Genomic DNA, 112,468 nt, shown 5'->3' on the forward strand with positions numbered 1-112,468 from the left:
CCTCCCCTCCCCCTCTATCCCTCCCTCCCTCCCCTCCCCCTCTATCCCTCCCTCCCCTCGCCCCCTCTATCCCTCCCTCCCCCTCCCCCTCTATCCCTCCCTCCCCTCCCCCTCTATCCCTCCCTCCCCTCCCCCTCTATCCCTCCCTCCCCTCCCCTCTATCCCTCCTCCCCTCCCCCCTCTATCCCTCCCCCTCCCCCTCCCTCTATCCCTCCTCCCTCCCCCTCTATCCCTCCCTCCCCTCCCCCTCTATCCCTCCCTCCCCTCCCCCTCTATCCCTCCCTCCCCTCCCCCTCTATCCCTCCCTCCCCTCCCCCTCTATCCCTCCCTCCCCTCCCCCTCTATCCCTCCCTCCCCTCCCCCTCTATCCCTCCCTCCCCTCCCCCTCTATCCCTCCCTCCCCTCCCCTCTATCCTCCCTCCCTCCCCTCTATCCCTCCCTCCCTCCCCCTCTATCCTCCCTCCCCTCCCCTCCCCCTCTATCCCTCCCTCCCTCCCTCCCCTCCCCCTCTATCCCTCCCCTCCCCCTCTACCCTCCTCCCCTCCCCCTCTATCCCTCCCTCCCCTCCCCCTCTATCCCTCCCTCCCCTCCCCCTCTATCCCTCCCTCCCCCTCCCCCTCTATCCCTCCCTCCCCTCCCCCTCTATCCCTCCTCCCCTCCCCCTCAATCCCTCCCTCCCTCCCCCTCTATCCCTCCCCTCCCCTCCCCCTCTATCCCTCCCTCCCCTCCCCCTCTCTCCTATCCCTCTGTTTGGGCGGGGCGGGGGGGGGGGGGGGTGTTTCCCCGACCCCGGGAGACGGGATGAGGATCAGGTGTTTCCAATCTCCATCAGCGGGGGCGGGGGCCGCGGGAACCCCATAAAGCGGAGACAGCGGCGGCGAGCGCTTGTTGCAAAACGTCTTGATTTATCTATCTGTCTGTGTGTGTCTTTTATTTAAAAAATATATATTATATATTCGTTACCCTCCCCGGGGGTGTGTGTGTCGGAATTTCCGTTTCTTCTTCTTGTTGGCGTCCAGTGGCCAGGAAGGTGACCCCATGGCATTCTCATTGGTCAAGGGAGCAGCGGAGAGGGGGGAGAGACACCGCAACCCCGGGACCCCCGCACCCCCCCCGCGGGCCCGGGACCCCCGCACCCCCCCCCCCCCGCGGGCCCGGGACCCCCGCACCCCCCCCCCCCCCCGCGGGCCCGGGACCCCCGCACCCCCCCCCCCCCCCCGCGGGCCCCGGGACCCCCGCACCCCCCCCCCCCCCCGCGGCCGGGACCCCCGCACCCCCCCCCCCCCCCCCCGCGGGCCCGGGACCCCCGCACCCCCCCCCCCCCCCCGCGGGCCCGGGACCCCCGCACCCCCCCCCCCCCCCCCGCGGGCCCGGGACCCCCGCACCCCCCCCCCCCCCCCCCCCGCGGGCCCATGGCTGCTGTTGCAAATCCAGCCCCAACTTTGTGCGGCTGGAGAATGTCGCAATGTTTTATTGCAGCTTAATTGCACCTCCCGGGGCTTTATTGTGTGGAGCTGGAGCACCAGCACTCCTCTCCCGGTAGGTTGCATTAGTAATTCTTCCCCCCCCCCCCCAGCAATATCCTTTTTTTTTAGTAATAATATAAACGTGTGCAAATCCCTGGCTTGTGCTGGTAACGCTTTGTAGCCCCCTTCCCTCTGCTTTGTACCACCTAATAGCTTTGATTTGCAATTCACCCCACCCCGAAGCATTTTCTCCCCCTCTAATCGTTTTGCATTTTCTCCCTTTTCTAATGCATTGGTACAAAAGCATTTTAAAAAATATTGGAAGACTTTTTTTGGTGCATATATTCCAAGTGTGTGTTTGGTGGGTGGGGTGGGGTGGGGGGGGGGGCGCGAGTGAGTAATTGTCGCTTGTGCATCTGTTAAATTTGCAAAATATCATTGCCGAGTGCAGGTCAGGAGGCCACCCGGCCCATCGCCTCTGCACCGACCTATTGATTGTATATTGTTTTATTATTCTGTGCTAATATTCCTCCCTCTGCATGTGTGTGAATGCAAAGGGAAGACGCGTCCCCTTTGCACGGTGGCCATGGGGGGAGGTGGGGGGGGGGGTGATCTTTTCCACGGCTGCTGTGATGCACAAGAGGTTGTTCGGCTGCAGGGTGCATCAGTCTGTCTGCCTGTCTGTGTTTTTTCCCGGGACTGCACGTGGAGCGGGGGGGCGGGGCGGCGCGCCGCGTGCAGCCGCACATGTGCGTTTGTTTACCAGCCCACAGCGGAGCGGTCCAAAACCCGCTTGGGGGAGGGGGGCGTTCCCGTCACGAATGGAAAGGCGGGGGAAAGTAAATACGGGAGATGACAGCAGTCGAGTGTTTTTCTCTTTGCCCGCAGCTTCCCGGATCCATTTGGTTGAAAGGGGTTAGGGCGTTTTTTTGACGTTGGTGCGGGCCATACCAACTCCGTCCTCCCCTTCCCTCTCCGGCCTGCGGTCTGTCGTGGCGGCGGTAGGGGCGGGGACTCGGCCACTGTCAGGCCGTGGTCTGATTGGCCGCGCTGCGCTGATTGATGGGAGGCCAAGCCAATCCGGGTGGTCTGTTTGGGGGGGCGGGAACGCGGCTGCTGCGACGCGGTGGCCTGATTGGCCGCACTCCGTTGATTGGCGGGTGGCCGGGCCAATTCGGATGCGTCGGGGCGGGGTCGAGGGGACGAGAGTCGGCGGGTCGCGGCTGGCATCAGTCGGACGGTGCACGGTGAGGGCGAGGGCCGGAGGTGAGGGGCTGTCAGTGGTGGAGGGCGGGTGTGTGAGGGGAGGGGGCCACGAACCCCTCAAAAAAAAATAACGGTAACGAGAATTTTAACGGGCGCAAGGTGAGGGGGCTAAAAATCCCCGGGAGTGCGGTCTTCAGGGGGGAGGGTGGTTTTGGGGGGAGTAAGGGATAACGGTTTGGGGGGTGGTGGTGGTGCGGGAAGATGCTGAGGCCCTCGGGTCGCTGTGAGGAGGAAGGGGGTGAGGGTAATGGGGTTGTCGTCTCCCACCTTGCCGGTGACTGCGCACGCGCGGCGCCGGGCCCTGTTCGCAGGAGTGCGCACGCGCGCCCAGCGAGTGCTGAACCTTTGCTCTCCTCTCTCTTCCTCTTCTCCCCCCCCCCCCCCCCCAACCCCTTTTGGTGGTGGGTGCTTAAGTTTTCCCCCAAACCCCTGCATTAGTTGCCGCTAAGCGGGTGTTAACATCGTCTCATCACCTGATGGGGACCAGTACTTTCTTGCTGCCCCCAATCTCCCCAAATGGGAGCAGCACGGTAGCACAGTGGTTAGTACTGTTGTTTCGCAACGCCAGGGTCCCAGGATCGATTCCCGGCTTGGGTCACTGTCTGAGCAAAGTCTGCACTTACTCCCTGTGTCTGCGTGGGTTTCCTCCGAGTGCTCCGGTTTCCTCCCACAAGTCCTGAAAGACGTGCTTGTGAATTGGACATTCTGAATTCTCCATCCGTGTACCCGAACAGGTGCCGGAATGTGGCGACTAGGGGCTTTTCACAGTAACTTCATTGCTGATGTAAGCCGACTTGTGACACTAATAAAGATAGATTTTTAAGTTATTATTAATGTGTTGACGAGCCACCTCCTTTGACCTTCTGCCTGGCCCAGAAGCATCATCTTGCAAGGAAGGGGTTTCCAGGTTTTGGCCCAGGCCTGCTGTGGCCGGTATGGATCTTGTATCCATTCAAAGAATAAAGTACAGCGCAGGGACAGGCCCTCCAAGCTGACGCCGACCGTGCTGCCTGTCTAAAATTATCTGCACTTCCAGGGTCCGTATCCCTCTGTTCCCATTCTGTTCAAGTATTTGTCAACTCTCCCCTTAAACGTCATGATCGTACATGTCTCCATCACCACCTCCGGCAGCGAGTTCCAGGTACCCCATCCGTGGGAGGAAAAAAAATTCCCTCGCACATGTCCTCTAAACTTTGCCCCTCGCACCTTATGTCCCCTAGTAATTGACTCTTCCACCCTGGGAAGAAGCTTCTGACTATCCACTGTGCATGCCCCTTATCCTGGGAAAAAGCTTTTGTAGGCTTCTATCAGGTCGCCCCTCAACCTCTTGTGGTTCCAGTGGGAACAAACTGAGTTTATCCAACCTCTGCTCATAGCCAATTGGTGATATCCTGGTAAACCTCTTCTGTACCCTCTGTGAAATGGGACTCCAGTTTGGAGCAGTCACTCTCCAGTTGGTTTTATTCCTTCTGGATGTTGTGTGGCCTGGTGGGAAACTTGCAGGTGGTGGTGCTTCCATGCACCTGCTGCCTTTGAGATGTGGAGATGCTGGCGTTGGACTGGGGTGAGCACAGTAAGAAGTCTTACAACACCAGGTTAAAGTCCAACAGGTTCGTTTCAATATCACTAGCTTTCGGAGCGCTGCTCCGTCCTGAGGTGAATACCTCTTCATTCACCTGAGGAAGGTGCAGCGCTCTGAAAACTAGTGATATCAAAACAAACCTGTTGGACTTTAACCTGGTGTTGTAAGACTTCTTACTTTGACTGAGATGATAGCGGTTGTGGATATTGAAGGCATTCTCATCTCAGCAGTTTTTATCAGAGATGACCAGTGGGATGTTTGGTTGGGACACACGACGTAATGAGAAATTAATCTCCATGCCTTTTCCCCTTCTATGTATTAATTGATTTCCCAAGTAGATACCATCAGTCACACTGTTTTTGTAAAACTTGATTTATTTTTTAGAGCGACGAGAGTGGCCGTGGGCAGGACTGCTGGAATGTGCCCCGTTCTACAGAAACCCCAGCCTTGTCTACCTGCAGTAATGCTGACATCTTCCGCAGAATAAACGCCATGTTAGACAACTCTCTGGATTTCACAGGAGTCTGCACTACTCCCATCACCAAGGGTCGGCTGGAGAATGTGGGAGGTAATGGGATTAATTGTTGCTGAAATGATGGTAGAAATTCTTTGGTTCGGTAGTTAACATGGGGTTCTGAAAAATATTTGCACATGATGAAAATGATCAGAATTTGGATGTATTCCATCTAGATACTCATAACTTGAGGCACCCGCTGGGGGCTTCATAAGGAGTAAAGCAGGCTGCAAAATTTGATACTGAGCCACATAAGGTGATATAAAAATACATGACCAAAAGCTTGGTCAGATGGAGTTGATGTTGAGGGAGGCTTAAGTTACAGTTGGTGTTGAGGGAGGGACTCCCTGGTTGGAATCTAAATAGCTATGGTGCAACCACCGATGGTGGAATGATTTTGATTTTAAAATTTTGGATGTGCAAAAAGCTAAAATTGGCAGAGTGGGATGTGTGGGGGGGGGGGGGGGGGGGGCAGCAGATCGGAGTGGGTGGTTGCAGTGGAGGGGGGGGAAACAAGTGATGAGGTGAGAATTGTGAACTTGAGATGCTGCTGCTACAAGAATCGATGTTGATGCAGTAAGAAATCCTTTCAGATATTGGTTGGGGGTGGGTGAAACAGCCATCCTTTGACATCTGCTCTACACTTAACTAGATTAATAATATCATACTGATTGTGAAGCTGTTTATAGTTTTGCTCTTGTACGTTATCACAGTTGCCATTTGTTCCAATTATCTGCCACTAATTAAAATTTGTCCGCCGGTTCTAATGGTGTTTGTGCTGACACAGTTTAATATGTGCTTTTTGCATTCATTGAACTACTTTTGTCCTGTGGTGAGGCTGCACAGGCAACATAGATGTCTGTTCATAGCAAGGTTCCAGAAATGAGGATGAATATATCTAGTGGTGATGGTTGGACAATGCATTCAAGAGATATTTGATTATACCATCATAGAACATAGAACGATACAGCGCAGTACAGGCCCTTCGGCCCACGATGTTGCACCGAAACAAAAGCCATCTAACCTACACTATGCCATTATCATCCATATGCTTATCCAATAAACTTTTAAATGCCCTCAATGTTGGCGAGTTCACTACTGTTGCAGGTAGGGCATTCCACGGCCTCACCACTCTTTGCGTAAAGAACCTACCTCTGACCTCTGTCCTATATCTATTACCCCTCAGTTTAAAGCTATGTCCCCTCGTGCCAGCCATATCCATCCGCGGGAGAAGGCTCTCACTGTCCACCCTATCCAACCCCCTGATCATTTTGTATGCCTCTATTAAGTCTCCTCTTAACCTTCTTCTCTCCAACGAAAACAACCTCAAGTCCATCAGCCTTTCCTCGTAAGATTTTCCCTCCATACCAGGCAACATCCTGGTAAATCTCCTCTGCACCCGCTCCAAAGCCTCCACGTCCTTCCTATAATGCGGTGACCAGAACTGTACGCAATACTCCAAATGCGGCCGTACCAGAGTTTTGTACAGCTGCAACATGACCTCCTGACTCCGGAACTCAATCCCTCTACCAATAAAGGCCAACACTCCATAGGCCTTCTTCACAACCCTATCAACCTGGGTGGCAACTTTCAGGGATCTATGTACATGGACACCTAGATCCCTCTGCTCATCCACACTTCCAAGAACTTTACCATTAGCCAAATATTCTGCATTCCTGTTATTCCTTCCAAAGTGAATCACCTCACACTTCTCTTCAGGCCTTGACAGAAATCTTTGGATCCTCGCTGTCTTCAGGGGATGTCCCGGAGGACTGGAGAATAGCCAATGTTGTTCCTCTGTTTAAGAAGGGTAGCAAGGATAATCCAGGGAACTACAGGCCGGTGAGCCTTACGTCAGTGGTAGGGAAATTACTGGAGAGAATTCTTCGAGACAGGATCTACTCCCATTTGGAAGCAAATGGACGTATTAGTGAGGCAGCACGGTTTTGTGAAGGGGAGGTCGTGTCTCACTAACTTGATAGAGTTTTTCGAGGAGGTCACTAAGATGATTGATGCTGGTAGGGCAGTGGATGTTGTCTATGTGGACTTCAGTAAGGCCTTTGACAAGGTCCCTCATGGTAGACTAGTACAAAAGGTGAAGTCACACGGGATCAGGGGTGAGCTGGCAAGGTGGATACAGAACTGGCTAGGCCATAGAAGGCAGAGAGTAGCAATGAAAGGATGCTTTTCTCATTAGAGGGCTGTGACCAGTGGTGTTCCACAGGGATCAGTGCTGGGACCTTTGCTGTTTGTAGTATATATAAATGATTTGGAGGAAAATGTAACTGGTCTGATTAGTAAGTTTGCAGACGACACAAAGGTTGGTGGAATTGCGGATAGCGATGAGGACTGTCGGAGGATACAGCAGGATTTAGATTGTTTGGAGACTTGGGCGGCGAGATGGCAGATGGAGTTTAATCCGGACAAATGTGAGGTAATGCATTTTGGAAGGTCTAATGCAGGTAGGGAATATACAGTGAATGGTAGAACCCTCCAGAGTATTGAAAGTCAAAGAGATCTAGGAGTACAGGTCCACAGGTAATTGAAAGGGGCAACACAGGTGGAGAAGGTAGTTAAGAAGGCATACGGCATGCTTGCCTTCATTGGCCAGGGCATTGAGTATAAGAATTGGCAAGTCATGTTGCAGCTGTATAGAACCTTAGTTAGGCCACACTTGGCAGTATAGTGTTCAATTCTGGTCGCCACACTACCAGAAGGATGTGGAGGCTTTAGAGAGGGTGCAGAAGAGATTTACCAGAATGTTGCCTGGTATGGAGGGCATTAGCTATGAGGAGCGGTTGAATAAACTCTGTTTGTTCTCACTGGAACGAAGGAGGTTGAGGGGAGACCTGATAGAGGTATACAAAATTATGAGGGGCATAGACAGAGTGGATAGTCAGAGGCTTTTCCCCAGGGTAGAGGGGTCAATTACCAGGGGGCATAGGTTTAAGGTGAGAAGGGCAAGGTTTAGAGTAGATGTACGAGGCAAGTTTTTTTACGCAGAGGGTAGTGGGTGCCTGGAACCCGCTACCGGAGGAGGTGGTGGAAGCAGGGACGATAGTGACATTTAAGGGGCATCTTGACAAATACATGAATAGGATGGGAATAGAGGGATACGGACCCAGGAAGTGTAGAAGATTGTAGTTTAGTCGGGCAGCATGGTCGGCACGGGCTTGGAGGGCCGAAGGGCCTGTTCCTGTGCTGTACATTTCTTTGTTCTTTGTACATTAAACTCCATTTGCCACCTCTCAGCCCAGCTCTGCAGCTTATCTATGTCCCTCTGTAACCTGCTACATCCTTCCACACTGTCGACAACACCACCAACTTTAGTGTCGTCTGCAAATTTACTTACCCACCCTTCTGCGCCTTCCTCTAGGTCATTGATAAAAATGACAAACCACAACGGCCCCAGAACAGATCCTTGTGGTACGCCACTTGTAACTGAACTCCATTCTGAACATTTCCCATCAACCACCACCCTCTGTCTTCTTTCAGCGAGCCAATTTCTCATCCACATCTCTAAATCACCCTCCATCCCCATCATGGGGGCTTCTATTCTACATGATCCCTGTGGATTTTTAAAATCCTTCTCCATACAGATTAGTGTATTAGTTACCCACTCGGGCATTTTGTGAGTTTAAGGAGTGATATTGTCTTTATTGATATTGCAAAATTGGGGATATGGCAAATATGTACAAAAGTTGATAATTTTAAGAACTAATTTAAAAATGTACATGGAAGTTGGTGGCCTGACCTGTCTGTCTGGCTCAATTTCAAAGGCGAAGAGAATTTCTTAAGCCGCAGCTCACTCTGCTGAGAAACGCCATTGCTTATCTGAATTCAGTATTTATCCAGCTTCAAAAAAATCTGTAACTTCAGAATTTTTTCAGTGAAGCTTATCTCCTGTGACATTCTTCATGGGAAGATGAAGAATTGTTACTTGTGTGATGTTCCTGTAACAGTAAAATCAACAGGTTCAAAAATATTTTACACATCTTTTGATAAATGAGTGCATCAGAAATAGCAAGTTCGGAAAGCCTCTCAGTTGAATGCAAATGCTTTTTTTTCATAAATCTGTGGTCTGACAATTGGTCCTTTCTGGATAGTTAATGAAGTAATGGAAGTATATAATTCATGAATTCACAAATTTGTAAAATCTTTGCTAACTAATTGAGATGAGACATTAATTATTGGTAACTAATGCATCAAATTAAAGATACTTTTACAATCTGAGTCTTTCAACCCCTTTTGCTGTGCGCTGCTCTTCAGGCAGTGTGACAGCTCTGCAGCAGGCTTGCTTCTCCCAGCAACAGTAGGTCCAAAACTTACACAAAATCATAGAATTTACAGTGTCCTTCAAAAGCCGTTTCATGCCTGGAATCTAAGGCCAATCTGGGTGACTCGTCCTGTCTGTTGTGTTTCCTTTGTCTTGAACAGAAATAAAACACTTCAAGCATCCAGTTTCTCCACAGCTGTAGTTTGTTTTTTCTCCTCTTAACTTCTGTGAGTTAAGTGTAAAAGGTGTGAAAATTCGCTTTGCTTTATTAGGTTTCCGTTTGTGTTTCACCCATATGACTAAACCATGCAGGCTGTCTAGGCTGGGGTACTTCTGGAATTCCTAATTTTATGGTGTTAAAGGGGACCAAAGTCCTGTTTGTAGCCAGTGAAAATGTTTTTGCTATGCAATCGTTTTTTTATGCAGATGAGGCAAGTATGGGGACTGCTGAAATGTGCACTGTCACATTAGTTTTCCAGCAGCCAGTTCTGCCCTTTAACTACAGTTTAATTGAGGAATTAAATTGGCAGAACATTTTAGTTTGGGTAGGTGGAGAAAGTGTTACTGTTGGTAGTTACTGTTGGTAATAAACTGATGCAGCTTGTTTGAAGGCTGCTTATATTGCCTACATTGCTTGTTTCTGCAAGTTAAACAGCACAAACAGCCCACTTGACCCAACTGATTAATGCTGGTGCTTGTGCTGACATGGGCATCCTCCCTTCCATTTTGTCCTAATCAGCATGACCTGCTGGATCGATCTTATTGGGCAGCACAGTTAGCACTATTGCTTCAGCACCAGGGACCTGGGTCCGATTCCCGGTTTGGGTGGCTGTCTGTGCGGAGTCTGCACATTCTCCCCGTGACTGAGGGTTTCCTCCGGGTGCTCCGGTTTCCTCCCACAAGTCCCAAAAGATGTGCTTGTTGGGTGAATTGAACATTCTGAATTCTCCTTCGGTGTACACGTTGGCGACTAGGATTTTCACAGTAACTTCATTGCAGTGTTCATGTAAACCTACTTGGGACAATAATAAAGATTATTATTATTTATCTGGCTTCTCCAACACATTCAAGCTCTTGCTTGGCTTCCATTGTTGCTCATGATACTGATGTTTTCAGTGGTGCAAAGCATTCTTTCACAAATCACTGGCCTGTAGCTTGTAAAATATCCCTCTAATTTGAGTTACAGGCACAGTTCAACATGTAAAAACATGACCCAAAACAAACATTGCACATCTACATTTTGATACTGGTGCAGTGGGCTAGTCTTGACTGAAGATGTGCGAAAGCTTTTCAAACAAAGGCGGCGCAGTGGTTAGCATTGTTGCCTCACGGCGCCGAGGTCCTAGGTTCGATCCCGGCTCTGGGTCACTGTCCGTGTGGAGTTTGCACATTCTCCGTGTTTGCGTGGGGTTTTGCCCCCACAACCCAAAGATGTGCAGGGTGGTTGGCCATGCTAAATTGCACCTCAATTGGGGAAAAAAAAAATTGGGTACTGCTAAAATTTTTTTTGAAACTTTGCAAAATAAAATCACTGGTGCAAATAATTAGTATTTATATGTTAAAGGAAATAATGGCTCAAAGGCTTCCATTACTAAAATTACCTCCCATGTAAATGCTACCTGGTGGCAACTGTTTATCACTAGTGGAACTTCACTATTGGTTGATCACTGCATCTGTAATGCCTAGTGAGGACATGTATAACAGGAGTTAATAATTACTGGCTACTACACCGTTTTGAAGTTTCACCATGAACATTGACAAAGGCAAATCATTTACATAGTTTTCTTGGATTATACATTTAGAATGCCCAATTTTTTTCCCCAATTAAGGGGCAATTTTAGCATCGCCAAGGGTTTGGTTTGTAATGCTCTTAACACCGTATCGGTAGCACAGTGGTTAGCACTGTTGCTTCACAGCACCTGGGTTCTGGGTTTGATTCCTGGCTTGGGTCACTGTCTGTGCGGAGTCTGCACGTTCTCCCTGTGTCTTCTTGGGTTTACTCCCACAAGTCCCTAAAGATGTGCTTGCTGGGTGAATTGGACATTCTGAATTCTCCCTCCCATGTACCCAAACAGGTGTCGGCTAGGGGCCTTTCACAGTAACTTCATTGCAGTGTTAATGTAAGCCTATTTGTGACAATATGAAGATTATTATTATCAATTGCCAATCCTAAAATGTGGGATTAGTTCTGGGCTGCCATTGATTAAATTGATAGATTGAAAGATTACTTAGAATGGGGAGCTTAATTGAAGAAATGCAGCATGTGAGCTTTTAAACATAGACATTTTGGTGTCATCCAATAACTTGGCTGGATAAAGCAGTCTTGATGAATTGGTCTTGTGTAGGGGGCTGTGGGTATTTGAGCAAAATTTGTTAACTGAAAGTGCCAATGGGTAAAATCTTTTCACGTTACGGCTTTTCTTCCTGTAGCTGATATATCAGCAGTTGGTAACCAGAGTGCTTCTTCCTAATGCACAAGAAAACTAGTTTGTGATGGTCTACTTTTTAAACCTAAATAATGGCAATTTGAAAACCAATGGGTGCTGGCCACTTGGTAGTAAAAGCCTGCTCTGCCATTTCAATAGGCCTTGTATCTCAACTCCACGTTCCCACCTATTCCCCGTTTATCCCATTTATCCCCGTGCATATCAAAGATCTATCGAGCCCTGCCTTCCTATCTGTTTTTCTATGGAATGTGGGTGTCACTTGGCCAGGCCAGCATTTGTTGTCCATCTTTAATAGCCAATGCGATGCTGCTGAGCTTCTGCTTTATCTGCTACAGACCATATGGTGTAGGCACACCCACTGTGCTGGGATAATGGGGAATAGTTCCAGAGAGGAAGTGAATTTCAAGTTGGGTGGCTTGAGGGGAACTTTCAAGTGGATGGTGTTGCCAGGTATCTTGTAGTTGGTAGTAGTCAGGGGTTTGGAAGCTGCTGCCTAAGGAGCCTTGGTGATTTCCTGCAGTGCATCTTGTAAAGGTACACATGCTGGTGGTGAAGGGAGTGAATGTTTGTGGATGGCATGCCAGTCAAGTTGGCTGCTTGATGGTGTATGGGGGTGGGGGAGGAGGAGGAGGAGGAGGAGAGGCGAGGGGGTGGCTACGAAGAGAATTCCATCACACTCCTGACGTGTATCTGGTGAGCAGACTCTTGCACTAGAACACCCAGATTCTCTGCAATCTGTCAGCAAATTAAGCCACCTCCCTCTGGTTCCTTCAATTCAGTTATTTTATATACATTGTTTAAAAAGTTGTGGTCCCAGCACTGACCCCTGAGGCGCAAGTTGTTGCATCTTGCCAACCAGAGACTCATACCAGTCTTCTATTCTTGCCAGTATGTTGCTCCCAATACATGAGCTTGTATTTTCTGAGTTACTTATCTGTGCAGATACTCTTGAGACCCAGTATTATTCTAGCAGACTGCAAAACTACAGATAGACCTGGCTTCTCCCATTAATTACATCATCTGTATGCCACTTAAGTTCATGACCTGATGGTTGCTAGACTAAATACAATTGCTCGTATCTATATCCCATGAAATCTCTAGCAATCAATACCCTTTCATTTGCCCTTTATCTGTAACCAAGTAATTGTTTGGAATGGTTACCGTACATTTTACGACCTCTTAATTACTTCAGCAGACATGTTTGTATGTATTTTAAACCAGGGTTTTTGATAAAATTATTGCATCAGAATATAAATGATGCATAACAATTTCTATATGTGGCACCTTATCGAATGCCTTCTGGAAATCAAAGTGCAGTACATCCACCGGTTTCCCCTTTAACCCCTGTTAACTACAAAAGAACTAAGTTGATTAAACAATTTCCCTTTCACAAAAGTTGACTCTGCCAAATTTGTCTAAGTGCCCCGATATAACATCTTAATAGCGTCCATTTTCCCTATAATAATACAAGAATCATAGAATCCCTACAATGCAGAAGACAGTCGTTTGGCCTATAGAGTCTGCACCAACCCTTGAAAGAGCACCTGACTAGGCCTACTTCCATCCCATAATCAATCCCACATAACCTTTAGCCACTAAGGGATTTAGCACGGCCAATCCACCAAACCTGCACATCTTTGGGCTGGGAGGAAACCAGGGCACCTGGAGTAACCCATGCAGACACTGGGAGAATGTGCAAACTCCACACAAGTCACCCAAGGTCTGAATCTAACCCAGGTCCCTGGTGCTGAGGCAGTTGTGCTAGCCACTGTGCCACCTTGCCATCCTTAAGCTCACTTGCCTGTAGTTTTCTGCTTTGTCTCCCAGGTACAATTCCCAGCTTGAGTCACTCTGTGTGGAGTCTGTGTGGGTTTCCTCCCACAGTCCAAAGATGTGCAGGTTAGGTGGATTGGCCATGCTAAATTGTCCCTTGTCCCAAAAATGGTTAGGTGGGGTTGCTGGGTTACAGGGATAGGGTGGAGGTATGGGCAGCGGGGTGCTCTTTCCAGGGGCTGGTGCCGACTCGATGGGCTGAATAGTCTCCTGCACTAAATTCTGAGTTGCGTGTGCTATTTTCCAATCTAATGGCACCTTTCTCGAATCCAAGGAATCTTGGGAAATTAAAATCTACACATCAAATATCTTCCCCCAAGTCCATCAAGACCTAGATTTGTCAGCCACAGCTCCAACAATTTATTTAGTACCACTTCCCTGGTGATTGGAATTTTTTGGTTCTTTCCTGATGATTTCTGGGGTATGACTTGTCGTCATTATAGTGCAGACTAGTTTCAGTTCATCTGCCATCGTTTTTCCCATTATTCTCCAGTTCTGGAGGACCAATTCTCAATTTATAAAATAAAAAAATTCTTCTGTCTCGCACTCCAGTAAGCTTTCTCTCATATTATTTGCCTGTTATGTTTTAGTCATTTTCTGCTATTTTTATATTCTGTCCAATCTTCTAACCTACCACCCATCTCAACAATTTGAGTTTGATACTATGGTTAACTATTTTAGATAATCCAGGATAGTGGGTCCCCTCATTGGAATTCTATTGTATTCTGAAATATCCCCTTCAAGTCTGCTGTTGTGTATCTATGGACCTATCCTTTTGAAAATAAATTTAGAGAACCCAATTAATTCTTTCCAATTAAGGGGCAATTTAGCATGGCCAATCCACCTAGTCTGCACATCTTTGGCTTGTGGGGGTGAAACCCACGCAGACACGGAGAATGCGCAAACTCCACACGGACAGTGACCCAGAGCTGGGATCGAACCTGGGACCTTGGTGCCATGAGGTAGCAGGGCTAACCTACTGCACCACGGTGCTACCATGACCTATTCTTTAACCTATTTTGACAGTTCACTTTTAGTTGGCTTTATTTTCGTGCCCCAATTTCTCTACTGGTCGAAGACCCCTCAAATGGAAAATTAAATCCAACTATGATTGCTGTTACTAATAAGGGCCTTGATTTGAGAAATTATCCCAGCTCTTTGGTGCTGGAATGTGCTGTTCTAAAACATTATGAATTCCTCACCTCGGCTGCCTTTGGCCATCTGATGCAGTTTGTGTTGATTTTTTTTTTTTAACGAAAAACTTTTCTGATCTCCCATTATTTCTTTCTTCCCACCCTGTCCTGGACAACTGTGCACCACTCCCACTTGACTATATCACTTGTCTATCCAAGCGGCTTCTATGACTTACTGGAATATTCTGGGTTTACTGTATTGGGGAGATGCAGCAGTGGTGGGATTGAGCTGTTGTCTCCTGCCCCAAGATAACATTAGGGAACGTGCAATCGAAAGTTTTGCCACTATTGAGGTGGAGCTTGCCCCTGACTTTTCTCAGGCATACTGCAACTGTAACTTCAACAGAAAATTTATTGGAGACCCAGCTAGAAGCCTGGGAGAATATCAAGCCATCCTCTTTCCATAAAATTGAAGTATGGGCATTTGGGTAACCTGTATTTGAATGCAAGTGACTAATGTCTATGGTATTGACTATAAACCCTCTTCAGCTCTATTGGTTACATTATAGTAATATTTCTGTCACTGGGGATTAACACTATTCAGGTGTGTATTTAAAAGGATGAGACTTGTGTAGGCCCTAAACAGCTGAAATGCTACGAACCAGCAACTATTGATGTCTGTAGTAGGGGAAAAAATGGGTCAGGAGTGAGCATTATTACCACTGATTAGTGGTGTGTATGATTTTGTGGTGAAAACGTTTGATGGCATGGTCGGCATAATATGCCTCCACTCCAGTTTGGTTTATCTGCAACTGCTCCAAATATCCTCATTTAGCTTTTGGGGAAGAAAATAATAAAAACATTGAGTTAGATTTCCTGCTTTCTCAATTGTGGAGCATATTGGAGATCTCTTTAATATTGTTAGCTGCTCCTAATGAGGATCCAGTTGGCAACCCTTGCACTCTGCCTTATTTTTGATTTATTTTTATCTTCTCGTTTTGGAAATTGAGAAGTGTTCTTTGTAGCTAAGCTCAACAGATTTCTGTTGGAAGCATTTGTTTATCTGAACTACCAGTTTCTTTGCAGTTAATTCAAATGTGCTGTAACTTCACAGGTGCTGTCTTTGTTATGTCTGCTGAGTTGTGTTCAAAATGTCTCCCTGCTATTTGTTGTAAATATCATGCAATTCTGATTGGTAGGTACACCCCCTTAAAATAATGCTTCCCTGCAGAAGACTCATTGGGTACAAAAAAGGAAAATGAGGCTTAGATGTTTAAACTAGATTGTGAAAGGTGGTGGCTGATGTTGCTTGGTTCTTTCAGCCTCTACAAGATGTATTGGATAGATCAAGTTGCAATAACATGACTTGATTTCTTTTTCTTTTATAAATTTAGAGCACCCAATTTCTTTCCAATTGGGGGCAATTTAGCATGGCCAATCCACCTAACCCTGCCATCTTTGGGTTGTTGGGGTGAGACCCCCATAGACAGAGAATGGGTGGCACAGTGGATAGCACTGTTGCTTCACAGCACTGGGGACCTGGTTTGATTCCTGGCTTGGGTCGCTGTCTGTGCGAAGTCTGCATGTTCTCCCTGTGTCTGCTTTGGTTTCCTCTGGGTGCTCCAGTTTGCCCTCTAGTCCCGAAAGATGTGCTTGTTAGGTGAATTGGACATTCTGAATTCTCCCTCCTGCGAACAGATGCCAAGTGGAGCGACTCGGATTTTCACAGTAATTTCATTGCAGTGTTAATGCAAGCCTACTTGTGGTATTATGTCCAGATTCCATGGACAGTGGGCTAGGATCCAACCCGGTCTACCCACTGCGACACCCTGCTGCCCTACGTGACGCTATTTCTAACCATGGAATGGATGCCATCTGTATGAAAGACTGAGCAGTGAGGGTGGAACTGTTGAGGAAGTAACCTTGACCAGGTATCCAAGCTCTGCAAAGCATGCAGTGACCAGCTTGATCGGTCAGTTAGCATCCTGAGTGTACTATGATTATTTGTCTGGTTGATATACTTGCATGCTTGAAGTGCTGACTATGGGTCTAATTTATTAAAATGGCTGACTATGGGTCTAATTTTTAAAAATGGCTATTGAATTCTTGTGCCAAGCCTTTTACTAGGCAACTGTGTTTAGAAAGCACCAGATTCTTCCATTAGTCAGACTGGCGAGGTATCTGGTTGATCTCTGCAACATTGATTCCTGAATAAGGTAACTAAAGCAATGGTATGTGAGCCACTGCTGTCACCTCTGAAACAACATTAAGCCAGTGCAGGCTGTGCAATGCCTCACTGCCAAATTGAGTATCAATGAAAGTTTGCATCTTTGTGCATGGTATGGAATAGGATGAAGTGCCAACATTGGAAATGGCTTACTGTATTTTTCCTATTCCATGTAATGCTGCATTTAATGGAACCTAATCCAAAACTCAATGGTACAAACACTTAAATTGCACAAGGAAATTGAAATTGTATTTGCTATTTGAGCAACGCAAAATTCCTACTTTTAATGCAGGTAAGGCCGTCCCTACTGTGAGTCAACCACTTGATCTAGATTGATCTGGAACTAGGTATTGGATAAAACTGACCGTGTATGTCTCCTTGAATTTTTTTTATAACAAAAACAGCATTGATAAACTAAAAATGCAGCTTTTGTGGTGGCTGAATGTTGCACAGCATAATGCTACTTGAGATACTCTTTCTGTTGGGGCGGCACGGTGACTCAGTAGTTAGCACTGCTGCCTGTGGCACTGAGGACCCGGGTTCGATCCTGGCTCCGGGTCACTGTCCGTGTGGAGTTTGCACATTCTCCCCGTGGTTGTGTGGGTTTCACTCCCACAACCCAAAGATGTGCAAGGTAGGTGGATTGGCAACGCTAAATTGCCCCTTAATTAAAAGAAGTAATTGGGTCCTCTAAATTTTTAAAAAAAGATGCTTTGTCTTTTGGTTGGCTAGAGCATGAAGAAAATGTCTGCTCTTCAGGCGTGTTGAGCTCTTGGTTCCACCTGGATCTCTGGAAAAACACTTCCAATAGTTAACTTGTTTTATTGGTCTGAAGACATGGGAGAGTCTCCCACTGGGCCACGGTAGACACCCGTCAATCCAAGTTCGCATGCTAGGGCATCCTGTAAAGTTTGTGTTGTCGTTTGACACCTTCAAAGCTTTGACCAAGTGCACAAGGAATTCTCCCAGGGTACATTTTTGATTCTGGCTACCTACAAATAACTGTTTGTGGACATGAACCATCTATTTATCTTGTATATAGATTGTGTATGTTTCTAAACTAATGATGGAAGCTTTGCCTTCAAGTGCAGATGGCATTCCCATCAGAATTGTGAAGTTGCCCAGGGATTTGCACAGCAGAATGTCGGTTACAAACTAGAAGGGATTGGATTCAAAATTTCATAGTATACTGGCACTTTTCTTGCTGGCACTTTTCTTGCAAGGTGCATTATAAAGTGAATAAAAGCATTGTTCTCCTAAAGCAGTAGAAGCAAAATACTGCGGATGCTGGAAATATTCCACATGCGTGTCAGCATTTGTGGAATGAAACAGTAACATTTCAGGACTGATGACCTTGTTCATCACAATCTTTTTACTACTTGGCATTCTGAATCCAGCATCTTTGAATAAAGGTGAATTCTCTGCATTTCACAACTCCTGGTAGTTTTGTTAATTTAAAAACTTCCACCTAGCTGACTTTCTGATCAGTTATTTTTTATTTTTTGTTTTGTACCCCACCCTGGGGAGGGCGTGACCTCAGGCTCCTGATCAGTTATTTCAAGTACAAACAATGAATGTGCTACAAACTGGATTCCACTAACTGTTTTAGTTTAAACTAAGATTGGAGTCTGTACAGAATTGGTCATCAAAGTTCAGGCATTAACATTAAGCTGCAACGTCTCTTGATCAGGCCTGTTAGTACATGGAAGCTATTTGAAGTAGCAACAGTTGATTTGTGACTAAAGTACTAGTGCCTTGCATGCAGTTGTCAATTTGGATTAAAAGCTGAGCTGTAATTGTGGTATGGGGTGGGTGGGAGGGAAGAGGTTAAATATTAACCTTGTAATTGACACTTTGTAACTTGATGATTTTGCACACTGGCTAAGCATACGTGGACAAGTGTCACAATCATGTCATTGTTTACTAAGGTAGTGCTTTGATCCCTGTAAGAAACAATTCCTAGAGCAGCGCAGTAGTTTGCATTGCTGCCTCAAGGCGCAGAGGACCCGGGTTCAGTCCTGGCCCCGGGTCACTGTCCGTGTGGAGTTTGCACATTCTCCCTGTGTCTTTGTTGGTCACACCCCACAATCCAAAGGTGTGCAGGGTAGTTGTCAAACATAATTGGGTACCTAAATTTTAAAAAAGTTTTCAGCTATTTACTGAGAATGAGACCACACAATTCTACAGTTCGCAAACTAATTTGCTATACAGTCTTGGCCAAGTTGGTAATTCCTGCACTACTTCTTCTGGCTTCTGTTTTGAGCAAAGATTAAACCCCCAAAGAAAGGAGGGGTAGCAACTGATCTCCCATGGCAATGTGGCATAGCTTGAGTTTCAAACAAATTTACATAATGCCCTCAAAACCAAACCTTTTGAGACCTACATGAATAATTCAAATCAATCAGGGCAGTTACAGACTTGCTGTCTGCAGTTCACCCAGACAGACTTGTGGTGTTACCTTTGTAACTCTGACCTTAAGTATACACAAGGATCTTTGAATAAATAATGGCTTGGGTGGCCTGGCAACTTCTGACCCCTAGTTGTTGATGACCTTTCATTTCATTCTCAAACTCCATTATATCTAAATATAAACCATTGGTTTATATTGGTTGCTATAGAAGTTGAGGGACAGAACCTTGCTGGGGCTAAACGTTCTTCAAACTCTGAAGACCAGCCTCTTGAGCACATCTTACAGTAAAGCATTTTCAGAAGGTTTTTTGATTAGTAGGTCACTTACTGAGAATGTAACTTCCACAGTTCCTGTGTGCAGAGGACAAAGCATTTATCTTATGACTGACCTGAGTGCAAATTTATTTTAAATACTTCAGTGATGTACATAATTGAATCCACCAGATTGAGCCTGCCATGCACTTCATTTCAACACTTAAAGCCAAAGAAAAGATTTGCCATTAAACTATGCTTATTATGCATTGTTGTTGCAGATTATATAGATACATAGAAGATAGGAGCAGGAGGAGGCCTTTTGGCCCTTTGAACCTGCTCTGCCATTCATCACGATCATGGCTGATCATCCAACTCAATAGCCTAATCCTGCTTTCTCCCCATAGCCTTTGATCCCATTCTCCCCAAGTGCTATATCCAGCCGCCTCTTGAATATATTCAAAGTTTTAGCATCAACTACTTCCTGTGGTAATGAATTCCACAGGCCCACCACTCTTTGTGTGGAGAAGTGTCTCCTTATCTCTGTCCGAAATGGTTTACCCTGAATCCTCAGGCTGTGACCCCTGGTTCTGGACACACCCCTCATTGGTAACATCTTCCCTGCATCTACCCTGTCTAGTCCTGTTAGAATTTAAAAAGTCTCTGAGATCCCCCTCATTCTTCTGAACTCCAGCGTGAACAATCCCAACCTAGTCAATCTCTCCTCGTATGACACTCCTGCCATCCCTGGAATCAGTCTGGTAAATCTTCGCTGCACTCCCTTGAGAGCAAGACCATCCTTCCTCTGAGAAGGAGACCAAAACTGCGCACATTACTCCAGTGTAGCCTCACCAAGGCACTGTACAATTGCAGCAACACATCCCTGCTTCTATACTTGAAACTCTTGCAATGAAGGCCAACATACCTTCTTTACCGCCTGCTGCACCTGCATGCTACCTTCAGCGAATGGTGCATTATGACACCCAGGTCCTGCTGCACACTCCCCTCTCCCAATTTACAACCATTCAGGTAGTAATCTGCCTTCCTGTTTTTGCTTCTGAAATTAATAACCTCACACTTATCCAAATTATACTGCATCTGCCATTGGTTTACGCACTCGCCCAACCTGTCCAGATCTTGCTGTAGGATCCCTACCTACACCTGTCACAATTCACCCTCCCACTTAATTTGGTATCATCTGCAAACTTTGAGATGTTGCATTTTGTTCTCATCCAAATCATTAATATATATTGTGATTAGCTGGGGTCCCAGCACTGATCCCTGTGGTACCCCACTGGATACTGCCTGCCAATTTGAAAAGGACCCATTAATCCCTACTCTTTGTTTCCCCCAATCCCATGTGCTTTAATTTTGCACAATCTCTTATGCGGAACTTTGTCAAACGCCTTCTGAAGTCCAAATATACCACATCGACGGGCTTCCCCCTTGTCGACTGTACTGGTTACCTCTTCAAAGAATTCCAACAGATTTGTCAAGCATGATTTTCCCTTCATAAATCCATGCTGACTCTGACTGATCCTGCCACTGCTTTCTCAATGTTCCGCTATAAAGTCCTTGATAATGGATTCAAGCATTTTCCCCACTACCGATGTTGGGCTTACTGGTCTATAATTCCCTGTTTCTCTCTACCTCCCTTTTTGGAGTGACGTGAGCTACCCTTCAATCTGCAGGGACAGTTCCAGAGTCTCTAGAATCCAGGAAGATGACCACCAATGCATCCACTATTTCCATTGTGATTGAGCAACAGGTTCCTGGTGTTATTGCTGCAGCAGCACCACCCCTAAACCAGGAAGTGATCTATTAATCTTGTCAACATCTGTTCCTAATATCTTTAAGTGATGCCGAGATTTGATATGTATTCACCTCGTTGTGATTATACCTGTTTTTTATGTTGCATGTGCAATCTTCGTGCAGTATTTGTAGGCTGTCCTTGCAATCTTAGTAAAGCATTCTATGTTCATTGGTCAGTTTTTGTTTGCCTTCAACAATATTCATTTGCACTTGTGACAGCACTGGAGATGGGTATTGTGTATTGGGGACCATGTTACAGAAACTTTAAACACCAGTCCTCGGTTCAGACTTCCTGACATAGAACATAGTGCCGAAGGAGGCCATTCAGCCCATCTAGTCTGCACTGACCCACTTAAGCCCTCACTTCCACCCTATCCCTGTAACCCAATAACCCCATCTAACCTTTTTGGTCACTTGAGGTCAATTTATCATGGCCAATCCACCTAACCTGCACATCTTTGTACTGTGGGAGGAAATCGGAGCACCCGGAGGAAACCCACTGACGTTCCACTATTTCACTCCAATTTAGCACCGCCTGACCAAAAGTCTAACTGATGGTTAATGTGGAGGGGGGGGTGGGGTGGGGCCTTTTGGCTAGGTGGTATCAAAAGTACCAAGGAATCCTAAAATACGTCACAAGAAGGGACCAATCAGATGCAACTGGGTAGAGCTGACTCCCTAAATATGGCAACATGATCCTCAAGCAGGCTCTTGATCTGCCTCTTTTGAAGGTGTTGCAAATGATGGCTGCGAATATCATTGAAGTAATTTGATTAAACTCTGCTTGGTTGGTTTTGGGGTTAAAGAATTGTTAACTGGATCCTGCAATGTTATAGAATCCATGCGGTAACGAAGGGCTATTCGGCACCCTGCCTTGACCCATGCCCTAACCCCACCTAACCTTTGGGGCACCCCAAGGGGCAATTTAACAGGGCCAATCCTATACATCTTTGGACTGTTTAGACTATCTGTGGCACAAGGGAGGTATGTTTTGGTGCATACCTGAATATGGTGCGAACAAATCATATGCTATTTTCTCGGGCTGAGCAATGGCGATAGCTACATTTAAAACAATTGTTCCTAGAATTTTGGGGGAATAGAATGTATGGGGAATATTTCATCCTATTAAAAGATTCTTTGCTAAAACGTTTCATTGCTTTGTTACAGGAAGCTCATTTAGATGCTGTCATGTGGGTCCTATGATTGTCAAGGGCCTCTTTTTTTTTATATGGAGAGCCTTTCTATTTTTAAAAATAATTGTTATTGTCACAAGTAGGCTTACATTGCAATTAAGTTACTGTGAAAATCCCCCTAGTCGCCCCATTCTGGCACCTGTTCGGATACATGGAGAATTCAATATCCAAATTACCTAACCAACATGTCTTTCGGGAAGTGGGAGGAAACTGGAGCTCCCGGAGGAATCCCGCACAGACACTGGGAGAACGTGCAGACTCCAGTGATCCAAGGTGGGAATCGAACCTGGGATCCTAGCACTAAAGCCACAGTGCTAACCACTGTGCTACCGTTCTGCCTGCAGTCTATAATGTGTATGGTCATCTGAATCATTCCCTGACAGTTACTGATGCTTGAATGGACTTTGAAACAAACGTAAAATAGTGGACAGTCACAGCAGGTCTGAAAGCATCTGTGGAGAGAAGGGACCTAATGTACTTGCTGTACGTGAAGGTATGCATTAGTTTGCCATGCCTTATCCTCTTCCCTATTCTCCTAATTTATCCATGTTTATTTTTTATGTTGCATGGTTGGAGGCACCTGTCTTAAGAACCAACAGTGTTGATCTCCTAGGTTACTAGTTTATGCAGAAGCATTTAGAACATAGAACATAGAAAAATACAGCACAGAACAGGCCCTTCGGCCCACTATGTTGTGCCGAACCTTTGTCCTAGATTAATCATAGATTATCATAGAATTTACAGTGCAGAAGGAGGCCATTCGGCCCTTTGAGTCTGCACCGGCTCTTGGAAAGAGCACACTACCCAAACTCAACACCTCCACCCAACACCAAGGGCAATTTATCATTGGCCAATTCACCTAACCCGCACATCTTTGGACTGTGGGAGGAAACCGGAGCACCCGGAGGAAACCCACGCAGACACTGGGAGGACGTGCAGACTCTGCACAGACAGTGACCCAAGCCGGAATCGAACCTGGGACCCTGGAGCTGTGAAGCAATTGTGCTATCCACAAGGCTACCGTGCTGCCCTTGAGAACAAATAAATCTACACTATATCATTTTACCTTAATCCATGTACCTATCCAATAGCTGCTTGAAGGTCCCTTATGTTCCCGACTCAACTACTTCCACAGGCAGTGCATTCCATGCCCCCACTACCCTCTGGGTAAAGAACCTACCTCTGATATCCCTCCTATATCTTCCACCTTTCACCTTAAATTTATGTCCCCTTGTAATGGTTTGTTCCACCTGGGGAAAAAAGTCTCTGACTGTCTACTCTATCTATTCCCCTGATCATCTTATAAACCTCTATCAAGTCGCCCCTCGTCCTTCTCCATTCTAATGAGAAAAGGCCTCACATCGTCAACCTTTCCTCGTAAGACCTACTCTCCATTCCAGGCAACATCCTGGTAAATCATCTTTGCACCTTTTCCAAAGCTTCCACATCCTTCCTAAAATGAGGCGACCAGAACTGTACACAGTACTCCAAATGTGGCCTTACCAAAGTTTTGTACAGCTGCATCATCACCTCACGGCTCTTAAATTCAATCCCTCTGTTAATGAACGCGAGCACACCATAGGCCTTCTTCACAGCTGTATCCACTTGAGTGGCAACTTTCAAAGATGTATGAACATAGACCCCAAGATCTCTCTGCTCCTCCACATTGCCAAGAACTCTACCGTTAACCCTGTATTCCGCATTCATATTTGTCCTTCCAAAATGGACAACCTCACACTTTTCAGGGTTAAACTCCATCTGCCACTTCTCAGCCCAGCTCTGCATCCTATCTATGTCTCTTTGCAGCCGACAACAGCCCTCCTTACTATCCACAACTCCACCAATCTTCGTATCGTCTGCAAATTTACTGACCCACCCTTCAACTCCCTCATCCAAGTCATTAATGAAAATCACAAACAGCAGAGGACCCAGAACTGATCCCTGCGGTACGCCACTGGTAACTGGGCTCCAGGCTGAATATTTGCCATCCACCACCACTCTCTGACTTCTATCGGTTAGCCAGTTCGTTATCCAACTGGCCAAATTTCCCACTACCCCATGCCTCCTTACTTTCTGCATAAGCCTACCATGGGGAACTTTATCAAATGCCTTACTAAAATCCATGTACACTACATCCACTGCTTTACCTTCATCCACATGCTTGGTCACCTCAAAGAATTCAATAAGATTTGTAAGGCAAGACCTACCCCTCACAAATCCGTGCTGACTATCCCTAATCAAGCAATGTCTTTCCAGATGCTCAGAAATCCTATCCTTCAGTACCCTTTCCATTACTTTGCCTACCACCGAAGTAAGACTAACTGGCCTGTAATTCCCAGGGTTATCCCTAGTCCCTTTTTTGAACAGGGGCACGACATTCGCCACTCTCCAATCCCCTGGTACCACCCCTGTTGACAGTGAGGACGAAAAGATCATTGCCAACGGCTCTGCAATTTCATCTCTTGCTTCCCATAGAATCCTTGGATATAACCCGTCAGGCCCGGGGGACTTGTCTATCCTCAAGTTTTTCAAAATGCCCAACACATCTTCCTTCCTAACAAGTATTTCCTCGAGCTTACCAATCTGTTTCACACTGTCCTCTCCAACAATATTGCCCCTCTCATTTGTAAATACAGAAGAAAAGTACTCGTTCAAGACCTCTCCTATCTCTTCAGACTCAATACACAATCTCCCGCTACTGTCCATGATCGGACCTACCCTCGCTCTAGTCATTCTCATATTTCTCATGTGTAAAAGGCCTTGGGGTTTTCCTTGATCCTACCCGCCAAAGATTGTTCATGCCCTCTCTTAGCTCTCCTAATCCCTTTCTTCAGTTCCCTCCTGGCTATCTTGTATCCCTCCAATGCCCTGTCTGAACCTTGTTTCCTCAGCCTTACATAAGTCACCTTTTTCTTCTTAACAAGACATTCAACCTCTCTTGTCAACCATGGTTCCCTCACTCGACCATCTCTTCCCTGCCTGACAGGGACATACATATCAAGGACACGTAGCACCTGTTCCTTGAACAAGTTCCACATTTCACTTGTGTCCTTCCCTGCCAGCCTATGTTCCCAACTTATGCACTTCAATTCTTGTCTGACAACATCGTATTTACCCTTCCCCCAATTGTAAACCTTGCCCTGTTGCACGTACCTATCCCTCTCCATTACTAAAGTGAAAGTCACAGAATTGTGGTCACTATCTCCAAAATGCTCCCCCACTAACAAATCTATCACTTGCCCTGGCTCATTACCCAGTACTAAATCCAATATTGCCCCTCCTCTGGTCGGACAATCTACATACTGTGTTAGAAAAGCTTCCTGGACACACTGCACAATCACCACCCCATCCAAACTATTTGATCTAAAGAGTCGCCCATGACTACTACCCTATGACTTCTGCACCTTTCCAAAATCTGTTTCCCAATCTGTTCCTCCACGTCTCTGCTACTATTGGGGGGCCTATAGAAAACTCCTAACAAGGTGACTGCTCCTTTCCTACTTTCTGCAGCTGTTATACTATCTCTAATTAATAATGCCACCTCCCCACCTCTTTTACCACCCTCCCTAATCTTATTGAAACATCTCTAACCAGGGACCTCCAACAACCATTTCTGCCCCTCTTCTATCCAAATTTCCGTGATGGCCACCACATCGTAGTCCCAAGTACCGATCCATGCCTTAAGTTCACCCACCTTATTCCTGATGCTTCTTGCGTTGAAGTATACACACTTCAACCCATCTCCGTGCCTGCAAGTACTCTCCTTTGTCAGTGTTCCCTTCCCCACTGCCTCATTACACGCTTTGGCGTCCTGAATATCGGCTATCTTAGTTGCTGGACTACAAATCCGGTTCCCATTCCCCTGCCAAATTAGTTTAAACCCTCCCGAAGAGTACTAGAAAACCTCCCTCCCAGGATATTGGTGCCCCTCTGGTTCAGATGCAACCCGTCCTGCTTGTACAGGTCCCACCTTCCCCAGAATGCGCTCCAATTATCCAAATACCTGAAGCCCTCCCTCCTACACCATTCCTGCAGCCACGTGTTCAACTGCACTCTCTCCCTATTCCTAGCCTCACTACACGTGGCACCGGCAACAAACCAGAGATGACAACTGTCTGTCCTGGCTTTTAACTTCCAGCCTAACTCCCTAAACTTGTTTATTACCTCCACACCCCTTTTCCTACCTATGTCGTTGGTACCAATGTGCACCACGACTTCTGGCTGCTCCCCCTCCCCCTTAAGGATCCTGAAGACACGATCCGAGACATCCCTGGCCCTGGCACCCGGGAGGCAACATACCTTCCGGGAGTCTCGCTCGCGACCACAGAATCTCCTATCTATTCCCCTAACCATTGAATCTCCTACAACTATTGCTTTTCTGTTCTCCCCCCTTCCCTTCTGAGCCCCAGAGCCAGACTCAGTGCCAGAGACCTGGCCGCTAGGGCCTTCCCCCGGTAGGTCATCTCCTCCCCCCCCCCCCCCCCCCCCCAACAGCATCCAAAACGGTATACTTGTTTTGAAGGGGAACGGTCACGAGGGATCCCTGCACTTGCCTGCCTGTTTGTTTTTTTCCCCCTGACTGTAACCCAGCTATTCTTGTCCTGTACCTTGGGTGTGGTTACCTCCCTGTAACTCTTCTCAATCACCCCCTCTGCCTCCCGGATGATCCGAAGTTCATCCAGCTTCAGCTCCAGTTCCCTGACACGGTCTTTGAGGAGCTGAAGTTGGGTGCACTTCCCGCAGGTATAGTCAGTGGGGACACCGGTGGTATCCCTCACCACCCACATCCTACAGGAGGAGCATGTAACTGGCCTAGCCTCCATCCCCTCTTACCTGACAGAATATAGCTGCCCTCTGGACTAACTAGATCTCCGCCCTCCGACTCTGCTCCCAGTCAGCTGCACTCTGTGTAAGCTCCCAGCTTCCTTCACGCTCTTTGAGGAAATGTCGGAAACAAAATGAAAGGAGCACCCTTACTCCCTCCTCACCTAACTCCCTCGGTCACCAAACTCTCACTCTCAAATGCACCAAATTCAGCACTCCCTCGGTCACCAAACTCTCACTATCGCACTCAAATGCACCAAATTCAGCACTCCCTCGGTCACCAAACTCTCATTATCGCACTCAAATGCACCAAATTCAGCACTCAGTGCAACAAAAAAAAAGCATTTGTACTGTTACAGCTTGTTTTTTTAATTGTAAAACAATATATTCAACTTGTACATTACATCTTTGAATCTGGACTCTCAATTCCACCTTCAGTTCTTCAAAGACCTGTGAATGTATTTTACTTTGTTTCAAAAGCTCTGGATTTTGAGGTGCATGTCAGGACGGAATATTGTTGTAATCTAGTTTTGGAAAGCAGTTAATTACTGGGATGTTTGATTGTTTCCCTTGCAACTGTAGATTTTAGCACATGCCAGTGGCACGTAATGTTGATCAATCTCCTTCCCTTTCATGAAATTTATGAATTTGACAACCCTGCTCCACAAACCATGTCACTTCATTGTGTATTATTAAGTCCCCATACACAATCTCCTGATTTGGTGCTCCTGAAACAAAATTTACTATCTTTACAACCGACTTGCATGATGTGATTAATTTGGGTTTTGCCCATTTTTCTCACTCGTTAGACCAGCCCATCCTCTCTCCTGGTGCACACGATTGTCTAATTTCGGTTATATTCAACAACAAATCTGAGGGCAGTAAATCCCCCCCCCCCCCCCCCTTATGGGGGGGGTTCTGGCCTTTCAAAAGTATTAAACACTGGGAACAAACCAGACACCATATTTCATCCACTGTTGTATACTAAAACCTGTTACTTAAACTAAACTACAGATTTCAGTTTGCATCTTCCAAACCTCGTGGCTGCTACTTCCTCCAGCCTCGTTTTCTGTAGTAGTTGTGGATCTGCTGCCGTTCACTTTGTTAATATTCAGTTATGTTCTTAATATCTGCTTTTGCTTCTGTTTCATGTTACAATTTCTCCAATAGGATTAAGAATTAATTAATTCGTTCCAGTAACCTCCTTTGGTCCAAAATTACACTGATGGTTGAATACGCCACTAGTCTTGGTAGTTGCTAATATAACTTGTTACTATACAACACCAACGTATTGGCACAGTACGCAGTGTGATGTATAAGGAAGGCTGACTTTTGATAGGCTTGTTGCACGTTCTTGTTTTAAATAGGAATGTAATACCAGGTTGGACTCTGGTTCACTGTGACCCTCTTCAGCGGTAACTGCTTTATCCTCCTGGATAGTCTGGGGGTAGCCACTGGCACATGGGCCTTGCAATTGTCATGTGAGAGTACCTTTAAGAAATGGGTGTTTATCAGTGATGTCAGAGTGTGGGTGGAGCTGGGCTGTCTGTCAGCTTTTTACTTTTGTTTTAGGCTGTTTGCTGCAGGGTGTTTTATAGTTTCGGTTTGTGTTGGAGCTGAAGCCAGACAAAGCAGGTGCACTGTTGATCTCTCTGCCATGAAAAGACCATCTCTTGATCATTTGGTGACTTCAGAATTATAATGTTTTCAGTAGGGAATGTAAACCGATGTGCTTCTGATAAAGGTTTTGTTTTTAAGTTGTAGAGCTTAAAGGTTTACTTAGTGTTGTAGTCTTTGGGGGATGTATTTGAATTTATGGTTGCTAAGATGTTCATTGTGTTTTAAAAAGGTTAACGGAGTTCATAGAATAAACATTGTTTTGCTTTTTAAAAAAAACAACACTTTTTTCCATTTCTGCTGAACCTCACCTGTAGAGTGGGCCGTGTGCTCCCCATACCACAATCTATTAAAAGTTGTGGGTCAGGTGAACTCTGCGATACACTTTGGGATTCTCTAAACCCTGGCCCATAACACAATGAAAGACACTGCTCTGCAATTTACTAAATATAAATATACAGATGCTCAATTGCTACCAATTTCAAATGGACAAAGACCTATGACCCCTGAACAAAAGCTGCCTGGCAGTCCTGCATTGGAGCCACCAATGATGCCTTTAGGCTGTTTAGAATTCAAAAAAACGATACGTCTGTATTTTCATAACCCAGGCTGGGCTGGCCAATAGGAGTCTGGTTAGATAAGATACAGGCCCCTGCAACTTTCCTTTTAATCCCTTATGGTTGAGACATTTGACAGTGACTCCTTCCAGATGAAGGATACACAACCTTTGTCAAAGACCAGTGTGGAGAGGTGAGCAATGCGGCATGCAACTTTGACTTGTAGAACTGCCGTTCTACCAAATTTCAAATAGTCCTCTCTCCAGGAGTTCTGGCCCCATCTACACTGCTTCAGTCCCATCTGTGCTATTTCTGCTACAAACCTGCCCATTGCCTACAGACTTATTTCACGCCTATCTTGGGTGTCAAGTCAACATCACCCAAAGTGAATTATTCAGCATTGCGTTTTTCAGCTCATTGACATGCTTGAAGGCATACCTCATTGGACTTGGATTCTGGACTCTGGAACCCGCATGAGTTCCAATGTTTATTTTTCTTTGCATTGTAAATCTTTCTCTGCATTGTAAATCTTCTATTCCTTTTTATTGTATGAAAGCAAAGGAGGCAGCATTGCTATCCTCTTGCATTTTTGTGTGCACATAAGCTGATCAATCCTCCGTTTTGTCCTCAAGTTTGCTGTGAGGTTACAAAATGGATCATCAAAACATGCTTGCAGTAGGGTGATGACAGGAAAAATTAATGATACTTAAATTTAACCCCCCCCAACCCCACGCACCTGTTCCATTGCACTAGCATTGGTGATGATCCACAAAGTTAACATCAGGTTCCAAAATCTGAATCTGCGATCTGTACTCTGGCCTGAGACCGCCCAGTTTGAGTTTTAAATGTTCAAAAGTGGGTCGCCACAATCTGGGGCAATGCCACTAGATCAGGATTTTTTTCAAGCATAGTTTGGCACATCTGGGTGGACTACAGCGATTGGTCGTGTTTCCCCCTGTGGTCACAATTGCGGGAGAAGCTGTGAGCAGCCATTGGAAATGAGGCTGTGTGCAATCTTCTGGCCATGAGTAGCATAAAACAGCACCAAGGAGCTGACTGAATTCTGCCCCTGATATGCGCATTGCCCTCTTCCAGTTGTTATGGGCCAAGGTTTCGAGAACCCCAAAGTGTATCATGGAGTTCACCTGACCCACAACTTTTAATAGATTGTGGTATGGGGAGCACACAGCTCACTCTACAGGTATGGTGCATGAGAAATGGAAAAGTATTTTTAAAAACAAAACAATGTTTGTTTTATGAACTCCAGTTAACCTTTCTAAAAACTGAACATCTTAGCAACCAGTAAATCAAATACACCCCCCCATCAAATACACACCCCGCAAAGAATACAACACTCTATGCTGTCCTTTTAACCCAGAAGACTTAACAAACCTTTAAACAGAAGCGCATCAGAGTTTACATTCAGTACTGAAAACATTTATAATTCTGAATTCACCAAATGATCAAGAGAGAGTCCTTCATAGCCGAGAGCTCAACAATACAGCTGCATTGGCTGACTTCAGCTGCAACACCCTGAAAAACGAAACCAAAAAGACAGAGACACACCCAAGCTTTACTCAAAGTGAAACTAAAAAGCAGTACCAGAGCTCGGCTCCACCCACACTCTGACATCACTGCAGTAACATGAGCAGCTAACTATTTCTTAAAATGACATTCTCATGACAGTGAACCTGTTGGAGTGAGATTGTGAGGACCAAGTAAGCTTCCTTTTGCATTAGAAGGTAAGCAAACGTGGCGAGTGCTGTGTGGGTCCCGAAGGTTGGCCGGTTGGTAAAAGTGGGTCCTGGGGAAATTTGAGAAACACTGCTCTAGTTGGGCGTCTGTAATTCGCTGTGGATTATCCACTCCTGTGACAACCTAGCTAAACCTATTTGAGCAAGTGAACTCTTCAGGTCGGAGTAAGCATCACTAATTGCTCTTCTGAGACATTTGCTAGGCTATTTTGGGAGGGCAGCCAAAAGTTGGCCATGTGCTGAGGGCTGTGTCTGGGGAGTCTAAAGCCAAACAAGGGATGGATGGCAGATTTCCTTCTCTAAAAAGATTGATGAACTAATCAGTTGAATTCTAATTACACCTGCCATAGTGAAATTTGAACCTGTCCCGGGGACATCAGCCTCTGCCTTTTGTATTACTCGTTCAGTGACATTCATTATCTTCCCTGCCCACCACCCTATCTCCGACCTCTACTTAATCTAGTTGTGCTGAAGGTTCACTGACCTGAATTTTCTCTTCAGAGTAGCTGCTGGACCCTAGTACGTCCAGCATCTGTTACTCAAGGGATTAAATATTTGTTTTTTATCATGAGATCAACACTATGCCTTTGTCAACTGGGGTGGGGGGTGCGCACAAACATTTTGCCACTAAACTGGGATACTGTAATCCATCTTTCCATCTCTACCATAATTCCTGTTGCTCTGCCAAGATTGGGTGTTGTTGCTCTCTTTGGTGTTGTCTCTTAATTTGTCTCTGTTTAATTACGTTTGCTCAAGAGTTGCCAGGTATCTTTCGACACCGCCACAAGGTTCAGAACCGAATACTGATCAAGACTCTAGATACCAGTTAGTAAGTTCAAAAGCAATGCTCATTTATTTACACACCGTCAAATCTACTCGTGCATAAAACTCTACAACCTAAACTATCACTATTACTAAAAGCCTATACTTAGCTTCGGGTGCCTACTCAATCAGAGGAACAATGGCCGTTGCTTGGTTCGGAGGCTGCTGGGTTGAGCTGTTTACAGGATAGCAACTAGGAGCGTCTATCTCGTAGCGTGTGTTGACTTGGAACTTACTTGGTCTGACGTAGCTGCTCGGCTGGTCTCTTCGCCGAGGGCCTTGATTCTCTCTTGGGGAATACTTTTTATACCTGAAAGGGCTTCGCGCGCTTTTGGGTGGGCCTTGAAGCTGGCCTCAATTAATTGGGCCTTTCCCAATCATGCTTATCGATCCTCCTCCAATAGAGGGGTGGGCTCCCCGGTTGCTGGGTGTGTCCTAGGTGGCCGTTGGTTTGCTTTGTTTGAGTCTCCTCTGGCGCCGGGGTGTCTGCCTTAACATTGTTTATCTAAATGTTTCCCTTTTGTCCCTGGAATGGCTCATTAGTATGTAGATGGCTTAGCAGTTTCTGTCCTGTCTGAGAGCCAAGGCTCTAATCAACAGACAGACTTTGCACCTGCTTGTTTCTTAGTATTGTCCAATTTTCCGTGCGTTCTTTGCAAGTGTCCATTTTGTAATCGGGACGTGGCCATCCCAGATGGCTACAGTGTAATTATAGGATCTAGGATCCATGAGACACTTTACTATTGACCGTGGCATAGCTCTGCAAGTACATTTTGGAATTTCACAATTGGCTTCAAATTGTGAGTGCCAAGCCTCCGGTAGAGCAGCCTGCAGAAGAGCCAAATTAAACCTTATTTCAAGGTTTACAACTAACGGAAGATTTGATCTTGCGTTTTCCTGCACGGAGAGCTTTTTGAAGATGATGACCAATACAACTTGTCCAAGAACACGACTGTCAGCTGTTGCCAATTCTATTACTTTATTCATTGCATCGTTACTGTAATTGTCGAGAAAACAACACATTTCCTAGCCGTCGACTTGAGCAGTGCTGTGTTGGTCATGATTTTAAACTTGAATTTTCAAATTATTTTTTGTCTGTGGGCTTAATTTGAAGATCACTGTGCTGTTTCAGTGCTAAAGCCAGCTGTAGATGTGCACCAGTTTCGAAAACCTAAAGCGCATTATTGATGCAATCTAACTGGATAAGTGAATATTCAGAGGCATAGTGAAAATAGTTCAACTTTTTTTCCCATGTGTCAAACTAGAGTGGGTGCATGTAGTGTAGAAAAGTCAGTTGACATTGGTTCATGATGTACTGCATGAGTTGCCCTCTTTCTAGCCTGCATTGTCTTTTTTTCTCTGCCTGCCCCCCCCCCCCAATACAAACAGACAGCACCGAGGGTGGGGAGTTGCACAATGACCTTCCATTTCTTACAAAAACAAAATATTTAGGAGAAACAACTGTCGGTCAGACAGCATCATGGAGAAATCCAAGTGCATGCATCAAAACTGTGTTCTAAGCTTGGTAATGGTGGGTAACAAACAAAAGGTAGTGGTGGGTTTGGGAGATTAAATAACAAAATGGTAGTGCAAGGCAGAAGCCAAGTAAAAGATGGTCCAGTGGAGGTGTAAATGAGAGAGACAAACATTACCAAATAATGCTGTCTTGAGTGGGTGGATGGGAATACAACAGTGATTGGGATCTAAATTTGAAATCCATCTGGAAGGCTGTAAACTGCCTGTTAGAAAAGATGAGGGTGCTGTTTACTTTGCTGAAGTGCAGTGTAGTAATTGAGGGCTGTGATGAATGCAAGAATGGTAGGCATGTGTTGTAATTAAGACTCCGTTGAGGTCGTCCAAGGTGACGCCATGATTGTTGAACCATTTACTTTTTACATAATGGAACTTTATGATCAGCATAATGGAACTTTGTTATGATTGATCGAGATTCCCTGCAGAGTGGGAATTGTGTATGGACGGAATGGTAGCAGTGGTTAGCACTTTCTTCACAGCGTCAGGGTCCCAGGCTCGATTCCTGGCTTGGGTCACTGTCTTGTGTGGAGTCTGCATGTTCTCACTGTCTGCGTGGGTTTCCTTCAGGTGCTCTGAAGGAGCAAGTCCTGAAAGACATGCTGTTCGGTAATTTGGACATTCTGAATTCTCCCTCAGTGTACCCGAAAAGGCCCTAAGTGCGGCGACTATGGTTTTTCACAACTTCATTGCAGTGTTAATGTAAGCCTACTTGTGACAATTATTATTATATTCCTAGCTAAGCAGGTGATGGAACATGGGTGGGATAGATGATGTAGTTCATGGGAGGAGCCAGGTCTGTCTGTAGTTGGGTAATCTGCTAGAGGTTTTGCCAAATGCTGTCAGATTGAGTAGGCACATGATTTTCAGATTGCTCTTGAAAGGTTTTCAAGTCTCGACACAAGCAAGTAAACCTGTTAAGTGACATTGGGGTTACTTGGTTGGGTATAGATAGTAATGGTGTAAGTTAGTGTTCCCTTTTATTAAGAACTGTTTGATATAAAGCTATTTTCTGTTTAATTCTGAATTTACATTAAATTGCAGTTTATTTATAAGAGAATCTGTTGGTCAGAATCATCCCTCCTGGGGTGAAAGATCCTTTCCTCTGTTTTTGTCTGGCATTTTAACAAGTTGCAATCTGGTCCAGGATCCTAACGGGGCGAATCAGGATGTTGTGGAATGACAATCCCTTTGGTATCCATGATGAGGATCAGCTGAACCCAACAGTGATTCTGGCTGAGAGAGGAAGTGAAAGCAGGAAATGGGGGTGGATAAGATCCTGGTGACCACCAGTGGGAGGGGATTTTGCATTGAAAGCACTGGTATGAAGAAAAGTAACCATGTCATATAATGTGATGGTGAATGGCATGATCATACAATACCATTGTGGAATGGTGACATAATAAATAAAAGGCCATTCTGATCATCCTGTTCATGCTCTTGGTGTTGGTTCTCTGGGAAACCTTGCCACTTCTCCTTTGAAGAAAATGGTCAGATGAAGTAGTTGAAAAATTTCCCTTGTGGGTGAGGAGAAAGCTGAATGAAAAAGGCCAAACTGAGGGATCCTGCATTTGGACAAAGGCAGTCATATTCAGGAAGATTTATTTGGAAGAAATGGAACAAATTCCAGGCAGAAAGTGACGATGGCTGGGACTGTCGGTCGTGTCTCTCCCTCCCTCTCTCTCCCTCTCTCTCTCCTCCCCCCCCCCCCCCCCCACCTCTTCTCATCTCCATTCTGAGGTTCCCATCTGCTTAAGGAAGACCACAATCTTACTGGTACCAAAGAAGAACCAGGCAACATGTCTTAAACAACTACCACTCGGTGGCCTTGCTGTCTATCATGAAGTGCTTCAAGAGATTCGGCATCAGCTCCATACTTTCAGAATGCCTTGGTCCACTGCAATTCTCATACCGTCACAATCAGTCCACAGCAGACTTTCATCTCCCTGGCCCTATGCTGGAGTATCTCTACAACAAGGGCTCCTATGTTAGACTCTTATTCATTGACTATAGCTCTGCCTTCAACACCCAGCCAAGCTCCTATCCAAACACCACAGCTCTGCTCCTCCCTCAGCAACTGGGTTCTCTCTCTGCCTTACCCATAGACCTCAATCAGTAATGATAAACAACACTACATATCAATACCAGGGCCCTGCAAGCTCCCTTTTATACTCCTTAGACATCCACCACTCTGGCAAAATTGGGCTCCAACTCAATCTAAAAGTTTGCTGATGACATGATGGTACTGGGTCAGATCTCAAACAACAATGACTAAGAGTTCAGGAAGGAGATGAGGAGAACCTTGTGAGTTGTGCAAGGACAACAATCTTCCCCATCCATGTCAGCAAAACTACAGAGCTGGTCATGAACTTCAGAAAACAAAGTACTGTACACACACCCCCCTGTCTGCATCAACGGGGCTGAAGTGGAGCTGGTTGACAGCTTTAAATTCCTAGGTATACATATCACCAACCATCTGTCTTGGTCCATCCACATCAACGCTATGACCAAGAAAGCACAACCGTGCCTATACGTCTCAGAAAACTAAGGAAATTCGTCCTATGTTTTGCCTGGACTGTAGGCAGAACAATACATTCACTACCCCTGTACACGTGACAAATCTAAATCCTGGACATTGTGGAGGATTGGTTGCTGTGGAGAAAAGATGATGGCAGTATACATTTGAATAGACTGAGAACAAAACAATCTCCAGAAATTAGTCTGGTCCTGAAGTGAGGTTGGGTGCTGAGGGTTGGGAGGGCATGGAAGGGATTGATAAGCTGCCATTTGTCTGGTGGCGGTTATGATGGGAGGTTGGTTCAGACAGCAGCATCCTTCGGTGCATATCGATAGATGTTTATCAGGAACCGTTGTGGGTGCTGTTTGGATAAGCTTTGTTATAAACACAACAGGTTATAGACTGCTAAGTGATCAAGGTAATAGGTCAGTGTAAGTGTGATTGGCCCAGCTGTAAACGGCATCGCTTGGTGCAGTTAATTACTTTCCCCCTTCTCCCAACAGCCAGTAAAATGGAGGGGGGGGGGGGGGTGGGAGAGAGGGGAGGAGAATTTATTTTATTTTCCATAGTAGTTAACAGGGTCTTCTGGGTAGATTGAGACATTGGAAGTAAGGTAACACTTGTAACATTGGTGACTTATTGAACAGCCAGGGGCCTTAAGAATTTGGGTGTTTTCTAAGAATTATATGTTGCAACTCCAGGTCAAGTGGGGTGGAATTGACCCTGACCAGCGCAAGTGGTCATAACAGCCGAAACCCTTGTGCACTTACTGCTGGTAATCCAGTGTGGTTATTAGAGGAAGATGCGTGTGTGCTACTGGTCAAGTTAAATAACATCAGCTTTGTGGGTTTAAATAAATGATTAATTACTTTTACATTAACTTTAGTGGGCCACGTCAGTCAGTCGGCATTCATGTTGAGGGAAGGAAATGCTGTTGGAGAATGGTGTTCCTTCAAGTTTTAAACCAGGTTCATGGTTTAGCTTGCTTTAGGCGAGGCTCACTGTAGGAGAATAGTAGTTGTGGGCATGGTTAAACATGTCTTCTCCATTCTTGATTGTATTTTAAATTAGTCCGATCTGATTTCCTTCGGGTCATAAGCTAGGTCGGCGCTTGTGGTTTTCATACCAGGGAGGTCAAGTTTCTTTACAGTTAGGTTGAGTTTGGGAATCTGGGAGGTTTTGGGGTTTTACAGCCTCCTGTTCAGAGGCAAAGCTGCTGTGGGGGACAGTGTTGTGGAGTTCCGAGACTTTCTGGGTCTTGAGATAACTTGGTGGCTGGGAATAAATATTACCAATACTAGTATTGTTCATCTGGAAATCTGTTGCTGTACCATGGAGATAATAGATTATTTGCCCTTACTCAAGATGAGTCTGGTTTCTGTCCAAAGCTCTGTTCGGGTCCGAGAGTTAATGTTTTGAGTCCAATGACTTTGTCAAAGCCTACAGACTTTCTTCACGCCTATGACAAAGAGTCATCGGACTTGAAATGTTAGCTCTTTTCTCTCCTTACAGATGCTGCCAGACCTGCTGAGATTTTGCAGCATTTTCTCTTGTTTCAGATTCCAGCATCTGCAGTAATTTGCTCTTTTTTAAAAAAAGTTTACCCAGATGTCTTATTTTATGAGTAGACCAAGTAGGTCATTGATATAATGCAACACACTTTATTAAATATAGTTAACCTGTAAATTACCCACTATAGATACAAGAAACATCCAGGATTTGACTGTACTACCCGTAAAGGCGGTTTGGTAAGTTGTAGATCCGATGGTTTCTCTTTGCAAATTGATTATTGCTGCTTGCTTCCTTCGGGTCTGGTCTGGGTCCCCTCACACACGAGGAGAGTCTTTGCTTCGAGTGTCTCTGAGATGCCTACTTTTATCCCCTCCACTCGCTTTTCCAGAAACTTCTCTGGCTTCCAGGCAATGAGATCTTGGAAATGGGGTCTGAGCAGCCAATGGTCTGGTTGATGACTGTTTGAGGTCACGTGAGCCTGCCCCCTCAGGTGTCCCATCTCTGGTGGTGTGGGCGGCACTGTTGCTAACTTTTGGTTGGTTCAATTGACTCTGTTTTATAACCTTTGCTCTCGAATCGCCAGGTATCTTTATGATACCGCCACGAGGTTCAAGTTAAAGTAATGATCAATAACTCAATACACCAATTAGTAAGATTCAAATCAAAGCACATTTATTATACACAGTAATCGCTACTCATGCATAAATTCTACTTCTACAACTAACGGGCCTATACTTAGCTTCGGACTGGCCCACCAGGTCAGGGGAACAAATGGCCTTTCGTTTGGGTTCTGAGTCTGCGGGATTCGAAGTTGGTACGGATTGGTAGCTAGGAGTGCCTATCTCGTAGCGAGCGTTGAATTAAGACTTACTGGCTCTTGGAGGTAGCTGAACCGGTCACTGTCGAGGGTTGGTTCGCGTTGTTGAGTGACCCGGTCAAGAAGAACGATTTGAACTTGGAGGCTTAAACTTTATAGTCCCCAGGGGCTTTTCCTGCCTTTCGGGGAGGACCCCGTACCTGGTTCGATTTCTCCAATACTGGAGCTGTTCCCTGATCGTTGGGCGGTCTTTAAGTGTCCGTTGACCTCTTTTGTGTTGGTTCCTGCTGGCGCCGAGGAGTCTGGCATGGCCATGTTTGTCCCAAATGTTTCGATTGTTCCTGGGGATTGCTCATTAGTATGTAGATGGCTGCTACATTATTATGCAGATGGCTGCTTCTATCAATGCTGTCTGGGCTTTTGCAGAGTTTAATACACCGTGAACTTACACCTGCTAGTTTCTGCCTCTGTTGGCTGAATTTCCCTTCAGTCTTTGCTGTTCTCCATTTTACGTCGGTAGTTGGCCAATCCAGCTGGCTACAGCACATGACCTGTTCCCATACAAGGTAACAGTCAATGCACTCTGTGACAAAGTCTGGCTCGCTCTGGGCGATGAACAACAGACTTGTTTGACTGCAGTATGATTTTAAAATGACCACACTGTCTTTGTCCTTTAGTGCTGACCTCACAGCTAGAACTACTCATCTGCTGTACGGCACTCATAGAATCATTGAACTTACAGTGCAGAAGGAGGCCATTTGGCCCATTGAGTCTGCACCGGCCCTTACAAAGTGCACCCTACTCAAGCCCACGTATCTATCCTATCCCCGTAACCCAGTGACCCCCATTTAACCTTTTTTTGGACACAGGCAATTTAACATGGACAATCTGTTGCTCTTTTTAACCGTCGTCCATTTGCTCTGTTTAGGTCACCTTTGCTCATGAGTCGCCAGGTATCTTTATGATACCGCCACATGGTTCAAGTTCAGGTTATGATTAATAACACAGCACACCGCTTAGTAAGGATTAAAACAACGGCCATTTATTATATACAACAAGCAATATTAACACCCTAATACTACTTTCTATATAATAAACCTATCACTACTGGCCAATACTTAATAGGAAGAGCCCACCAGGTCAGGGAAACGAATGGCTTGTCCAATCAAATCTGGCCCGCGGGATTCAAAAGGCTGTTACAGGTCGGTGGCTAGGTGTCTCTACCGGATAGCGATCGTTGGATTCACACTTACATTGGCCGGTGGATGGTCTTGCGAAGGTCTCGAGCAGGCGAAGATGAGAGAGAGAGAGAGATCTGAACTTGGACCTTTACTTTTATAGGGCCCAGGGGCTTCCCGCCTCCCGGGTGGCCCTTGACCCTGAGTCCCAAGTGATTGGATTCTGTCCCCAGTCTCTGGGGTCGATGTGTCCAATGGTGAGGTGATTCCTCGATCGGGGGGTGGTCGCTCACCTGTCTTTGTTTTGGCCACTGCAGGCGCTGACCGGTCTGGCCCGGTATTCAATTGCTAATATGTTGCAATTGTTCCCGGGGATAGCCGATTTAACTGTGGATGTCTGAGTAGATTAGGTGTAAACAGTCCTGAATGCAACTGCGGATACCTGGGTTGATGGGCTGTTGATAGCCCTGAGTATCAATCTGGGCTACGTTCCCAGAGCTGAAGCTGCAAACCTGTCTGCAGCTGCCTGCTTGTGTCTTCTTGGCTGCTTTTCCCAGCAGTCTTTCGGGTTAGCCATTTTAAACTGGGTTTTGGCCAGATTAATCGGAACGCAGCCATTTTACATGGCTACAAATCCAACGAACCTGCACATCTTTGGACTGAGAGGAAACCAGAGCACCTGGAGGAAACCCACGCAGACACTGGGAGAACGTGCAGACTTCGCACAGGCAGACCCAGCTGGGAATCAAACCTGGGTCCCTGGAGCTGTGAAGCAACTGTGCTAACCAGCACGGTACATAGAACGATACAGCGCAGTACAGGCCCTTCGGCCCACGATGTTGCACCGAAACTAAAGCCATCTAACCTACACTATGCCATTATCATCCATATGTTTATCCAATAAACTCTTAAATGTCCTCAATGTTGGCAAGTTCACTACTGTAGCAGGTAGGGCATTCCACGGCCTCACTACTCTGCGTAAAGAACCTACCTCTGACCTCTGTCCTATATCTATTACCCTTCAGTTTAAAGCTATGTCCCCTCGTGCCAGCCATTTCCATCCTCTGGAGAAGGCTCTCACTGTCCACCCTATCTAACCCCCTGATCATTTTTGTATGCCTCTATTAAGTCTCCTCTTAACCTTCTCTGCAACGAAAACAACCTCCGGTCCATCAGCCTTTCCTCATAAGATTTTCCCTCCATACCAGGCAACATCCTGGTAAATCTCCTCTGCACCCGCTCCAAAGCCTCCACGTCCTTCCTATAATGCGGTGACCAGAACTGTACGCAATACTCCAAATGCGGCCGTACCAGAGTTCTGTACAGCTGCAACATGACCTCCTGACTCCGGAACTCAATCCCTCTACCAATAAAGGCCAACACGCCATAGGCCTTCACAACCCTATCAACCTGGGTGGCAACTTTCAGGGATCTATGTACATGGACACCTAGATCCCTCTGCTCATCCACACTTCCAAGAACTTTGCCATTAGCCAAATATTCCGCATTCCTGTTATTCCTTCCAAAGTGAATCACCTCACACTTCTCTACGTTAAACTCCATTTGCCACCTCTCAGCCCAGCTCTGCAGCTTATCTATATCCCTCTGTAACCTGCTACATCCTTCCACACTGTCGACAACACCACCGACTTTAGTGTCGTCTGCAAATTTACTCACCCACCCTTCTGCGCCTTCCTCTAGGTCATTTATAAAAATGACAAGCAGTAACGGACTCCAGAACAGATCCTCGTGGTACGCCACTTGTAACTGAACTCCATTCTGAACATTTCCCATCAACCACCACCCTCTGTCTTCTTTCAGCTAGCCAATTTCTGATCCACATCTCTAAATCACCCTCAATCCCAGCCTCCGTATTTTCTGCAATAGCCTACCGTGGGGGACCTTATCAAACGCTTTGCTGAAATCCATATACACCACATCAACTGCTCTACCCTCGTCTACCTGTTCAGTCACCTTCTCAAAGAACTCGATAAGGTTAGTGAGGCATGACCTACCCTTCACAAAGCCATGCTGACTATCCCTGATCATATTATTCCTATCTAGATGATTATAAATCTTGTCTCTTATAATCCCCTCCAAGACTTTACCCACTACAGACATGAGGCTCACTGGTCTATTGTTGCCGGGGTTGTCTCTGCTCCCCTTTTTGAACAAAGGGACCACATTTGCTATCCTCCAGTCCTCTGGCACTATTCCTGTAGCCAATGATGACATAAAAATCAAAGCCAAAGGTCCAGCAATCTCTTCCCTGGCCTCCCAGAGAATCCTAGGATAAATCCCATCAGGCCCCGGGGACTTATCTATTTTCAGCCTGTCCAGAATTGCCAACACCTCTTCCCTATGTACCTCAATGCCATCTATTCTAATAGCCTGGGTCTCAGCATTCTCCTCCACAACATTCTTTTTCCTGAGTGAATACTGATGAAAAATATTCATTTAGTATCTCGCCTATCTCTTCAGACTCCACACACAACTTCCCATCCCTGTCCTTGACTGGTCCTACTCTTTCCCTAGTCATTCGCTTATTCCTGACATACCTATAGAAAGCTTTTGGGTTTTCCTTGATCCTACCTGCCAAATACTTCTCATGTCCCCTCCTCGCTCGTCTTAGCTCTCTCTTTAGATCCTTCCTCGCTACCTTGTAACTATCCATCGCCCCAACTGAAACTTCACACCTCATCTTCACATAGGCCTCCTTCTTCCTCTAACAAGAGATTCCACTTCTTTGGTAAACCACGGTTCCCTCGCTCTACGCCTAACTCCCTGCCTGACCGGTACATACTTATCAAGAACACGCAGTAGCTGATCCTTGAACAAGCCCCATTTATCCAGTGTGCCCAAAACTTGCAGCCTACTTCTCCACCTTATCCCCCCCAAGTCACGTCTAATGGCATCATAATTGCCCTTCCCCCAGCTATAACTCTTGCCCTGAGGTGTATACTTATCCCTTTCCATCATTAACGTAAACGTCACCGAATTGTGGTCACTGTCCCCAAAGTGCTCTCCTACCTCCCAATCCAACACTTGGCCTGGTTCATTACCCAAAACCAAATCCAACGTGGCCTCGCGTCTTGTTGGCCTGTCAACATATTGTGTCAGGAAACCCTCCTGCGCGCACTGTACAAAAAATAACCCATCTAATGTACTCTAACTATCTTTTCCAGTCAATATTTGGAAAGTTAAAGTCTCTCATAATAACTACCCTGTTACTTTCGCTCTTATCCAGGATCATCCTCGCCATCCTTTTCTCTACATCCCTAGAACTATTTGGAGGCCTATAGAAGACTCCCAACAGTGTGACCTCTCCTTTCATGTTTCTAACCTCAGCCCATACTACCTCGGAAGAAGAGTCCCCATCTAGCATCCTCTCTGCCACCGTAATACTGCTCTTGACTAGCAGCGCCACACCTCCCCCTCTTTTGCCTCCTTCTCTGAGCTTACTAAAAGACCTAAACCCCGGAACCTGCAACATCCATTCCTGTCCCTGCTCTATCCATGTCTCCGAAATGGCCACAACATCGAAGTCCCAGGTACCAACCCATGCTGCCAGTTCCCCTACCTTATTTCGTATACTCCAGGCATTGAAGTAGACACACTTCAAACCACCTACCTGAACACTGGCCACCTCCTGCGACGTCAAATCTGTGCTCCTGACCCCTCTACTCTCATTCTCCCTTACCCTAAAACTACAATCCAGGTTCCCATGCCCCTGCTGCTGGTAGCATTGTGGATAGCACAATTGCTTCACAGCTCCAGGGTCCCAGGTTCGATTCCCGGCTTGGGTCACTGTCTGTGCGGAGTCTGCACATCCTCCCCGTGTATGCGTGGGTTTCCTCTGGGTGCTCCGGTTTCCTCCCACAGTCCAAAGATGTGCAGGTTAGGTGGATTGGCCATGATAAATTTCCCTTAGTGTCCAAAATTGCCCTTAGTGTTGGGTGGGGTTACTGGGTTTTGGGGATAAGGTGAAGGTGTTGACCTTGGGTAGGGTGCTCTTTCCAAGAGCCAGTGCAGACTCGATGGGCTGAATGGCCTCCTTCTGCACTGTAAATTCTATGATAAACCACTATGCTACCATGCTTATCAAATGCTTTTTTGGAAGTCCATGTACACCACAGCCGCATTACTGTACCAACTCTGTTACCTCCGAACTCCTCTGATCTCGCATCTAGTCATTAAATCCATGCTTGCTTTGCTTGGATGGGCCTTTGCCCCACAATCCTTTTAATACCTTGGATTAATATTAGTCAGTAATCTACTATCACTTTGTGGAAAAGAATTCCAACCTTGCTATCCTTTTGTAGTGGCAAGTATTTTGGGTAGAAATCCAATGCTGAAGAACTTTGGTGTGGTTTTTTTTAGTACAGACCACCTGCATTATCACTCTGGCTGTTTGGCCCACTGCATTTCTACATAACGAAAGCGGGTGGCTGCAAAAGCACTGCATGTTAAAGTGCCATTGAGCAAAAATGATAGTTTTGGTCATTACACAGCGTTGTGGTAATCCCAATGACATCTTTTCAAAAAGTTTGCTGTTGGAACAGATTTCTGCTTGTCTGGTGGCTGAGAAATATATAGGAGGAATAATGGTTTTTATGTTTATTTCCACCTCCTTTAGGATCTTGTATGAAGTCAGTAAATGGACTGCAATTCTAGACAATGGGATGGAAAGGAATGCTTTGTTGGCATGGACTGCATTTATTCCCACTTTCTTTCGATACAATGCAGGCCAACTTTCTTTCGATTATAATGCAGGTTTGGAATTGGAAGGTTTTCTACCCTTCCTACCAATTTGTTTTTCCCAGGAGGCATTTTCAGTCACCCATGTGTAGAGATCTGCTCTACAGAAAATAATTTTGTCTTGGGCAAGATCCTTTTGGAGGACCAATCAATATTGTTTCCTGTAGTCCAGTAGCACTTTGTCAGGAAACAGTTCTACATGATGCATCTGCCTGTTGGTGGATTGTTAGCTTCAACTGTGGTTAAAGTAGCACTCCTTTTGGTTGCAAACTGCAACAGACTTCAGAACCGCCAACTTATCAGATGCCTGGCAATGAGAATCGAAGCTTGAAGCATATTTCCTTACTGCCAAGTAAGGCCATGCTCGTTATTCCCAGGGTACCAAAGACTGCAAGCGTTTATTTTTAAATTGAATTGGGTGGGTTATTTCCCATTTTTGAAGTCCGTGTTCATTCCATTATTCTGTCTCCTCCGCTGCTACTATGACTGCAGAATTTTTGTCGTTTTTATATGGTGGTCAGCAGGGAAGGGAAAGCCTAGAGGTGACTGCTGGCCTAGTTTGGGTTGTCTGTCACAGGTTGCGATTCCTTTTCTACATAAAATGCAAGTTGATTAACACCAAACTGCTCCTGGAACAACCCAGTGTAGACAGCACTACCCGACCCACTTGGTTTCCATTGTCCAGGCCTGCTTCATATCCTGCATACATAGCCATTTGCTACCCTGCATCCGGATAATATTCTGCTGGCTGTTGTGTATTGACTTCTGGTCTCCTAAAGTATTGAATTTCAAATCATCGTCTTGTGTTTTTTTTTAGATTTCTTCGTGTCCCCACAACTACCCATTCAACTGTCTCCAGGCCATGTGGGCGGCACAGTAGCACAGCGGTTAGCACAGTTGCTTCACTGCTCCAGGGTCCCAGGTTCGATTCCCGGCTTGCGTCTGTCTGTGCGGAGTGTGCACGTTCTACCCATGTCTGCATTGGTTTCCTCCCACAGTCCAAAAGTGTGCAGGTTAGGTGGATTGGCCACGCTAAATTGCCCTTGGGTTAGGTGGGGATACTGGGTCATGGGGACAGGGTGGAGGTGTGGGCATAAGTAGGGTGCTCTTTCCAAGATTTGATGGGCCGAATGGCCTCCTTCTGTACTATAAATTCTTCTGTACTGTAAATTCTATCATCTATGACGCCCTTCTCAAAATTGTGGTCTCTTGCTGTCTCCCTTTTGCATCGCATTCAAACTTTAATCTTTCCCTAAAGCTTTCCAATTCTTCAAGTTCACTTTTGACCAGGTCTGGTTATTCGTAACTATCTTTGTTCAGCTTTGCATCCAATTTTGTCATCTTTGACATTAAAGATCTCTATAAATGAGGTATCTTGAATATGATGCCAGGTGGAGCAGTGGTTAGCACTGCTGCCTCACAGCGCTGAGGACCCAGGTTTGATCCTGGCCCCAGGTCACTGTTCAAACCCTTCCCCCCCACAACCCAAAAAGATGTGCAGGGTAGATTAATTGACCATGCTAAATTGCCCATTGGAAAAATAAGGAATTAGGTACTCTATTTTTATACAAGAAATTATTTAAAAATAACTTGATATATGATGTCTTTCTATTGAACTACAAGATAGTAGTTCTGAACAATGTCATTTTGGATTGATCGTTCTCCACGATGCTGCCAGACCCGAGTTTATTCAGCACCTGTTTGTTCTGGCTGCATTCTGGGAATTTGGAAATTGAAACTTGCCTGTACAAAAAGTGTAATACTGAGGTGTTTGTGCTTCCTTGGGGAAAGGCTTGTGCCTTATTTTAGAAAAAATAAACCGGGGAAGAAAATATTTTATTGATGCATTTATAATTTTAACAATTAACGAGAACAAAAAGACAACAATATCCGCAACCTGATTTGTAGAACAGACCAATATAAAATTGATAGTCTTTCTGCCTGGAGTGGTGGCAGAGCAGGTCACATGACCTGTGCACTGGGTTGAAGAGACTCCTCCATTTTGTTAGCAGTAAGCAACAGTTTTGTAATAGAGGGTTAGTGCAACACAGGTCAGGATCTCAAGAGAGCAGCTCAATCCAGTGAGCTCCAAGGCCTCTGGTGAACAGTCCATTGAACAGAACAGCCCATTGAACAAAGCACTATAAAGATTTTTTTAAAGGTATACTTTATTGTGCTAATGCATCAGACATGAAGCCCATGTGTGATGTATGTAGGGAAGTACTGACAAATGAAGGACTAGAACCAGAAGACTAAGCATGGTGAGTTTAAGAACAAACCTTTGATTTTTTTTTTAAAGGATGCAGTGAGAACTTAAATTGTCAGCTGAAGGCCTCAGCTGGAATGTTACATTGAATGATGAGCACAGTTAGCCTCTTGATAGCTAATAATTTTTATTAGTTACAAGTAGGCTTACATGAACAGCAATGAAGTTACTCTGAAAATCCCCAGTCACCACACTCCGGCGCATGTTCGGGTACACTGAGGGAGAATTCAGAATGTCCAATTCACCTAACAGCACGTCTTTCGGGACTTGTGGGAGGAAACCAGAGCACCCGGAGAAAACCCACGCAGACACGGGGAGAACGTGCAGACTCCGCACAAACAATGACCCAAGCTGGGAATCGAACCCGGGTCCCTGGTGCTGTGAAGCAACATAAGAACTAGGAACAGGAGTAGGCCATCCGGCCCCTCGAGCCTGCTCCGCCATTCAATTAGATCATGGCTGATCTTTTTTGGACTCCGCCCCACTTTCCGGCCCGAACACCATAACCCTTAATCCCTTTATTCTTCAAAAAACTATTTATCTTTATCTTAAAAACATTTAATGAAGGAGCCTCAACTGCTTCACTGGGCAAGGAATACCATAGATTCACAACCCTTTGGGTGAAGAAGTTCCTCCTAAACTCAGTCCTAAATCTACTTCCCCTTATTTTGAGGCTATGCCCCCTAGTTCTGCTTTTACCTGCCAGTGGAAACAACCTGCCCGCATCTATCCTATCTATTCCCTTCATAATTTTATGTTTCTATAAGATCCCCCCGCATCGTTCTAAATTCCAACGAGTACAGTCCCAGTCTACTCCGCCTTGCCTCGTAATCCAACCCATTCAGCTCTGGAATTAACCTAGTGAATCTCCTCTGCACACCCTCCAGCACGTCCTTTCTCAGGTAAGGAGACCAAAACTGAACACAATACTCCAGGTGTGGCCTCACTAACACCGTATACAATTGCAGCATAACCTCCCTAGTCTTCAACTCCTTCCCTCTCGCAATGAAGGACAAAATTCCATTTGCCGCCTTAATCACCTGTAAACCAACTTTTTGCGACTCATGCACTAGCACACCCAGATCTCTCTGCACAGCAGCATGTTTTAATTTTTTATCATTTAAATAATAATCCCTTTTGCCGTTATTCTTACCAAAATGGATAACCTCACATTTGTCAACATTGTATTCCATCTGCCAGACCCTAGCCCATTCACTTAGCCTGTCCAAATCCCTCTGCAGACTTCCAGTATCCTCTGCACTTTTTGCTTTACCACTCATCTTAGTGTCGTCTGCAAATGTGGACACATTGCCCTTGGTCCCCAACCCTAAATCATCTATGTAAATTGTGACCAATTGTAGGCCCAACACAACCCTGAGGGACACCACTAGCTACTGATTGCCAACCAGAGAAACACACATTAATCCCCACTATTTGCTTTCTATTAATTTACCAATCCTCTATCCATGCTACTACTTTCCCCTTAATGCCATGCATCTTTATCTTATGCAGCAATCTTTTATGTGGCACCTTGTACCTTGTCAAAAGCTTTCTGGAAATCCAGACATACAACATCCATTGATTCCCTGTTATCTACTCCACTGGTAATGCCCTCAAAAAATTCCACCAAATTAGTGAAATTACCTGGGTATTCTAGTGCACTAAATTAGTTAGGCATGACCTGCCCTTGTGAACCTATGCTGCGTCTGCCCAATGGGACAATTTCCATCCAGGTGCCTCGCTATTTCTTCCTTGATAGATTCCAGCATCTTCCCTACTACTGAAGTTAAGCTAACTGGCCTATAATTACACGCTTTCTGCCTACCTCCTTTTTTTTTTTTTTTTAAACAGTTGTCACGTTTGCTAATTTCCAATCCGCCGGTACCACCCCAGAGTCTAGTGAATTTTGGTAAATTATCACTAGTGCATTTGCAATTTCCCTAGCCATCTCTTTTAACACTCTGGGATGCATTACATCAGGGCCAGAGACTTGTCTACCTTTAGCCCCGTTAGCTTGCCCATCACTACTTCCTTAGTGATGATGATCATCTCAAGGTCCTAAGCTGTCATAGCCTCATTTCCATCAGTCACTGGCATGTTATTTGTGTCTTCCACTGTGAAGACCGACCCAAAAAACCTGTTCAGTTCCTCGGCCATTTCTTCATCTCCCATTATTAAATCTCCCTTCTCATCCTGTAAAGGACCAATATTTACCTTGGCCCTTTTTTGTTTTATATATTTGTAGAAACTTTTACTATCTGTTTTTATATTCTGAGCAAGTTTACTCATAATCTATCTTACTCTTTATAGCTTTTTTAGTAGCTTTCTGTTGCCCCCTGAGGATTTCCCAGTCCTCTTGTCTCCCACTAATCTTTGCCACTTTGTATGCTTTTTCCTTCAATTTGATACTCTCCCTTATTTCCTTGGATATCCACGGTTGACTTTCCCTCTTTCTCCCGTCCCTCCTTTTTTTGTTGGTATAAACTTTGCTGAGCACTGAAAAATCGCTTGGAAGGTTCTCCACTGTTCCTCAACTGTTTCACCATAAAGTCTTTGCTCCCAGTCTACCTTAGCTAGCACTTCTCTCATCACATTGTAATCTCCTTTGTTTAAGCACAAAACACTAGTGCTTGATTTTACCTTCTCACCCTCCATCTGTATTTTAAATTCCACCATATTGTGATCGCTCCTTCCGAGAGGATCCCTAACTATGAGATCATGAATCAATCCTGGCTCATTACACAGGACCAGATCTAGGACCACTTGTTCCCTCGTAGGTTCCATTACATACTGTTCTAGGAAACTATCGCGGATACATTGTATAAACTCTTCCTCAAGGCTGCCTTGACCGACCTGGTTAAACCAATCAACATGTAGATTAAAATCCCCCATGATAACTGCTGTACCATTTCTACATGCATCAGTTATTTCTTTCATTGCCTGCCCCACCATAATGTTACTATTTGGTGGCCTATAGACTACTCCTATCAGTGACTTTTTCACCTTACTATTCCTGATTTCCACCCAAATGGATTCAGCCTTATCCTCCATAGCACCGATGTCATCCCTTACTATTGCCTGGGTGTCATCCTTAAATAACAGAGCTACACCACCTCCTTTACCATCCACTCTGTCCTTCCGAATAGTTTGATACCCTCGGATATTTAACTCCCAGTCGTGACCATCCTTTAACCATGTTTCAGTAATGGCCACTAAATCATAGTTATTTACGATGATTTGCGCCATCAACTCAGTTACCTTATTCCGAACACTACGAGCATTCCGGTGAAGTACACTTATGTTGGCTTTTTTTTTTTTTTACCTCTGTTTTGAATCTTAACACCTTGATCAGTAACCTCTCCTAATTTATATTTTCTCTTAATTTTCCTTGTCGTTGACCCGATACGCGTCACTTTCCATTTGTTTTTTGCTTCCCGTTTTAGTCCTTTTAGTATTACTGGGCCTGTTCACTGAGCTCCCCTCAGTCACTGTACTGTCGCCTGTTTTGATTTTTGACCAAGGCTTCTCTGCCTTACGCTTCCTTCCCCCTTACTGCCTTTTGTTTCTGCCCTTGTTTTACTACCTTCCGACTTCCTGTATCGTTTCCATCCCCCTGCCACATTAGTTTAAACACACTCCAACCACTAGCAAATCTAGGACACTCTAACCACTCTAGGACATCAGTTCCAGTCCTGCCCAGGTGTAACCTGTCCAGTTTGTACAGGCCCCACCTCCCCCAGAACCGATCCCAATGCCCCAGGAATCTGAAACCCTCCCCTTGACACCATCCCTTCAGCCACGTATTCATCCTATATATCCTGTCATTTCTACTCTGACCTCTGCTAGCTTGCGTGTAGCTAAAGAGGAAATGCCCCACACTAGCAGCAATAGACATAATTTGTACAGTCCTAGATGAGAGGTTACCTGAAAAAGTGAAATGCATCCAACTTGATGTTGAAGTGGCTTGCCGAACTGATATTGCTGAAAATTTAGAAGCTCAGCTAGATCAGCACAGCAGTTCTCAATACAACTGGATGCTGTTTGATTGTGCAACCTGCTAGTTTGTTTGGTATGTTTGAAGTTGTTGAGGATTTGCTGTGCTGCCTGACATTACCAACCCACGCTACTGGCGCAGAGATTTATGAAGCATTGAATAGTTACGTGGCTGGATAATGCGGGCTCAACTGGGTTCATTGCAGAGGAACAACAAGTGATAGAGCAGCCAATTTTATGGAAAAAAACAAGTTATGATCCAGATTAAGACGCAGCTTGCTTGGAATCATTGTTTAATTCATCGTGAGGCATTGGCATGGAAGGATGGATGTTGAAAGGAGTTGTGAATTTCATTAAACGACACACACCAAGTTATTGTTCCGATATGGGGGCTGAGCGTGCACACTTGTTCCCCACAGTACGTTCACTGTCAAGGAGTCTGATTTAGATCAAATCCACGTTTTCTTCCTTGAGAATCATCCACTCTGGCTGATCCATTTGCTGATGAAACTTAGACATCTTTTCAATGCATAGAATCATAGAATTTACAGTGCACAATTCGGCCCAGTCTGCACCAGCCCTTGGAAAAGCACCCCACTTAAGCCCACACCTCCACCCCATTCCTGTAACCGCACCTAAACTTTTTGGACACTAAGGGGCAATTTAGCGTGGTCCATGTACTAACCTCCACATCTTTGAACTATGGGAGGAAACCGGAGCACCCGGAGGAAAGAAACCAATGCTGACGTGTGAAGAACATGCAGACTCCACACTGGCTAATGCCAAGTTGCAAGGGGAGGATGATTGCTTTCGGCACTGAAATCAATGCTTTACGAAAGTCATTGAAGTGCAAAGCCAAAACTATTACATGTTCCTTACACTGCTACGACCCATCAAGAAAAGTGTTAGTCAGGGGACTGGCAAGCCTTATTCAGTTATTCTGGGAACAGCTTTTGTCACTACCTGGGCAAAAAAGTTTGGGAAAAATGTTGGCTTAAAACAAAATTCAGTTTCATTGGAAAATTACTGCTGGGTAAACTAATTGGAGTCACAACTGTGAAATATCTGGAACATCAGTTGTAGGACATTTTACTAAATATAAAATGCAAACTGGCTGATTTATTTTCCCAGTGGAAAGAATTTTTGACCACTTGAGGTGATGATGCAGCTGTACAAAACTTTGATAAGGCCACATTTGGAGTAGTGTGCGCAGTTCTGGTTGCCTCATTTTAGGAAGGATGTGGAAGCTTTTGAAAAGGTGCAGAGGAGATTTACCAGGATGTTGCCTGGAATGGAGAGTAGGTCTTGCGAGGAAAGGTTGAGGGTGCTAGGCCTTTTCTCATTAGAACGGAGAAGGATGAGGGGCAACTTGATAGAGGTTTATAAGATGATCAGGGGAATAGATAGAGTAGACAGTCCGAGACTTTTTTCCCGGGTGGAACAAACCATTCCAAGGGGACATAAATTTAAGGTGAATGGTAGAAGATATAGGGGGGATGTCGGAGGTAGGTTCTTTACCCAGAAAGTAGTGGGGGCATGGAATGCACTGCCTGTGGAAGTAGTTGAATCGGAAACATTAGGGACCTTCAAGCGGCTATTGGATAGGTACATGGATTACGGTAGAATGATGGGGTGTAGATTAATTTGTTCTTAATCTAGGATAAAAGTTCGGCACAACATAGTGGGCCAAAGGGCCTGTTCTGTGCTGTATTTTTCTTGTTCTGTGTATTCCTGATTTTGGGCTATTTAATAACTCCAGATCATGCTGTGGAGAATGGTGAATTGACTGGCTGGGTTGCTTTTTCCTGTTGGGAGATGTGAGTATAGGAGGGAGGGGAGTATTGTTGAAATCATTCCTCTCTCTTCTCTTCCCCCAACCCAAGCCTGTTGTCAGGCTGAGGTGGTACTGTGGCAAAATGCATATGGGCGATGGGACTGCATAGACTATATGTCTGTCAACACAAGTTTTTTGATTTGATTTATTATTGTCACGTGTATTGGTATACAGTGAAAAGTATTGTTTCTTGCATGCTATACAGACGACACATACCGTACATAGGGAAGGAAGGAGGGACTACAGAATGCAATGTTGTCATAACTAGGGTGTAGAGAAAGGATTGACTTAATAGAGTCTGGCAGCAGGGAAGAAGCTATTCTTGAGTCGGTTGGTACGTGACCTCAAACTTTTGTATCTTTTTCCTGACGGAAGAAGGTGGGATGTCCAGGGTGTGTGGTGTCCTTAATTATACTGTTTGCCTTTCCGAGGCGGTGGTTTTTCCTGCCTGAGGAAGGTTGAAGAGATGTGGTGCGTGGTGTCCTTGATTATGCTGGTTGCCTTTCCGAGGCAATGGATGGGAGGCTCGTTTGCGTGATGGACTAGGTTACAGTCACTACCGTTTGTAGTTTCCTGTGGTCTTGGGCGGAGCAGGAACCATACCAAGCTGTGATACAACCAGAAAGGATGCTTTCAATGGTGCATCCGTAAAAGTTGGTGAGTTGTAGCTGACGTGCCAAATTTCCTTGGTCTTCTGTGAAAGAGTCATTGGTGGGCTTTCTTAACTAGTGTCGGCATGGGGGGGACCAGGACAGGTGGTTGGCGATCTGGATACCTAAAAACTTCTCCCAATAAGAAAAAGCAACCCAGCCAGTCAATTGACAATGATCCTCAGCAATATGCAATGGTATAGTTAACAGTGGTCAAGTTTGTGGGGTGTCCTTGGTTTTTCTCCGAGGTAGAGTAACCAGATTATAGCTTTATCTGGTCTGTCAGGCTTGGGAAAAGCCAGTGTATTGGTTTCTAAATTTGTGTATGAACTTTCACTGTCCATTGTAAAGTTTTTGACATTTGGAGGTGCAGTGCTGCGGGCTAACTTTGTCTCTGCAACTGGTGAATTGGTGACTATGCAGGAACATTTAGTTCCCCACCAAGAGTATATTCTGCCGTTGCCACCCTCCATGCTTCCAATTAGTGTTCAGCATTGAGTACAGATTCATCAGCTGAGGGGAGAATAGAGATTAACGTGCCAGTGTCTAACCTGATGCCATGGGGGTCTGGGACATGTTGAGGACTCCCAGAGCAACTTCCTCATGACATACTACCACTATCTGGTGGTCAACCCTGCTTGTGGGACAGGACATGGGGATGGCTATGATGCTGTTGTGCAACTAGGCTGTGGGACAGCTGTCTCCAATTCTAGCACACCTCCAGATGTTAAGGAGGACTTGACGGTGCTGGGTTTTTGGGGTCTAGGTCGATGCTATGTGGTCTCTTGGGTTTCATTGTTTTTAAAATTTATAGAACAGTGATGGATAACCTAGGCTAGTGAGTGGGCCACTGATGAATGTAGATTTGTTTATATGTGGCAGTAATGTTAAAAGCCTGGGTTATGGTATATATTTAAGAACCTAGGTTAAGACATTCAGACTGTCAGCAAAAGATGCAATTAAGGAGTTGTAAAAGGTGGTGAGTGCAGTTCTGCCAAATGTTGGGGACTGGTTCTGCTCCTTAAAGGGTCGGTCAGCTGTTCTTGCACAAAATAAGTGGCCTCTGATTGCTTAACTGAGTTGGTAGCAGGTATAGTTAGTTTCCCTTGTGTTTTTTAAAATTTAGAGTACCCAATTCATTTGTTTTTCCAATTAAGAGGCAATTTAGCGTGGCCAATCCACCTAACCTGCACATCTTTGGGTTGTGGGGGCGAAACCCATGCAAACATGGAGACTGTTCAAACTCCACACGGACAGTGACCCAGAGCCAGCCAGGATCGAACCTGGGACCTCTGTGCCGTGAGACAGCAGGGCTAGTGTTTTTAACCGTTTGAATTGTAAAGCTATTTTTTTTAACATGGTTAATTGTATTCAAATTAGCTTATTTTAACATCCAGATACCTATTGGCCAGTCATCACTCCAGGGTGAAGAATCCGTGCCTCAGTTTTACAAATTTAAAAACTCTGGGGTTCTTGTCTGATATCCCAAGGTCTGTCCACTGACCCATGCCCATGATATTAATATTTTAATTCATACCAAATAGTTCATGACTTTTAAAATTTAGAGTACCAATTCATTTTTTTCAATTGGCTATTTAGTGTGGCCAACTCGCCTACCCTGAACATATTTGGGTTGTGGGGGCAAAACCCACACAAACACTGAGAATGTGCAAACTCCACACGGACAGTGACCCAGAGCCAGGATCGAACCTGGAACCTCTGTGCCGTGAGGCAGCAGTGCTATTTGCTGTGCCGCTGTGCTGTCCGTTCATGACTAGTTACAGAAAACGCTCTGATAGTTGTCACCAACCTCACGGGCAAAACAAAACCAGTACTGTGCTGGCAGCACATGCTGACAATGATTTGATTGGAAGCTGAGGGAGTGCACTCTGTCAATGGAATGCACTTCACTTCTTCACATGCCCGTTACATATCCTCTTAAATACTGGAAGGAAAAAACGCCGTGAATGGAAATCTGGCAACTCTGCACATGGGCAACAGTCAAGTGCCACTGGCTGCAGGTTTCTCACCATTGTTGTAGCGGTTTAACACCTGTCTTGCTAGGCATTTCGGGGGGCAGTGAGGCAAGGGCAGCAGATTTCCTTCCCCATAGGACATTGGTGAGCAGATGGGACTTTGGAATGATTGTTTTTTTTGTGGTTACCATTTCACCAGCTTTTTAATTACAGATTTTTATTAATTTGTAATGATGGGATTCAATCCATGCCCCCAGAAGCATTACTGTAACATTACTGTTCAAGCTCTACCAAAATGGGAGCCTATTGCCAGGAATGTTGTTTTGGATAGATTGCTATTAGAAAAAATACTGTGGTTCAATGCCTAGATTAAAAGCAGTAGCTTTACAAAGTTGATTGCAACAATAGTTCCTTTTTATGGTCCCCCTGTCTTGTGTACCACATTTATCTAGTCTTTTTGGTAGCCCAGAGCTTGGTATTACCTGATGATGCCGAAGCTTTGTGCTGAACTCATTAGGATTGCAAGATTACCCACAGTAAAAGAAAACAGCAATTTGTACTGCATTAGAAGACCATGCCAATTGGTTGGCAATTGGACTGTAGTAGAGGGGTTGTCATGGAGAATGCACTGCTGAACTACAGAAATTCAAACCTGGGCCTTGACAAAATCCTGCTGAAGAATACTGTGTTTTGCTGCACAGTAACAGTGAAATGGCTGGCTTTACCTAGTGCTCAAAATTTGAGGAACCTTACCCTTCTAGGGTAATCAAAGGCTGTGGCACTCTCCGGGCAGTGGTGGCCCTTAATGGGTTTTCCCTGGTTTATTCCTCATGACAATGCTTAGACCAGAGATTACCTACCTGATTTGAATTTGAACAGCAGACTTGGCAGTTAACTGTTCCCTGCTGTAGTCTCCAAGGCAATACAATACAATCTACTTAGCAATCAGTACTCTCTCCTCCTGCAGTATAAATTGCAGTTCCCTTTTGTTGATCTTGTAATCATTCCTGTCCCCTTTTATTGTTGATCTTGTGATCTGTCCTGATGGCAAGATGAAGCTTAGACAGCTCTTTTTCTCTGCAATATTCTAATAATGTTTGATCATGCAGGGATACAAACCACTTGGTTTCCATTTTCCCTACACTTGAGTTGATGCATCCTCATCAATTGATCAAGAAGTACTTCCACCAATTTAATTCTTCCCATTGCTATCTTTCAAGGAGAACTCTAGCCAATCTAATAGTTCCTGAACTAAATTCTCCATATGCAACATCCTCCAATCTCTTCTGTGTCTGTTGCCAAGTGCAGACATGTTTCCTGTATTATGGTGACAGAACTGCACTTCGAGCACTTTGTGCCACAACAGAATCTGTTGTGGCACAGGATGCCATTTGGCCCAGGTCTGCCACCTTCTCTCCGAATGTGCGTTGTCTGGATGCTATTTGCTGACCACCACCCACTTGCGCACATTTTCTCTTGAAATAATCCTCTAATGACCACCTCGAACACCTCAGGTGAACCTGCTTCAACAACACCTGCACCACCTTTCTCGTGTCCCATTTTCTGCTTTTGCAAATCGACTTTAAAATGTGTGCCCCCCCCTCATTTCTTGATTCTAATGGGCACAGTTTCTCCCCATCTGCAACCTCCCATGATTTTTAACATCTTTATTAAATCTGCTCTTGGCCTTCTCTCCAGGCAGAATAGTTCCAATCTATTCTTGAATCCTATCCACCTCTCTCTCGTGTTCACATGCTTGTACACCATGTTCTAGCTGACGCCTAACTTTAAGAGTACCCAGTTATTTGACTTGTCAAACAAAGAATCCTCCAAGCCTGCACCAGCCTTGCTGCCCGTCTAACCTAAAACCGCCTACAATTCTAGGGGTGGGGCATGACCCTCTATTCACATCCTATTCACGTATTTGCCAAGACTCTCCTTGAACATCACTATTGTCCGCATCCATCCACCACCTCCTACGGCAGCAAGTTCCAGGCACTCACTACCATTTTTTTTTTTTAAACTTCCCCCGAACATCCCCTCTAAACTTTGCCCTTTGCATTGTCTGAGTAATTTACTCTTCCACCCTGGGTAAAAAGCTGCAGGGGCTGTTTAGCACAGGACTAAATCGCTGGCTTTGAAAGCAGACCAAGGCAGGCCAGCAGCGCGGTTCAATTCCCGTACCAGCCTCCCCGAACAGGCGCCGGAATGTGGCGACTAGGGGCTTTTCACAGTAACTTCATTTGAAGCCTACTTGTGACAATAAGCGATTTTCATTTCATGTCCTTTCATTTCAAAAGCTTTCGGCTCTCACCTCTGTCCATGCCCCTCATAATTTTGTAGACTTGGTCGCCCCATAAGTTCCAGTGAGAACAGCATTTATTCAACCTCTCCAGGGCAAGGCGACCAAAGCCAAAGAATGGATGTGGCAGGTTGTTTTTCCAACTGGAGGCCTGTGAATAGCAGTGTGGATCTTGACCAATTGGGCCATGGGCCAATGAATGGCAGGTGGAGTTTAATTTGGATAAATGTGAGGTGATGCATTTTGGTGGATAGTATCCGGGCAGGACCTACTCTGTTAATGGTAGGGAGTTGGAGAGTTACAGAACAGATCTAGCAGTACAGGTTCATAGCTCTTTGAAGGTGGAGTCGCAGGTGGACAAGGTGGTGAAGAAGGCCTTCAGCATGCTAGGTTTTATTGGTCAGAATATTGAATACAGAAGTTGGGATGCCTTGTTGGAAGTTGTACAAGACATTGGTAAGACCACACATGGAATACTGTGTTCAATTCTGGTCACAGGATATTGTTAAACTAGAAAGAGTGCAGAAGAGCTTTAAGAGTATGCCACCAGGACTTGATGGTCTGAGTTAGAGAGGCTGGAAATGCTGGGACTTTTTTCCCTGGAGCTTGGGAGGGGGGGGGGGGGGGAGGAATCTTATAGAGGTCATTAAAATAATGAAGAGCACAGATAAGTTGGATAGTTGATATCTTTTCCCAAAGGTAGAGGGTCTATTAGGGCATAGGTTTAAGGTGAGTGGGCGAGAGATACAACAAGACCAGAGGGGAAATTTCTTCTCACGGTGGTGAGCATCTGGAACGAACTACTAGAGGCAGTGGTAGAGGCGGGTACAATTTTTTTTCTTTCAAAAAGCAGTTAGACAGTTGCATAGGCAGGGTGGGTATAGAGGAATATGGGCCAAATGCAGGCAAATGAGACTAGCTTTGTGATGGAAACTGGGTGGCATGGACCAGCTGAGCCAAAGGGCCTGTTTCCATGCTGTAAACATCTGACTTGTGGCTAATGCCCTCCATACCAGCAACACCGTGGTAAACCTCTCCTGTACCCTCTCCAAAGCCTCTACATCTTGTAGTGTGGCACACTGCAGTCAGAATTACAGACCACCCGGCCTTTAAGTTGGTGGATAAATTATTCTAATATTCTACCAGGGCAGTTTCTGGTCCATTGCTGCCCTGCACAGTGAGTTTTGCTGTGTTGCAATTTTAAATTTAATTTCTCCATAATCTTTTAATGACACCCAAGGCATTAGGAAGACATGATGCCACAAAGAAAAGAGGTGGTACTGCCAAATCTAATTTGACGAGGTCTCATGGCAGACTGGTCAGAAAAGTGATCTCCTGGGATACAGGGGAAGGTGGCAGGGCTGGTGGCCCCGTGACGGTTAATAGTAGTTAGGTTTCCAGTGTGCTCCATGTTGGGGCTCTTGCTATTTATTGTATATACTAATGATTTGGACATAGTGTGGGTGGTCAGATTGGGAAAATGTGCAGATGGGGGGGGGGGGGGGGGGGGAGGAGAGAGAGGAGGAATTTGGCTGTAGAGTTGATAGTGAAGATAGTTGACTCCAGAATTATATCCATGATTTAGTAGTGGGCTAAGAGGCAAATGGAATTCAATCTGGAAAAGTGAGAATGCATTTTGGGAACGGTAAATAAAGCAAGAAATACTCGGAAAGCATGAGAGGGTTTGAGGAAATGAGATACCAGGGCATGCCCACAGCTCCTTGAAGGTGGCAGGGTAGGTGGTAAAGAAAGCATATGGGCTGCTTTCTTTCAATGGGTGAGGTATTGAATACAAAAGTGTATAGTTCTAGTCACTGCATTACAGTAAGGACACAATCACTGTGGCGAGAGTGTGTAAAATGTTGCCAGGCCTTAGAAATTGCAGCTATGAGACTGATTTGAGGGGCCTAGACAGGGTGGCCAGAAAAGACTGTTTTTCCCCTTAGCTGAGGGGTCTGTCACCAGGGGCATATATTTAAGGTGGTTGTTAGGATTAGAGAGGTTTAGGATTAGAGGGATTATGAGGTAAAATGTTTTTGGCCAGAGGGTGGTGGGCACCTGAAATTCACTGCCTAAGATGGTGGATTGAGACTGAGAGACACCTGGACCTGTATCTGAAGTACTGTAACCTGCAAGACTATGGACCACATGCTGGAAAATAGTGTTGGAATGAGCAGCTGGTTTCTTTTGCCTTTGGCTGGCTGGCTTTTCCTGCAGCATAACTCTTCATGGTTCTACACATTGCGTTAAAGTTGGAAGTCAGAAAAAAATTACACCGTACACCAGTGCCAAACCATACTCCTGATAACTAGGTTCCTGGAAATTTATAGCTTAGTTATTGCGGAGTAAAATATAGCTGAAATGGGTTCCTTTTTTAAAAAATTCCCATCTAGCTTGTTCTCTGGTGGTAGGATGTGTCTTTTTCCTCAAGGTGGCATCAGTATCTTCTGCATAGAAAATTGAGCACAGTCAAGTCAGACACTGTTTCTAAGTTGAAGTAAACAGACTGTGCTAGCATAATTATTCAGCTTGTTCTGCATTTGCTGATTCAGGGCTGTAGCCAGCAGTTGGAGGTAATCCAGGGCCAAGTATTATGAAGGGGGGAGGAGAATGTGGTGGCGCAACTGTTACAGTACAGTTCGAGCTGCCTGCTCACTGTCACCAGAGCTCCAAGCTAATTTTTAATACAAAGATTTGTGCGATCCTCGAACAGGCAATCCAAGATCAACTTAGTTTCCGTGAATGTTTTAATTTCTTGCAAGTGATGTAATTCACAGTAGTGTGCGAGTGCATCAGCAGTTCAGTCACATGCAGGACGAGTCACTGATGCAGTCCAAGATACATGGCAATTTTATAGGGCACACTCGCAGGGTAGAAGCCAGGCAGATGGGTTGCAACTAAGTGTAATCTTGAAACGTTTTTAATCTCTTGCAGATTTGAACAAAATTGACGCAGGTACTGGCAGCAGAATGCTGTTTCCCACATCTGCACAAGATTTATCCCGAGGCCTCCCAGACACTATGGACCTATGCTTGGGCCTCCAGTCTCTGAATCTGACTGGGTGGGACCGACCATGGAGCACCCAGGACTCCGATTCTGCAGCAAGGGCTAGTTCATCGGGTAAGTGCAACATTATTCTTTATCCCCCACCTCTTTCTTTCTCTCACCTCCCACCACCCCTTCCAATTTTACCAGATTTAAAGATAATTTTGAACCAGCTAGATAAATCCTAATTTGATGTGTTTGACCAATTCCCGCAGTGTGGGCTTTTATTAAATTGGTGTGTACCCTTCAGTAAAATTTATGCCACTTGCATAAGGTCACCGTCTTATAAACTTGCTGCTTTGTCGAATGTATGTCGCAAGTCTTCCTGCTCTGAATTTTAGCCCAACCCATACCGGATTGACGGTCAGTGGATTTGGCAAGCAATGTTGGTGATGCAAGCTTTATTTTTGAAACCATTGAGTTGTGAATTCTGTTAACATGCACTGAATCAAATATGACCATGCAGCTGAATTGATTTTTCTCTTGAACTGTGATTAATTCGCCACAAGGTGGGCGAAAGCTACAATCCGAATGTAATTTGGGAGCTTGTTTGTGATATTTATTAAGATCTGGGATTTTGTGGGAAAATGTCAACATTGAGAATTAATGCCTGCTCTACATATTTGATGATGATGTACCAGTTTCTATTTTCCTCTAATGTGTGCCTCCCGTTTTCGGTTTTGCACTCTTGGCTATAACTGTGCTACACCTGTCACCAGACGTTTAGGGTCCAGTTTGCAGACTATATTCCACAGTAGCAAACCTGTCCAATAGTTTGGCTAGTCTGCAGTCTAAAATGCCTTTTTATCTCTTGGTCAAGTAACAAAGTTCGCTTTAACCAGAAGACCTTTAATGGAATTTCGGGAATCTGCATAGTACAACTTTTACCATGTACAAACCTCCTCTTGCCTCCAAATGACAGAAGTCTGGAATTGTTCTAACTCAAAGCAGTTGTTACCATGGGCACTCTGCTCCATTTTCTAAGATGGCTGAATCAAGTTTGAGCTCTTGGCTATAGGAGCTTTCAGTACTGATTTTGTAACAGCAAATATCTGTCTTCCATGTACTTTTGTTTTTATAAAGTGACATTTTGTCTTTGAGGCTGTGATTTAAGATTACACCTCCATTTTTGTTGAAACAAACTCCGGTGAATGCCTGGTGCTAGATTCAAATTTGTGCACTTGCACGCACAGGCTAATCTTGCTTATAGTTGGAGCTGGTATGCCATTTCTTATGAGTATAGTGTGCTCAGAGCCTTCGTTTCTCCAAGTTCCTATTTTTAGTAGCCTGCAATAATTGTTGTAATTTGAAACAACAGATATAATGTGAAATTCAGTTTCCCCTCTGAAGGAAGAAGAGATGTCCCAGGACTGCTCAATAAAGGCTATCGTTTGTGGCCAGGTTACTGACCTTGTTGTAGGGTGAATCCTGTACCAGCCTCCCCGAACAGGCGTCGGAATGTGGCGACTAGGGGCTTTTCACAGTAACTTCATTGAAGCCTACTCGTGACAAGCGATATTCATTTTTGTTTCATTTCATTTTTCATCAAGTCCCAGTGACATTTTAGTACTGTCCATACACTGCCTGGGCTAGCTGGCATTTTACCTCTGCCAAATGCATGTCTTTTTTTTATTAAATATTTTATTGAGAATTTTTGGTCAACCAACACAGTACATTGTGCATCCTTTACACAATATTATAACAACACAAATAACAATGACCTATTTTATAAACAAAAAATGAATAAATAAATAACAAATGAAAACTAGCCCTAATTGGCAACTGCCTTGTCACAAGTAACACTCTCCAAATATAATTTAACAGTCCAATATATAATTATCTGTAGCAACGACCTATACATACTATACAGTATATATTAACAACCCTGAGTCCTTCCGGTTCCTCCTCCACCCCCCCCCTCCCCCCCCTCTTCCCCCCCCCCCCCCCCCCCCCCCCCCCCGATCCTGGGCTGCTGCTGCTGCCTTCTTTTTCCCATTCCGTCTATCTTTCTGCGAGGTATTCGACGAACGGTTGCCACTGCCTGGTGAACCCTTGAGCCGACCCCCTTAGGACGAACTTAATCCGCTCCAGCTTTATAAACCCCGCCATGTCATTTATCCAGGTCTCCACCCCCGGGGGCTTGGCTTCTTTCCACATTAGCAATATCCTGCGCCGGGCTACTAGGGACGCAAAGGCCAAAACATCGGCCTCTCTCGCCTCCTGCACTCCCGGCTCTTGTGCAACCCCAAATATAGCCAACCCCCAGCTTGGTTCGACCCGGACTCCTACTACTTTTGAAAGCACCTTTGTCACCCCCATCCAAAACCCCTGTAGTGCCGGGCATGACCAAAACATATGGGTATGATTCGCTGGGCTTCTCGAGCACCTCGCACACCTATCCTCCACCCCAAAAAATTTACTGAGCCGCGCTCCAGTCATATGTGCCCTGTGTAATACCTTAAACTGAATCAGGCTTAGCCTGGCACACGAGGACGACGAGTTTACCCTGCTTAGGGCATCTGCCCACAGCCCCTCCTCGATCTCCTCCCCCAGCTCCTCTTCCCATTTCCCTTTTAGTTCATCTACCATAGTCTCCCCTTCGTCCCTCATTTCCCTATATATATCTGACACCTTACCATCCCCCACCCATGTCTTTGAGATCACTCTGTCCTGCACCTCTTGTGTCGGGAGCTGCGGGAATTCCCTCCCCTGTTGCCTCGCAAAAGCCCTCAGTTGCATATACCTGAATGCATTCCCTTGGGGCAACCCATATTTCTCGGTCAGCGCTCCCAGACTCGCGAACTTCCCATCCACAAACAGATCTTTCAGTTGCGTTATCCCTGCTCTTTGCCACATTCCATATCCCCCCATCCATTCCCCCCGGGGCAAACCTATGGTTGTTTCTTATCGGGGACCCCCCAAGGCTCCAGTCTTTCCCCTATGCCGTCTCCACTGTCCCCAAATCTTCAGTGTAGCCACCACCACCGGGCCTGTGGTGTAGTTCCTCGGTGAGAACGGCAATGGGGCTGTCACCATAGCCTGTAGGCTAGTCCCCCTACAGGACGCCCTCTCTAATCTCTTCCACGCCGCTCCCTCCTCCTCTCCCATCCACTTACTCACCATTGAAATATTAGCGGCCCAATAATACTCACTTAGGCTCGGTAGTGCCAGCCCCCCCCTATCCCTGCTACGCTGTAAGAATCCCTTCCTCACTCTCGGGGTCTTCCCGGCCCACACAAAACCCATGATGCTCTTTTCAATCCTTTTATTAAAAAAAAAAAGCCTTCGTGATCACCACCGGGAGGCACTGAAACACAAAGAGGAATCTCGGGAGGACCACCATCTTAACCGCCTGCACCCTCCCTGCCATTGACGGGGATACCATATCCCATCTCTTGAAATCCTCCTCCATCTGTTCCACCAACCGCGTTAAATTTAACCTATGCAATGTGCCCCAATTCTTAGCTATCTGGATCCCCAGGTAACGAAAGTCCCTTGTTACCTTCCTCAACGGTAGGTCCTCTATTTCTCTACTCTGCTCCCCTGGATGCACCACAAACAACTCACTTTTCCCCATGTTCAATTTATACCCTGAAAAATCCCCAAACTCCCCAAGTATCCGCATTATTTCTGGCATCCCCTCCGCCGGGTCCGCCACGTATAGTAGCAAATCGTCCGCATACAAAGATACCCGGTGCTCTTCTCCCCTAAGTACTCCCCTCCACTTCTTGGAACCCCTCAACGCTATCGCCAGGGGCTCAATCGCCAGTGCAAACAATAATGGGGACAGAGGGCATCCCTGCCTTGTCCCTCTATGGAGCCGAAAATATGCAGATCCCCGTCCATTCGTGACCACGCTCGCCACTGGGGCCCTATACAACAGCTGCACCCATCTAACATGCCCCTCTCCAAAACCAAATCTCCTCAACACCTCCCACAAATAATCCCACTCCACTCTATCAAATGCTTTCTCGGCATCCATCACCACTACTATCTCCGTTTCTCCCTCTGGTGGGGCCATCATCATTACCCCTAACAACCTCCGTATGTTCGTGTTCAGCTGTCTCCCTTCACAAACTCAGTTTGGTCCTCGTGGACCACCCCTGGGACACATTCCTCTATTCTCATTGCCATTACCTTGGCCAGGACCTTGGCATCTACATTTAGGAGGGAAATAGGTCTATAGGACCCGCATTGTAGCGGGTCCTTTTCCTTCTTTAAGAGAAGCGATATCGTTGCTTCAGACACAGTCGGGGGGCAGTTGTCCCCTTTCCTTTGCCTCATTAAAGGTCCTCGTCAGTACCGGGGCGAGCAAGTCCACATATTTTCTATAGAATTCGACTGGGAATCCATCCGGTCCCGGGGCCTTTCCCGCCTGCATGCTCCTAATTCCTTTCACCACTTCTTCTACCTCGATCTGTGCTCCCAGTCCCACCCTTTCCTGCTCTTCCACCTTGGGAAATTCCAGCCGATCCAAGAAGCCCATCATTCTCTCCCTCCCATCCGGGGGTTGAGCTTCATATAATTTTTTATAGAATGTCTTGAACACTCCATTCACTCTCTCCGCTCCCCGCTCCATCTCTCCTTCCTCATCCCTCACTCCCCCTATTTCCCTCGCTGCTCCCCTTTTCCTCAATTGGTGTGCCAGCAACCTGCTCGCCTTCTCCCCATATTCGTACTGTACACCCTGTGCCTTCCTCCATTGTGCCTCTGCAGTGCCTGTAGTCAGCAAGTCAAATTCTACATGTAGCCTTTGCCTTTCCCTGTACAGTCCCTCCTCCGGTGCTTCCGCATATTGTCTGTCCACCCTCAAAAGTTCTTGCAGCAACCGCTCCCGTTCCTTACTCTCCTGCTTCCCTTTATGTGCCCTTATTGATATCAGCTCCCCCCTAACCACCGCCTTCAACGCCTCCCAGACCACTCCCACATGGACCTCCCCATTATCATTGAGTTCCAAGTACTTTTCTTTTTTTTTTTTTTTCTTCTGACATTTATTTATAAATGACAGAATCTCTGTAACTAAACCCAAGGTGAATGTGACTCCTTTACACAAAAGAAAGATTGTCAGAATCTGACACTCTCACACACTCTCTCACTCACACACACACACACACAGACGCACGCACGCACGATTCTTTTCACGGTTTCTTTACTCCCGATAACTTTCCCAGCTTCTCGTGTCCTCGGTTTGCTCCGGCCACTCCGCGGCCCCGCCCACCAAACACACCTCTGCCAGCACCACCACCAGCTCCTCGCCCTTTCTGTTGTTGCTGTTGCTGGAGGCCACGACCTCTGCCCTTTGACACCACCTCTTCTTTCACCATGTCAATGATTTCATCAGGGATGCGGAGATATTTAATGGTGCTGCCATGAATGTAACATTCCGGCATCTTCCAGAACTTGTCCCCATCCCTGGACGTACAAATGACCTCTCGCAGGTTAATATTCATCCAGTTGTCACAGCTGACCAGGTGACCATTGTAGGTTTCTCCATTCTTCAACTCCACAAGCATCGGATGATTTTGTGCTGTCTTCAGTAAAGAGAGGGGAAGCATTTTGTCGTCGCCGCTAAACTGTTCCAAGTACTTTTCAATGCACCCCCTCACCCTTAGACACACCCCCTCATCTGCCATTAGTCCCATGTCCATTCTCCAGGGTGGGCGCCCTCCTGTTTCCTCCCCTGTCTCCAAGTCCACCCAGTGTGGAGCATGATCCGAAATGGCTATAGCCGTATACTCCGTTCCCCTCACCTTCTGGATCAATGCCCTACCCAGCACAAAAAAGTCTATTCGCGAGTAGACTTTATGGACATAGGAGAAAAACGAGAACTCCTTACTCCTAGGTCTGCTAAATCTCCACGGGTCTACACCTCCCATCTGCTCCATAAAATCTTTAAGTACCTTGGCTGCTGCCGGCCTCCTTCCAGTCCTGGACTTCGACCTATCCAGCCCTGGTTCCAACACCGTATTAAAATCTCCCCCCATTATCAGCTTTCCCATCTCTAGGTCCGGAATGCGTCCTAGCATCCGCCTCATAAAATTGGCATCATCCCAGTTCGGGGCATATACGTTTACCAAAACCACCGTCTCCCCCTGTAGTTTGCCACTCACCATCACGTATCTGCCCCCGTTATCTGCCACTATAGTCTTTGCCTCGAACATTACCCGCTTCCCCACTAATATAGCCACCCCCCTGTTTTTCGCATCTAGCCCCGACTGGAACACCTGCCCCACCCATCCTTTGCGTAGCCTAACCTGGTCTATCAGTTTCAGGTGCGTTTCCTGTAACATAACCACATCTGCCTTAAGTTTCTTAAGGTGTGCGAGTACCCGTGCCCTCTTTATCGGCCCGTTCAGCCCTCTCACGTTCCACGTGATCAGCCGAGTTGGGGGGGCTTCCTACCCCCCCTTGTCGATTAGCCATCACCTTTTTCCAGCTCCTCACCCGGTTCCCACGCAGCTGTATCTCCCCCAGGCGGTGCCCCCCCGCCCATCCTCTCGCATACCAGCTCCCCCCTCTCCCCAGCAGCAGCAACCCAGTAATTTCCCCCCCCCCGCTAGCGTAATTACTCCCCCATGTTGCTCCCAGAAGTCAGCAAACTCTGGCTGACCTCGGCTTCCCCCCCGTGACCTCGGCTCGCACCGTGCGACGCCCCCTCCTTCCTGCTTCTCTATTCCCGCCATGATTATCATAGCGCGGGAACCAAGCCCGCGCTTCTCCCTTGGCCCCGCCCCCAATGGCCAACGGCCCATCTCCTCCACCTCCCCTCCTCCCCCCATCACCACCTGTGGGAGAGAGAAGTTACCACATCGCAGGATTAGTACATAAAACCCCTCTTTGCCCCCCACATTCGCCCCACCACTTTGTTCGAACGTTCTTTTTAATAACCCGCTCATTCCAGTTTTTCTTCCACAATAAAAGTCCACGCTTCATCCGCCGTCTCAAAGTAGTGGTGCCTCCCTCGATATGTGACCCACAGTCTTGCCGGTTGCAGCATTCCAAATTTTATCATCTTTTTATGAAGCACCGCCTTGGCCCGATTAAAGCTCGCCCTCCTTCTCGCCACCTCTGCACTCCAGTCTTGATAAACGCGGATCACCGCGTTCTCCCATTTACTACACCGAGTTTTCTTCGCCCATCTAAGGACCATTTCTCTATCCTTAAAACGGAGGAATCTCACCACTATGGCTCTGGGAATTTCTCCTGCTCTCGGTCCTCGCGCCATCACTCGGTATGCTCCCTCCACCTCCAACGGACCCGCCGGGGCCTCCGCTCCCATTAACGAGTGCAGCATCGTGCTCACATATGCCCCGACGTCCGCTCCCTCCACACCTTCAGGAAGACCAAGGATCCTCAGGTTGTTCTTCCTTGCGTTGTTTTCCAGTGCCTCCAACCTTTCCACACACCGTTTCTGATGTGCTTCCTGCGTCTCTGTCTTCACCACCAGGCCCTGTATGTCGTCCTCATTCTTGGCTGCCTTTGCCTTCACGACCCGAAGCTCCCGCTCCTGGGTCTTTTGTTCCTCCTTTAGCCCTTCGATCGCCTGTAGTATCGGGGCCAACAGCTCTTTCTTCATTTCCTTTTTGATCTCTTCCACACAGCATTTCAAGAACTCTTGTTGTTCAGGGCCCCATGTTAAACTGCCACCTTCCGACGCCATCTTGGTTTTTGCTTGCCTTCCTTGCCGCTGTTCTAAAGGATCCACTGCAATCTGGCCACACTCCTCCTTTTTCCATCCGTATCCAGGGGGGATTCCCTTCTGGTTTACCGCAGTGTTTTTAGCCGTCAAAATTGCCGTTGGGGCTCCTATCAAGAGCCCAAAAGTCCGTTTCACAGGGAGCTGCCGAAACGTGCGACTCAGCTGGTCATCGCCGCACCCGGAAGTCCCAAATGCATGTCTTAAGCACAGGCTCATCAATTTGCATTAAATAGCTTGGCTTGAAAGTTAGAATTTTGTTTACCTGATTCTGCAATTCTCCTAATAAGGACATGGTCAAAAAACCTTGTCAAACCCTAACCCTTTGCCAAATTTTAGACTGCTGCTAAGGATGAAGTGCAGGTCTGCTTTTGATTTCTAATTGAGGAATACATTGCAGCATCATGGGGAACTGGTGATCTACACCAGACCTTATTTGAGTTGGTGGTTTGGAAGTTAGAACTAGCTTAAATATTGGATGATTTTTGTTACCTGGCTAAGTGGTCTGTGTTGAAGTGCTGCTCATGTTATATGGAAAACAATGCTGAAGCCATTTTATTAATTTGGATGATGACGGTTTCCCTTTTGCATGGCTGGTAGGTTGAGGCCTCCCTCTCTGCAGCCTGTTTTATCACACCATTTAACTGTTTCAGTAGGGCCGAGCATAAACAATGGAGAAAGTCTTTTCTCTGCATGCCCAAGCTCCCACAGGAGCAGGCAATGAGATTCTTGAATCAGTATAGCCTTCAGCAAAGCCCAATCTCACACGTTTCATTATCGAGTAAGGGCAGTAATGATGTTGAGCTGCAGAAATCGCGAGTTCATCTGGTTCAAGAAAGATCGATTTGTTGATTCCCAAATTAACTTTTCCAGAAGTTGGGAGGTAATGGCGTCATGGTGTTGTCACTGGACTAGTAATCCAGAGACCCGAGTAATCCTCTGGGGACCTGGATTCAAATTCCTCCATGGCAGGTGGGGAAACTGAGTTTAATAAGAATCTGGAATTAAAAATCTAATGACCATTAAATCATTGTTGCTATACAAATGCTCTGCCTAGCAAGCTATTCTGTTCAAGGCCCAGCCAGTGACGCGCACATCAAGAAATAAAGTAGTGTGAGAAACTAAATGGCAATGCTAAATGTTCTAGCATTATCATTTTGGCTGGAGGTTCTTCTCCAGTTCGACATTGCTAACGGCATTATATTTCTCATCCTCTTTCTACGAGGTATTGATCAAATTGCTATATCCTTGCAGTAGATTTAAATGGGACATGAGGCATCAATGTACTTAAAATAGATGAATCTTTGGGCGCAAGTTGTGGCTTTGGATTGCAATCTAGCAGCTCCCTGGCACATGCATCAACTTTTAACTCCTTTTTAACTCTGAATGAAGCATGATGGAACCTCCTTGTTTCAAGCACCAGCAACCTCTGTTTAGGGCCTACATTTATTTCACTACACGTAAGCAATCCAGTGCAGGAGGAAAAGAGGCCATGCCCAAACACTGTTCGTCCCCTTTTTAAGATGCATGTGAAAACCCTAGAGGGGCCATGAGCAGAGAAGGGAAATGGGAGGGAATGTTGTGGGATAGAGCAAAGAATAATACAGCACAGGAACAGTCCCTTCGGCCCTCCAAGCCTGTACCGGTCATGATACCAACATTTTCAAACCTGGTCATGATACCAACCTTTGCCAAATCCCTCAGCACTTCCTTGTGCCGTATCCCTCTATACCCATCCTATAGAGGATAGATCTGTATTCCCAACATGGGGTTGATGGATATATCTCATGTGGTAGATTCTACCTTTCTCCGATATTGGTCTCTGCAACTGATTCCCAAAGAGACTGATTCTTAATACCAACAAAATTGCCTTCTAAACTTTAACTGTAAGCAACTAAGGTCAATAATGAGGGTAAAGGATATTTTAGAATTTTCATTTCATTTTCAAATAGTACTACAAGATGCACTTCATAATTACAGAACTCAGTGTGGTCTGTCTTTTCAACTCTGCCTTCATTTTGTAGCCTAACTCACTCTTGCCAACCATTTGTTTCACCCTTCTTGCATTCGGCAGCAGTCTTACATTCGATGTTGCCACTGGTGAGTGTGCTTCTCCAAACCCCCTCACTTGGGACACAACCGTCTTGATGCTACAGAATCCTCTGGATCTTGGTTGACTCTGGCGCCACTTCCAACAGCAGCAATGGGCATCGCCCAACCCACACTTCCTTGCACAGCCAGTGTTCTGTGTCCTCTAACAATTTCTGCTCTATTTCCAGATCTGCTTCAACACCTGGATCACTGAGTCAAGATTTTGTTTTCTCTTTGCACAAATTCTCTTTGCACAAAAAATTATACCACAAAGGCAGCCTCCAATCCAACACTACTGCAATTAACACTGCTATTAGATTTTTTTTCATTTATGTTTTATGAATGTGTACCCAATTCAATTTTTGAAATTAAGGTGCAATTTAGCATGGCCAATCCACCTACCCTGCACATCTTTGGGTTGTGGGGGGTGAGAATCGTGCAGACACGGGGAGAATGTGCAAACTCCACACTGACAGTGGGCCGGGATAGAACCTGGGTCCTCGGTGCCATAGGCAGCAGTGATAACCACTGCACCACCCTGCTGCCCGAACACTTCTATTTAGAATTTTGCTTTCCTAATGATAGCCTAATTGGGAAGCAAATTGACCCTTTCAAAATTCCCAGTACTTATCTAAGAGCATCCCTCACCAGTAAATACAGGTTTTCTCAGCACATGGTCATTACACGCTATCCATCACTTGTGTTTATGAGGATGGATGCAAATACCAGCTGTTTCTATCAGAGGATACCCTTGCCTTTCCATATAACTTGAACAGTTTTATTTGGCCACTCTTGGGTAATTGATTTACGGATGGTGAATCACTGTTCACATCACACCCAACTGGTGTTAATTAATATATAAAGTTTTGTCGTGGGGAGGGTGACGTGTTGTGAATTGCACCTCTTCTCTACATTTGTGCTGCATTGAAGCATGTTGGTAGGTGGCAATTCCTTTTTACCCAACATGTGGACAGGTGGTAATTCATTCCCCCAAGCTTTGGATTCTGATGCTAATTACGGCACTTTTTTGCAATCCTGGTTTGAAATTTACCAATTTCCTGTCACAAACTAGTGACCCAAGTGCAAATTTGCAAAACAAGCTATTGAAATGTTTTCCTGTTGAATGGGCTTCACCCCTTGGGTTATTGGTTCGTTCCTCCTATCTAAATCTTCCCAAATGCAGATCAGGACAGCCTAATATTTACTTCCTGATTTAAAAGAAAATGTGCTGGCAGTATTTTGTTGTGCATCAATTTTGAGCTTACTTGTCATGACTTTTCACAAGAGGTTTGAGTCAGTCATCGGGGTTTCATGCTGATGTGGGTAGGATGAACTGCCTTCACTATTATACTAATTCAACACATGTCCACTTAACGTGGGAGCTGTCAGGCATTTTTTTTCTCACTACTTCTGTGGGTCAGGTGAACTTGCCAGCTACACTTAAACAGCAGCGTAATCTTGACTTCTACTGGAGCAGATAAAAGGTAGATTGAAGCAAAATGGTAGCTTGTACAAATATTTGGATTGGTAATCTATACATTCCCCTCTGCTTTTGTGTAGGGTTTTGAAAAGGGGAAAATGAGAAACCTACAAAGATATTGGATTGTGGTGAAGCACCAACTTTGCAGCCGGAATGCATTTCCTCAGTTTTAATGCCAAGTCAGCTTTGTTGCTCTGCATTTAATATTAACACCTAGCCCCACCCATTTAAATTCATCCAGATCCCAAATTTTAGTACTGTAGGACCAACTTTGGCTTGATGCATTTGTGATGTTTGGTCTTGAATTCCAGGTGAGTGTTGGAGTCTATCTTTGTAATCCCTACCCTTTTAAAATCTGTATTCCAATCTTCAAATTTTGCTCTTGGTTCTGGTGATTTTTTAATTTATGCTACTTGCGCATAGCAGTGGCTTGTTTACTTGGTCAAGCACCTAATTGATCTCTCGTTCTTGTCAAAATTGACAATCATTCGAAGTTCCATTCCGTATTGGTGGTGATTATTATGGTCACTATTCAGGGAGTCTTGACAAGATAAATTTTTGCTACTCTAGACCACTAACTGATCTTCACAAGAAATAGCTATGCCATGTTTAGAACTCCACTACCTGACTTGCAGCAGCAACGCAGTAGCTAGGCCTAGCTCTGTGACGAATTAGAGGGACAATCTGAAGGTCAATCATTTCTGCTGCTGTGCTTTGACTAATATCCAGCTGAGGAGTGGCACAAAACTCTGCTGCTCTTGCGATTTTAAAAAAAAAAAGAAACACAAATTATTTGCAGAAACCCTTGATTAATTGATATTGGCTGATTTTAAACTCTGAAATCCTTGCCTGTCTCTAAATATTTTTTTGACGAGTCAATTACCAAAATATGGTGCAACCAGTAAGTCTGTCTTTTTAAATTCTTCTCCATAATTTGAATGTTTTGCATCTACAGTGTGTTCTATAATAGCTTGGAGGGGGAGAGAGAGAGGAGAAATAGATTGGGGGAATAAGTTGGCGAGGGGGTACAGGATAATGCCAGCTGTCTGCCATATTGGTTATGACCAATGGACAGTCAGAGCAATTTGGTAAGGGGTTTAGCAGTACAGGAATGGACAGACACAGGTTACACTGGTGGAAATGAACAGCTTTACTAATGGGTCTGAAGTTGGTTTTCAGTTGAGGGTGGTAATTATTTCTTATCCAAATGTGGCAGGAAGGAACATTGTCCGTTTTTAAAACCATGGCACATCTGAAGGCATAACTGGTCAGATGTTCAATAAATTAGTAGAAGTGGGTATCATCAGCTAACATGTAGAACATCTGAGGTTGCAGATGGATCCTTGAGGGGCTGTGGCCGGGACATAGCAGACCAGTGCTAGAAATGTTGTACTCTGGGGCAACCATGCAAGGACATCTCAACAAAATCACACAGTTGAAGTGGAGGATAATACTGCAATGAATACAGTATGTAATTTGACACTGGCCAGTTTCCGATGCGGTGTCGATTTTTTACTAACCCTAACCCTAACCCTAACCCTAGGGGGGGGGGGGGGGAGGGAGAAGAGAAGAGGGGAACAGAAAGGATATTACTGTTCTGACTTTAAAAAAAAAAAAAAAAAAAATTTTTATTCTCCATTTTCCTTTAAAATTTACACCCCACCCACAAACAGTAACAAATACAAAATCAATCCCCTTAACAATACCAACGATCCCATCCTCCCACCACCCCAAACAACAGCCCACCTGTCAATATATGCATCCCATAAAACAAACTCTCCCACGGTGGAAACAAAAAACAAAAGCGAAAAAGGAGTCTGGGACAGCCCATGGTCACCATTGACCTATAGAGTCTACTCCCCCTACACTCAACGCCATCCAACCTCTGAAAGAGTACTGTACATGATACCCAAGAGTTGTACACTCCCCCCCCCCCCCCCCCCCCCCCCAAAACTCCTCCCGTCGACTGCCTCTTGTAAAACTCTTCTCTCTCTCTTTTTTCTCTTTCTCCTTCTCTTTCTCTTTTTCTCTTTCTCTTTCTCTTCCCTCCTCCTCCTCTCTCTCTTCCCCCCCCCCCCCCCCAAAAAAAAAACTTTCCACCCCAGCCAGACCACTCAGACCCTGTTCTGCCAGGCTCAGATGGCTGCATCCCCTCCCCCCACCTCACTCCTGTTCACTGGTGGGCTTATAACGGCCAGTGTGGAGGCCCCCACCCGGGTCCCTTTTCCCCCTTGCCCGGCCCTAGGAAAGCCCAGAAATCCCCTTTTAGCGCACACACCCCACATATCCACCTACACCCCAAAAAGCCCTCATTTCAAGTGAAAGTCCCATCACTTCCCTTGTCCAAATATATACAACATTGGCTCCTTTAGCCCATACACCCGCATGCAGGGAAACAAAAAAAGAAAATAGTCAGTCATGAGGTCACATCGGCTCATGGCCATTTCTCAATTCTGCCACAGTCCTTCTGCCTTCGCAAACTCCTCCGCTGCTTCCGCCGTTCCAAAATAAAGTCCCTGAGCTTGTAAGTCACCCTCCGCTTCGCTGGATATACAATGCCGCACTGCACCTTGCTAATGTACAGTGCCCTCTTCACCTGGTCAAAGGCAGCCCGCCTCCTTGCCAGCTCCACCATAAAGTCCTGGTATACCAGCTCCAGCCCACTGCACCACCCGCTTCTGCTTGGCCCAGCTCAGGACCTTCTCCTTCACACTGTACCTACGGAAGCACAGAGTCACTACCCTTGGTGGCTCACTCGCCATTGGTAGAGGCCTCCACGACCGATGAGCCCGATCCAATTCATATCGGGAGGGATCCTCTTTTTTTTTTTCTCTCCCCCCCCCCCCCCCCCCCCCCCAAATAGTTTTGCCAGCATCGCGGCAAAATTCTCAATCGGCCTCAGTTCTTCAACTCCTTCAGGCAGCCCCACAATCCTCATTCTGTCGCCTGGATCTGTTTTCTAGGTCTTCCATTTTTCCTCACAGATCCTTGTTAATGTCCATCACCTTCCGTATCTCCTTCCCTATCGAGGTAAGTTGATCACCGTGCTGCAATAACATCTCCTTCACTTCCTTCAGCGCCTCCCCTTGCTCTCGCACCTCCGCCACTGCGCTTGCCGCCACCGTCATCACTGGGTAAATCGCCTCCTCCACCAGCGCACTCAAAACCTCTTTCATCTCCTTCCTCATTGTCTCCATGTATCTTGTAAACTGTCTTTCGAATTCCGCAGCCATCACCGTAGTTATTTCTTCAGCCGTAAGCAATGCGGCCTCCTCTGGTGCTCCAGCCTCCATTTTCCTTGGTGACGCCGCGGTGACTTTTCCACTCCCCGACGGACATTCAGCTGTTTTCTTTACGGAAGATTTTTTGCTTGCCCTTGACATTTTCTTCACTATGCCGTCACTGTTTCTTCCTGCTTTTGCCGCCTCCGTGGACCCTGGGACCGGGCTTAAAGCCGCAAAAATGCCGTTCCCGAACGGGAGCCCTCCATTGTGTGGCCGCCTCCCGCCCGACGTCACCGGAAGTCACTGTTCTATGACCTTTGAGGAAAATGTGGAGTGAGATAGGGTTTTTGTGGGAGAATGGTGCTTGGCTAACCAATAATGCAGGGCCCTCAAGGCTCTTTAGTGATGGAGTAGGTTTGATATGAAATTTTATGGGTGGAAGTAGGTTTGTCAAGGTTTTATAAAAATAGAGGTCTTTGGAATTATGGGAGGCATTGAAGGCGGTGGTGAGAGGAGGCGAGGGAGGAGCACCAGCAGCTGGTGGATGAGATTCTGCAGTTTGACGGTAAATATGTGGAGGGTCCCATCCTGGAGCTATTGGTTACTAGGAAGGTATTGCAGACACAGTTTAACCTGGCAACTACAGATAACATTGATGGAGAGGGTCAAACGGGGTTCGTGAAGGGTAGGTGGTTGTTGGGGGCATAATGGTGCTGTTGAAATGGTTTGGGGGATTCTTTGGGTACAAAGTAAACCTGGGGAAGAGTGAGTTTTCGGTTACCCTGCTGGAGAAGGAAGCTACTTTGCGGTTGTTAGCACTGCTGCCTCATGGCGCAGAGCACCTGGGATTGATCACCGCCCTGGGCCACACTGGAGGTTGCACATTCCCCCTGTGTCTGCATGGGTCATTCCCCCCCCCCCCCCCCCGCCAAACAACCCAAAGACTTGCAAGGTAGGTGGATTGCCCCTTAATTGGAAAAATTAAGAAATGGGCTCTGCTTCGTAAGTTGAACTTTACGAGCCTGGTGGGTCGGGTTAGGGCAGAACTACAGATGTGGGATAGCCTCCCACGGTCCTTGGCAGGCTGGGTGTAGTCCGTACAGACGGACACTTTGCCACGTTTTCGGTTCCTATTCCAATGTGTACTGTTTTTTGTTTTTTTGGCCAAAAGGTGTTTTCTGCAGGGGTGGAGGTTTATTTTGTCCTTTATTTGCTAGGTTTTGCCGAACAGTCGTAGAAAGGGACTGTCAGTTGGGTATTGGCAATTTTGGCATTACCAAGGTTCAACTACTGTTGGGTGGTGAATACGGAGATGGGGGCTGGATTGGTGTGGGGAGGATGGAGTCGGGCTCACTAAGGGGATGTGGCTGTGGGTACTGCTGACTGCCTCGCTGACGTTCTCTCCAGGGAATAGGTGCACGAGTAGGCCATTCAGCCCTTCAAGCCTGCATCACTATTCAATATGATCATGCAAATTCCGTATCCCACTTGCACTTTCTCTCCATATCCCTTGATCCTTTAGCTGCAAGGGCCACATCCAGCTCCCTCTTGCAACAAACTGGCCCCAACAGCTTCCTGCGGTAGAGAATTCCACAAGTTCACAGTTGAGAAGCTCTTCAGCTCAGTCCTGAATGGCGTACCCCTTATTCTTGGGTTATGATCCCTAGTTCTGGAGGCCCCAACATCGTAACATTCTTCCCTCATCTAGCCTGCCCAGTCCCATTAGGATTTTGTTTGAGATCCCCTCATTCTTCCTGTTTCTGGTTGTGCCGCCAAGAGTTTGACGCTCGTGGGGTTGAAAGGGGGAGTACCGTGGGAATTTACAGGAGGATAATGGCGGAGGGTACTGTGTCCTTGATGGGATGAAGGCTAAGGTGGGAGGAGTCGACGAAGGTAGCATTAGAGGAGAGGATTTGGTGAGGCCTTGGCGTGGGCGTGAACGCCACTGTGCGAGACTAGGGTTGATGCAGGTACACAGGGCACACTTGGTTAAGTGCGTTTTGTTAAAGGGGGTGGAATGAGTGCTGTGGGAGGGGCCCAGCAAACCATGTGCATATGTTCTGGGCGTGTCCTGAGCTGGTGAGATTTTAGGTCTCCTCCTTCAGCACCATGTCAGATTTTGCAGATGGATTTCAGCCCAGTCCCCTAGTGGCTGTACTTGGGGCATCAGACATGCAGGAGTTGCAATCGGGTGTGGGGACGGATGTCTTTGCATTTGCCTCGTTGATCACTCACAGAGGGTTCTGTTGGGAGTGGAGGAGGTCAGCTTCTCCACCCAGCGCCTAGTGTGGCTGGGGATCTCGCATTCCTGCATCTTGAGAAGTTAAATACATGTTATGGGGTGTGAGGGGTTCTACTAAAGATTGTGACCTTTTATTGTATTCTTTAAACAGCTAGTCCCCATTGGCTGGTCTTTTGTGTGTGTGTGTGTGTGTGTGTGTGTGGTGGGGGGGGGGGGGGGGGGGCGAGGAGGGAGGAGGAGGAGAAGAGGGTGGTTAATTTTAAAGTACTCCATTCAAGGGGCAGGTTAGTGTGGCCAATCTACCTAGCCTGCACATCTGTGGGTTGTGGGGGTGAGACCCATGCATACACAGGGAGACTGTAAATTCAGCACTGACAGTGGGCTGCGTTTAAACTCGGGTCCTCGGCACGGTGAGGCAACAGTGCGAACCACTGTCTCCCCTGGTGGTTGGTGTTTTGTGGTTAACAAAAAGGTGAAGGTAACTGCACAAAATGATTGCGATTTCCATGCTTGGTATTGAAAATGTGGGTGATGTTAGGGACACAAGGAGACCATTCCATGATGGTTATGTTTAACATAGTAATGCCTGATATTGTTGAGCCTGTTCTGCATCAAGGGTATCTTTAGTTTATAACGTGAGCTGGAGAAAAGCTGACGACTGTATTGTCTTGGTGGGAAGCTTTGATCAAGGTCCACTGATTCTTGTGATTGCCTTGTTTGATATCCAGTTCTTGAAAGTGCATAATGAATAATGCCCATGAATTGTAGAACCTCTCCATCCTTCCCCTCAGTTCAAACTTAACCATCAAAGAGTCAAGAATTCCAACCGGTCCCCCGCCACACCAGGGCACAGGGTGGGGAGGTTGCTCTCCAACCTATCAGGATCCGCCTTTGGGCGATCAATGAGGCGAAGGCTACAACACCCGCCTCCGGACCCGTTTCCAACCCTGGCTGCTCCGACACCCCGAATATGGCCTCCTGGGGGCCTGGGTCCAGTTCACATGCACCACTTTAGAAATTACCCTAAAAACCTCCTTCCAGTATTCCTCTAGCTTTGGACAGGACCAAAACACATGAACGTGATTAGCCCCCCCCTCCCCTCCGCAACGTTCACACATCTTCTACTCCTTTAAAGAATCTGCTCATCCCAATCCCCTGCACAAACTATCCTCCATTCTGACCCACTGGGAATCAACCCCTCTGACCCAACTCCGCACCGTCTCCATATTCGCCGCCCACTAGTAATACATCCGGTTCGGAAGACCCAAACCCCCTGCCTGCCTTCCCCTCTATCGCAGTACCTTTCTAACTCTGGCCACCTTCCCTCCCCATATGAACAAAGTAATCCTTCCCTCAATCTCTCTGAAATAGGCCTTTGGCAGGAAAAGCGGTAGGTATTGCAAAATAAACCGAAATCGTGGCAACACGTTCATTTTAACCACCTGTACCCGACCCACCAGTGACAGAGGGAGACCATCCCACCTTGCCTGATCAGCTTTCCCCACCAAACTAGAAATGTTGTACCTGCGGAGCTGCCCCCTCCCCAGGGGCACCCTGCACCCCCAGGTGGAAAAGGAGTAGATGTCAGAGGAATGGAGAGGAGCTTAAATATGGAATTTGGAAATGAGAACTGTCACTGCTTTGGGCAGCGGGGAGGCATCTGAATGGCCATCAAGTAAGTGTTTTGCAAGGAGACATCTTTTTGAGCTGCATTTCGTCGAATGTGTACATTAAAATTATTTTTTTCTCCCTACGTACAGTTTTAGGCTTGCTCACTAACCCCCTGACTGCTCAGCTGACTAGAACAGCGGTTGGATTTCCATCACTGGATCCAATAGGTTTAAATTACACTGACCAAATTGCATCATCTTTGCCAAAGCGAATGGATAGCCGTTCCGTGTTGGACTCTCGATCAAGCAGCCCGTCTGACTCGGATACAAGTGGCATCAGCTCTGGCTCTGATCCCCTTTCGGAGCTCATGGTAAGATTTATTAGATTTCTGGATCTGGGAAGGCATCTCATAGAATCATAGAATTAACAGTGCAGAAGGAGGCCATTGAGCCTGCACCGGACCTTGGAAAGAGCACCCTACTTAAGCCCCACACCACCACCCTGTCCCCTTTATCCCTGCAACCCAACCTAACCCTTGGACACGAGGACAATTTACAATGGCCAATCCACCTAACCTGCACATGTTTGGACACTGGGAGGAAACCGGAGCACCCGGAGGAAATCCACGCGCACGTGGGGAGAATGTGTAGACTGCACACAGTGACCCAAGCTGGGAATTGAACCTGGGACCCTGGAGCGGTGAAGCAACTGTGCTAACCACTATGCTACTGTGCTGCTCTAATACACCATTCAGCATGGTACAAAGGATTGGTACAGGCAATATAAAGTTGTATCTTTTCGTCCCTTGTTTACTTTCCATCTAACTCTCTACTGTCAGCAAACTCTGATACATTACATTCTGTCCGAGTGTTGAAAAGCAGAATGTGGGGGAGATTTATTGTGGGTCCGTGCTACACATAAGAACTAGGAGCAGGAGTAGGCCATCTGGCCCATCGAGCCTGCTCCACCATTCAATGAGATCATGGCTGATCTTTTGTGGACTCAGCTCCACTTTCCGGCCCGAACACCATAAACCCTTAATCCCTTTATTCTTCAAAAACTATCTATCTTTATCTTAAAAACATTTAATGAAGGAGCCTCTACTGCTTCACTGGGCAAGGAATTCCATAGATTCACAACCATTTGGGTGAAGAATTTCCTCCTAAACTCAGTCCTAAATCTACTTCCCCTTATTTTGAGGCTATGCCCCCTACTTCTGCTTTCACCCGCCAGTGGAAACAACCTGCCTGCATCTATCCTATCTATTCCTTTCATAATTTTATATGTTTCTATAAGATCCTTCTAAATTCCAACGAGTACAGTCCCAGTCTGCTAAACCTATCCTTTAATCCAACCCCATCAGCTCTGGGATTAACCTAGTGAATCTCCTCTGCACACCCTCCAGTGCCAGTATCCGGTAAGGAGACCAGAACTGAACACAATACTCCAGGTGTGGCCTCACTAACACCTTATACAATTGCAGCATAACCTCCCTAGTCTCCTGGGTTACAGTCAGGGGGAAAAAAAACAAACAGGCAGAAAGTGCAGGGATCCCTCGTGGCCGTTCCCCTTCAAAACAAGTATACCGTTTTGGATGCTGTTGGGGGGGATGACCGACCGGGGGAAGGCCCTAGCGGCCAGGTCTCTGGCACTGAGTCTGGCTCTGGGGCTCAGAGGGGAAGGGGATAGAATAGAAAAGCAATAGTTGTAGGAGATTCAATGGTTAGGGGAATAGATAGGAGATTCTGTGGTCGCGAGCGAGACTCCCGGAAGGTATGTTGCCTCCCGGGTGCCAGGGCCAGGGATGTCTCGGATCGTGTCTTCAGGATCCTTAAGGGGGAGGGTGAGCAGCCAGAAGTCGTGGTGCACATTGGTACCAATGACATGGGTAGGAAAAGGGGTGTGGAGGTAATAAACAAGTTTAGGGAGTTAGGCTGGAAGTTAAAAGCCAGGACAGACCGAGTTGTCATCTCTGGTTTGTTGCCAGTGCCACGTGATAGCGAGGCTAGGAATAGGGAGAGAGTGCAGCTGAACACGTGGCTACAGGAATGGTGCAGGAGGGAGGGCTTCACGTATTTGGGTAATTGGAGCGCATTCTGGGGAAGGTGGGACCTGTACAAGCAGGGCGGGTTGCATCTGAACCAGAGGGGCACCAATATCCTGGGAGGGAGGTTTTCTAGTACTCTTCGGGAGAGTTTAAACTAATTTGGCAGGGGAATGGGAACCGGATTTGTAGTCCAGCAACTAAGGTAGCCGATATTCAGGACGCCAAAGCGTGTAATGAGGCAGTGGGGAAGGGAACACTGACAAAGGAGAGTACTTGCAGGCACGGAGATGAGTTGAAGTGTGTATACTTCAACGCAAGAAGCATCAGGAATAAGGTGGGTGAACTTAAGGCATGGATCGGTACTTGGGACTACGATGTGGTGGCCATCACGGAAACTTGGATAGAAGAGGGGCAGAAATGGTTGTTGGAGGTCCCTGGTTATAGATGTTTCAATAAGATTAGGGAGGGTGGTAAAAGAGGTGGGGGGGGGGGGGGGGGTGGCATTATTAATTAGAGATAGTATAACAGCTGCAGACAGGCAGTTCGAGGAGTATCACCCTATTGAGGTAGTATGGGTTGAAGTCAGAAATAGGAAAGGAGCAGTCACCTTGTTAGGAGTTTTCTATAGGCCCCCCAATAGTAGCCGAGATGTGGAGGAACAGATTGGGAAACAGATTTTGGAAAGGTGCAGAAGTCATAGGGTAGTAGTCATGGGTGACTTTAACTTCCCAAATATTGAGTGGAAACTCTTTAGATCAAATAGTTTGGATGGGGTGGTGTTTGTGCAGTGTGTCCAGGAAGCTTTTCTAACACAGTATGTAGATTGTCCGACCAGAGGAGGGATAATATTGGATTTAGTACTGGGTAATGAGCCAGGGCAAGTGATAGATTTGTTAGTGGGGGAGCATTTTGGAGATAGTGACCACAATTCTGTGACTTTCACTTTAGTAATGGAGAGGGATAGGTACGTGCAACAGGGCAAGGTTTACAATTGGGGGAAGGGTAAATACGATGTTGTCAGACAAGAATTGAAGTGCATAAGTTGGGAACATAGGCTGGCAGGGAAGAACACAAGTGAAATGTGGAACTTGTTCAAGGAACAGGTGCTAAGTGTCCTTGATATGTATGTCCCTGTCAGGCAGGGAAGAGATGGTCGAGTGAGGGAACCATGGTTGACAAGAGAGGTTGAATGTCTTGTTAAGAGGAAAAAGGTGACTTGTGTAAGGCTGAGGAAACCAGGTTCAGACAGGGCATTGGAGGGATACAAGATAGCCAGGAGGGAACTGAAGAAAGGGATTAGGAGAGCTAAGAGAGGGCATGAACAATCTTTGGCGGGTAGGATCAAGGAAAACCCCAAGGCCTTTTACACATATGTGAGAAATATGAGAATGACTCGAGCGAGGGTAGGTCCGATCAAGGACAGTAGCGGGAGATTGTGTATTGAGTCTGAAGAGATAGGAGAGGTCTTGAACGAGTACTTTTCTTCTGTATTTACAAATGAGAGGGGCCATATTGTTGGAGAGGACAGTGTGAAACAGATTGGTAAGCTCGAGGAAATACTTGTTAGGAAGGAAGATGTGTTGGGCATTTTGAAAAACTTGAGGATAGACAAGTCCCCCGGGCCTGACTGGATATATCCAAGGATTCTATGGGAAGCAAGAGATGAAATTGCAGAGCCGTTGGCAATGATCTTTTCATCCTCACTGTGAACAGGGGTGGTACCAGGGGATTGGAGAGTAGCGAATGTCGTGCCCCTGTTCAAAAAAGGGACTAGGGATAACCCTGGGAATTACAGGCCAGTTGGTCTTACTTCGGTGGTAGGCAAAGTAATGGAAAGGGTACTGAAGGATAGGATTTCTGAGCATCTGGAAAGACACTGCTTGATTAGGGATAGTCAGCACGGATTTGTGAGGGGTAGGTCTTGCCTCACAAATCTTATTGAATTCTTTGAGGAGGTGACCAAGCATGTGGATGAAGGTAAAGCAGTGGATGTAGTGTACATGGATTTTAGTAAGGCATTTGATAAAGTTCCCCATGGTAGGCTTATGCAGAAAGTAAGGAGGCATGGGGTAGTGGGAAATTTGGCCAGTTGGATAACGAACTGGCTAACCGATAGAAGTCAGAGTGGTGGTGGATGGCAAATATTCAGCCTGGAGCCCAGTTACCAGTGGCGTACCGCAGGGATCAGTTCTGGGTCCTCTGCTGTTTGTGATTTTCATTAATGACTTGGATGAGGGAGTTGAAGGGTGGGTCAGTAAATTTGCAGACGATACGAAGATTGGTGGAGTTGTGGATAGTAAGGAGGGCTGTTGTCGGCTGCAAAGAGACATAGATAGGATGCAGAGCTGGGCTGAGAAGTGGCAGATGGCGTTTAACCCTGAAAAGTTTGAGGTTGTCCATTTTGGAAGGACAAATATGAATGCGGAATACAGGGTTAACGGTAGAGTTCTTGGCAATGTGGAGGAGCAGAGAGATCTTGGGGTCTATGTTCGTACATCTTTGAAAGTTGCCACTCAAGTGGATACAGCTGTGAAGAAGGCCGATGGTGTGCTCGCGTTCATTAACAGAGGGATTGAATTTAAGAGCCGTGAGGTGATGATGCAGCTGTACAAAACTTTGGTAAGGCCACATTTGGAGTACTGTGTACAGTTCTGGTTGCCTCATTTTAGGAAGGATGTGGAAGCTTTGGAAAAGGTGCAAAGGAGATTTACCAGGATGTTGCCTGGAATGGAGAGTCGGTCTTACGAGGAAAGGTTGAGGGTGCTAGGCCTTTTCTCATTAGAACGGAGAAGGATGAGGGGCGACTTGATAGAGGTTTATAAGATGATCAGGGGAATAGATAGAGTAGACAGTCAGAGACTTTTTCCCCGGGTGGAACAAACCATTACAAGGGGACATAAATTTAAGGTGAAAGGTGGAAGATATAGGAGGGATATCAGAGGTAGGTTCTTTACCCAGAGAGTAGTGGGGGCATGGAATGCACTGCCTGTGGAAGTAGTTGAGTCGGAAACATTAGGGACCTTCAAGCAGCTATTGGATAGGTACATGGATTACAGTAAAATGATATAGTGTAGATTTATTTGTTCTCCAGGGCAGCACGGTAGCATTGTGGATAGCACAATTGCTTCACAGCTCCAGGGTCCCAGGTTCGATTCCGGCTTGGGTCACTGTCTGTGCGGAATCTGCCCGTCCTCCCCGTGTCTGCGTGGGTTTCCTCCGGGTGCTCCGGTTTCCTCCCACAGTCCAAAGATGTGTGGGTTAGGTGAATTGGCCAATGATAAATTGCCCTTAATGTCCAAATTGCCCTTGGTGTTGGGTGGAGGTGTTGAGTTTGGGTAGGGTGCTCTTTCCAAGAGCCGGTGCAGACTCAAAGGGCCGAATGGCCTCCTTCTGCACTGTAAATTCAATGATAATCTATGACAAAGGTTCGGCACAACATCGTGGGCCGAAGGGCCTGTTCTGTGCTGTATTTTCTATGTTCTATGTTCTTAAACTCCATCCCTCTAGCAATGAAGGACAAAATTCCATTTGCCGCCTTTAATCACCTGTTGCACCTGTAAACCAACTTTTTGCGACTCATGCACTAGCACACCCAGGTCTCTCTGCACAGCAGCATATTTAATATTTAATAATTTCAATAATCCCTTCTGCTGTTGTTCTTACCAAAATGGATAACCTCTCATTTGACAACATTGTATTCTATCTGCCAGACCCTAGCCCATTCACTTAGCCTATCGAAATCCCTCTGCAGACTTTCAGTATTCTCTGCACTTTTTGCTTTACCACTTACCTTCGTGTCGTCTGCAAACTTGGACACATTGCCCCTGGTCCCCAACTCCAAATCATCTATGTAAATTTTGAACAGTTGTGGGGCCCAACACTGATCCCTGAGGGACACCACTAGCTACTGATTGCCAACCAGAGAAACACCCATTAATCCCCACTCTTTGCTTTCTATTAATTAACCAATCCTCTATCCATGCTGCTACTTTCCCCTTAATGCCATGCATCTTTATCTTATGCAGCAACCTTTTGTGTGGCACCTTGTCAAAGGCTTTCTGGAAATCCAGATATACCACCTCCATTGGCTCCCTGTTATCTATCGCACTGGTAATGTCCTCAAAAAATTCCACTAAATTAGCTAGGCACGACCTGCCCTTTATGAACCCATGCTGCGTGTGTCCAATGGGATAATTTCTATCCAGATGCCTCGCTATTTCTTCCTTGATGATAGATTCCAGCATCTTCCCCATTACCAAAGTTAAGCTCACAGGCCTATAATTACCCGCTTTCTGCCTACCTCCTTTTTTAAACAGTGGTGTCACGTTTGCTAATTTCCAATCCGCCGGGACCACCCCAGAGTCTCGTGAATTTTGGCAAATTATCACTAGTGCATTTGCAGTTTCTCTAGCCATCTCTTTTAGCACTCTGGGATGCATTCCATCAGGGCCAGGAGACTTGTGTACCTTTAGCCCCATTAGCTTGCCCATCACTACCTCCTTAGTGATGACAATCCTCTCAAGGTCATCACCTGTCATAGCCTCATTTCCATCAGTCACTGCCATGTTATTTGTGTCTTCCACTGTGAAGACCGACCCAAAAAACCTGTTGAGTTCCTCAGCCATTTCCTCATCTCCCATTATTAAATCTCATCCTCTAAAGGACCAATATTTACCGTAGCCACTCTTTTTTTTTTTTGTTTTATATATCTGTAGAAACTTTTACTATCTGTTTTTAGATTCTGAGCAAGTTTACTCTCATAATCTATCTTACTCTTCTTTATAGCTTTTTTAGTAGCTTTCTGTTGCCCCCTAAAGATTTCCCAGTCCTCTAGTCTCCCACTAATCTTTGCTACTTTGTATGCTTTTTCCTTCAATTTGATACACTCCTTTATTTCCTTAGATATCCACGGTCGATTTTCCCTCTTTCTCCCGTCCCTCATTTTTGTCGGTATAAACCTTTGCTGAGCACTGAAAAATCGCTTGGAAGGTTCTCCACTGTGCCTCAACTGTTTCACCATAAAGTCTTTGCTCCCAGTCTACTTTAGCTAGTTCTTCTCCCATCCCTTTGTAATCTCCTTTGTTTAAGCACAAAACACGAGTGCTTGAATTTTACCTTCTCCCCCTCCATCTGTATTTTAAATTCCACCATATTGTGATCGCTCCTTCCGAGAGGATCCCTAACTAGGAGATCCTGAATCAATCCTGTCTCATTACACAGGACCAGATCTAGGACCGCTTGTTCCCTCGTAGGTCCATTACATACTGTTCTCTGAAACTATCGCGGATACATTGTATAAACTCTTCCTCAAGGCTGCCTTGACCGACCTGGTTAAACCAATCGACATGTAGATTAAAATCCCCCATGATAACTGCTGTACCATTTCTACATGCATCAGTTATTTCTTTGTTTATTGCCTGCCCCATCATAATGTTACTATTTGGTGGCCTATAGACTACTCCTATCAGAGACTTTTTCACCTTACTATTCCTGATTTCCACCCAAATGGATTCAACCTTATCCTCCATAGCACCGATGTCATCCCTTATTATTGCCTGAATGTCATCCTTAAATAACAGAGCTACACCACCTCCTTCACCATCCACTCTGTCCTTCTGAATAGTTTGATACCCTCGGATATTTAACTCCCAGTCGTGACCATCCTTTAACCATGTTTCAGTAATGGCCACTAAATCATAGTCATTCACGATGATTTGCACCATCAACTCATTTATCTTATTCCGAATACTATAAGCATTCAGGTAAAGTTCATTTTTTGGCTTTTTTACCTCTGTTCTGAATCTTAACACCTTGATCAGTAACCTCTCCGAAGTTATATTTCCTCTTAACCTGTCTCCTAATTTTCCTTGTTGTTGAACCCATATCTTCATGTAACAACCTGCCGCATCGCTTACCATTAATGTTTTCACTTCCCGTTTTATTCCTTTTAGTATTCCTGGTCCTATTCATTGAGCTCCCCTCAGTCACTGTACCTTGTACTGTTGCCCTTTTTGATTTTTGACTATGGCTCCTCTGCCTTACAGTTTTCCCCCTTACTGCCTTTTTGTTTCTGTCCCTGTTTTACTAACCTACAACTTCCTGCATCGGTTCCCATCCCCCTGCCACATTAGTTTAAACTCTCCCCAACAGCTCTAGCAAACAACACCCCCCACCCAGGACATCAGTTCCAGTCTTGCCCAGGTGCAGACAGTCCGGTTTATACTGGTTCCACCTCCCCCAGAACCGGTTCCAATGCCCCAGGAATTTGAATCCCTCCCTCTTGCGCCATCTCTCCAGCCACTCATTCATCCTATCTATCCTGACATTCCTTTACACCATCGACATGCAGGTACAGCAAGAAATTCAAAAGAAAGAGCATGTTGGCTTTTATTGCAAGGGGTGAAGTGTAAGGAGGCCTTGCTGCAAATCTAGGGCTTTGGTGGTAAGTGAGTAAATCTCTGAAATTAGGTGCTCACCTTGATGCGCACCAAATTCTTAAGGGGCTTGAGGATAGGTGCTGGGAGGATCTTTTCCCTGGTGCAAGTATCTAGAACTGGAGGTCATAGTCTACCCCAGCTTATTCGTAGTGTCTAAAATCTATTGGCCTCCGTCTTGAGTACATAACGGAGGAAATTGAGGAAAGTGAGATTGGGCTGGCATCCGGAGTAAATGTTGAAAAAGTTTGGGATTGGTGAGCCATAGAGAATCACAATGGTTCTAACATTTTGGCTATTTGTGGCCTACTCCTGATCCTGTTTGTTCTTGATTAGCAAACTAGATGTAACCATTCCTGTAGACCTCACTTTCCAAAGCCATCAGTTGACTGGAGTGCTTCTTTTCTTGCACTTTTTTTTTTTTTTTTTTTTTTTTTTGAACAAAGTGGATCTTCCTCCATCCCAAAGATATGCTTTTTATTGTGTGTAACTGAGTTTAGTGATTCTTAGCTGATCATCTGATTTTGTTAATACAGAAATTGGAGCAAGTGGGACAATTTTTCAAAATAAGCTTGAGGCTGGCTAAAGCCGTGCCAATTTAATTAACGTGAAGGATTTTTTTGCTGGATCGAGCGTGAGAACTGGAATACATGGGTCAGTTCTCGACTTTAAATTCTATACTAACTAATATTGGGCTGACATGACCTATTTATATTTTTTAAAAATGCATCCAAATCTCTGTTGGACATGAATTTTATCCCACAAAACATCTAATTTTACCACAACTTTTTAAAGATCTGGTGGGCAGAAATCTGGTGATGCTAATGACATTTGTATCTATTGGAAAATGCTGTTGCCAGTAAATCCATCTTTTGGATTGTGTTGACTTGAGGAAGGACCTAGGAGTAGACCCATGCAGCCTGTTGAGCTGGTTTCCCCCATTCAGTGCAATACTAGCAGATTTTGTCCTTCCCAGAGTTTCTGCAATGGAGCACCCACAACCATCTGGGGGTAGAGCATTTCAAAGGTTCGCAATGGTCTAATTTAATCCTAGGGCAACCCCCTTCCCACCGCAACCCCCTTATCCCACCGATTTTTATAATCTGTTGGAACTTTCACTACTACCTCCAATTAAAACATTGTCTTAAATATGGTGATCAAAATGGCAAACAGTATTCCAGGTATGGTATCGATAAAACCCCGTGCAATTGCAGCGAGCAAGAAATTTAATCTTTTGCTCTAATCCCCTTGCCATAAAAACCAACATACCAGCAAGTGGGTAGACAAATGGTATGCCTGCATACTAACTGTGTTCCTTGCAGAGTACACCAACATTTTACAAGTTTCATACCTCTCTTTCTGTCCCTCTGCTTGCCTTCCGTGTCACCAGCAAGCTTGAGATAGAGACCAAAAAATACATGAAATCATTAGTCTCGATTCTTGAGGCCCAAGTACTGATTACAGCGCTCCACTAATTGCAACCCCTGTTTATTCCTGTTTCTTTTTTTTACCCCCTATGAACACATTGCACTCAAACTCCATAGGCCCTTGTGCCACAAAAGGTCAATGCACCTTCCAAGCCTGCCTACATGCATTCTGTAAAGAGAATTGGGATAAGGAGATGAGTGCGCCACCCACTGGTACATATTGTTTGAAGGGATGCAGTAGCAAAAAGCTGGACAGAATACATGTGAATTATACTATATCCAAATTCAAGATAAGAGGAAATTACCAAACATCCGATTATAAGGATGCTGGAGTACAGGAAACCCTCCAGGCATAGTGACAACAAAAGCCCATCGGAGACAGAATTGTAAGTGATAGCAGAAATTGTGATTAATGCATTTTAACCAAGCAATGGCGTGTGATCATTTAGAACTAGAAGTTTGAGTCCTCCTCATTAAACTGATTTTGCAAATCCTAATGAAAGAAATAACACATTGGGGTAGAAATTGGTGAAATGTAGTCCGGAATTAGACCTGGGAGGAACGAGGGAATATTTATCTGATATACATATCTGGAAGTAGTCTTCAAGACTTCGGGAAGTGTTTTTATGGCCATATTGCGGAAATATGACAAATGTTGGGGGATTTATCCAGATCCTATAATCAGACATTTCCAGTAAAGAGAAGTGTGACAAGGCTATGTTATCAAAAAGGTTAGGTGGGGTTACTGGGATACAGGGGTAGAGTGGAGGGGTGGGCTTAAGTGGGGTGCTCTTTCCAAGGGCTGGTGCAAACTCGATGGGCTGAATGGCCTCCTGCGCTATTCTATGATCACCAAAATTTATTCAGTGTGCACTGAACAAATGCATGAGCACATGCTGATGTCATTATTGACAGTAGAAGAGGGCCTACAAGATAATGCAGGTGAAGTAGCTTCTTGGTTGACTGCTGGTTGATTTGGAGGGGGGGGGGGGTGCTTTTCTGTTCCCATTTCTGGATTCCGAGCCAAAATCATTTCTCGCTAACCTTGTGATCAAGGCTATCCCCTTTTCGATTCTGCCTATCTTTTTGAAATATGTACTCTGGTGCCAATGATATGACCTAAAATCTTTTATCTCGCCTTATAATCATATCATAACTGTCCTGGGACTGTCTTGTAAAATAAAGGGGGTGGTCGGACCTGTTCTGTAGTTTGCCTGGCAGCAAGTGAGGGTGATTTAATTTTGAGATTAAAGGGGGCTGAGATAGTTTCACTGGGAAGGAGCTGTACATTGTTTAGACTTTGAAGACAATGGCAGCAGTCTGTGCGCTGAAATGGATAGACCAGAGTTTCCAAATCCAGGGAAACCATTTTGAGGTGTCCATTTAGTTCCTAGATGAAAGGGTTTGGTTCTTCGAGAGTAGCTGCTGTCTACCTGGATAGAAGGCACATTTGATTTGTGTTGCCATGGAAATGGGCTTTGAGACCAGCATGATTGTAAGCTTTTCCCTGAATACTCAGCCAAAGGCAGTCTGCCAGGATCTGGGAAAGGGGGAGCAGCTGAAGTGTTCCTAGCTCATCATGCCAGAATGCAGGTGGAAGCTCGCACTCCATTGGGTGGGTTGGGTTGGGGGGGAGGAAAAAGAGAGCGAGGAGGAGAAGAAGAGAGCGAGAAAGAGACCAAATTCATAAGTGGTTGAAACAAAAAAATTGGAAGATTTGCCTATCTGATGAGGGGAGATCTTTCCCAATAATACTAAAGTGACGTTCTCGGGTTGGAAGTTACCAGGCTGAGCGAGAACCCTCGGGAACAACTAACAGATTGAGGAAGAATTAAATGTCTACTGAAAAGGCAGGCATACCTGTGAAATGTTACTCCGTTCTATGGTATGAGCTTTCTACAAAATTAGTGTTTAGTCAATAGAGCTGTCCTTTGTTAATTGTGAAATCTTGTCGATCTTTCAGTTATTAAAGTTGAAATTTGAAATTAAGTTTGGTCTCTGCAGAGATCGTAACAACCACTAGTTTGTTCATCTTTTGCAGAAACACTGCACATCAGAGCCTTCATTTAAAAAAAAAAAAAAAAAAAAACTATCGTTACCTGCTACATTTATCATAACTTGCCCCTTCCTGTCACATTTTGTGATCAGCAGTTGCACTGTAAGATCTAGGAATTTGACTTGAGCACTGCTAAAGTCAGCAATATAGTGAGGTTAGTGGAGGAGGTGAACACGTGAGTTTTAAACCCTGTATAGACTGGCTCGCAATTCTGCCATCTGTATCTGGTAAATGTGATTTTTTTTTTTTGTCTTTTAGTCGAGCCTTCGCATTTCTCCTCCAATTTCCTTCTTGTCCATGGGTGGAGTTGGTAGGGATCCAATGAAGCGAATTAGTATGAGCCCTCGGCTGGATCAAGACCAGACTTTAATGACCAATCCGGTGAGCCCTAATCCATTCAAGAGATGGCCAGCAAATTCTGGGTGGGCAAACTGGGACCTTTTGGAGAGTCCAGAAGATCCTTTCAGTATGGAAAAGGAGGCTCGGCTGCACAGACAAGCTGCAGGTAAGCAATCTGGTTAACTCGGTTAATTTTTTCTCACACTTGTACATAGAACATAGAACATAGAAAATACAGCACAGAACAGGCCCTTCGGCCCACGATGTTGTGCCGAACCTTTGTCCTAGATTAATCATAGATTATCATTGAATCTACAGTGCAGAAGGAGGCCATTCGGCCCCCTGAGTCTGCACCAGCTCTTGGAAAGAGCACGCTACCCAAACTCAACACCTCCACCCAACACCAAGGGCAATTTGGACATTAAGGGCAATTTATCATTGGCCAATTCACCTAACCCGCACATCTTTGGACTGTGGGAGGAAACCGGAGCACCCGGAGGAAACCCACGCAGACACGGGGAGGACGTGCAGACTCCACACAGACAATGACCCAAGCCGAAATCGAACCTGGGACCATGGATCTGTGAAGCAATTGTGCTATCCACAATGCTACCGTGCTGCCCTTAAGAACAAATACATCTACACTATATAATTTTCCCGTAATCCATGTACCTATCCAACAGCTGCTTGAAGGTCACTAATGTTTCTGACTCAACTACTTCCACAGGCAGTGCATTCCATGCCCCCACTACTCTCTGGGTAAAGAACCTACCTCTGATATCCCTCCTATATCTTCCACCTTTCACCTTAAATTTATGTCCCCTTGTAATGGTGTGTTCCACCTGGGGAAAAAGTCTCTGACTGTCTACTCTATCTATTCCCCTGATCATCTTGTAAACCTCTATCAAGTCGCCCCTCATCCTTCTCCGCTCTAATGAGAAAAGGCCTAGCACCCTCAACCTTTCCTCGTAAGACCTACTCTCCATTCCAGGCAACATCCTGGTAAATCTTCTTTGCACCTTTTCCAGAGCTTCCACATCCTTCCTAAAATGAGGCGACCAGAACTGTACACAGTACTCCAAATGTGGCCTTACCAAAGTTTTGTACAGCTGCATCATCACCTCACGGCTCTTAAATTCAATCCCTCTGTTAATGAACGCGAGCACACCATAGGCCTTCTTCACAGCTCTATCCACTTGTACACTTGTACTGTTGCTGATTTCCTAGTGATGCTTACCTTGCAAACCTCTTCCCAACATTCACTTAAAAGTCCCATCCAAGTGCATGCTCCTCTGACGTATTGGGATCATTATCTTTCCACAGAAAAGTCACATTCGGGCTGGCCGGGAACACCACTCCAAACTGACTCCATTTCTGAATAGCACTGACTTTGCCTTATTAAAAGCAGCATGCTGCTTTGCCAACTCTGCTCCGACATCTTGGTATGTCCTGATGATGCTTCCTTCCCAACTCGAGCCCCAATTCACTTTGCCCCAATTTACTTTGCCCCATTGATGAACCCGCTCCTTCTCCTGGAAGCTGTGGAATCCAATAATAACTGCCCGGAGTGACTCAAGACTTCACTAGAGTACTCTGTGGGCCTGATCCAACTCCCGCCCACCAACTGCTTCAGGCCCTCCGACAACCCCACAATTTTGAGGTTCCGTAGAGTCTTGTTCCTCTCCTCTTGCAACCACTCACTGACAACAACTCCGCTTCCAATGAGGTGATTCGATCCCTATTCTGCGATAAGGCCACCTCCACACCGTTCAGCGCCTCTCCGTGCTCCTTTAGCACACTGGGCTAGATCGCTGGCTTTTAAAGCAGGCCAGCACGGTTCAATTCCTGTACCAGCCTCCCCGAACAGGTGCCGGAATGTGGCGACTAGGGGCGTTTCACAGTAACTTCATTGAAGCCTACTTGTGACAATAATCCATTTTCATTTCACTGACTCTGGTTTTTCTCAGCTTCTCCCAGATTGGGCCAAGTGCTGCCTCAATTGACTGCTTAAGGTCATCAACCTGCCCTGCATCTCCTAATGCTTCCCAAACTTTTTTCAAACTCCTGCGTTTGTCAGCATTTCCACCGTGATATGAGCATCCACACCCGAGGCTGGGTCTGCTCCCTTCCCTCCTGCTGAGCTTTGCGGGCTTTCTGTCTTGATCAAAGGATTCCCCCCTGCAATCTTCTTGCCACCAACCTTCTGTCATGATATGCAAACATGCAACCAATGAACACTCGGGCATCACCACAAGGGGCATGACATCAACACTATAAAAGGGATGAGGCACTCACACCCTGCCTCTTTCCACAGACAGACATCTAGAGTTACACAGGGTTGATCAGCAGTATCACACCCCAGCATGTGGCTTAGAGCAAGCTGGTACAGTTAGACTGAGTTACTACAGTTAGATTAGTGGAGAGTCGAACTTATTTGAGAACTGTTAATAGTTCAATAAACACATTTAACTCATTTCAGAATCTGGAGCATCCTTTAGTTAAGACTGCATCAGTTTCAAATTCCTAGGGGTGCACATCTCCAAAAATCTGTCCTGGTCCACCCACGTCGACGCTACCACCAAGAAAGCACAATAGCGCCTATACTTCCTCCGGAAACAAAGGAAACTCGGCATGTCCACATTAACCCTTACCAACTTTTACAGATGCACCATAGAAAGCATCCTATCGGGCTGCATCGCAGCCTGGTATGGCAACTGCTCGGCCCAGGACCACCAGAAACTTCAGAGAGTCCTGAACACCGTCCAGTCCATCACACGAACCTGCCTCCCATCCATTGACTCCATCTACACCTCCCGCTGCCTGGGAAAAGCGGGCAGCATAATGAAAGACCCCCTCCCACCCGGCTTACTCACTCTTCCAACTTCCATCGGGCAGGAGATACAGAAGCCTGAGAACACGCACGAACAGACTCAAAAACAGCTGCTTCCCCACTGTCACCAGATTCCTAAATGTCCCTCTTATGGACTGAGCTTATTAACACTACACCCTGTATGCTTCATCCGATGCCAGTGCTTTTGTAGTTGCATTGTATATGTTGTGTTGTCCTATTATGTATTTTCTTTTATTCCCTTTTGTTCTCATATACTTAATGATCTGTTGAGCTGCTCGCAGAAAAATACTTTTCACTGTACCTCTGTACACGTGACCATAAACTAATCCAATCCAAAGTAACATAACACACCTTCATAGATTTCAACATTTTTACTGACAAATTCCTTATCGATGGGCCAGTTTTGGTAACCAAAATCTCCAGGAACCAAGTTTTTATTTATTCATTTATTTATTTAAATAAAAAGTCCGGGAGCTACCTAGTGTGCAACCATATCCCACGGAAGTGTGTGGTGTCCCTTTTTAGGGCAGTTTATAGAGATAGGCACTTCTAAATGCATTACAAAATGCACCTGATGCAGCACTTGTGGTTGCTGAATTGTTTTGGCAAACTGGCTGGAACCAGGTAATTGGAGTGTCCATGAGCCTGCTTCCAGAATCCTTGAGTGACACGACAGGAAGGCCCTAAATATGACCATTCTCTGGCAAAAGAGGGAAATGGTGAGGCCTCTTGTGGGCTGGCATGCACTACATGATGGCCAGTGGCTACAGCAGCTTGGCAACAGGTGCTGATGTCAAAAAACACCTGCAGTGACATGTGGCTGGACATACCTCCAGGATTGGCCTTCAAAGATCCCCCCCCCCCACCACCAATGGATTGCTTTGTGTATCCATCTTGTTGCTGGAAGTATGCCAACATATGGATTGCTTAATTGGTCATGGCATGCCAAAAATCTCAAATTAAGGAATGAGTTTTCCTTGAGCACTCGCGATTGCTATGCAAGCACTTTTGGTGTATTAATTCAACGCTTTAATTTACTGAGTGCAGATTAAACTAATATGTATCTTCCAAGATCCAATGTTTAAAATTCTATTTCTAATGGCATCTTTAAAAGATGCTGTCCAATTAGAAGGCGTGTTGACTATAATTTCCTTTGTTAATCTGAATCCTGATACAGATTTGGAAGACGTTTTCAATTTACACTTTTTTTTTTTTTACTTCACCAACGGGTGCCTCCTATTAATGTGTACTCAATAACCCCTGCGATCGATGCAGACCTCTTCTTTTTCTTTCATTTCTTCTTTAAAATACAATTGTAGTTGTAGAATGTCAAGTGGCAGGCACACTCGTTCTGCTTGCACGTCCAGAGGCAAACTGGTTTGATTCTTAACTCAACAAATCCTATGTATTGGTGGGAGGATAGACAGATGATCCAATATTTTATATATGAATACAAAGCCCAGTCGCTGAAGCCTGCTGTTTAGCAGCAAGACTGTGAAATTGGGATGCACAAACTGCACGACCTGTGGAAGGGTTGAAATCTAATGCTTGTGCATATTTGTTGTTTTTCCTGAAAGCCATGAGTGAAGCCACATTTACTTGGAGGGGCCAGCTCCCACCCCGGAATTACAAGAACCCGATCTATTCCTGCAAGGTGTTCTTGGGTGGTGTACCTTGGGATATCACTGAAGGTAAATGTTACTTTACTGAACTTGCTGAACTACGTGGAAGAGCAGGGCATTGTTTTGCATTCGTGTTCGAATAAAACTAGCTCACTGTTCTGGGTGTTTAAATGGCTTGTGATTTGGTTATACTTGCCAAGTGATTACTTTCAGCTATTCAAATAGAGGTCAATTTTCTCTAACCCAGTGCTTGGGTGGTGCAGGTTGTTTTCTGTAAATCATTTTTGGCAGGAAGAAACCAGCATGTTTTGGAAATGGGAGAGGGATTGCAGAATTTGGTGGTGCAGAGGGATCTGGGTATCCTGGTCAGACAGTATGCAGGTACAGCCAAGTAATTAGGAAGACGAGGGGAACGGAGGATAAGAGGGAATTTTGCAATGGTTGTACAGGAGTTGTGTACAGTTTCTGTCTCTTATAAGAAAGGACCAATTGCATTAGATGCAGTTTCAGAAGAGGTTCTCATTTTTTATATAAATTTAGAGTACCCAATTAATTTTTCCAATTTGGGGCAATTTAACGTGGTCAATCCACCTACCCTGCACATCTTTCGGTTGTGAAGGCAAAACCCACGCATGCACGGGAGAATGCAAACTCGACAGTGACCCAGAGCCGGGATCGAACCTGGGACCTTGGTGCTGTGAGTCAGCAGTGCTAACCACTGCGCCACTGCTCTCCCCAGAGGACGTTCTCTTGACTGATTCCTGGGGCGAGGGGGTAATCTCGGAGCCGGATTGGATCTGAATCCATTGACGTTTGGAAAAACGGGAGGTGACTTTGGGGGAAAAAAAAATTGAAACCCAATTTGTTTTTTCCCCCAAAAGGAGCAGTTTTGCGTGGCCAATTTGCCTACTCTGCACATCTTTGGGGTGTGTGGGTGAGACCCACTCTAGACATGAGGAGAATGTCCAAACTCCACACTGGGCCTGGACCAAACCCAGGTCCTCTGCACCATGAGGCAGCAGTGCTGCTATGCCACTGTGCTACCCTGAAAGGGGGGGGGGGTGATCTTATTGAAATATAAGATCCTGAGGTGGATATTGAAGTTTCTTATTTAGGCTTGCTAATTTTTTTGGGGGGGGGGGGGGGGGGGTGCTGCGGGGGGAATTCCTCCAGGGTGCTGGAGGTAGGGTTGTTAAGGTAGCTGGATTCTAGACTAATGGGGGTAGTCAAATAATGGGAATTTGAGGTCACAATTAGGTCAGCCTTGGTTTTATTGAATGGCAGAGCAGGCTCGTGGGTGGCTACTTGCAGCACTGGATTGCCAGGTTTGGCTGAGCTTTTTGTAGTGAACATTTTAATTGGTTTGACATATTGAACTTGCAGTGGGGAGGGAGAAATCAAACGCCCATAAATCCCATGTTTTTGTGAAGCAAACGTGATTTTAAAAAAAAATTTCCTCCAGCAACTCGCTGGCTTTGAAAGCAGACCAAGGCAGGCCAGCAGCACGGTTCGATTCCTGTACTAGCCTCCCCGAACAGGCGCCGGAATGTGGCAACTAGGGGCTTTTCACAGTAACTTCATTTGAAGCCTACTTGTGACAATAAGTGATTTTCATTTCATTTCAACTAGATCATTCTATGCTTAAAAATTGGCCAACATTGGACAATTTTGATTTTGAGGTCACTTGCTACTTTCGATATTGCCCGTCTAGTTTTATGGTTTGTCTAAATATACAGGCAGAAAGGTAAATACTAAAAATTGAACCTACTTGGTTTCAAACAGATCCTGTTGAAGATGGATTATTCCTATACCTAGGCCTGAGGTGATCTTGACAGCACGTTTCCTACTCTACATTTTGACACTCTTCAGTCAGCACTGGCAAAAATATATGCATGCTCTTCAAATGTAACACCTGTTTCCTTGCTAGACTGTGCCATTTCACTTCCTGCATAAAACTCTTAATTGTCTTTTTTCTCTCCTTGCCCTGGAACTCCAATATCTCAAATCACTTCAATTTTTAAAGATTAAATGTCTTGAGACCTAACTTTCCCTTCCCTCCTGCCTTGTAAACTCTCAAATTGGCTTTACCTGTTTACCTTTGGAACACTTGAGGCTGATTTCCCCTTGCTGGTCCAGTCTAGCATCGAGAGCAGTGCAAGATATTGATGAGGGGGAGGGAGGGAGAGAGTCAATTTGGTCCCAAATAGATTATCGCAGTAGGTAGTCTGTTCCCTTGAATAAATAATTAAACTGTGTAAAGGAAGAGTCTACTGCTAAATATTTTGGACACTGGCATCCATTTTGAATATTTGTTAAGGCTGTAACTTGGAGCAGCCCACATTTAATGAAGCATTGACATTCTGCCTCCTAAAAGATCTCTTGCACCCAATTCACTGGATGATTCGTGTACAAAGAGCATAATATAATATCTCCCATTGTTAATCTATTCTTCATGGCAGTGGTTAGCACTGCTGTGTTCAATTCCAGCCTTGGGTGACTGGAGTTCGCACATTCTCCCGTGCCTGTGTGGGTTTCCTCCGGGTGCCCTGATTTCCTCAAGCCCAAAGATGTGCAGGTTAGGTGGATTGGCCATGCTAAATTGCCCTTGTGTTCAATGTTTAGGTGGGGTTATGGGGATTGGGGCCTAGGTTGGTGTTCTTTCAGAGGGTCAGTGCAGACTCAATGGGCTGAATGGCCTCTTTCTGCACTTGAGGGATTTATGATTCACTCCTCAGCTATCCTTCAGTCCTTGAACAGTGGATATTACATTAAATGATACTAATTTGAATTGATGTAATGAAGGGATATAGTTGCTGATCTGAGAAGCTGACTACCAGTATTTGATCAGTGGCAGATGTCTTGCGCCCGGTGTAAATACCAACTCCTATAGAGGTAGAAACAATCCACTTGTGATCTGAAAACAGTGGGGAATAGCACACTGCAGGAAAAGTCACTCTTGAAGGAGGTTCCGTGTAGATAACTAACATTGTAGGAATCTGAGAGCTCCTGACTGATTTCAAACGGGGGTGGGGGGGTGCTGCCTGAGTTAATGTGGCCACTTGTAGTCAATGGAAAAGTGACCCAAGATGAGCTGTTCTCTTTATGGTTTGATTGGTGCCATTGTGGTTTTCTTTTTAAGCATTAGAGTTTAATGTTTTATTATCTCATTTCCCTTGCCTTTCCTTCCTAGTTGGACTGATAAATACTTTCAGGGTATTTGGCTCATTGAGTGTGGAATGGCCGGGTAAGGATGGCAAGCACCCTCGATGCCCACCCAAAGGTAATATGCCAAAAGGTAATGAGAGCTGAGACATGGTAGGACACTTTACCTGTTCTGACAGACACTATGGTTGAGGGTCAGAGCACTGGTATGCATGCAGCTACAACTGATACCAAGCCACTTGGATAGCGGGTAAGGGTGTTTAAGGCAGGTTAAATGGTGACCAAATTAGCTTAATGGTGAAGGCTGGTGCATTATATTGTAATAGATGCCACCATTGTACTAGTACACCGTAGCAAGACCTTTGCGAAACCTGTGCTGCTGTCCATGTACTAGGTTGAAATGTCTACCAACTAATAATAAAGATGGCGATGTGCAGTTCTCTTGGCAGTTTGCCCTACTGATCGAATAACCAGGGTTTTCCCCCCTAGTTTGCACGCAAATTCAGGTGGGCTGTTTTGTTTTAATTTTTAAATACAAGTCCAACTTGTATTATAAATACTGAGTGTTTTCATGGAACATGGAACAGGATTATTTCAAACACTTGCAATCCTAATCTACATTTCTATTCAAGTATCACAACCTGGATTCAGTAGGAATCCAACATTGTTGGCATTCTGTCAATGAGCTGCCCCCATTAATTATTTGGTTCAGGTTTTTTCTTTCCAAGCTAATTTGGGAAGATACGTTTCCTCTTTACCACAGTGTGAGATTTGCTGGGATTTCTGTGCCTGATATGCTTGATTTCATTGCTAGGTTATGTCTACTTGGTTTTTGAATCGGAGAAGTCTGTGCGTGCATTACTGCAATCCTGCACGCACGATCTTATGAGCATCGATGGTGCAAGTGAATATTATTTCAAGATGTCAAGTCGCAGGATGCGCTGCAAAGAGGTAATGCTAATTTTTGAGCGGTTTTAGTAAAGCTTTGTCTGTAGACTTTTTAAAAACCAACCGTCTCTCTTTATCCTGTAAATGACGCCTGATGTTTGAGTAGCATGAAACCAGTTTTGTATTATATGATCTGAATGAGCTCTTGATCATTCCTCTAGTTTCTGGCTGCATGCAGTGATTTGGCAATGTTAACTAACTATACATGCTGTGAGCACTAAAGCTCCTTGTATCTACATCAATCAAGATTAACCAAACAACCAGGTATTAAACTGTCGTGCAGTTGCCCCCACTCAAGCTTTCAGTTCTCTTTTAAGCTTAAAACCACATCCAATAAGCTTAAAACACTTCCTATTAGCAGCTCTAACGGGAAGGAAGAAAGTGGTAGATGGAGTCATCTAGTTCATTATTTCCAAACTTTAAAAAATCTCAAATACCTTCTCTATAAACCATGCTTGTAAATCTCTGCTATTTTCAGGTGCAGGTTATACCGTGGGTCCTTTCTGACGGCAACTTTGTCCGTAGCCCATCACAGCGTCTCGACCCAAGCAAAACTGTGTTTGTTGGAGCACTGCATGGAATGTTGAACGCAGAAGCTTTGGCAGCGATCATGAATGATTTATTTGGTGGAGTAGTATATGCTGGTATTGATACTGACAAGCACAAGTATCCAATTGGTATGTTCAATCTGTACTGAGTCTTCTAGTAAGTTTTTTATGCTCTGCTCTGGTGTTCAACTGTCAAATGTAATTGAGGTTTAGAAATGCTATACTGTAATTTTATCAAACCGATGGCACAAATTGACTTGTGACACTGATAAAAAGCAGTACCAAGTCTGTCCTTTGGAGTCCAATTGTTTTAAAAAGTTGAGAACAAAATTCTGGAAATGTTCAGGTCATTGAGTATCGCAATGTAAACTGATGTTTCTGGTCCATTTTTAATATAAATTCATGCACGCACATCTGCTTCTGACTGGAGCTTCCCAATGGAAAAACCACAAGTCTCCTTTATTCTTTTCCTGCCAAAATAAGGATGAATCTGGGACTTTGTTTCTTAGCACATGCTACTGGCAGATTTTTAAAAAAAAATTAAACTGCATAGCTAAGCATAAACGTTTGACACAAACATCTCCTCCCCCACCCCCAAGCTAGGAGCAAGTCGTAAGTGGTTTGCAAATGTGCTTTGGTCTGGAGGGGTGTTGCCGAGTACCTCAGTTGGTTTGCATTGAAATGGAGGGTTCTGCTGTTCCACTTGTTTCTGTTCCAGTTTCAACCGTTGTCTTTGCCATGGGCAGTCGGGCCAAGCCTGTGGATGGAGTGGGGCAGGTGTAGGAGGGGACTTCATTTCCTGGCGTGGAAGGCAGTCACTCGCCATGCTCTCCGTCTTATAGACAAGTCACTGCTTTCATTTTTGGTGATTCCCATATGACTTGGGTGAAGTTCCTTGAACACTGGCTGTTTGGAATTTTGGAGGAATAACTGATTTCCCATCTTGCTCAAATCTACGCATGTCGTAAGGTCTAAGCTCAAGTCACTTTCTTTGGGTGCATGTCAGCCATTGTACGTGGGTAAACTTTGGAGAGCACAGCTCCTACTGCAGCCAAATTTGATCTGCTTTAGTAGGTAACATGTTTATCTAGTTCACCTAGAAAATAGTGACTTCACTGCGGGTTGTGGAGCTGTGGTGAAATGGAAGCCCATTGCCATGATTTTCAGTAGAGCAAAATTTTTGTTTTGTGCTGGTAAGCTGAGATCAGTGCCCACCTTTTTTTGTCGGCATGCAGTGGTAGTTTTTGTAATTCGGCCTAAACAACCAGGCCAAACAAAGGCTTGTGGTCTAATTAATGTGAATTTACACCCATACAAATACTGGTGGAGCTTCTTGATTCCATAGATCAGTCCAAGACCATCTCAATTTGGGCATAATCTTGTTCTGCGTTGGACAGTGTGTGAGGCATATGCAATGCGTGTCAAAATTGACTGCTCAACACCAGGTCCAGATGCATCGTAAGCTAGGTTGATGGGCAGGGCAGTCTTTCATTGAAATGTTTTCTAACAGAAGTGATCTCTAGCATGAGTTCCATTGAAACTTCCTGGCAGGCTTGTGACCTGGCAGACTTGTGACCTATGCCATTTTGCATTTTTCAGCACATTATTCAGTGGTGCTGCCTTGGTAGCCAAACTGGAAATGAACTTGCTGTAGTAATTCAAAAGCCCCCCAAAACAAACCAAGCTCCTTGACAGTGGTGCTTTCACTGCTGCCTCCTCCACCTTTCTGGGTGAGGCTGAGAGGAATGTCCCAGGTACTCTGCTGAGGGATTTGGGAATAAACTTGCAAATGCTGTGTTTTCCCAGTCCATGCAGGACCCTGCCTAGGTTCTCTAAATGATCGTGTGGGCTTGGAAGCAGATTACACCAGCAAGGCCCTGGGATATTTTGTCCATAGCCTGCTGGAATAAGGAATGATGCAATTCTGAATGGTGTTCAGATCCATGGTTGTCTGCTTCCTGAAATCCATGCCTGATCAGTCAAGGCTTTGAATAATGTCTCCATTTAGAGCAGCAAGTAGGTATTGGTAGCGGGTACTGATGCATGTCCAGGAAAGAATTAATGGTGATTTTTTTTATAGTCACCACTTCTGATCAAAAACCCAATCTGTTGTTTCCTTGTGATCTCTGGATCTGTTCCACAAGTCTCTGTCGGCAGCAGGTGCGATATTTTTCCTACCTTATTTTGATAAACGGTCCCCCTCCTTTTCTGGAAGGAATCCTTTCCTGATCTGACTGAGCCAAAGAATTTTGATGCCGCTGATGATGATGGAGAGTCTAATGTTGCTTTGGGTCTGTTTTCCTGAATGTAATTCAAAAGGTGGAATAATGGTAGAACACAAACTAGATTTGGATGAATATGGAATGATTTAATTTGTATGTCGCCGACATGAATACTGCTCCGTGTAAACACGGGTTGTAGTTAGAAGTGCTACATGGGACTTGCTGGCTGTCACATTTCAAATGGAAATGTTCTGGCAAATGTGATTTCAGGATATGGTTATTGGTCCTTTTTGCTCAGTTTTTGAAGGGGGGTTCTGTAAAGACTGAAGAGGAATGGACTTTCTTGTTTGTGACTCCAGCTTGAATAAGGGTTAAGCCATTGATCCATTTCATGAACCTCTTCTCTTGCTCGTTCCTTTAGGCAGGGCCATCTCCGACTTTATTTTTTCTAATTACAGAAAGACTCATTCCTGAAGACGACCGTCTGATGCAGGATGCTGCCTGGTTCTTGAGCTAAATTGGGAACTCCTTGGGGGATTGATCTTTTCTACTTGATCTTTAACACTTTTCCCCACTCTCCCAAGTATTCAGCAGCAGCACCTGCTTTGTATAACATTGAAGTGGAATGTTCAGCTTGATCTTGCTCACGGGCTGCACAAGCGGCAGCTTGGTAACCAGGAGTTTAGCTCTCAATTCAGTATATGGTCCCTTTTCATGAGCCAGGTGGTACCTGCCAGCTGTATTTGTCACTGTAGCAATAGCCATCTTATTTCCCATTATAGTGGGAACTATTGAATTATGGAGCCACGTGGTGTCTAGGCATGTCTGCATATTTTCCAGTGCTAGTTTTGTGGTGTTCGTAAGAGTAGATTACCAATTTGGCTATTGCTAATCCCAAGTTGCCCTGAAGATATAATGCCTGCAGTGTCCTAATCATTTTTTAATGCAGAAAGTAAGGAATATACTTCAATATTTTTTTTTTGGCCTGGCGTTTTTATGAAAATTTTCCAAATTGGCTTTGTGCAAAGAATTCTAGTTAACTAGTTGTCATATATTGCCCTTTATTTCGTTTTGGTGTTAAACCAGCATTTGTCAAGCCATCCCATAACAAATCTAGGGAACTGAAATGATTAGTGTTGAAGACCCTTTCCCTCTGCAACCAGTACATTTGTTACTGCGGTATTTGAAACTCCAGGCCAAGGACTGAGGCCGGACTGGAGTCCATAATTGCCCATAATGGATGGATGGACCGACAAGTAATGGCATCTGGAATAAATGTGCTAAAGTAACCAAGGTTGATTTTTATGTAAGCAGCCCTTTGAACAATAAACTTAGAATTTCGTTCTAAAGTGTTTGAGCCACTACTTTTTCATAATTTTGCATTGGAGACTCTTTTACATCTACAATGTAGATGGTGTCATGGCTAATTGAATCTTTAGCTTGCTTTGTATTTAGGTTCCGGTCGAGTCACTTTTAATAACCAGCGCAGTTACCTGAATGCAGTGGGTGCAGCCTTTGTAGAGATAAAGACTCCAAAGTTCACTAAGAAGGTAAATCTGAATTCTGAATCTGTTTATAGAGGAAGGAAATGTTTCATAGCATCCTTACAGGCAGAAGAAAGCCATTTGGCCCATCAAGTCTGCACCAACCTCCAAACGAGTACCCCACCTGCCCTACCCCTGTAACCCCACTAAGGGGCAATTTAACATGGCCAATCAACCTAACCCACACAGCTTTGGACTGGGTGGAAACCAGAGCACCCGGAGGAAACCCATGCAGACACGGGAGAGTGCAAACTCCACAGTCACCCAAGACCTGAATTGAATCCAGGTCCCTGGTGCTGTGAGGCAGAAATGCTAACCACTGTCCCACCATGCCACCTTTATTTACTGAAAAATCTTTCTTGTTAAAGGTACAGATTGATCCCTACTTGGAGGATTCCATGTGTCAGGCATGCAGTGCTCAGCCAGGACCATTCTTCTGCAGAGATCCAGTGAGTTCTTGGCTTGGGAACAGTATGGTTAATTCTTGGGGGTGGGGGTGGTGACTGTTCCTCCTCCGGGGAGTGAAGCCATGTTCATGCACTGTGGGCAGCTCCACTGAACTATAGTGGAAGAGCAATAGTGGTAGGTGTATCTAGTAAGGGGTGCAGACGAGCATTTCTATGGTCCGTTGTGATTCCAGATGGTGCATTGCCTACCTGGTGCCAGGGTCAAGAATGTCACCGAATGGCTGCAGGGCATTCTGAAGGGGGAGGGTGAACAGTCAAGAGGTCATGGTTCACATTAGTGCCAATGACATGGTTAGAAAGAGGTTGAGATCCTGCAACAAGAATTTAGAAAGCTAGGTAGCAGATTGAAAAGCAGCACCTCAAATTGTAATTTGGATTCATCCTGGTACCACGTGCCAATGAGTATATAATTGGGAGGACAGAGCAAATACATGTGGCACAGAAGGGAGGGATTTAGTTTCCTGGATCACAGCCTATTTATGGGAATATGGGACCTGTTCAAGTTGAATAGGTTGCACCAACATTCTTGGGGTTTGCTAGTGCTGTTTGGGTGGATGGGGGAATTTGGCAGGGTGGGGTGGGATATGGAGTGGAGGTAGAGGGTGATGACCATAACTTGGTTAGCATTTGTTGATGACCATAACTTGGTTAGTCTTAAGGTAGTTGGGAAAAGGATAAAAGATGGACTGCAAATAAGGTTCTGAATTGGGGGGGGGGGGGGAAAGACTGATTTTTAATATAAGACAGGATCTGGCCCAAGTGGACGGGAGCAGAACAGTGGGAGTCATTCAAAAGGCAATCGAGAAAGTATAAGGCCAACGAGTTCCCATAAAAGGGAATTGAATCTGTTTATAGAGGAAGGAAATGTTTCATAGCATCCTTGCAGGCAGAAGAAAGCCATTTGGCCCATCAAGCCTGCACCAACCTCCAAACGAGTACCCCACCTGCCCTACCCCTGTAACCCCACTAAGGGGCAATTTAACATGGCCAATCAACCTAACCCACACAGCTTTGGACTGGGTGGAAACCAGAGCACCCGGAGGAAACCCATGCAGACACGCGAGAGCAAACTCCACACAGTCACCCAAGACCTGAATTGAATCCAGGTCCCTGGTGCTGTGAGGCAGAAGTGCTAACCACTGTCCCACCACGGCTCTGAGGCGAGGAAGACCTTTTTTGATGTGCAGGAGGTGAATTCTTGCGAATAAACGTGGGCTGGATAGAAGTTGATTGAGGTTTGAAGTTGGGGTTGGATATGGGGAGTTGTTGGGGGTTCCTTATACATGTTTGCATTTCTTGTGTGGTATGAGTGTGAAAGTTGAATTTGGGTGAGGGGAGGGCTTAATGTTGTGGGGTTCTTGTTCTTCATGCTATAACCATTGGGAAATATATAACTCCTTGTTGGAGTATGATGTTTTAAGGGGATTTTTTTACTTATTTCTATTAGTATTTTTCTTCACTCTGGGCGAGGACCACCCTGCTCGCCAAAGAGTCTGCTGATGGACTGCAGCTCATTATGCTAGTTTGGTTTGAAATAATTAGCTTGTTGGATGACACCTCTGGGTGGAAATGGCTGACTGGATCAGAGGGGAAGGCCCCCAATTGGGTTGGTCACCAAGAGGGTTGAATTCAGGTCGCTGGTATTTGCTCTTTTGAATGCTGATGTGATTCTTCAGGAGACTCCATTTGCAGGCAAGGGAAGTTGTGGGGAGGGGTGGGTGGGTGAAGTATTTCACTGGCTTTGGTAGAAGGGGGTGATGGGGGCAATTTTGATCGAGGGTTCCATTTTCGGCTACCACGATCTTGGTGTAGGCGGATCCTGATCCTAACAGCAGACATGTGATCCCTGCCATGTTTTGTTTTGCACCTGAGGGATAAAGATTTTTCTCTTCCATGTCCATCAGGTTTACTTGCGTATTGACTTTTATGTGGTGGGTAGATCTGCCCTTGGTGAAGAGGGTGGGGTATTTGGCGAATGCTCCACATTCTGTGTATTGGATGCTAGTCGGGTCCCTCCCAATGTCTGCCATGGAGATTGGATACCACATTGTTGGTGAGCAACAAGATTTTGCGAATCCATGTTCTCTGTCATAGGGGAATATATTAAATTTGTATCTCCCCAACATTGTGGGAAGCCCTTTAGGTGGCCAATGGGGGTAGAGTTTCCTACTAAGCGCACAGGGAAAGGACTGAAGGTGAAGCGGCGGTGGACTCTATATCCTTGAGGTAGACCATCAGTACTCCCCCCCCCCCCCCCCCCCCCCCCCCGGCTCTGGAGTTCCTTCTGAGTAGGAAAAAGCTGCAAAACACAATTTAAATTGCTGTCAACGAGTAAGGCAGTGAGCCAGCCGCGGCGGCATTTTATGAACGTGGAGAAGGCCTTTTTAGCTCATCACTAGATAAGGGTGGCAGTTGATAAGGGTGGCAGTTTGTTTCTGACCTGCCTACAATCAATGCAGATTTTGAGGTATTCTATCGGGATTAATATAGTTCTGAGACCCCCAAGGAGCGTTTTGTCATGACTAGTTTTCAGATGGAGTATCCTCATCCGGAGAGGTGGGAAGAGTTGGCATCCCCGTTGGGCCCTGCGGAAATTCTGAATGTATTGGATGGAGGCAGATTGGTAAAGCTCCTGGCCTTGGATGGATTCTCCATTGAGAATTAGTTTGCAAGACATTTTATCCCTTTAATAATATTGGATACATGTGTCCCGGATTCGGTTTCCCGTTATGCTTGTGGGCCCCTATTTCTCTGATCCCGAAAAAAGACCCTACAGAATGTGGGTTGTTTCAAACCCACCTTGCTTTGAAATGCAGACGCCAAATTACTTACTGGCACGGCAGTTGGAGCCCTGCTTGCCAGAGATGATCTCTGAAGACCAGACCGACTTTAAGGGTCATCAATTGTTGGGCAATATACGTCTGCTATCAAATGTCCTTTTTTCCAAGTGCCCGAACTGAAGGTGATCGTTTCCATGGAAGCTGTAAAAGTGTTTGATAGGGGGAATGGGATATCTGAGATTCTTGGGAGGTTTGGCTTTGTGCAAAGTTCATATCCTGGATTTATTTGCTGTATAGGACCCCCACTGCCCAGTGTTCGCCACAAATGCCTTGAACTTGGGTTATTTTCTGCTGAATAGGAGTACGAAGCAGGGATGTGTCTTTTGTGTCTACTTTGGTTTGCTTTACACAATTGAACCACTGGCCATAGCGTTAAGATATTTCAATAAGTGAAGGGGATAAATTGGAAGTAGCATAGGTGTCCTTGTATACAATCTTCTTTCTATTACGGGCCCAGTTTCCAATATGGATGAGATAATGAAGCTACTTTGGACATTTGGCTCCTTCTCTGGGTATAAATTGAATTTGGATGAGCGAAAACTTTCTGGTTAATCCCCTCCCTATCTGGGGATGTTGCCCTTTTCCGCCTGGCCAGATCTAGCTTTTGCTATCTGGGAATCCAGGTGGCCTTTGATTGGGCATTGCTCTATAAATTTGTTTGTCTGGTGAATGGAGATGTGGAGAAGTGGGATAACCTCCCTTGTCCTTGGGCGGGCAGGGTTCAGACAATAAAATGATGTCCTCCTGAAGTTTTTATTTCTTTCAGTGTCTCCACTCTCCCAAATCCTCCTTTTGTCAAGTTAACAAATTAGTGTCCATTTTTATTTGGGTGAGCAAGGCCCAAGTATCCATAGGGTGTTCTACAGAGAAATAGTCAGGTGGTTAACTTAACCAATTTGTTATTTTATTATTGGGCTGCCAATATTGAGAAAGTATTGGGTTTACCATGTTAGTTACACAATGTTATATTGCAGTTGTGTTACTTTTATTTTTATTTCTTTGATTTGTAAGGGAAAAAATTGTGTTTGAAAACTTTAATAAAATATTTTTTTTTTAAAAAGAAGAAAGTATTTGGGTAGGCTTGGTGATCAAGAGTTCCATATGGGGCAAATGGAGGAGAGTTCTTGTAGGGGTTCTAGTTTTGAGTTTAATAACTGCCTCGCTTACAAGCCTCCCTGAACAGGTGCCGGAATGTGGCAACTAGGGGCTTTTCACGCTAACTACATTTGAAGCCAGCAATTTTCATTTCGCTTCCATTCTCCTGCAAGATTTTCCTCGAATCCAGTAGTGGTGTCCACCCCTGCCGAATCTGGGAGCAGTTCAGGACAACATTTTAAATTTGGCTCCATTTCATTGTGCCAAGTGGGTTTAGACTTTGTTTGGGTCATTGGGAGGGGATGCGTTTTGAGAGTTGGGGGAGGGGGGGGACTTATTCATGATGGGAAGGTTTGCCAACTTGAGGAACTGTTGGAAAAAATTTAAACTACCCGGGACCAATTTGTTTAGATATTTTCAAATTTGCATGGGTTTTTTTTTTTTTTTTTTGCAGAAGACTTTTCCTTTTCTCTTGGACCACGGTCCTCCCTGTTGGCGACGATGATTTTATCTTTGGCCAGGGCTGGTGGGGGAGTATTTTGGGTATTTACAGAGGTGAATTGGGTCCTATTCTGGATGAGATGTGAACTGAGGCTCTTCACAGGGTCAACTCCACATCCTCCTGTGCTCTGCTTGGTTGATCCAGTTCAAGGTGGTGCACAGGGCTCATCTGGCCAAGAAGAGGATGGTGTTCTCTTCCCCCCCCCCCCCCCCCCAGTGGTGGGTGATCGGTGAACCATACTAGTGTTCTGGTCATGTAAACACCATATCAAAGTTTCTTAAATATTGAACTAGAGCCTTGTCCACTGATGGCTATTTTCAGGATGTCGCAGATGTTGGTGTTGCAAATGGGGGTGAATGTTCTTCCATGCCTTTGCCTCGTTAATAGCCCAGAGGCAGATTCTGCTTGGGTTGAGGTCTCCTAGTCTGCCCAGTGCCTCGGCCTGGTTGGGTGACCCCTTGGAGTTGCGACATTGGAGAAGGTCAGTACACCATTAGGTGGGCAGTACAAGGGTTCTGCCTGAGATGGCAGCCAAGACTTGGTCACAATCAGTTGTTAAAGGGGTTTTAGTTTAATGTTAAGGGGTTAAGAGTGTGGTTGATTGCGCACTTTTTACATTAACCTTAAGCATATATTTATATAAGTTGCAATGTAAATTTTCAACGGGCATATGGCCTTTATTTGCCGAGGCATAGAATACAAGAGCAGGGAGTTTATAATGGAGCTGTATAAAACACTTGTTAGGCCACAGCTAGAGAACTGTTCAGTTCTGGTCACCACACTAGGAAGGATGTGATTGCAAGGATGCAGAGGAGATTCACCAGGATGTTGACTGGGCTGGAGTGTTTGAGCCATGAAGAGGCTGCTGTTTTCCTTGGAGCAGAGAAGGCTGGGGGGGGGGGGGGGGGGGAGGAAACCTGATCGAGGTGTACAAAATTGAAGGAGCTAGGGTAGATGGGAAGAAACCCTTCCCTGGATAGAGGGGCCCAGAACCAGGGGCCTTGGATTAAGATTGGGGACAGATTTGGGGGATTTGAAGAAAAACTTTACTTCACCCAGCAGGTGGTGGGAGTCGGACTCTACCTGAGAGAATGGTATGGGCAGGAACCCTCGAAGCATTTTAATGGGCACTTGAAATGCCGGAGAATATAACTCTGCAGACCAAATGCTGGAAAATGGTATCAGGATAGGTGCAGACACAATGGGCTGAACGGCCTCTTGCACTGTAAAACTTTGACTAGTACATCTGGATGCTTCAGCTGGGCCTGGGTGTGAGGCCCATATCTCCATTTCACCACCATGGAGTTTGATTTGGTCACGTTGAATTCAAATAAAGATGGGGGGAAAAATTGAAACTCTGTTGGCTCTGCTCGATACCTGTAACTAACCAGTTAACTTGTTCCTCCAGGTTTGCTTCAAATATTTCTGTCGTTCGTGCTGGCAGTGGCAGCACTCCCTTGACGTCCTCCGTCACCACCGTCCGCTGATGCGCAATCAAAAGAACCGGGATTCCAGCTAAAAGCACAAGAGCAAATGTGTGATTTCGATTTCAGTCGAGTGAGTGAGCCAGGGATAGGCTCCGACTGGGAACAGCGATTAACAGACTGAAGTTCACTCCTGCACTTGCTATTTGCTGTTTAAATATTCACAATCTCACTATGCACAGTGCATTCCATGGGGTATTGGGGCCCACAGCAGTTCCCAGACAAAAGTTCTGCACCGAGGTGATAGCCAGGTCTTGAAGGTGTTGAAGCAAATGGCTTCACATTTGGATTTTTAGGCTTTTTTACATTCCTTGCATTTTGACAATGTTGCAAGTTCATTACCTTTCCAATAGCAGTTGCCATACAGTGCCTTTACATTTCTTTTTCCCATCAGGACCGCAGATACTGGTGATTCAGCCGGTTTTTTACTTGACTACAAGGCAGAGGAGTGCTTTATTTAGCAATCAAATTCAATATTTACGCTCAGTTTTTACAGATGCAGCTGCCTTTTTAAGGCTTCATTTTTTTGACCAGTTTTTTTTACACTGTTTGTTTAAAAAAAGGTTTTAGTCAACGCAACAGTGACTCTCTCCTGGTGGCTTTTAAACATTTTTGTGTCTGGGGCTGCTATTATGGACCCTGGGTCGTTGTTGTAAATCAAGATGTTTGCAACCACTGGTGTGGATTTATGGATTAGAAACTGGACTGAATAACGACTTTCGAGCTGCTGTACATAGTTTTAAGATGTTCTTTGCACTTTTTAATTTGCACTATGGGTAGGTAGAGGTTTTTAATCACCATTCTCACTGATGACGTGGTTTTCTTTTTTGTACTTGAGCAGAAAGGGTTTCGTGGCCGGGCTAGGCTGAGTATCCGGTTTATGCCCCTTTCGGGCAGTTGCTCATTTACTGTTGAAAAAGGATGAGAAACTATTGCTCGAGGCCATCAACTGGTTGGGTCTTGGGGGAGTTGAGATTTTTACTCTTGTGGTTTTTTGAACTGAAGCTGTGTGCCAAAGAACCAGTGTCCTTAAACTTTTTTTTTTTTTGCTGAGCTGTTGCCTTGTCGCTCGCCCAGCTGCTGTTGAGCATTAGTAAAGTCTCTACCTCACTGTTGTGGTACGCAGGTGTGACTGCAGTTACCTGAAAGTTGTGGAGTAAGCTGTTAAATGTTGGGCACAAAAATAAACTGTGTTGAAGCAGAAACCATAGTGTTAAACGTGTCTAATATGTGCCAGTATAGTGCAAAAGTTTCTCAATTGCTTCCACTAAACCAGAGGCACAAAAGAGCCTATATTGTACATAATGGCCAAACGCCCCAGTAATCCATCTGCTGATGTATTGCTGAACTTGCAGTCACTAAATTGTAGCAATCCTTCAGTGCGGTCATGACCAATGAATGGAGTATACTGGCCATTGACATCCAGACTTGCTGTAAGTAAAGACCCAAATGGAATAAAACCCATGATGTTCACAGTATAATATGTTGTGGAGTGATTTTTATTTTGTTCATATCCTGTGATTCAAATTGCTATTAGTGTATTACCAATAAAACTAAATAAATTGAGTGGTTTCTAAATGATCAAGTAGTCCTTCTGCTCAAAATATTCTTCTATTGGGGAAGTTCATTGGTGGCAATCTGTCAGGTGCTATGGGCTACATAGAAGACTCTGCAAATGATTTTGGATGACTGCTAGATGTCTGACTGGCTAATGCTGTCAATTCCATTAACTGTCTTTATGTACTTTAAACCACCCCATTTTTCATCTGCATTTGTTAACGCGAGTTGCAAATTACAATTTGAGATCCAGTGAGTAATTTCTCTGCAGTGGTAATTTTGAAGAATCTGTACGGTGCAGAAAGAGTGGCTCATCAAGTCTGCATGGTCTTTGGAAACAGCACCACACAGGCCCCCTCCCCAACCTACCAACGGACACTAAGGGGCAATTTCACATGGCCAATCCACCTAACCTGCAGCACGGTAGCATTGTGGCTAGCTGCTTCACAGCTCCAGGGTCCCAGGTTCGATTCCGGCTTGGGTCACTGTCTGTGCGGAGTCTGCACATCCTCCCTGTGTGTGCGTGGGTTTCCTCTGGGTGCTCCGGTTTCCTCCCACAGTCCAAAGATGTGCAGGTTAGGTGGATTGGCCATAATAAATTTCCCTTAGTGTCCAA

At 45.5% G+C, this 112,468-nt stretch overlaps 2 protein-coding genes across 5 annotated transcripts; one reads left to right on the plus strand and one right to left on the minus strand.

Annotated features, from left to right (window-relative positions):
• Positions 1 to 951: 951 nt before the first annotated feature.
• On the plus strand, positions 952 to 111,876 carry cpeb1a (cytoplasmic polyadenylation element binding protein 1a). 4 transcript variants are annotated; one of them, XM_072493052.1, is made up of 12 exons: positions 955 to 1,053; positions 4,699 to 4,882; positions 60,253 to 60,438; positions 78,857 to 79,077; positions 90,930 to 91,176; positions 95,439 to 95,552; positions 98,674 to 98,778; positions 99,460 to 99,596; positions 100,072 to 100,270; positions 103,819 to 103,913; positions 104,276 to 104,356; positions 110,220 to 111,876. In XM_072493052.1, exons 1-12 carry the CDS (start codon positions 1,039 to 1,041, stop codon positions 110,328 to 110,330), a joined length of 1,695 nt encoding a protein of 564 aa, XP_072349153.1. In that variant the 5' UTR covers positions 955 to 1,038; the 3' UTR covers positions 110,331 to 111,876. The 4 variants fall into 4 exon arrangements, with proteins under 4 accessions (XP_072349155.1, XP_072349153.1, XP_072349154.1 ...); XM_072493053.1 differs by having other exon boundaries at positions 956 to 1,053; positions 98,674 to 98,763; XM_072493055.1 differs by lacking the exon at positions 955 to 1,053 and adding an exon at positions 2,655 to 2,732.
• On the minus strand, positions 65,359 to 65,933 carry LOC140404470 (U6 snRNA-associated Sm-like protein LSm4). Its single transcript, XM_072493056.1, has one exon. It carries the CDS (start codon positions 65,916 to 65,918, stop codon positions 65,502 to 65,504), a length of 417 nt encoding a protein of 138 aa, XP_072349157.1. The 5' UTR covers positions 65,919 to 65,933; the 3' UTR covers positions 65,359 to 65,501.
• Positions 111,877 to 112,468: the final 592 nt, after the last annotated feature.

The sequence above is a fragment of the Scyliorhinus torazame genome, chromosome 30 (genome assembly GCF_047496885.1).
Source record: "Scyliorhinus torazame isolate Kashiwa2021f chromosome 30, sScyTor2.1, whole genome shotgun sequence".
Lineage (NCBI taxonomy): Eukaryota > Metazoa > Chordata > Chondrichthyes > Carcharhiniformes > Scyliorhinidae > Scyliorhinus > Scyliorhinus torazame.

Coding starts and splice junctions, on each gene's coding strand:
- LOC140404470 (XM_072493056.1), bottom strand. CDS start 65,918: ATGCTTCCCCTCTCTTTACTGAAGACAGCACAAAATCATCCGATGCTT.
- cpeb1a (XM_072493052.1), top strand. Junction 79,078..90,929: donor ATCCCCTTTCGGAGCTCATG/GTAAGATTTATT, acceptor TTTGTCTTTTAG/TCGAGCCTTCGCATTTCTCC. Junction 95,553..98,673: donor ACCTTGGGATATCACTGAAG/GTAAATGTTACT, acceptor TTTCCTTCCTAG/TTGGACTGATAAATACTTTC.